This window comes from Lissotriton vulgaris, chromosome 1_1 (assembly GCF_964263255.1).
Source record: "Lissotriton vulgaris chromosome 1_1, aLisVul1.2, whole genome shotgun sequence".
Classification (NCBI taxonomy): domain Eukaryota; kingdom Metazoa; phylum Chordata; class Amphibia; order Caudata; family Salamandridae; genus Lissotriton; species Lissotriton vulgaris.
The window spans coordinates 708685208-708829386 of record NC_141685.1 but is presented as its reverse complement, the minus strand read 5'-3'; positions in this window follow the sequence as shown (position 1 = coordinate 708829386).

The window sequence follows — 144179 nt, the reverse complement described above, 5'->3', positions numbered from 1 at the left end:
ACACCCACTCATTCTTCAATACACCTTGGCATATATATATATATAAATAAAACATATTTAAAATTTACAGAAACACATAGTCACTGGATGATGTCATCAGTGATGTCATTTGAGATGTCATCAGTGAAGTCACTGACCATGTCATGAATGATGTAATATGTTACGTCATCAGCAGTGCATTGCGGGGGCGCGCTTTATAGTTAGCTGAACTAACTATAACGGACGAATTTCTCTGGTTTTGTACGAGTGAAATATCCAACTAACTATAAAGTCCCTGAATGAAACCTGTGGCTTTTTTTGTGATTTTCAAAGGTTTTTCAAATGCTACTTTCTAACTGTAACATCCCTGAAACCTATGGTTATTCAGTATATATATATATATATATATATATATATATATATATATATATATATATATATATATATATATATATATATATATATATATATATATATATATACATATATATATATATATATATATATATATATATATACATGTGTGTGTGTTTGTGTGTGCATGTAAATCTCTCCAATCAATCTTTTTGGTGCTTTATTTGTTTGACCTGATCTTGTCATTGGAAACTGAGAACTGTCATCATCTTATCTTATCCTATCTTAACATTTACTTATAAAGCGCACGGTCACCCCAGGGTTTCATGGCGCTGCTCCTGCTTAGATTGTTACATCAGAACCTATTAGTAAGCTAGTCCAAACAGCCACGTCTTGAGTGCCTTTCGAAAGCCCAGAAGATTGTCGCAGCTTCTCATTGTTACCGGAAGAGAATTCCAGAAGGTGGGTGCCAAGTAAGAAAATCTGCAACCCGTTTGAGTTATATAGTCGGAACAGATAGGAGATAAAGATAAGATGAGCGCAAATTGCGCCGAGAAACATGTTTGTTTATTATGGCCATGATGAATTTTGGGCTGTTGCCTTGCAGTGCCTTGAAAGCGAGGCACCCGGTCTTAAATGCCGCACGTTGCTCCATGGGAAGCCAGTGGAGCTTGAGCAGCAAAGACCTTTCCAGAGTGCCATTTTGGATGTTTATATATTAGTCTGGCTGCCTGGTTCTGCACCATTTGCAGCAGTTTCATTAAGTACTGAGGCAAGCCAATATAGAGGGAATTTGCAAAGTCCAGGAGTGAGAGAACCAATTCTATCACCACCTGGATCAGCGCAGAATAGGTCAGCAGATGAGCAATGTTCCTGATTTTGCGAAGCTGATAAAGACTGGAGGAGACCACTGTGCCCACCTGTCCTTTCAGCGAAAGGTCTGCATTGATAATTACCCTTAGGCTTCTTATCGACAGGGATGGAACAGGAGGGGGACCCAGTTCGCTAGGCCATGAGTGTGGACCCCAACAGTCCTCACTCCTCCCTGGCAGCACCAATTCCGTCTTACCCGGATTGAGTTTCAATTGGTTGTTGTCCATCCAGTGTTGGATATGTAGCATGGTGGTTTGGAATTCCACAGCAGCGTTAGGACCGTCTAGGGGGAAGGTCAACTGAAGGTCATCAGCATAATTAAAAACGGTAACCTTCCGATTCTTTAAGGAATAGAGCCGAGGACTCAGATAAAGATTAAACAATAATGGCGACAGGGATGAGCCCTGTGGTACCCCACAAGCGGTGGTCAGTGATGGGGCAGTAAGGATGCCCAGTCGTACAGCTTGAGTTCTGCAAGTTAAGAAAGATTTAAGCCAGTTGTAGGCAGAACCTTGGATGCCTGCTTGTTCCACACGGTTCAACAAGATGTTATGATTGAACGTGTCGAACGCTGCCGACAATATCCAGAATCCATGTTGACGGTGGAGAGGCAAAAGCAGTTACTGGCGCTTCAGAGTCAGTCTCTCCTTCAACATGTAGATCTGATGAATGATGAGTTACACGCTGAAATTGAGAAGAGTCTCTGGTAATGGACTTCCCAGGGTTCTGGGCAGTCACCAAGTATTCCTTGGTAGACACCCCTTGAAAAGGTTCTACATCAAATGGAGCATCAGATTTTCTTTCCCCATCTGTCATGTGAGCACTTGATACCTGTTAGACTTGGTATCTTTGGCATGGGTTTCCCTGACTTTTTGCCTCTAACTCCTGCATTTTTGATGCTGTGCTGGATTTCATTTTTGCTGGCTTAGATATTTTGGGCACTTGACCACTGCTGATCATTGTCAAATTGCATGTATTCCCTGTGTAAATTGTTATTACAAATGGTTCTCCTTGATTGGCATATTTGATTTACTTGTAAGTTCATATTAAAGTGCACTGAGTGTGCCAGGGCCTGTAAAGTGAGGACAGAGCTGTTTGGACTGGGCTCAGAGACCCTTGCAAAATTATGACAAATACAAAATGGGGTATAAGTAGTAGACCTTACATTCCAGAACTTTATATCACTTCTGGACTCAAGAGGAACCTTTGCCAAGAAGAAGAGCTGAGACCTGTGAGGAAAAGCACCATATCAGTCCCATATCAGCAGGTATGCTGAAACTGAGTTGACAGGCACTTGATGCTGAACCTTGAAGCACATGGATGGGTGCTTGCACCTCGTTTTCTTGTGTTTCTAGTCATTATAAACGAACCTTGACTTTTTAAGGGCGTTGATGCAGCCCATGTATACACTTTAGTTTACAATGGTGCAGGTTGCAGTAATAGAGACAATTTATCTATTCATGGGCATAATGTTTATCGAAGCATTACTGTCGATGATGAAAAATATCAAACAACCATTCTCTTTCAGGGTAATCTTCAGACAATGTTTGAGTGTCTTTGGTGCTTTGGCATTGTAGGAAGGTGGAATCTGACTGCATGGTTGCCCCCAGTTTTATCCTGGTGTTTTGATGGTTTTTTACTTAGTTTGGCTGGGATCCTGTTATTCAGGGCCCCACCTATCTGCTTTCCTCTCTAAATTGATTACATGTACATTAGGTACACTCCAGAGTGGTTACTGGGTACCCTTTTGAGTCCCTAGTATATGGTACACCAGGTACTCAGGGCATAAGTACCCCAGAGGCCTACCAGGGGCTGAAGCATGTATTATGCCACCCTGGGGAAGCCTTCCAAAATGGCGCCACAAGACTGCTACTGCAGCCTGGGTAAGGTGGTGCATGCACCCCTTACTAAGATATAGGTTACCTATATCTACCTTTAATCACTAACACATATAAACCTATCAGTCACTCCTATGTCAGGCCTTATCAATCCTGAAGGCAGAGTGCTGGGTTTTGTGTGAGTGGGTGCCCATGCGTGAGCTGGGCCCCTCTGCAGCTTTCTGAGCCTATTTTCTGAGGCTGTTCTGTGATGCAGCCAGACCATATACTCTTAACTGCATTATAACCTTGCGGTAAATGCTAACTTTGGAATGGCTGCATGGAAACATGTCGTGTTTGGTGTCAAACACTTTGGAATCCTATAGAGGGAGAGACATGTGCACACTGGTCTAACCGGTAATAGTTTAAAAGAGCCCAGAAATCACAAAATGGATGCTGCAGACTGGACTCCTGCTGCTGACCAGCAGGGGAGGCCTGGATAATAGGTTTCCTGTCACAGGGAGGTGTAACTACCTCCCTGACAGGCTTTAGTGTATTGGGGCTGGGTGGTTGCACTCTGAGAGTGCTTTGAAGTCTGCAGTGAGGGCACATTTTGCGTCCCTGTGTATAGTCCAGTTCAAACTGGTTGCAAGGACTACCAGCCCCTGCTCTGGTATGAAACTGGACAAAGGAAATGGATGTAGCCACCCCTCTTTCCAGACCCTCCCATAGGTGGGAGCCCAGAGTATGTCCAACCCCCTTTCTTAATATAAGTAAGGGACCCCTGGCATCAGGACTTTAGATTACACCTGGATGAAACTCTGAAACTGAATCCTGGAACTTCGATGCTCACCTAAATACTAGAGGGAGGGAAAATCTCGCTTGGGGTCAAGGAGTGACTCCCCTGCTTGGCAGGCACCAATGAAGCATCCTGACAATCTGCATCTCCAAGGCTCCCCCTGGACTCCAAAGTATTTGTGACACAGGAAGAGGATTTCCAGACTTCTCAGAGGCCGACCCGAGTACCCAGCAGAGCTGAGACCCGCAGCCCTCATGAGTGATGTTGAACTAGAACTCCTGAACACCGTGCACATTTGCTAGTGCATTGACTTCTCGACATCTCCTCAAATTGTGCTTTGGGTTACTTGTAACCCAAGCCCCAAGCTCTATCTGCACTGAAGATTGTGGGCTTACACTCCACAAGTGTTCCGTGAGCCCGTTTCTTGCATTTCTGCTTGAGGCTCCCTCGCGGTCCCTGGTCTGTCAACTGGTGGGTCCCTGTGAAGGCAAATCAGATTTTCCTTGGGCTTCCGTGGGTGCTACAGATGTGCCCTGACTCCCCACTGAGTGTTGAGTCCCTCAGACCCTGCTATTCTGCACCAAAGCATTTCTTTAATTCCTGCATGAGTTGTTGTTGCCAAGGCTTGTTGGGTCAAATCCAGGCACCGACACCTCAGCACTCAACACCCTTCATGGGACAGCTCAATTCCAGAACCTGGTCCTCGTCGATGCTTCCTGGTTCTCGTGGCTGAAGAGTCAAGCTTCACCTTCTTCACCTGAAATCACCCGACATCTGTGGGCATTCGACTATCGTGCCCCTGGTCACTGACGAGTGACCCAGACTCTGTCCCCTCTGCTTTCAGTTTATTCTCATCTTCGATCCAGGCTTGGATCACACCAGACACTTTTCACTTCTTCGGCAGCAGCACTTTGCAGCAGATCGCTATTGAAAACGACGCCGAAACCCGACACCAAAAGATACACCTATGCACCCGGCTTCCCTGGGCGAGGTAACTCGAGTACTCCATGCTCCTGTGGGTGTTGGTTCTAGAACCCCTTAAGTCTAAAGGAGTTTTATCAAAGACCTCTCCTTTATCTTTAAAATGCCAACCGCGACTTTCCCTAAAGAAGTTAATGGTGATTGGGTTCTCACACTGCACGCGTCCCCGTGGGTCCCCTGTGTCACTACCTTGGTTGGTTACCTGTGGCCCCAGCGATCCTACAGGCTCCACGCCTTATATCTATGCAAGTCGCGGTTCTATACCACTTTCTTAATATATGGTTTGGTACGCCCCTAGGGCTCAACGTATATTGTGCTAATTTACTGTGTGATATTAAGTTTACTGAATGTACATTTGCCTCTAGCCTCATAAAGAGACTAGTGGAATGTGTTTAGAATAAATTCATATAATATATATATACCTGGTGTGGTTCTCCTTTCATTTGGTAATTCACAAGATTATAGAGTGGTAAAACAAGCTGCTTTACATTACTCCAAGACTTAGCCTCAAAGCTGCTCCCCACAGCTACCACTAGGATAGCTTTCTATAAAGGTTGTCTTTAACCTACCATCAATAAGGGTCGTTTGGACTGGTAGATGGTGCCCACTAGAATAGTGGGCAGCATATGCCAGGGCAACTTCTCACAGGCATTTTGACTTTTATGTGACTGACATTTTTCTTCATACGCAGCCAGTCCCATATGTGCACGCATTTCTGAGGTAAACATTGGCATGGCACAACCATTGTTAGATTTGGCTTTTCCAGGGGGTTTATCTTCAGACTTTTTAGTTTTTTGACCTTCTGTTTCTGCCCCTGTTTTTATTGGGTGTATGACTCTGTGCACTTTCCCACTGCTGATCAGTGTGTGTGCCCAGTCCCTGTAAATCAAATGCTGCTAGTGGGCCTGCAGCACTGATTGTGTCACTCACATGAGCAGCCTTAAATGTAACTCAGACCTGCCACCCCTGTGTCTGTGCGCAGTTTGGTACAGCCATGTCGATCTGGCAAGTGCACCTACTTGCCAGGCCCTAATTGTCTCTTTTCTCACATGTGAGTGACACCTAAGGTACACCCAAGGTCCCCTGTGGGTAGGGTGCAGTGTACGTGAAAGTTAGGGCATACCCTGATATGTGTGGCATGTCCTGGTAGTGAAATATGGCCAATTTCGTTTCCATTTCGTTTTTCTCCATTGAAAGCTATCTGTGCAAAAGGATACAATGGGGGTTTATTTATAACATCTTATAAATATAACTTCCCATTGGGACAAAATAGAAAGATGGACTGTAGTATGCTTGAACCCAGAATATGACAATACATCTTTTAGTAAACACTATTGAAAGGCTATCTGTGCCATATGATAGAATGGGAGTTTATTTATAACATCTTATAAATATAGCTTCCCAATGGGACAAGATAGAAAGATGGAGTTTAGTGTGCTTGAACTCAGAATATTTTTTTACCTGGAGGAGTTAGGTCCTTGCGGGACGGGGGTAAGCTGGACCCTTGTAAATACCAATTCACAACAACAATGCCCACACCCTCCTTATTAATTATGACTATTATTTAAGTTGAGACCAAACGATACTTCATTACATCTGGTCAGGTACTTTTATTTATACCACTCATTTTATCTTTTTTTTAGCAAAATTTCATATGTACTTTTTAGGCAGAAAGGTGATACATATTTACAAACACTTAAATCACTTTTTACACATATATATACACTTTATAAAACACAAACAAATGCAAAAAATTATATATTCACAGTTCAAAACAACAACATCTAAATAACAATAGACATTTCAATTATCATTTTCTCTACCAAAGCTCTAGTTCAAGATTATGCAAGACTACGTCAAATGACAGGAAGACCTGGGTATGTGCCTATTTTCATTGTACTTTTAATGTATTGATTTGTTCCTGTTGGTGTGCCGACGCGTTTCGAGTTCGGGGAACAAGTTCCCAAACTCTCATCACGGCCTTGTAAATAATCTGTATAGGATGCAAGAAAACAATAAAGTTTCAAGGAAAACCTGTATGCTTCTTGTCTACCCTTATTCTTGTTTTAGTAGATAATAATTGTACCTGTAGTTTGTAAATCAAGAGGGGATTGTTTTCGAAATCCTTTTTATGAAGAACACAGCGTATTTATTTTTCATCTGTACCGGGCAGTGTGGAGGGGGCTTGTCAAGAACTGTTGTTCCTATATTGAGAGTGAAACAAACTGTCACTGCCAAAAGGAGATATCTTAATACGATATCGGCACAACATCGATTGTCACATAACTCGTGTTCTTTACCAAGGTGTGTAGACGTGACGCTTTCAATGACTGGAATTCTCTTTTATATGCGGACAAAACCTGGCCAAAAAATTTGAAATTGTTGTGGAGACCGTATCTTTGCACCGAATTGCATTATTCAGTTCCCTACGTAAAAATGCTCAGTTTTAACATTGGGTAAGAGCGGCGTCATACCTGTTTTTTAAATTACACTCTGCGTGTATCTTCTATCTTTAATTCGAATGAAGGGCTCATTTTCAATCTGGCGGGGCGAGCGCTATGTTATCGCTGAGCCGTTTCTGTAGGAAAGAAGCAAATGGAAGGGGATTTAGTCTCGCACATTTATTGCCAACTCGGATTGAGAAGCGGGCAAGTTCTACTGCTTACCTCAAGGTACGGGCTCAACGCTTAGTGACCTTCCTCCACGTAACGCCAGAAGCCGTCTGACTGGCCCGCGTTGTTGTGGCATCCATCTTGTATTACATTTTGGGACCAGACTGTGCACAGGAGAATTATGGGAAACGTAGTTTCTTCGTATTGGTGGCTCAGTTTGAATGTGTACGTTCATGTTAATACTTATATGAGCAATAAGTATATCAATCTAAAACATTAATTTGGCAATGTAATGACGCCAGTGTTCCAGACATAACAAATTTTGCAATTCAGACGAGCAGTTGGCTCCATGTCAACAACTTATTCATCAGGAAGCGGTTGCCCTCATACTCTAGATAGTTCAGACATACTATTCAGGCCAGTCAATGTGCTATTAAACTTCAAGATAAGGTATGCTTCTTTTTGTAAAACACCTTATCAACATCAGCAGGGCACTGTGTGTTACTCATGGCAAACAGTACAGACCATTTGAAATCGTTTTCATTATGGGACTTTTCAATAAAGTGCTCCCCCATAGGAGCAGTTAGCACTTTCTTTTTTATACGTGATTTGTGTTGGCTTATACGTAAATTGACTTGTTGGTTGGTCTTGCCAATGTAGATCTTCTGGCACAGGCAAATTATTACGTAGATTACATTTTTTGTCCTGCAATTTGAGAAGCTCAAATGTTTCCACTTCAAATCCATATGCTGGAATTCATTTCCCTCGATGGTGTTGGGGGATGCGACACAATTGCCGCACCTGTGATGACCTTCCAATGGTTTCATGTTCCAGAGTGAAAGGAGATCATGCTTTGATTTTGGCTTTATGATGTTAGCTCTAACAATTTGTTGCCCTAAGCTTTGATTATTTTTGTAGGCAAAAATCGGGTGGGGAAAGGGGCATTCCAACCCCTCCAACAGGTGCCAATTCTTCAACACCGCTTGTCTCATCTTATGAGTATCTGGACTGAATGTGGTCACACATACCAAGCGATCCAACTCTTTCTTCTCCCTAGTTTGTAAAAGACACTCCCGTGGCGTGAAGCGGGCCCTTTTGTACGAATGTTTTAAAAGTTTTTTCGGATATCCCCTGTGTTTCATCTCCTCGCAAAAGGTCTGTGCATGATTGTTATAATCACCTATTTCGGTGCAATTTCTACGGATCCGTAATAGCTGCCTGTAGGGCAAATTTGTTTTGAGCTTTCTCGGATGATGGCTCCTATGATGCAGGATAGTGTTTTTATCTGTAGCCTTTTTATACAATGAGGCTTTTAAAAAAGCCTTCGGCACAGCTCAATTCAACATCCAAAAATGTCATTCGAGTAGTGCTCGCTTCCATTGAAAATTTTAAGTCTCTATGTCTTGCATTAATCCAACAGTGGAACGCCAATAGATCGGTCTGGCTCCCCTGCCACAAGAGCCAGACGTCATCTATATAACGCAACCACTGGACGATGTTATCAGAGAACGGGTTGTTTCTTTCTACAAATTTTGTTTCATATTGTGCCATGTAGAGCACTGCCATCTCTGGGGCATAAGGACATCCCATCGGAGTTCCCTTTACTTGCGTATAAAACTGGTCATTAAACGAGAAATAGTTCTTCTTTAATGCTATCTCTGCCAGTCTCAAAATGAAGGATGTGGGCACCCAGTGTGGTCTCGGCCTGCTCTCTAGATACCACTCGATCACCTCCAGGGCCTCATCCTGAGGGATCTGTGTGTAGAGGGACGTTACGTCCATAGTGACCATTATTTGTGTTGATGGATGGAACAGTCTGCCCTCCACCTTTGTCAAAAATTTGGTGGTATCTTTTAGATATGATCTTACATCTTTCAACAATGGTTTCAAAAAGAAATCAACATATTTTGATATCGGCTCCAAACAGGAATCACAACCCGATACTATGGGTCGACCCGGTGGTTCATTAAGACTTTTATGGATTTTAGGTAGAAGGTATAATATCGGAATTCTGGGAAATATTTATTTAAAAAATCATATTCTTTAATGCCCAGAAATCCTTCCTCTTTACCCAGCTCTAGGACATCAACAATCATTCCTTGAATCTGTTTTGTCGGATCTTCCGGTAAAGTCCGGTACCATGTGTCATTCTCAACTTGTTTTAATCCTTCTGATACATACATCTCGCGGGGCCAAATGACCACCACGCCCCCTTATCTGCCTGCTTTATAACTAATGAGGAGTCCTCTTTCAGACTCTGTATTGCCTTACGTTGTCCCTGGGTCAAGTTCTGAGGCACATATTTCTTAGTTTTTTCCATTTTGTTAATGGACGATAGCAGGACCTGCTCAAACGCTTGTATCTGTTTGGGAATATTCTGATGGGGTACAAATTTGGATTTATTTCTAAGCCCAGTTGTTTTGTTGTTAGCAATTGCTGGCTGGTTGAAAAAGAACGCGTCGGCACACCAACAGGAACAAATCAATACATTAAAAGTACAATGAAAATAGGCACATACCCAGGTGTTCCTGTCATTTGACGTAGTCTTGCATTATCTTGAACTAGAGCTTTGGTAGAGAAAATGATAATTGAAATGTCTATTGTTATTTGGATGTTGTTGTTTTGAACTGTGAATATATAATTTTTTGTATTTGTTTGTGTTTTATAAAGTGTATATATATATATATATATATATATATGTGTGTAAAAAGTGATTTAAGTGTTTGTAAATATGTATCACCTTTCTGCCTAAAAAGTATATATGAAATTTTGCTAAAAAAAAATAAAATGATTGGTATAAATAAAAGTACCTGATCAGATGTAATGAAGTATTGTTTGGTCTCAACTTAAATAATAGAGTCATAATTAATAAGGAGGGTGTGGGCATTGTTGTTGTGAATTGAACTCAGAATATGACAATGCATCTTTTAGTAAACACTATTAAAAGTCTATCTGTGCCATAGGATAGAATGGCAGAATATTTATAACATCTTATAAATAAAGCTTCCCAATGGGGCACGATAGAAAAATTGAGTTTAGTATGCTTGAACTCAGAATATAACAATGCATCTTTTAGTAAAGATGATTTTTATATTATGTGTTTGTAAATACCACTTTTAGAAGCTGGGTATTTTCTTGCTTAGCCATCTTGTGTACCTCTGCTGGTTTGTGGATTGACTGTCTGGCTTTTGAATGATAGGGGCTGGGGAAATGCATTCTCTCAGACAGCCACCTGGGGGGAGGGTTGATGTGTGTCCTGCCTTTCCTGGATGAGTCACGCTGGGCTGAATAGACATGGGCTGCGTTCAGAGTAGGGGAGGAGATTCATTTCACACCTGAATGGGCCTGGTCTGCCTTGGACAATGATGTCTGCACCAGAGGACAAAGGAATTTATGCAATATAAAGTGGGGCCCAGACCTCAGACTTTTCAAATTACTGCTGAACTAAGGACCCTGCCAGGAAGAAGAACCGGGAAAACCGGAGGAGTGCTGCCCCTGTGCTGGGTGCTGTTGGGTTTGGCCTGCAGTGGTTGCTTCTGTCTCGGGCAGGGAAAGGACTGCACTGTGCTTTCATTAGCCTGCTGTTAGATTTTTCTCCCAGGGCTTGAAGTAGAGCTTGCCTCCTGTTAGAAGTCTCAGGGATAGAAAATACTTCAAAGATTACTTTTGGGATTCAAGAGGAACCTTTGCCAAGGAGAAGAGCTGGAGAAACGTACGAGAAGCACTGCCGCTTTGTTGTGTGCTGTCTGGGGTTGGCCTGCAGTGTCTGTTTCTGCCTAGGAAAGGACAAGGGCTTTGCTGTGTGCTGTGAACCCTGCTGTTTATGAAGTCTCAGTGATCCAAAGACTTCACCCCCAGCTCCCATGAACTTCCTTGCTGGGAGTTCTGACCTGCCAAGAGGTGCCTGTTGCTTTTCTGGGCCTCTGGAGGTTGTTCCTTCTGTTAGAAGCTGGAAAAGTAATGCAATGTCGAGAAGCGTGATGTGTTCGCATCTGTTTCTGACACATTGCCAAAGAAATCAAAGCAGCGCCTGACCGCTGACCCAGAAATCGCCACACTCCGCATCGAGTGCACTGATTTGCTGAGCCCGAGATCCCCGCACCGATTCTGACACAGGCCCTTTTGTGCGGCTACAAGAACCAACGCATCGTGGGACTAAGGCTGAAGAAATCAACTCAGTGCCATTGCCACCACCACATCGAGAACCGACACATCCCTGATCCTCACACATCACACGGGGTGCCAAGTCGACAACAACGTTGGGGCCGCAGTAAGAAACCGACGCATCACCTCCCGCGCATAGTAAGAAACCGACGCATCGCCTCCCGTCAAGTAAGGAACTGATGCATCACCTCCCCTGCGTGGCAGTAAGGAACCAAATCATCACCTCCCCTGGAGTAAGGAACCGATGCATCACCTTCCCTACGCATAAGGGACCAACACATCACCTTCCCTGTGGCTGTTTTTGCTTATGATTTTGACACATCCACTGCACTTTGTGTGAAAAGTGTTGCTTGGAACAGAACGGTTTCTACCTTTTTGAAAGTCATATTTTGATACTGTATTGTGAATTTTTGTCATTATGGTCTTGTTTGGTTTAGATAAATATTACTTTTTTTTATTTTTCTAAACAGGTGTGGGGTCAATTTGTAGTGTTTTCACTGTAATACTGTATTACTGTATCTGTGCACAAATGCTTTTCCCACTGCCTCTGAGATAAGCCGATCTGCTCGTGCCAAGCTACCAAGGCGGTGAGCAGGGGCTATTTTAGAAGTGTATCCCCATTACCTTGACAAGGAAGAAGGATCCCTACTTGGACAAAGGTGCAAACCATTGCTTATATTGTCCATGATTTTTATATTGTTTTCATAATATACCTATACTTTTGTGAAGAGCATTCTTGCTTATGCTAAACACACCTTTGACCAGATTGATCTGAGGGAACGTAATCCAAGACTGAATATGGTGACACTCACATTGACCTTTGAGAGGGGTGGCTTTGGCTTTTTTGATCTTGAACGTATTATGATGTGGCACTATCTCACTATGTGGCGTTTTAATTTTGGCTAGGTTGCCACTCTTCTCATGTCACAAAAGAAAGAGACCAAGTAGAGAAAAAAGGGTTGCGTGCATGTGTGGCGAAGAAACTCCTGAAGCCTATACATACAATCCAAAGTGCGTTTTTACTGTGGTCCCCTCGGTCTATGGCAGACCGAGCAAGGTGGATACAACTATGTCCACCGTACGTCCTGCCCCTAATAATAACCTCATCCTTCCCCCCACAGTGGATGGCGGAGTGATAGCCAGATTACAGAGGCTGGATTGAGAAGTATAGGAAAATTGTTTGTTAATGGGAAGTTTCTTACGCTCAAGCCTTTTAAGAAAGGCACCATGACAGCTATAGATGACTTTGACTATCTCAGTATCTGTCATGCCGCCTCGACCAAATGGCCCTCTTTTCCGGAACAGCCCACAGACTTCTCATTGTTTGCTCAATTAATCATGCTACTTGATGTGAGGAAATGGCACCCAGATATATACACTATATACAGAATTATGCACACCCCCTAATTTTAAGGCACTTGACAATTTCAAAAATGACTTGGGGGCGGATATTACCCCAAACTCAGGGAAATATTGCTACACCTAAACTAAGTTAATATCTAATAATTATAGTCACAAACGATTATATTTTAAATGTATCACCAGATTGTTCTGTTCCCCCAGTTATTTGCATAGAATTGACCCGGATAATTCATGTCTGAGAGATCTACGTATGATCCAGCTGTAATTTTCCAGTTATCTTCGGAATGCTGCCCAAGCAGGCAGTACTGAGAGGAAGTGACATAACTTATTGATAATATTGTTACATCCAGAGCAGAATGTACACCTTTAGTCATACTGCTGGGATATGTTAAGCTACTACCCGAACAAACCAGAAGACTGGAGAAAAGACAGGCTGATTGCTGTTGTTGCTACTAGCAGAGAGAGGGGGGGGGGAGGGGGAGGGGGGGACTTTGCAGAAGTACAGGTCCCCCAGGCCAGACCCCACATCACATGGATACCTCTCAGATCATATCGAGACAGTAAACAGGAATAGGGAGAAGAGGCCGAAAATAGTTAGATATATTGTACCAAGTGCTAGGGGCTTTTAGATGTAGTAGAGATGTACCTTACTTTTAATATATATTGCTCAATTTAATGTATTTTATAGTTACAGAGTATGGCATGCTACCCCAGCTCTCGATTTCACATATGGGCTGAATGTGTGACTGCATGCCTCTACAAGGTTGTTGTAGTTTTCCCTTAAGCACGAAATTTAATTAAAAAAATAATGAAATATTCGGATAAATTATACGCTGGACGAAATCACACGTTTGCAACCGTTGAATATCTTCCTTAAAAGGGTTGCTCAGCACAGAAACATGATCAAATGGTGCATCTTAGAAGCCCAGATTCCTGCCATTGAAACGCTTGCCACGTTCGTCTATCTGCATGGCCTTCTCCACAGGGGCTTTTTCCCATTAGTGAAAGACAGTAACATAAATATTCTAAACGACGCTACATTTTTTCTTGTATGTAATTAAAAGGCGCCCAGGGTAAATATCAGTGATTAGCCCACTAATGTGTGCACACGGTCATGGAGACACGTAAAACTATTTTCGAAGACAGACATACACAAATGACACGTTAGAGCATAACATTTAACTGACACCTGATCAAATATGCAAATGGCAGTTTTGCTTATTAACAATATTGCAAACCTTTGCCAGCTATACATTGAAGCAACTCACGGGGGACTGCTTTCCTTTAACGTCAATATAGCAGACACCACACCTATGTTTGGGCTTTAAATATAAGCCACTTTAATTATCAAATCAATTATATTTAATTATGGAGTTACGATAACAATAGGTTGAGGTAGTCTCCCCCACTGGATTGTGATCTGCAGACTGCAAATTAATCAAAAGATGCCTACTGGAAGCTAGGCAAACTCAGAGCTATTGTTCTGACAAGAGTCTTGACATTGCTTCTAGCGCTCAGAAAACGATGAAAGATCTATACAGTCACCTAGCATCATGTAGCTTACTTTTGATGAAAAATGCAAACAATTTCAAAACGCCTTTGAAACTGACCCATTAATATGCCACCTAAACAGAAAGCGGCACCAGGGTCAGATTTCCAAACCAGGGAGCATAATCTAAAAAAATAAAGAAATAAAAAGGTCTAGAACTGGCTGACAGCCTTTTGACTTTGTCAATGCTTGTTATGTTTAGTCCTGGTTTTTGTAAAACTGTATTTACGAGGAGCTGCAGGGCCCACATCAATATAAAAAAAATAAACATTGGCTAAAAGTAAAAATATTTTTTTCTTCACAAGGCACACTTTGCAATAGCAGTCCCTGGTAGCGAAGGGAACTGATTTTTGCGGATGTGAGATTTGTGCAAAAGCTGATTACCCTCACTCACAATAAAGCTAGCCAATGGCTGAAGTGGGCTCACCCATTACCCTCATATTGTATGCGGTAGTCGACCGAAAAAAAGGAAACCATTATTCGTGATCTAGCTCCTTTAAAGGCACCTTATTTCCCACCATTAGTCATAGAAGCAGGATCTTTTCACTGGTTGGAGAAACCCTCTTAATGTATCACAATGTGCTCTTTCAATGGCAGCTTCCGGGGCAATCTTACAATAAAGGCCAGATTTACAAAGGTTTTGAGCCAGCGCTAGTATTGTTCAAAGAGATGCAAGGAAATGCATAGTGGCATATGCTATCTATTATCCTGTGTATAAGGTACTTGGGCCCAGATGTACGACAATTCCTTTCTGCGAGTCACAAATTGCGATTGTTTTGCGACTTGCCAAATGGAATGTACTAATGTGTTTTAGACGCATTTAGTGATTCCCAATGAGGTTGCAAATGACCTGCCTTATCAATATTCATGAGTCAGGTCTCAATTTGCGACTCATTGGGAATAGGCTACAATCACAAGAATAGTGGTCTGTTTGGGACAGCATACCACCTTGTCTGTGTCTGCTTTTTGAATAATGCAAAAACCACAGTTGATGGACAGAATGCAGAACAGTGTCATACATTCACCCCAGTACAGAGATCTGGGCCTAAATCCATCGTTTTTTTGCACTCCACACCACCCCAGTTCAGACATGGCCATATGCAAATCAGTCTGACCCTGTGCCTCATGGGAACAGTCCAGCCCGAACTGGCAAGCCATGCCTTCCCTGGACCGGAAACAAGCTTCTGAGGACCGGTTTCTGGCATTCCAGCCATCTTCAGCCCGGCTTGCTTGAATCCAGTGGTGTGGAGTGCATGGGACTCACGTCTGAGCATACCCATCCCACTTGGGTGACAAATGCAAAAACCACAGTTGATGGACAAAATGCAGAACAATGTCATACATTCACCCCAGTACAGAGATCTGGGCCTAAATCCATCGTTTTTTTGCACTCCACAACACCCCAGTTCAGACATGGCCATATGTATATCAGTCTGACCCTGTGCATCATGGGAACAGGCCTGCCCGAACTGCCAAGCCATGCCTTCCCTGGACCAGAAACAAGCTTCCGAAGACCGGTTTCAGGCATTCCAGCCGTCTTCAGCCCGGATTGCTTGAATCCAGTGGTGTGGAGTGCATGGGACTCACGTCTGAGCATACCCATACCACTCGGGGTGACAAATGCAAAAAACACAGTTGATGGACAGAATGCAGAACAATGTCATACATTCACCCCAGTACAGACATGGCCATATGCAAATCAGTCTGACCCTGTGCCTCATGGGAACAGTCCAGCCCGAATAAAGCAACAACTTTTTTTTCAAATGCAGCCCGTTTTCCTTAAAGGAAAACCAGATGTGTTTAAAAGAAAAAAATGAAACGTTTTCTTTTCATTTTTTAATGGCAGGCAGTGGTCCATAGGACCACTGCCTGCTTTCAAAAAATATTTTTGCTGCCAAACACAAAGGGGAAGAGGTCCCCATTGTTAGGGGTCCCTTGGGGACCCCATCACGTTTGCAACTTGCTTACCACCAATATGACATTTGTGGTAACTGCAATTGTTTTGCGACCGCATTTGCAGTTGAAAAACACGTGTACATCCCCATGCAATCGCTATTAGGAAGGGATGCTCTTGGCACACCCTTTCCTAATAGCGACGCGCAAACGCTATTTTGGGAGTCGTTAATAGGTTACTGACTCGCAAAATAGGGTTTGTACATCCTACAACCCTTTTTAGCGGTCGCAAATGGTCCAATTTTCCATTTGCAATCGCTAAAAACGGTTGTACATCCGGCCTTTGGTGCTTGAAAGGTGACCTTTGCAAATTGGCAAAACTGTTGTCTGTAGGTTTGTATCAAGGGGGTTTTACTGGGAGCAGATCATCATAATTCTTTTGAGAAATTAACACATTTGGGGCCAGAGGTAGGTATCCAAATACCAGTCGGTAACGGCCAAAAATACTGAATTTCTGCCGTTACCGACCGGTATTTGGATATTGAGATGTAGGGGTAAAAAAAACGTCAGAATCGGTAAATTTACTGAATCGGTAAATTAAGCGGATCAGTAAATTTACAGATTCAGTAAATTTACTGAATCGGTAAATAGGAAATGGAAAACATGACTTTTGAGATGTAGGTAACCTCTAAAATACTGAATTTGCATGAAATTCAGTATTTAAGAGTCAGTATTTACCATGGATTGAAAGCAGGTGGTAACCAGGTGCAGGCTTTCAAAAGGGCCCAAAATGCAACAGTTTGACCAGAATGGTGGCATTCTACGTGATAGCGGGGCGACTACGGCTACAGGCAGAAGGAGAGAGGGTCTGGAGAAGGGAGGAGCAGGTCTACAGGCAGAGGATCACCCTATTCCAACTAACTGAGGCAGAAATCCTACAAAGATATAGGCTACACCTCCAAACCATCCTGGACTTGATCAGGGACCTGCACCCACTTTTGGAGCACCCAACTCCAAGGGCGCACGCCATCCCACCCCATGTGCAGGTGCTCTGTAGCCTACACCTGCTTGCCTCTGGGAGTTACCAGAGTGTGATTGCTGCGGTAGGTGGAGTGTCCCAGAGCTGCCTATCCCGTTTCTTTAGGAAGTTCCTAGAGGCCATGATGCAGAGAATGCATCATTATATCAGCTTCCCTGAATCGCACGCAGAACTGCTCAGGACAAAGACAGACTTCTATCAAATAGCACATTTCCCCAACATCATCGGCTGTATTGATGGCACCCACATCCCAATTTGCCCACCTGCTGCCACAGAGTACATTTACAGAAACAGGAAGTCAACTCACACAATAAATGTACAGGTAATCTGTGATGCAAACTACATTATCACGGACATAGTGGCCAAGTTCCCAGGAAGTACCCACGACTCCTACATCTTTCAGAACAGTGGGATCTACCCACGCCTGACAGCGGGGAAATTTGGCGAAGGATACCTGCTAGGTGACACACTGTGTGACACTCCCTTGATACATATTGCAGATGTATGTGTATGTGTGCATGTGAGTAATGCCTTTTTCATTTTCAAATAGGGGATAGGGCATATGCCGTCCGCTCCTTCATCCTGACACCCTACCTCAACCCTTCAACCCCCAGCCAGAGGCGATACAACAGGGCATACAAATCAACCAGGAACTTTGTGGAGCAAACCTTTGGGCTGTTGAAAAGCAGGTTCCGCTGCCTCCACAAAAGTGGAGGGACATGCCAGTATACACCAATAACCTGCTGTAAGATGATTGCAACTTGTGCAATGTTGCACAACCTTGTGACTAAGAAGGGCACCGAGGTGGAATTGAGCGACTATGAGGACCATGATGATGAACATGCACTGCCTGAACCCAACACAGCAGGAGTTGCTACACCAACAGATGGCAGACACAGACCGGCAGAGATCACACGCAACTACTTTTAAGTAAGTAAAGAGACACAGACAGGTGGAGTATGCATCCAACTTAGTTTAATATTTGGCACTACGCAGGTATTCAAAAGCACAAATGTGCAACACAAATGTCATCCATGTAATAATGGTAGTCCTGGGTCACTTCCCCGTTAAGTGTTAAAGTCATTTCCGCCCACGCCTACCAGTGCCAGATGTAAGTGGCTGGCTTTCTTCACTGTGCGTTTGGGCTGTTGGCTCACCATGGCACCTGCTGCTCCTCTGTGTCTCCACAACAAGGGGGCTTGTCATGCTGCTCCTACTGGTGCTTTCCTCACTCTCTGGGACTTCCAGGGCAGCAGTTTGTGCTGTCTGTGCATTCATAATCAGCTCTACAGCACTGGTCAAACTAGCAATTCCCCTAGATACCTCATTTCTCTTGTGGGTGAGTCCCTCTTGCATGATAATGCATCGTCTGCATAGCAGGGAAGGGGCTGTGGCCAGGCGGTTTATTGCTTTACTTTGCTGCTTGGCACACTGCCTCTCCTTGCGCTTTACTAACATGTCCTGGTCCAGGTTGCTGCACAGAAGCTGCACTGATTGTGTCATGTCCTGCATCCCTGCAGCCATCTCCTTGTTAACATCGACCAGTTCTCTAATGCCCTTCCCTATATCTTCCACATTTGTGTTCAGGTTCCTCATCTGGCGTTGCACAGACAGGATTGCCTTCCCCTGCATCCTTTGGATTTTCACCATGCTACCCTCAAGCCCACGGAAGACACTGGGACCCCCACATGGCTACTACAATGCTTTCTCTGTGCCTGCGACGTCTGCTACCTGTACGGACAACCTCTGCACTGGACTGCTGTGTGGCAGGGCTACCTTACCCAGACAAGGTTGGTGTGGCATCCCCCTCCATGTCACCCGCTGATGACTCCATTTGGACAAGTGGGGCAACTACATGCCTCCTGCTCTTTTGTGATGCAGGAGTTGTCAGAGGCAGTGATGCAGGCAGTTCAGGTGAGGACAGTAGCAGAGGGGAACCTGAACGTTCTGGGAACGCCTGCAGATGTGGAGACATTTCCGGGTCTTGGGATGGTGGCTGTGTAGTTGGTGCCCCTGTGTCCTGTATGACATTCTCTGCACTTGCCCCTGTCTCCTGGCTGCCATCCCTCTCTGGTGCCGTGCCTTTCGTCTCCCTGGTACGCCTGCGCGATGTCTCGCCTGTGGATATATAAGCGTACATTAGCTTGGTGCAACTTCCTCACAGCCATTACAATTAAATAATTTTCACTTGTACAATGTACATGTTGCCTGCGCTTCACTATGTCTGAAATGATTTGCCTAACCTGTTGCTTGCTGTGCTGTATGCCATGGTCCTTCATTTACTGACTACATGTCCCATAATGCATTGCTCCTGTATAGGGTTACCTCTACTGGACTGTGGTTCACTTTGCCACATAGGGTAAAGGGGAGGCTGATGGGGTGGGGGTGATTGCTGTGCATGCGTCTTACCTTTTCTGGTGGCAGCTCTGGCTGAGCTGTCTGCATCTCCCAGTCCACAGACACTCTCTGGTTCAATGGTGGACCCCACCAGCTCCTCCAGGTCAGTCAAGTCAGGGGGTGCACGGTTCTTCCCTCCTCCAGTTTTGTTTGCCTGTTTGTGAATCTCAGCAATTTTTTTCTTTGTCAGGCTCCTGAGGTTATACCACTGATTTTTCAGGTCGTCTATGTCCCTTGGAGTCACTCCTACAGCATTCACCTTTGCTTGAATGCCCAGCCAAATCTTCCTTTTGGCTGATTCAGCCACAGTCAGGGACAGCTTGCCAAACAATTTCTGGTGCTCCTTCACCACCTCCTCCACAAGGACCTGCAGCTCCATGTTGCTAAATTTTATTTTCCTCTTCCTCTCCGGCTGTTCCTTTTCACTGCTGCTTGCCATTTTCACAGTTTAAAAGTGCAAAACTTTTTCTGTGGCTCAGGGACTCAGCTCAGCTCCAACTGCCTCTCCAAAAGCTTCTAATTACTTGCAGCTGCCTGTGTAGCCACTTCCTGGTAGGGAGGGGGAGGGTGGTAGCACCTGATTGGCTTCCTGATTCAGTTTCACTTTTATTTGCTTTCCGATTCGGTAATTACCGAATGGCAGACTCCGATTTTTACCGATTCGGTAAAAAATACAGAACTTTTACCTACATTGCATTTACCAATTCTAAAATACCAAATCAGTAAAATTCGGTATTTTAGAGTCGGTAAATTTCATTTACCTACATCTAGCCCCTAGTCCTTTGTGTATCTTCTACAGGTAGGAGTTAATTTTTGACACCGTTGTCAGTAAGTTGATTGGGCTTTGCATGAAAAACATTGGATGTTTGTATTGATCCACCCTAGTCCCTTTAATGAAAAGGGGCACAAAGTGGAGCAAAGCAATTTCTGTGTTGAAATTTCATCTTTGCAGTGCAGACATTTTTTCGTGCTGGATAGTAAATAGCCTGCAGCACCTCTTTGCATCGCTTTGAGTCATGCTAGCTCCGGCATTATTACATTTGGGCTGACTTTAATAGTGTGCTTTGTGTCGTGCTGCGCCCAGTATACCCAGTGCACCAAGTTAAGGGTGCATAATAGAGCAGAGCAGAGTAGTGCTTCCTACTTTTAAAAGGGGCCCTGGGTGCCTATTTAGCTTATATTTATCCAGTAGGCTATGGCCAAAGCAAATGTTATTTAAAACAGTGCACACTTAAGGCTACGTGTACGACAATTTCATTTTACGATTCTCTAATTGCTGTTTTTAGAGACTCACAATTAAAGACTTGCAAAATGAAATGTACTAATAAGTCTCAGAGACATTAGCGATTCCCAATGGGTTCGCAATGAACCTGCATCATCAATATTCATGAGGCAGATCGCAATTTGCGACCTATTGGAAATGGGCAATAACATAGGGATGGAGGACTGCTGGGGCCAGCAGACCACCATGTCTGTGTTTGCTTTTAAATAAAGCAACTTTGTTTTGTTTAAATGCAGATACGTTTCAAAAAGGAAAATAGAACATTTCTGTTTCATTTTTTAAGAGTAGGCATTGGTCCCTGGGACCACTGCCGGCTCTTAAAAAAAGGTTTCGCTGCTTGTCACTAGGGGGGTCTGTTTGCGATTGGCTTACCACCTACTTTAAGTAGGCAAAACTGCGATTGTTTTGTGACCTCATTCCGGTTACAAAACAATCGTACATGCCCTGGAAACACACTATTAGGAAGGGACGCCCTTGGCATGTCCCTTCCTAGTAGCGACTCGTAAACCCTATTTTGCAAGTTGGTAATAGATTACTGACTCGCAAAATAGGGTTGTTACAATGCACAAACCGTTTTAGTTGTCTCAAACAGTCTCCTTTGCGATCGCTAAAAGCGGTCGTACATGTACCCCTTAATCAAAAGTGAATTAAGTGCATTACAACTCAGGTTTGATCATTGTTTGAATACATTTGCTGGCATTGTTATAACACAATTAATCGCACTTCAAATCTGAATAAAAGCTATTTCAAGAATGTATTCGCTAATCGTGGTTGTCTTATGAATGCTAAAACAGCAGCTTTATATTGTGAAAAGGGCAAGTACATATTGTCACTACAAAACTGCCAGCATTACGATACTGCAGTCTTTCCTTTATAGGTACTATAAACATTTTACTTACAAATGCTGACATTACCATGTTTCCATCAAAGGACAATTGGCCAAGAAATGCCATTTGTATTGGCACTTGGCGTCCCTTGCAGTTACATTGCTCGCTTATTATACTTTTAGAACAAGAGTGGAAGCAAATTTCACAAGTGATTATTCAGTACTTATAATTAATACTAGAGAGACATAAATGCAATATTTTTACTGTGTTTAATATAACATAGTTTAATAGTTAACATAGGTATGCCTAGGCCTGCTTTCAATTTCACTTTAAAATGTATGTGTGTTGAAGTGTCAGAAACTGTCAGGTTTTTTTTTCTCTGCTCTGCTCTGTGATCCCTCAAATGTGACATTCAGAATTATATTATAATAGTATGCAATTGAGTTTGCTCTATTGTCTTGCTGACACTAACATTTTTTCAATGTATTATTTTCTTTTCAAGAGGATGGATTTCCAACTGCATGTAATTGAAGGTCATTTCTTTTGGCCAAATAAAGGTGCTGTTCATACTTTTGATCTGTTTTTGTTTTGGGATGAAGGGCATAATGCAAGATTATTCAAGAGCTGTAGAGTAAACGTAATCATATAATGGGATGTGTTTTCTGTTTTACTGTAGGTTAACTCAGTGTAACTTTTAGGTTGACCCACAGTGACTGTACGGTTTCTTTGTCTAAAAGGGGATAAAATATCACCCATTCGGGAGAGAAGTCAGAGATTTCCCCTGGCTCCTTTCAGAAGCAAACTTCATATCAAGCCTTTCATTAATCAGAACTGAGAATATGGGAGCTTATTTACAAGCCCCTTGCACCACCAATACATCACGTTTTGTGAGGCATTGCTGGCACAACCTCCTGCCCCATATTTACATGGATACGTAAAGCCACCCTGCGTTGCTTTTCCTGCCCTTATAAATATGGCACCATCTCACGCAACACTTTGCATGAAAGGGGCGTGACATGGGTGTTGCTGTGGGTGTTCCTATGCAACACCCATGTATTAAGCAGCATTTCCAGATTTACGGGAATTAGAAACCTGTAAATGCATCAAAATGCTACGACACCTTAGGGGTGGCGTAGCAAGGTGCAACGAGAAGAAGTGTTAACATTTTTCCTTGTTTTTCCCTCTTTCTAAGGGGTGCTGCATTCTGCAGCACACATAGAAAGAGGAAATCTGCTCTTTTTTATTCTTTTTGTTGTTTATGTGCAGGAAGGTACCCCTTCCTGCACAGAAACAATCTCCCCGCAACGCAGGGACCCTTGCACAGTAGCACATGGGTGCATGCGTGGCGCATAGCAGGTGATTGTGTGCCACTGCAGGGGAATGCACAGGGATGCATCAAATTGTTGTAAATATGACTTTTCCCTGTGTTTTGAAGTGCCACAGCATGGTGCAACCAAAGGGTTGGTGGTGCCGCCCTGTCGCACTTTCTTGCAAATAAGGTCCTAGGTTTTAATTTTCTTCTGTCCTGTTTATTGAGCAGCTCTTATGACACATGCTCTGATTCTTATTATATTTTGTGCTAGACTGAAACTGTTTTGTCTATTGATTAAAGGGCTCAGCTTCCACTGATAATGCTAATTTATTTCCATTTAGAGCTGTTTGAACTGATTGATTAGCCACTGCCTTTTACCTTCTGTATGCATTTCTTGAATTTTAAATAAACCTTCATGTTTTTTACTTTGAACCCTGGCTAATATGGATTTTCATGTATGTATTTTCTTCTGTGAATTCTTAAGTTTGTATTTTTATTTTTTTTTGGACACTCATTTGTAAAGACTCACACACCTCTGAGCCATCAACCGGCCCATTGATGTAATAAGCGCCGCATCTAGGCACTTGAGATATTTATATTTTTTCACTGACCTTTGATATTAACCCGCCATTAATTGACCAAGAGTAAGAAAGTGAATACAGACAGACAAAATGCTTTACCAAAATGATATGTGCCTTCTAAATATGAAGAAATATACACAACTAAAATGTACATGAAAACCTTTTGGTGTTTGCTTCGGTCTGCCCCAGTAATGCACTCTTGACGCAAAGTGACGACAAGCGGTTTTTGCGCTGTGAACAATTCAGCTTTCCATGGCAAAACGGATTTTCACAGGATAGTGAATAGCATGCACTACTTTACGTCATCTTAGCACCATTAATTGATTCTCTTGCAAACACTGCTGGGCATTTTCTTCCTATTTTCTTAGCAAGCATTTGGGCTTATGTTTTTCCTGAGCCTCATGACTCTGCCAAGGAAACCTGCACTGTCGACAAGTGGACTAGATGAGAGCATCCATGCGTCTGACGATGATGCCACACGCCCCAGCTCTGTGCAGTGATGCGGAAAGAGTTGAACCCAGTGACTAATATTTTGTATAAAGAGTGGCCTCTCTCTGTGCAGTCTCATTAACGTCTACACCAGCGAAATGGATTTATCTCGGTGCACCGGAAATACTTAATAGGTCATTAATGACAGTTACAGCAGCTAATCACTGTGATGTGCGTTGATCAATGTGAATAAAACCAAACCAAGGGCTAACAGATGGCAAATTTCCTCTCTGTCTGTTCATTGATAGTATAATCTCTGCACGATGGCTAAAGGTGTCTGTGCCAGCCTTAATCAGCCACTTGGAAGCAAAAAAAAATCTACTACTAACCTGTTGTATCCAGAATGATTGTTAACAGTAGGTTTCAATCATAGCTTTCAATGTTATTGGTTCATTTCAGATTGCCTCCTATGTGTGCCCCATTGCTAACCCCTGTAGCCATGTGAATTAAAAGGGGGTGGAAGAATGACCATCACGAGGTAAGCATGGCTCCAACATTTTTTAGATAAACATACAGCATGTGATCAAAGTTAATTATGTGCGTTTGCTTACATTATTATTAAGTCTTTGGCAGGGAAGAACAGACTTTTACTAACATGGCTCATGAAATATTCGTTTTGTGACAGAACACCTGTTCAATCTACTTCGTCAGTGATTTCAGAAGTTGGGGCAAAAACAAAAAGAACAATATATATATAAGGAGACATGAGAAATGTTGGAAAATAGCTTCGACAGGGTTCATTAGAGCCTTTGTGAATGACTGCTTTTAAGGAATGGAACATTTCCCACAGGACAGTTTACACAAAATGTATAGCACACAGCAGCCCAATGGAGACAGGCCATAAACATGGATGAGATACTGGCCAATGTGCATTTCCCAATATGTATGTAAAAAAACAATAGCGGCCCAGATCGCAGCTACAATGATGCATACAAAGTGAACTTATTTGCATAAAAGAAGGATTCGCTTAACACACTGCCCTCCCGGCAATGCATCCGGAAAGCATGGGCGGAGCCAGCTCTGAGCTCCACACATTTCTGTGCTAAAACTCAACGTTTCTGCAAAGTGTGACTTCTTTGAAAAACACTCTTATCTTTCAAACATGCACATTTTCAAGGTCGTGGTATAAATCAATGGAAACGCAATTTCCTTCTGAATTAATGAGGCACATACATTTACAAATTTCTCACAAGCTGCTGCAGTATCGGCAGATAACTCTAGAAGTACAACATTTTTCATTAATCACACAATAGACTATAAGATTGTCAAATACTTCTTATGCTCTACACAACTAGAGTAATTCTTCCACGCTCCTGACTTTTTCACCGCGTAATGTTTACTCAAAAGAAATGTAATCTCTTTATTGGAAGTCCTAGAAAGCATCTCACCGTTAGAATTGCATTTAATTAACTGTGGAATTATGTTTTCCCATTCTGCTCCACAAGTAGACACCATTTTCTTCTGTTTTTTTGTTGTTGTCAGTTTACTATACATGTTCTGCTTTTGGAGTTTCCATATTCTGGAGGTAAGGGCATATGTAACGGGAATAGGGTTCAGGGGTAAAGCTCAGAAATATACAGCAGAATTTTTTAAAACTTTACTCTCATCAAATTACTGCACTGTTTATGGGAGTGAAGGTTTATACTTGCTGAATTGACTGAAAAATTAACAATATTACCGGCCCTATGGCAATTTGATTTGTGATTTGCAATTAGTTTTGCGTTTTCCAGTCATTAATATATTTTGCTAGGCACGTGCATTTACTCTGAAGGAACAAGAGTTAATTAGAATTTAATGTGCAAGTCTTTCGCCCCCCATCCATGTCTGACAGAGATGAATCACTATAAAATCTTCATGCTTAGTGGGTGACAACCTTTGTAACCTGAGTCAGCAGACAAAAGAAAGCTTGTTTTTATTCATGGGGTGAACAATTGAGCATTTTCGAATCTTAATTCCTGAGAGATACGTATTGTCTACATAGTATGATGCACAGCACAGACCTGCAGCCTCTCTTTCAATTGCTGTGTCCATATATGATTCAGGTTGGTGACTGCACACAGCGATAGATAGTCATGTACAGACCACCCTGGAAATTGTGTTACAAATAGGGACATTTTGGTGGATGCGTACAAGGAGTGGCGAAAACTATCGCTAATGTTAGTTAGCGTCAGTTTTCTTACCGCCGTGTACCTCTGAAAATTATCGCCATGTTAACGACGTATGTACAAGTCGTCACAACATGGCGATAGCTACAGGGATCGGTGGTGAAAACTGGCACTAACGTTAGCACGATGGCGATAGGAATTCTGGCGTTAGCGGGCAAAACGAAAGGCCCATTAGCGGCAAAAAAACATACGTTAGTCAGCCCAATGTGAGTTTTTTTGCCTCTAATGGAAAAGATAACCTATCAGTCGACCTCCAAGAGAAAAAAGGCCCAAAAGAAACAATGAAATGCAGAATGGAGCAGCCAGGAGCAAGTGCAGCACAGATTAACAACCCCCTCAAACCACCCAACATCCAGGATGACCAGGATGAGAGCCAGGATGCCTCGCTGGACCTGCGCATGGAGCCTAGATGCCTTGCTGGACCTGCTTCTTGATGGCTCGCTGGACCTGCGCCTGGAACCTGGATGCCTTGATGAACCTGCATCTGGAGCCTGGTTGCCTCGCTAGACCAGTGTCTGGAGCCTGGAGTGGGATGCAGAGGAGCCGTGGAGTTCATGAGCCGCGGCGGTAGACATTGAGGCGTTGTGTTTGCCCATAACTGGTGGTGAAGTCTGGCCGGTCGCATGGAGACACGTTGCTGACCTGTGTGAGAAGACCATCCTTACACCCCTTGGAGCAGTGAATGGTAGAGGCACTCCTGCTCACCAACATAGGGAGGTCTGGATCGCATACTACGATCCACCTTTACACCGGGGTGCACGGAGGGGATTACCAACGGTGGGCCTCACCTCTCTGCATCACAGGCCGGATGAGTTGCGCTGGCCGGACGCTGTGGAGGGTGAGGCCCCTGAGCTACGCCAAGCTGGTGTTGCTGAAGTGCTGCAAGTTCATGTCTAAGGGGGCCCTGTTGCATCAAATGCATCAGGAGGTTCACCAGCAGACTTAGCGGTGACTGGTGTAACCAGGCTTGTGCAAAAACAACAGTTGATGGACAGAATGCAAAGCAATGTCATACATTCACCCCAGTACAGAGATCTGGGCCTAAATAAATCATTTTTTTGCACTCCACACCACCCCAGATCAGACATGGTCATATGCAAATCTGCCTTGACCCTGTGCCTCATGGGAACAGTCCAGCCCGAACTGCCAAGCCATGTTTTTACTGGACCGGAATCAAGCATTCAAGGACCCGTATCTGGCTATCAGCCGTCTTCAGCCAGGATACCTTGACTCCAGTGTTGTGGAGAGCATGGGACTCACGTCTCAGCATACCCAATCCACTCGGGGTGAGAAATGCAAAAACAACAGTTGATGGACAGAATGCAGAACAATGTCATACATTCGCCACAATACAGAGATCTGGGCCTAAATCCATCGTTTTTTTGCACTCCACACCACCCAAGTTCAGACATGGCCATATGCAAATCAGCCTCGACCCTGTGCCTAATGGGAACAGTCCAGCCCGAACTGCCAAGCCATGTCTTTACTGGACCAGAATCAAGCATCCTAGACCCGTTTCTGGCTATCAGCCGTCTTCAGCCAGGATAGCTTGACTCCAGTGGTGTGGATAGCCTGGGACACACGTCTGAGCATACCCATCCCACTCGGGGTGACAAATGCAAAAACAACAGTTGATGGACAGAATGCAGAACAATGTCATACATTCACCCCAGTACAGAGATATGGGCCTAAATCCATCGTTTTTTTGTACTCCACACCACCCCAGTTCAGACATGGCAAAATGGAAATCAGCCTTGACCCTGTGCCTCATGGGAACAGTCCAGCCCGAACTGCCAAGCCATGTATTTACTGGACCGGAATCATGCATCCTAGGACCAGTATCTGGCTATCAGCCGTCTTCAGCCAGGATAGCTTGACTCCAGTGGTGTGGATAGCCTGGGACACACGTCTGAGCATATCCATCCCACTCGGGGTGACAAATGCAAAGACAGCAGTTGATGGACCGAATGCAGAACAATGTCATACATTCACCCCAGTACAGAGATCGGGGCCTAAATCCATCATTTTTTGGCACCCCACACCACTCCAGTTCAGACATGGCCATATGAAAATCAGCCTTGACCCTGTGCCTCATGGGAACAGTCCAGCCTGAACTGCCAAGCCATGTCTTTACTGGACCGTAATCAAGCATCCTAGGACTGGTTTCTGGTTATAAGCAGTCTTCAGCCAGGATACCTTGACTCCAGTGTTATGGAGAGCATGGGACTCACGTCTCAGCATACCCATCCCACTCGGGGTGAGAAATGCAAAAACAACAGTTGATGGACAGAATGCAGAACAATGTCATACATTCGCCACAATACAGAGATCTGGGCCTAAATCCATCGTTTTTTTGCACTCCACACCACCCCAGTTCAGACATGGCCATATGCAAATCAGCCTCGACCCTGTGCCTCATGGGAACAGTCCAGCCCGAACTGCCAAGCCATGTCTTTACTGGACCGGAATCAAGCATCCTAGGACCCGTTTCTGGCTATCAGCCGTCTTTAGCCAGGATAGCTTGACTCCAGTGGTGTGGAGAGCATGGGACTCACGTCTGATCATACCCATCACACTCGGGTGACAAATGCAAAAACAACAGTTGATGGACAGAATGCAGAACAATGTCATACATTCACCCCAGTACAGAGATCTGGGCCTAAATCCATGGTTTTTTTGCACTCCACACCACCCCAGTTCAGACATGGCCATATGCAAATCAGCCTTGACCCTGTGCCTCAATGGAACAGTCCAGCCCGAACTGCCAAGCCATGTCTTTACTAGACCGGAATCAAGCATCCTAGCACCGGTTTCTGGCTATCAGTCATCTTCAGCCAGGATAGCTTGACTCCAGTGGTGGGGAGAGCATGGGACTCACGTCTGAGCATACCCATTCGGGGTGACAAATGCAAAAACAACAGTTGATGGACAGAATGCAGAACAATGTCATACATTCACCCCAGTACAGAGATCTGGGCCTAAATCCATGGTTTTTTTGCACTCCACACCACCCCAGTTCAGACATGGCCATATGCAAATCAGCCTTGACCCTGTGCCTCAATGGAACAGTCCAGCCCGAACTGCCAAGTCATGTCTTTACTAGACCGGAATCAAGCATCCTAGCACCGGTTTCTGGCTATCAGTCATCTTCAGCCAGGATACCTTGACTCCAGTGTTGTGGAGAGCATGGGACTCACGTCTCAGCATACTCAATCCACTCGGGGTGAGAAATGCAAAAACAACAGTTGATGGACAGAATGCAGAACAATGTCATACATTCGCCACAATACAGAGATCTGGGCCTAAATCCATCGTTTTTTTGCACTCCACACCACCCAAGTTCAGACATGGCCATATGCAAATCAGCCTCGACCCTGTGCCTAATGGGAACAGTCCAGCCCGAACTGCCAAGCCATGTCTTTACTGGACCAGAATCATGCATCCTAGACCCGTTTCTGGCTATCAGCCGTCTTCAGCCAGGATAGCTTGACTCCAGTGGTGTGGATAGCCTGGGACACACGTCTGAGCATACCCATCCCACTCGGGGTGACAAATGCAAAAACAACAGTTGATGGACAGAATGCAGAACAATGTCATACATTCACCCCAGTACAGAGATATGGGCCTAAATCCATCCTTTTTTTGTACTCCACACCACCCCAGTTCAGACATGGCAAAATGGAAATCAGCCTTGACCCTGTGCCTCATGGGAACAGTCCAGCCCGAACTGCCAAGCCATGTATTTACTGGACCGGAATCATGCATCCTAGGACCAGTATCTGGCTATCAGCCGTCTTCAGCCAGGATAGCTTGACTCCAGTGGTGTGGATAGCCTTGGACACACGTCTGAGCATATCCATCCCACTCGGGTTGACAAATGCAAAGACAGCAGTTGATGGACCGAATGCAGAACAATGTCATACATTCACCCCAGTACAGAGATCGGGGCCTAAATCCATCATTTTTTGGCACCCCACACCACTCCAGTTCAGACATGGCCATATGAAAATCAGCCTTGACCCTGTGCCTCATGGGAACAGTCCAGCCTGAACTGCCAAGCCATGTCTTTACTGGACCGTAATCAAGCATCCTAGGACTGGTTTCTGGTTATAAGCAGTCTTCAGCCAGGATACCTTGACTCCAGTGTTATGGAGAGCATGGGACTCACGTCTCAGCATACCCATCCCACTCGGGGTGAGAAATGCAAAAACAACAGTTGATGGACAGAATGCAGAACAATGTCATACATTCGCCACAATACAGAGATCTGGGCCTAAATCCATCGTTTTTTTGCACTCCACACCACCCCAGTTCAGACATGGCCATATGCAAATCAGCCTCGACCCTGTGCCTCATGGGAACAGTCCAGCCCGAACTGCCAAGCCATGTCTTTACTGGACCGGAATCAAGCATCCTAGGACCCGTTTCTGGCTATCAGCCGTCTTTAGCCAGGATAGCTTGACTCCAGTGGTGTGGAGAGCATGGGACTCACGTCTGATCATACCCATCACACTCGGGTGACAAATGCAAAAACAACAGTTGATGGACAGAATGCAGAACAATGTCATACATTCACCCCAGTACAGAGATCTGGGCCTAAATCCATGGTTTTTTTGCACTCCACACCACCCCAGTTCAGACATGGCCATATGCAAATCAGCCTTGACCCTGTGCCTCAATGGAACAGTCCAGCCCGAACTGCCAAGCCATGTCTTTACTAGACCGGAATCAAGCATCCTAGCACCGGTTTCTGGCTATCAGTCATCTTCAGCCAGGATAGCTTGACTCCAGTGGTGGGGAGAGCATGGGACTCACGTCTGAGCATACCCATTCGGGGTGACAAATGCAAAAACAACAGTTGATGGACAGAATGCAGAACAATGTCATACATTCATCCCAGTACAGAGATCTGGGCCTAAATCCATCATTTTTTGCACTCCACACCACCCCATTTCAGACATGGCCATATGCTAATCAGCCTTGACCCTGTGCCTCATGGGAACAGTCCAGCCCGAACTGCCAAGCCATTTCTTTACTGGACCGGAATCAAGCATCCTAGGACCGGTTTCTGGCTATCAGCCGTCTTCAGCCAGGATAGCTTGACTCGAGTGGTGTGGAGAGCATGGGACTCACGTCTGCGCATACCCATCCCATTTGGAGTGACAAATGCAAAAACAACAGTTGATTGACAGAATGCAGAACAATGTCATACATTCATCCCAGTACAGAGATCTGGGCCTAAATCCATCGTTTTTTTGCACTCCACACCAACCCAGTACAGATATGGCCATATGCAAATCAGCCTTGACCCTGTGCCTCATGGGAACAGTCCAGCCCGAAATGCCAAGCCATGTCTTTACTGGACCGGAATAAAGCATCCTAGGACCGGTTTCTGGCTATCAGCCGTCTTCAACCAGGATAGCTTGACCCCAGTGGTGTGTAGAGAATCTGACTCACGTCTGAGCATACCCATCCCGCTCGGGGTCACAAATGCCAGTCAGTCAATTCCTTTATTTTCGATAAATTAATATCATATAAAGACAAAAAACACAGTCATAAAAAGTATACAATCAATTACAATAAATGTGAATTAGATAAAAAAAATTCTAAAGATAGAACAATGTTTTTCTTAAAATTCATTCCGTATGGTATAAAAAATATACATTTTAAATTTATTTCACTTTTTTTTTTCCTTTAAAAAAAATATATATATATTCCTAAAAACCATATTTATATATGAGCACCATGGTGTCGGCCTGCCCTTAATAATTTTTTTCTAAACATGGGGTCTACTGATCACAAATATCTAAGAGCGGTGGAAATGTGACGTTCCTTCTCCTAATTCGGTTGGCCGCAATTAAAAAACTAGCAACGTGAAACATTATTTTAGGTGTGCCAAGTTGTTTTATATACACTAGTGCCGGCCTGACTTGCACAAATCCTGCCTGTCTGAGAATTGGCAATAAATATTTCCTCCTGCACTCATTAAAATAGTCACAAAACATCAAAAAATGTAAGGTGTTTTGAGCGGAGAAATCGTCACATGAGCAAGGGTCTGTCTGTTCTGGGGTACACCATTTATGATAAACACCCAGAGTAAAGTGAATTAAATTTAACCGAAATCTGGTCAAGAGAAACTGATGATAGGGGTTGTATACTGTGACCAAGTATGGTTCCGGTCCTATGCAGGTGACCAATGCATAGTTTTCCCTTACCCTGGGTTTTCCCATCTCTATTTCCTCCCGCTCTAGGGAGAAAAGGTCCAAGAGGGCTTTTTTTGTTAAGACATTGTCTTTATTGGTTATTGTTTCCGGAGAGGAAAATAAACCAATACGCCCTATTCTCTGGAACCCAGCTCTTATGTACGCCAGCCAAGAAATTTTATGTACTTTGTCCAGTCTCTGGCAATCCCTAATTATTGAATGGTTTAGGAGGATCTCATCATTCAGCCATATTTTTAACCAATAAATCAAAGGTGCAATTTTAATCCGATCGGATATATACCCAAGTCCCAGTTCTGTGTGAGTTGAGAAAGTAGGGGTTGATTGAGGAACTGAGAGTACACTTCTTAAGAACTTGTTCTCTACTAGTTGTAGTTTCTCTTCGCTGGTGTAACCCCATATTTCACACCCGTAGGTTGCAACCGACAAACACTTAGATTTGTATACTTTGAAAATTGCCTTAATTGGTTTAGCTCCCAGTTTTTTACTAAACCCCATGAGCCCTGAGACTGTCCTCATGAATGCCACCGAGCGACTATGATTTTGTGCCCGCCAAGTGCCCTTCTGATCGAAGACCACCCCCAAATAAGGAAATGTGGGGACCCTACAAACCATTTCACCATTACAGAAGAAGGTTTTTGCTTTGTTCTTTGAGTTACTTCTTCCTGTGATGAGAACCTGGGATTTCTTAGCATTTACTTTCAGGTCCAGGTTCTGCATGAAGGAGCCAAAAGCGTTCAGCAGTCTTTGTAAGCCTACCCCGGTTTGCGATAAGAGAACCGCGTCATCCGCGTATAGGAGAACTGGTATAACCGTTTCCCCCACACTCTGAATGTCTGCGGGAACCTCCCCCAGGGTTTGTTCTAGGGCGTTTATATAAAGTGTGAACAGCAAGGGTGCCAAGATGCACCCCTGCCTAACCCCCCTGTCTGACCTAAACTGCTTGGTACATCTTCCATCTGTGTTCACTCTGATTTTAGCCGTAAGGTTTGAGTGCAGATCTGCTATGAAGTGCACTAATGGTGCATCTACCCCCATTTCAAGCAAGATGTTCCAGAGTTTGGATCTATTTACAAAGTCAAATGCCGAGGAGAGGTCCATGAACCCCATATACATGGACCCCTCCCTGGCCACAGTGTACTTATTAATTAAAAGGTGTAGATTCAAACATTGATCTATAGTACTATGTTTTGATTTAAAACCATACTGAGCTTTAGACAGGACACCTCTATCAACTAAGCTATCGTTCAGTCTATGCAGCAGAACCCGACGCAAGATTTTTACAGAAGAATCGATCAGTGAAATGGGTCTGTAGCAAGTGGGGTCCTGTCTAGAACCCTTCTTAAAAATTGGCACGATAATTGATGTGACCCATGTAGAGGGGATACTATCCTGCCCTATTGAATTAAAAACATTTGTTAGGACTTTTGCCCACAGCTTAGGTGCGGCTCTGAACAGGTCCGCAGGGACCCCATTTGGTCATTTCCCCAATTGACCTTTCAATTTCTGCAGTCTCAAACCTTAAAGAATGTGCGGCATGGTCTGATGCTTGGTTCATGGTATTATCTCCACTTTGAGGAAGACTATATATTTGCTCAAAGTGGGTGATCCAGGCCTCATCAGCGATGTTACAATCTAACACAGTATTGACATTATTTACAAACAGTGGCTGATTTATTACTTCCCAAAATCTGGAACTGTTTTTCAAAACTTCTGGTGACAACAAGTCAGTCCATGCCTCATCTCGTAATTCCCTTTTTCTAGCGAATACAGCTTGTTTATAGGCTGCTCTATTTTGGGCTACCAACCCCCTGTCCCGTGGGGTGGTCTTTAGGGATTTAAGAAGTGCTGCATGAGCAAATGAGCACTTTTTATCAAACCATCTATTCTCCATTTGGGGTTTGCGTTTATCCTTGACTGTCAGCTTTTGATTTATATGTGCACAAATAATGTTAAATGCATGTATTATGTTTAGACCTTGTCCTGTTTCATCTAGGCAAGTATTTATCTCAGCCCCTACATTCAATAGGATTTCTGATGTAAAAATCTCAGGGATCACTTTTCCCCATTTTAATTTTCTTCCTTGGTCCGTTGGTATAACCTCTCTTGCCTTCCTTTGGGGGTCAGATCTTAGAGACAGTGCTCCCACTGCGGATAATTCACAAATGCAAAAACAACAGTTGATGGACAGAATGCAGAACAATGTCATACATTCACCCCAGTACAGAGATCTGGGCCCAAATCCATCGTTTTTTGCACTCCACACCACCCCAGTTCAGACATGGCCATATGTAAATCAGCCTTGACCCTGTGCCTCATGGGAACAGTCCAGCCTGAACTGCCAAGCCATGTTTTTACTGGACCGGAATCAAGCATCCTAGGACCGGTTTCTGGCTATCAGCCGTCTTCAGCCAGGATAGCTTGACTCCAGTGGTGTGGAGAGCATGGGACTCATGTCTGAGCATACCCATCCCACTCGGGGTGACAAATGCAAAAACAATAGTTGATGGACAGAATGCAGAACAATGTCATACATTCACCCCCGTACAGAGATCTGGGCCTAAATCCATCGGTTTTTTGCAATCCACACCACCCCAGTTCAGAAATGGCTATATGCAAATCAGCCTTGACCCTGTGCTTCATGGGAACAGTCCAGCCTGAACTGCCAAGCCATGTCTTTACTGGACCGGAATCAAGCATCCTAGGACCGGTTTCTGACTATCAGCCGTCTTCAGTCAGGATAGCTTGACTCCAGTTGTGTGGAGAGCATGGGACTCACGTCTGATCATACCCATCACACTCGGGGTGACAAATGCAAAAACAACAGTTGATGGACAGAATGCAGAACAATGTCATACATTCACCCCAGTACAGAGATCTGGGCCTAAATCCATGTTTTTTTTGCACTCCACACCACCCCAGTTCAGCCATGGCCATATGAAAATCAGCCTTGACCCTGTGCCTCATGGGAACAGTCCAGCCCAAACTGCCAAGCCATGTCTTTACTGGACCAGAGTCAAGCATCCTAGGACCGGTTTCTGGCTATCAGCCGTCTTCAGCCAGGATAGCTTGACTCCAGTGGTGTGGAGAGCATGGGACTCTCGTCTGAGTATACCCATCCCACTCAGGGTGACAAATGCAAAAACAACAGTTGATGGACCAGGCTTGTGAAATCCCACCTTTCTGAGTCACAGGTTTGGACCGAGTTCAGCGGATTGCGCCATGGTGTCAATGTCCAGGTAAGGAGAAGGTGGGACACGTAGCTGAAGAGGCCCGGGGGTCGAGTCATCCAGGCCCAGCACCTATAGATGACGGACTATCAGTGTTGGCTCATCTGCTATGGTGGGAGAGCGTCGCCCCACTGCTTTCAATCGGTGCAAGAAGAGGAACAATCATCACACGATCATAACTTCCTGATGTAAACGTGCCATGTTTCCTATGCAAGCGAGAGGGTGGGTAGGGCTGCTCCACTCACGGAGATGGGCAGGGGCAGAGTGGCATGCCCACTTAAGTATGCAGTGGCTGTTTGGTCATCCCACTAAGGCTGCACAAAGCAGTCATGCCCACTTTCCTGTTCGCAATGCAGCCTGCATTACAGCCTGCATGGAGACCATGCCCACACCTCCAACCCCTGGCTGAACACCTCGTCCTGGCAACAATGACAATCCCAACACTGCATTGCAGCGTTGTGATTGGCTTAGGGGAGGGAGCCAGGCTGCCTACTTCCTGTTCCTGGAAGCAGACTCAGGAGAGCAGGAGCAACGAAGACACAGGACCCGGCCTCAAGGTAAGATTTCTCTCATTTTAATATTTACAACAACTGTTCACACACACACCCCCGTGTCCATGCCCCATCCAGTGTTCTTTCTGGCATTTCCCACCTCCCAGCTGTCCAGTCACTCCCGCAGCACTTCTCATTGCTGGCCGCTGTGTAGCCATGCACAACGGGCATACCACTGGTGTGCCAAAGTTATATATATAGAGTTACGACGCCTACCATTATATCGCATTCCATTACAATGCATACTAATACTAGGCATTTTGCAACAGTAGGAAAGGTGTTGGATTGCGGAGATGTAAACATTTATTCCCATTTCAGTGAGTGCAACCCTAAAACCAACCCTTGCACCCCAAAGCAAACCCTGAACCCTCAAATTCATCTTTGAACCTCTAAAACACACCCTAAAAATCATATTTGACCCAAATGCACACCCCAATTTTCATATTTGACCCAAATGCACACTCCAAAATTCAGATTGTACCCCATAATACACCCCACATTTTATCTATGAGACCTGAAACCCATACCCACCCTAAAAATGTAAAATACCCCAATTACTGACCTCACAATGTGTTGTAATGAAATGTGATGTTAAGGCACATGCGTTGTTGGATTTGCATGGTGAAGGCATTACGATGTAATGCCTGCATTGTAACGGATGTCTCCTGTGCCAACGGCAAGCCATAGGCAAGCCTGTCTGCATCTGTCTACTCCTGGACTGCGCTTTGGACACTCCACCCCTAGGACGCCATCACCCTCCTAGCTATCAACCCTGGAACCACATTGCCTGTCAGGACCAACATCTGCTCTGGACCGGACATCACCATCACTGACGGCTACTACATCACCTACAAGGACCACCTTGACCGTCCAGGAAGAGGCATTGGCATCACCTTCAAAAGCACACTCCGACTGAGCACACACTCTAATGACACAACGGAGACCATTGAACACCTCAAATTCCAAATCAGAACCAACCTCAATCCCATCCTCTGCGGCACCCTCATCTGCAGGCCCCCGAGCCATGGACACCCATTCTCCTATACCATTGTTAGACCTCATTGCACACCAGGCTCTTCCATCCACCATCAACATCCTACTCTGGAACTCAAGTTCCATCTGGACAACCCCACTGAACAGAACACCACCCCCTCCTGGAGTAGCTCCCCAATATCAGACTCAAGCAGCTAGTCCCCGCAGCAAGCCACATAGAAGGACACACGGTCAAGCACGTCTCCTTTGCCAGCGGGACCTTCAACCACAGCCACACCACCAGACTCTCCTGGACCGACCATCATTGTATACATCACGTCTTCATAATCCCCACTGTATACAACCACCATCATCGCCCCCTCGCAGCTGGATCAAGGCCACTGAAGTACATCTCATCAACTCCCTCAGCACCAGAACTCTGCCAACGCTTACAGATGATGACACCGCAGGGCGCATCCGCCACGGATGGATCTACAACTGCACCGACAGCCGTACACCCCTCAAGATCGGCACTGCTTCTGCACCTCATGCCTGCATGATAGCAGGCGTAAGGGTGACGCATGCAGTGCCACAGGGATCGCACACAGGACTCCATGCATTGCTGGAGTTGTGTCATGGTTGTGAGACAACTACAGCAATGCATGACTTTAGCACAGACAGATATGTCAGGATTCCAGACGATTGTGTCATTACTTGCATCATGGAGCGCTGTCCAGTGATTACAGCGCATCCGTATTGTCGCAAGAAGGGGGTAGTGAAAAGTGTCGCAACACTGTCTTTTCGCAGCGCTGCAACACTTTTCATGAGTGAGGCCTAGGAATGCAGACTATCTTATTGATGGTGCGCAGTCCTGCCCTGTAGTTTTGTCACAGGGCAGTACAGCAATATTGCTTGCAGCACTGTCCAGCACCAAAACCTGCTGATATGAGGCGCCAAGGGTTATCTCCATTTTTAAGACCAGCTATTTTCTGGTCTTAAAAAACTGCCTTTAACTGCAGATAGAGGCAGTTTTTTTGGTCCTCCAAACTTAAAGAATCCACTTGTAAATATCGCAAAGTGGGGTTAGCGGGCATTTTTGCAGGGGAACACCTCCCTTGCATGTCATTATCGCTAACGGAAGTGGCGATCTTTATAATGGACATTATCGCCGGAAAACTGCCGCTAACAGAGGTTAGCTGCAGCTTGTACGGAAGGCAATACAAATCTTGCCGCAAAACCGTCGGAAAAGTGACGCTAATACGGCATTAACTCCTTGTACTTATGCCCCTTTGTGTCACATTATTCAATTGTTTTGCTGCAATTTTGCGACATCTCATATTAGTCTCATTGAGTAGTTATGTAACCTTATTTCTTGTGATGGATGGTGAACTGTATATATGGTCTATTCACATTTTATTTGAAATAAGAATGCTGGACTTTGCGGATGTGATGCAAACAAAGTGGTCCCAGATACTAGAGCAAATAGGCCAAAATTAAATAATGTCTCAAATGAATTCAAAAAGGATATCACAGCATTGGTTTTAATCCCAACGTGTACAATGATATTCAATAAAACATTGTTCATAAAATACATCAATACTTACTCATAATCAGTGCCCCTAATGGAAAGGAAAGGGAAAGGTAGTGATTGGAAAGTGAAGGAACTATACAGATAACAAAACAGTGGCCACTATGACCTCTATAAAAATAACTAATAATTAATTAACACAGGCTAAAGATCACAATTCATAAATTAGTCTAACAAACTCTTGCCTCTCAAAACAAAATCACAAATGATAAATCGGGAGAAAGGCTGTGGATGGGAAAAAGTGTTGACGTTTCAACCCAAATTGGTGCAGGCGTACGGTGGAACCTTGCTAGAGGGTCTTCATCAGGACAGGGACGAATGAGGGGCAGTAAATCTGCACAGAAAATTAAAAATTCAATATTAGTTGTGGTCATATTGATCCATATTGGTCATAAAATTGTTATAAATGGTCAACGAGAGAAATATTGCCATGGAAACACAAATGTTGAAACCAGGGCAATGAGAGAAATATACACATATATACATATTGGGAATCACCAAATATCAACAGAGGGCAGGTTGAACAACGAACATCACATGAGGGCGACATCATGCCCAAATCATACATAAAAAACCACAAAAGTCATGTTGTGGTTACTTGCATTAATACGCATAGTGTCGATTAGAGACTTCAAAGAGTGTAACAGGGCCTAATAAAGTGATTAGGGAGTCAATACACCCTCACACTTTGTTGCAGAAATGAAACAAAGAACTCCCAATATTTTGAAAAGAACTGAATATATTGGAACTCACTGAAAATGAGATCTCGCAGAATGAACAGCAGTTCGAGGTATTGGATACCGTTCAATACATCTGTCAAATAAACAACCAGGTTAGTTTTCAAAAAACCTGATGTCGAATAACGGAAGTTACTGGTATAGAGCACATTAAATAGTTTACCTCATCAGTAAAACACGGTCGTGTGGTAGGTAGGGAATCCGCCTCCTGGGTCGGGATCCTGCAAAAAGTGGGTTGGCAAACAGGTCACCAACTGTACAGAACAAGCTTAGTCAAGGCAGGCGGCAGATCAACACAAGCATACCTAAAATGAATAGTCAAGCCGCTGGCCCAGGGGGGTGTTATTTTGCAGAATTAATATCTCCAGTTGTAAATCTGCCTTACAGGTTGATCCGTTTCTACAAATTATTAACTCAGCAATAATCACATGAGTTCATCCAAAGTTATATTTATATTCTAGCCGACTGAGATAAAATCACCGCGTACCTCAGACACGGGAATTCCGAGACTTTCAAGGGGGTCTGGTTTGTGTAATGCAGATTCGCAGAGGTTAATATAGGGACAGCCAGGGAAAGAAGTCCAAATTCGAAAAGTGTAAAAACAACTACTTGTAAATGTTCACACGCATGATTCCCAAATACTTTTAGCTCTATTGTAAAGTCACAAAGTGCATACCTTTGAAGGGGAATTCTCGGACTGTCACGGGGGTCTGTTAAGCGTGTTGTAACTTCGTGGAGATCAACGTCTACGTATATGAAACGGCCTCATAAGTCGGTCCAATTTCTGAAAATGTAAAGGACTGGCTGATAAATGCTTGCGTGATATACAGCTAGATAATGATGCTTGTAGCAGAGTCTGAGATTGCATACCTGAAGAAGTAGTTCCAGGGCTTACACGGGGGTCTGTCCAATCCAAGTTTGTCGAGGGTAAAAGCGCGAGTGAGATTGTTATTAACTTCCTGGATCGAAATTCCGATCATGTAACCACGCGCCTCTGAAAAAAGGGAAAACAGACTGCCCATGATTATTTTCATGTTAAGCAATCAGACGAAATTCATGGAAAACGGGATGAATCATGTATGGGACACCCTAAAGAAAATTTGTATTTACATTTATATACCACTCAGTGAATTTTAGAATGTTGTAATTGCACTCGAAGGGGTGATTTATTAACACCCAGTTTTATACACGAGTGTGCCAATAGGGGCGATATAGGAATGAATTTCATAAAGTCTGATTTTATACACAAGTGTGCCAATAAGGGCAATATGGGTATCAATTTCATAACAGTCCCATGTCACGTCTGGGACATCCTAAAAATAAATTTTTTTTAATTTACATTTATATACCACTCAGTGAATTTTGGAATGATGTAATTGCACTCGAAAGGGTGAATTATTAACACCCAGCTTTATACACGAGTGTGCCAATAAGGGCGATATGGGAATGAATTTCATAATGATTTTATACACAACTGTGCCAATAAGGGCAATATGGGTATCAATTTCATACAGTCCTATGGACCTAAAAATATTCCAAATATAAACAGAGAGATGTTTAAATTAATCACACCCCAGCTGGTACACATTAATGGGGCAATAAGGGTGTATAAAACAGGACAATAGTTTAGAATTTGAAAGTCAATATATCGATCAGTGATGTCGCTAATGACCATAATCCATTGTTAGACATCAGATGTCCCAATGAATGTCAGGGAAAAAAGTTTGGAAGCACGTTGTTTTCTACAGCTGTTCCCCACTGGAAAAGGTGGACGATATGTAGAACGACCAGTACAGTTTCCCGCATCAGAATATCGGACAGTACTCAGAAAATTCAATATTTCGACAATGTATCCCATATATATTTCATCTTTAGTTTGAAAGTGACTTGTCTGGACTTTCAAATGTAGTCAACCACATATTAACAATGGGAATTCTTCTTCAAAATGTTTCTGCAAAGGAACTAAAGGACAAGGAACATCAGAAAGATGATCATTTAGAATCTCAATTGATTGATTTGATGGCGAGTCAATGTGGTACATGAGTATTGGTATCGTCGTCATGGAGAACTTAATGTATGTTAAGGAACTTAGGAACTTCTACGTGGTTTGTTACGCTAAGTTGTGCTGAATACGCATGAAACAATTTACTTGAATTTCTTCGAGAAGCAAACTCAAACATTAAAAACATTGAATTCAAGACACCTGGAGAACTCAGGGGCATATCATCAAGACAGGCGATAAAATTATTGCCGCTTTAGCAGCAGAAAACTGCAGCTAAAACGGTAATAATGGGCTTGATAATATGCTCTATTAAATTCCAAATGAAGCCCATGTTATATGTGAAGGACATCTAACATGGGCTCCAATTGGAATTCCATGGAGCATATTATCAAGCCCATTATTGCTGTTTTAGGGGCAGTTTTCTGCTGCTAAAGCGGCGATAATTTTATCGCCTGTCTTGATAATATGCCCCTGTGTTCCTTGGTTCCTGTAAATGTGTGCAGATATTTTAATCATAGGTTTCACGCTATGATGTCTTTTATCTGCAATAAAAACAACACTCCTCTTGGAGAAGTTATTGATTTCTTTTGGAGAAAGGAGTATCAAGCTAGAAGTGCTCCTCATATACAAATTCTTTTATGGATCAAGGATGCACCCACATTTGGAACTGATTCGGATGGTACTGTTTTATCTTTTATTGAAGACTATGGTACATGTGCAATACAAAAACAAGACAAGAAAACAGCTTCAGACAACAAGTTTTACGGTTTCAAACTCATCACTGTGGTAAATAATATCGACGGAAATACAAGTCAAAGGGAGAGTTTTATACTAAAATTTGTTTTGGATTTCCACGTCCAGTAATATCAAAAGGAAGAGTAAACAGTTTTATGTCAGCAGTGAGGCATACTATCACTAGAAAATCTCCAAAAAACACTTACAATTTAAAAAGAAGTGAACAATCAAAGTCTATTAATGATTATAATCCAGTAATTTTGTCGATGTGGAATGCTAATATGGATATCCAGTATGTTGCAGATAATCCCATTGCTGTTGCTCGGTACATCATACATAACAAAATTTGAAAAAACAGAGTTGAAAGAAATGTGGGAAGAAGTTTCCCAAGAGAAGACTCTTAGTAAAAAATTGTACAGCTTTAGTTTGAAGATTATGTCCCATCGAGAGATTGGATCCTAGGAATGTTTGGATCAGTTGTATTCTGCAAGTTTATATTCAAAGTGAAGAGGAATCATTTGGGTTATTCTAGGTCTTGCTGCAACCCGAAATCAAGTACTTAAATCTATACAAGAAATTGAATATTTAGCATTACATGAACCGAAAAGCACAGATATTGTTAAAATAAACATGTTGGATAAATACTGTCCAAATAGAAGTCCCTATCTCGAAAACATATGTCTCTATGAAGTCCTGAAATACTACAGCTTTTAGGGAAATATTACAGAGAACATAAATGAAGAAAAATATGCAGTGATTGGTTCAAACGGATGTTTGGTGAAACATGGTAAAGTAAATCTGATTAATCACAGGAAACTGAGTTGCAATATACCTGATAAAAGGGAACTTTGCTATTTAGCACTTTTGCAACTCTTGGAGGCGTGGTGTACTGAAATGGAATTACTTGAAGATTTTTAGTGCTATGAAGATTCTTTTAATGCATTCAAAGATAGCATTGACTGCACAGTTTTTCCAAATTATCTCCAACTGTTGAATTAAGAAATTGAACAGGAAGCTAGCATTACAGTTGCGGTTGCTAGAGACAGTTCTCAAGATAGTCAAAGTTCTGCTCCACTCAGTCAAGATCCACTAGGATAACCAATTGTTGAAATTGAAGCAGCAATCCCCGTGAGTGAAGTGGAAACAGCAATGCATCAAGCTCAACATGATATTATGGACTTAGGAAACTTGGAAGAACAACTAAATATTGAACAAAAAGAAATATATCAGCAAGTGACACAACAGATCAACCATGGTTTCTTCATGAAAAAAAAGAATGCACATGCACATCTTTTAAACCTATTCCAATGTATATCAGTGGTCCAGCAGGTACAGGAAAAAGTTTCTTAATTAAAGTTTTGACCAGTTATCTTCAGAAAACCACTGAATCACATTTATCTTGTATTGTAACCACTCCAACTGGGTAAGCAGCACACAACATTAAAGGAATTACATTACATCGCTTACTAATGCTACATGTTGAACATGAACACAAGTTGGAATATCACAAGCTTTCTGGAGAAGCTTGTTTGGAAGTTTCAAGAGTACTAAGGAAAATTAAACTTCTGTTCATTGATGAGGTGAGCATGGTCTCAATCATAATGCTTGCCTTTGTGCATTTAAGAATGCAGCAATTTTTAAAAACAGAATACGATGTAATATTTGGAGGAAAACATGTGATTGTTTTTGGCGATCTACTGCAACTTACTTCTGTAAAAGGGCAACTAGTATTTAAAACACTTGTGCCCAAAGACACCAGAAAGTCTTTGGTAAGTATTGGAAACGTGAACATTTGGTCATATTTTGAATACAAAGAACTTATTAAAAATATGTGACAGGCAAGTGATGAAGATTATGGAAGCATTCTTCAAGATATAAGAATTGGTGTATCGACAGGACAAAGTAAAGAAGCTTTGCAAAGTTGGCTACTTCAGATCAGATAATGCTTTATTCGATTTTGTTTCAAAATTATAAAAGAGTACAAATAAAAGACAATCATAATTAAAAAGGCAGCAAACATACCAACAGTAATACAATGCAGTAAAATATCTACAGGTTAAAATAACTACAAGTTAAAAAACATGTGCCCAGACTATTGAAGTACTTTCCAAATTTAAAAACGTGCTGTGTTTAAAATTGGGATTACCAACTAAGCTAATACATGAGGCTGTTCCTTTATACAATTTCATCAGCAGTTACAGTTATTATACCGCGAATCAAGTCTCTTAGATGCAAAAAAGTTACTACCACTAATGGCATGAGGACCCCTTCCCAGCAGATAGGTATGATCTGCCTTTGATCTTATTGGCGGGATATATGGGGTACTTGGGTAGAAATCATGTAAGTCCCACACAGATATGGGGCCATCTCCTTTTTGGGGCGGGTTGGATCATATGATATAGGGGACAATGTTCCTATTTCTAAATTTCACTAGAACCAGGTCCCCGCTGATGTCTTTGGTTAAAGACCCTAGCCAGCCCACCCTTCTAACACACAGGATTCCACCGTCGTGATTGGGTGGTAGTGGTCTGTTTTTAGATAGCCAGAATATGACCTTATTTAAAAGTTCCTGGCGTCTTCCGGGTTTTCCGTGGGAGGGTGCCGGTATTCCTGAGAGAACGAGGACAAATGGGGCGGCTTCTGGGGGTAAGTGTATGGATGCTGCTCTGTTTGGGTCCACTCTGGCAGCAGTATACTTAGTAAACCCAGATTTAGGGGCGACTTTAGGGGCAGTTGTAGCAGTTTTGTTAGGAAATTGTGGAGGGGTTTGGGCATATTTACTTATGTTAATAGGCAAAGGAGCATTGAGGGCAATAAATAGGTCCGAACCGTTGGGTATTACCTTCTTAGAAGTGGAAGGAGAGTTGATTTGAGCTGTTTTCTCTTTTCTTATGGTAGTTGGCGAAGGGGCTCTTCCCCCTCTAGATAGATCTTTAGTAGTTGGTGGAGAGTTGGCTTGAATGATTTTCTCAATACCTGTTAGTCTATCACCCAGGGCGTTAATTTTTTCTACCAATGGTAATACGATAGAATTTAACAATAGCTCTAACTGAGACAATAAAGAGAAACGGGAAGAAGATACTTGGTCGTTACATTTTCCAGCCTCCACCGTAGTTAAGGTGGGGTTAGTGACTGGCAATGTAGGACCAGCACACAGTTTTAGTATTTTCGGATGATTCCCGCTGTCATTATTCCCATCATGCTTCCTTTTAGCGTTTGGGCCCTGAAACAATGCAATACCTTGGATATTGTCTTTTTGAGATGGTAAAGATGAGTCACAAGGTTTCCTAATTGGGGTAATGGTGCTGATGCCTTTTACGGGGGATGGTGATACCACTGGGGCATACTTAGTGCCACACAAAGCATTTATTTCCTCCCAAAAAGGCAAGTTCTGCGGACTATCAGGGATCAGTGGGGGAGATTGCCTAGTATCTATGGATTGGCACGGGTCATTCTCAGCTTCGCTAGAGGTGGGCAATGTTCTACTGGTCACAGTAAAATTTAAGGTCCCCTGACCTGGGTCGCGCTGTGAAGGAGATTTCTTATTGGTCCCCTTGCGTGTCATAATACAGTGTGGTACTATATAAACGATGATGATGTTTTTAAGGGAAAATAAACTGTCCATAGAGTGTCAATGTATAGTTCAAATCGATGTACCTCCTCTTGTCGAGGAACCAAGAGGGGTGGCCCGTCCCGTCCTCCTCAGGCTTCCGAGGGCCACAGATGGCCCACCCTTTGCCCGGGCTTAGCCCGGCGCACGTCCCGCGACGCGGGGCTGCTGATTGAATTTAAGGCGCCTCCAGGCGTGGACAGTGGATCAGGTGGCTTCTTGTCGCAAAGGACACTGGGGGTCGTAGTCTCCCCAGCTCGGCGGCCGCGCCGGGATGTCACAGGCTGCGACAGCGGGGGGAGACAGAAGGCAGGGACCAGCGGTAAAACAAGCTTTCCCCAGGTGAGGCAGGGGAGGTCCGATTAGGTTGCTGACGGCAAGGGTCCGATTTCCCCCAAGAGGGCCTCCAGCTTAACAAGCTTGACAAGCGTTCAAGGAGCAGTCGCTTTAGCAGATTCTTTTAATTAACTTAACAGACTTCCCTTGAGTATTTCTTTATGTTGTGTTATAAACAATATATTCTGCCAGCCGTTACTCACAGTATTACTTGCAGCATGAAAAAGTACCAAAGTTTCTTATACCTTTATCAGAGCAGGAGTCTCCAGGCCTCCACCTTAGCTCCGGCTCCAGCCTCTGCCAAAATTTGGACAGCAGCCTGCTTTGAACGATTTCGGTGTATTTGCCACAAGCACCTGGCCTTGAAGATGGCGTTCAAAGTCCTAAAAGTCCTGAAAGCAGAGTCTCATCAATAGCAGGAGCCTTAAAGAAGAAAAGATTCTATGCCCCTCGCTTCATGTTCGGGTCTCGGACATTCGCCGTGAGAGCAGAGTCAAGCCTTGAGATACGCCGGAGCCCTGGAAGCTGAGTCACTCCAATCAGCAACAGCTTCGAAGGAAAATTAAGGTCCCCCCGGTTTCAGGCTCGATTCGCGGAACGCCAGGCCACGGCTCCTCTGCATACGCCCGAGATAATAATCCACCGTAGAAACTGAATCATGCCCGAAACAGCTTTCGCGCAGCTAGCGTTTCACCGCGGCCATTCCAGGGGGCGGAATCCCAGGTCACGAGTCACGGGAGGCTACTTACAAACTTGTTTCCAAATGAAAATGTTGCTCTGGAAATAATATACAAATAAATTGCAGAAAATAAATCTATAATCTGCCTAGTGCCAACACTGTGAGAGTGTTCTACATTGAATGAAGAACTTTTAAAGCTAGAAAAACAATAAATAATAACAATGGAAGCCATTGATAAGAGCATGAAGGAATTACTATTATTTTAACAGAAAAATTAAAAACAAAATTAGATGCATTGGAAAAATCTATATCTAACACTGCTGGTTTAGAAAAGAATGTATATGTATTTGAAAACCGTTGGGTAATTTAACGGCGTAATCTGGATATAAAAAAGGGTTTAGTATATGGAGCAATGGGAAAAGTTGTTGATTTTGTTAATTACCAAAATAGAGATGGAATTGAATTTTTGAAGATTAAATTTGATCAGATTGAAGAAGTAAAACAAATTGGACGTTGTGCTGTTTGGTTTTTGCTTGTTAAGGACTTGTATGTTCGTAGAAAACAGTTTCCTCTTTCTTTAGCATATAAGGTAACCATTAACAAATCTCAAGGTTTAAGTGTAGACAGTGCTTTAGTAAACATTGGAAGTACTGTGTTTAAAGAGGGAATAGCATATGTTGCATTGTCCCGAGTCAGAACTTTACCTGGATTGTATTTGATTGATTTTGATGAGAGAAAGATTAGTGCAGATGCAAATTGTGTAATAGAGTATAATCAGCTAAGAAGACTGTATGATCCCAATTTAGGTGAATATCCTGTATATGAAAAGCGTGTAGTAGGTCGAAAACAAAGATATGAGAATCTCTCTAGTGACGTTGGAAAGAAGAAAAAAAAACAAGACAATGTTGAGATTCCAAACAAAAAGAAAAATGACACTGTTAAAGAGATTGTAGAACATCACTTAGAAAATAGTTCAGGTATTAACTCCTATGCTAATGTAGTGGTGAACGTTGTTTTTTTCTAGAAAATGTCTAACAACAAATTATGGAGAAACAAGAAAAAAGGTTTTCTTCCTTGTTGCATTCTATTTTGGTTCTTCACAATTTACACATAATGTTCAGCAAGATGCTCAGGAATTTCTCAAGTTTATGATTGCAGTATTGGAAGATGAAGGAATTCAAATTGAAAATCTGTTTGGACTTTGTTACAGATGGAAACATGAATGTGAAAACTGTACATTTACTTCTGCCACTGAAATAGACACTAAAATATTCATATATTTGACAATACCATATTGTAAAACAGTGTCTTTTAAAAAATTAGTAAAATCAGCATATCAAAATATGGAATGTAGTCAGTGCAAATCTGAAATGTTAACAACACTATTTATAGAAACATTTGGACAATATGTAATTGATCCAATGTTGCAGACCAGATGGAAGAAAAGTAGAAACTAATATTAAAGATTTTTTGGCAAGTCAACTGTCAATTTCAGGAGGAACCTTCAAAGCAGTAGCAATTATTTTCCAAGACGAAACTTCTACAACATCTGGACACTACACTGTGTATTTAAAGTGGAATAAAGGATGGGCACATTGTAATGATGCCCATTTGCTATTCAAATATCAGTTGCCCTATGAATTAACAAATTCATATCTAATATTTTTGATTCCAAAGTACTGAGAACATCATTCGGCCTATTGGGAAGATGTGAACTGTAATTAATGAGGTTATTTTGGAAATTATCAATACGAACAAATTCAGAAACATCATTCAGCCGATTGGAAGGATGTGAATATGAATTAAGAAATGTATTTTGGATATTCTCAATACAAATGATTTTGGAAACATCATTTGGCGTATAGAGAAGATATCTAGAATTGCTGATTCAATTATTGTTTCTGTTCTTTCATATTGAATTTACAAAATTGTTTTAGAAATAAATATTTCATATATTTGATCTTTGTATTCTGTGCAATGTCATTGAGGATGTTTCTTTTAGGAATTGTGGAGAGGTAGTTAAGTTTGTCGTAAATATTTTAAACGCAGATTTGTTTTTTTTAACAATCTTATTGATTGTATTTTTTTTCCATCTGTTACATGATGAGCAACATTGAAATCACTGTCTATGGTAAAATTCAATAGATTCTGAGAATAGCAAAAAAGGCAAACTGAATATGTTATGTAATGATAAAATTATGTTGTGTTCTTAAAACTATAACATTCTATATTATAACTGTATTTTTTCTTCTCTTTCAAAGACCCAAATTCTAAAATGTAAAACTTTTCAAAATTTAGATTATAAAAAACAAGTGAGAAAATTGTTTTAAAGACTTTAATATCTACTATCGAAAAGGTAAGATTAAGTAACCCAAACACTACCCATGCACTACTACATTCACTTCTACACTATCCATACATTCCTCTAACCACCTAGGCACTGCTCATTCACACCATTAATTACCCATGTAGTACCCATGCAGTCCAGAAATCCCCCTGTCACTGCCCCATACACTCCTCCAATCACCCAGTCAGCACCATGTTTTTATCCAATCACTCTTCCAAAATCCAAGCACTTATAAATTCACTAGTCTCCTTGCAGAACTTTAAGTATCCAGTCACTACCCATGTACTCATGTAATGACCCAGGCACTAGCTCATGCAGTGCTACAATGTCCAGAGCACTACCCATGCAGTCCAGCCATCGCACTGCCACTCCCTGTGCACTCTTCCAATAACCCTTCCAGCACTATATAGTTATCTAATCAGTTCCCAAAAACCCAAACACTTGTAAACTCACCATGCACTCTCCTTGAAACACTCTAATTATTCAGGTACTACCCATGTACTCATGCAATGACCCAGGCACTAACTCATGCACTTCTACATACCATTGGGCCCTACCTATACAGTTCAGTAATTTCCCTGTTACTACCTATGAACTCTTCCAATCACTCAGCTAGTCCCATGTCCTTATCCAATCACTGTGCAAAACCCCAAAAACGTATACATTCACCATGCACTCTCCTTGCACTACTCTAATCATCCAGCCACTACCCACGTACTCATGCAACGACCCAGGCACTAACTCATGCACTTCTACAATCCATGGAGCACTACCTACACAGTTCAGTAATCTCTCTGTTACTACCTATACACTCCTCCAATCAATCAGCCAGTCACATGTCCTTATCCAATCACTGTGCAAAAACCCAAGCACTTTTACATTTACCATGCACTCTCCTTGCATTACTCTAATCATCCAGATACTACCCATGTACTCATGCAATGACCCAGGCATTAACTCGTGCCCTGCTACAATAACCTGTGCACTTCCAATGCAGACCTCTAACCACCTACACACTACTGGTTCACTCCTCCAATTACCCAGGTAGTACCCATGCAGTCCAGTAATCCCCTGTCACTTCACATGCACTACTCCTATCAGCAATCCACCACCATGTACTTATCCAATCACTCTGCCAATACCCAAGCACTTACAAATTCACCATATACTCTCCTTGCAGCACTGTAATTATCTAGCCACTACCCATGTACTCATGCAATGACCCAGCCACTAACTCATGCACTGCTACGATCACCTGCGCACTTCCCATGCAGACCTCTAACCACCTGCCCACTACTGATTTGCTCCTCCAATTACCCAGGTAGTATTCATGCAGTGCAGCAATCACTCTGTCACTTTCCATGCACTCCTCCAATCACCCATCCAGCCCAATGTACTTATCTAATAATTCCACCAATACCCAAGCCCTTATAAATTCACCATGTACTCTCCTTGCAGCACTGTAATTATCCAGTCACTACCCATGTACTCATGCAATAACCCAGGCACCCACAGGTGCACTGCTACAATCACCTATACACTACTGATACGCTCATGCAATCACACAAGGACTAGTGATGCACTCATGCAATAACTTTTGCATTACCCAGGCACTCTTTCAATCACTCAATCTCTACATATGAAGCCATGCAATCATCCAGGCACTGTAATTATCCAGTCTCTACCCATGTACTCATGCAATAAGCCAGGCATTAACAGGTGCACTGATACAATCACCTATACACTACTGATACGCTCATGCAATCACACAAGGACTAGTGATGCACTCATACAATAACTTATGCATTACCCATGCACTCTTTCAATCACTCAAGCTGTACATACGAAGCCATACAATCATCCAGGCACTACCATACACATATCGCTCTTTTTTAAACAGATTAGGTGGTTCTGAACAGAACCAGCTTTTTTCTTCTTTTTTCTATTTGATACATTTTTGGGTGTTTTAAAAAAAGATAAAAACAACAGAACAACTTTGCAATTAAACAGTGATTGCAGGAAAAAATGTGACAAAAAATAAATGAACATGAGTGGTTTCTTGCGGCAGAAACCACAGCTTCCACAGACTGCTACCCAAAACACACTACGGGACGGATATCAGCTCCATGGCTTACTGCTGATGTGCTCGGTCCAGCAGCCTAGTAATCACGCTGCACAGCTTTCTGGGCACGACAATGTTGTTCGTGCGCCAGATGCTTCAGCATGCTGGACGTCCCACAGGAGTACTTCCTTTCACTTCCTTGTGAGAGATCCCTTGAACAGGGAGTGCAACTAACTTTTCTTGCATTCACCTTCTTCTGTCCGTCCGGAATTGTGAAGAAGGCCCAAACGACTGACTCTTTTCTTTTTTTAATAGATTACTCCAACACTTCTTATTCCTCTGTTAACAAATTAACTGCATTTGAAGAAGCCATTTTTTAGATAAAATAACACCCAAAAAATGTACAAACTAGAGAAGTAACCCAACAGGTGTGTCTCCTAAGATGTAGAAGAAGGAATGAACAAAAAAGGGAGGTGGTCCTTCACATTCTAGAAAGAAAACCTTGTAAACCAATCAAATGCATTCTTTTCAAATCACACGGGGTTCGCGCAGCGGGCGTACAACCCGCGCCCACCCGGTGCGACTTCTGGAAAACATATTTAACAATAATATAACTTTATTCCAGTTAGAAATATATAATTTTTATGTTTAGTTTAGATATTCTCTTGCTTTAATACACATATTAAAGTTCGATATATATACTTGTAAAACATAAACATTTTACGGGCGTCGCGCACCCAGCACGACCACATACGTAAGTGATGTATTGCGGGGCTGGAAACCGCGCATTCATCACTCAGCAAACTTGCATCGGCCGCGACTCTTGGAAAATAAATGTATCAATAATATACCTTTATTATTATTATTCCTTACTTTATTCGATATTTGCATATTTTAAAATTACGTAAACATACCACGCATAAAAAGACATACAATTATTTTTTTTTAAATTGTCCAGTCTAAAAACTTTAAAATCGTTAAAAGAAAACCTATATACACAATATTTACTGTATAAAAACCCTGGTAGCAGGAGATAAAGTGCATATAGTACATATGGGATTTCTAAACAGGCAAATTTACAACTTTGTTTGAATCAACCAAGCACTTGATAAATATTTTGCAACCCCACAAACAATAAACAGAAATGTTGTGTCTGAAGAAAGAATACGTAGGGCAACCCTAGAGTCCCTGACTCCCAATTCCCTGCATACTGGTTTAAGCCATCTTTTTCTTGGGCTGTGGTATGCGTTGCAGGCAAACAAGAAGTGAGGTAGGGATTCGGGCACACAAGGACAGTTTGGGCAAGTAGGGAGAGAATCTCGTGTTCCTTTCCAGCCCTCCATAAATGTGTTAAGAGGAAGTGTCCCATACCTCAAGCCCAGAAATGGTTCCAGCTTCCTCATGGGCTTGTATTCCAAGAATTTGGTAGTTAGGACTCCCCACTTTGTGCTCTTGAGATCCTCAGCAAGAACCCACTCCCAATAAATTTTCTTGACAGCGCCCTTAGGGGGTGGAGACTGTGAGGACCAGAATTCAGCCAGCTTCAAATCCATAACCAGCTTCCTCAATTTAGTAAGCCACTGTATTTTATTAGTACCATTCAGGGAGATCAGTTCCTCCAGCACCAAAGCATAATTTACCAATTCTGCTGTCCTTCTCAGGCGCACCCAGAATAGCAAAGGACGGAGGCGGACTATATCCGAAATCGAACGTTTGCCCATGTCAAGGAAAAGTGGCTTCAATGGGGTCGAAGTGGGGAGGGAAACTAAATCTCTTACAAACTTGTTCTTGGCTCTGATCAGATCATCCACTTTCTCACTTCCCCAGAGTTCAGAGCCATATATTGCAGAAGCCAGCGCCTTTCCGTCATAAACAGCAAGAGCTGGAGCTGTAGGCCTGCTGATAGACAACTGCTGGTTCCTTAGAATAGCTCCAGATGTTCTTTTTAGGTTTAGGAGCATTTTGGCATCATCCTCCCTCAAATGGTCCACCACCCCATTTATAAAGAGGGAGAACAATGTCGGGGCCATCACACAGCCCTGGCCCACCCCCCCAGCCCAATCTCGGTGGACGAAGGGTAGGACTAAAGCCTGCTACGCGGAGAGCTTAAGCCTCAAATCTAGGGGCATCTTTCACGCTGTACAACCCGCCGAGTATTGATGGGGCGGATAACTTTTGACTTTTAGGCAAGGAACAACACAATTGAGGTAAAAGCTCTTCCCATAATTTGATGTATGAGCCTTCTTAGTTGACATTAACAATTTTCTTTTTGTAGACAAACACCACATAGGCCCTGACGAATCGCAAGTCAATGCACATAGCGAGAAACATGTCGACCGTCTTTTTATATCCTAGTCTAGTCTAGAACAAGGAAACATTACTTTCCAGATAGTTTAGTCTAGTTGCACCTTTTTAATTGTAACGAGGGACCACACGAATAAAGTAGTCTCAGATACCCTACGCTGCATTTTAACTCACAATCAAGTCTACAATCCTTCTGGCCCCATACCCACACTTCACCAATAGGCAGTTGGATTCAAAAGATCTCCGCCAAGGAGCCCCTCTTTGAGGTGAGCCCGTTGGGAATTGCACCGCCTACCCGACGAGGAGCAACGCCTATGATGAAGCATGACACCTGCAAGGGTGTGTGAGGCAAACATATCCAACACAATGGATACCCAGTGGGAAGTTAACACTCTTTAACCACCACTTTCTCTCTTGACCAGTGCACCCCACTCCCCTTCTTCCTTTCCACCCGAGGAACAGCCTTTTTTTTTTTTTTTTTTTTTTTTTTCTTTTTCCTCATTTGCGTGCATAGCTCCAATCTATCCAATCCAGAATATGCCACAGAGATAGGAAGAACCGGCTGTGCTTCAATACCGTCTCAGCGTAAGCTGGGAGGGAAATCTTAATTGGGGGGAGTATAGACCAAGTCCCATCAGTACATTCACACAGACCTGGAAATTCCCATATAGGGCCATTTGTTGGGATATAGTGCCCGTGACACCGTAGCCCCATTTGTTCCTTATTAAAAACAATGGCTGGAAATGCTCGCATTAATCATAGGACTCCTGGGGAAAAAAAAAAAAACCAAAAAAAAAAACCCCAGGCTCAATATGACCGTGCCAACTGTAACCAAAAAGCCCTACGACTTATATTTCCACCTCTAGCTAGATATAATTTAGAGATCTGAAGCACCGAGGTTCGCCATTCTTGAATTGTAGGAGGCTGGGCATCCTTCCAATGTCTACAGATTTCTCTCCGGGCTGCCAAGATGGAGTAAAAAATGAGGTTTGAAGCTGCGTTCGGTACTTTGTTCTTCAGGCCAAAAATGACAAGAGCAAGATCTATAGAAAAATGAGAACCCAAGGCCAGGGATAGATCGCTTCCTATTGAGTCCCAGTATGATGTAATTTCTGGGCATTCATAAAACATATGAATGTCAGATGCTTCGACCATCTGACATCTTGGGCACGAAACCGGGCCTGTCGATGAAAATTTTGACAGTCTCAAAGGAGAATAATAGGCCCTGTGAATAGTGAAGATGTGATTACGACGCAGCCATGCTGGCTTCACCAGGTCCCACAGTGTTTCACATGAAGCTAACCAAAGCTCCACCAAGTCAACATCCGGCAATGCGTCGGCCCATAGTGTTACTGGGAGGCAGAAGTTACCATCTATTTCCTCGATTATCTTCTTGTACCACAAAGCAACTTCTTTTTTTGCAGGGGGGCTGTCTAGCAGACACGTTACTAAATCGCTGATGGCTCCAATAGGTAATCTGCTATTTCGGGATGTCTGTGTATTATATGCTGTGGACCAGCTTGAAATTTGTATAAATTTAAATCTGGACAAATTTGGCCCCACCTTATTTATTAAGTAGTCCCAAGGCAGTAGTATACCGTCCATGAACAAATCACCCCAGGTGTTGATGCCTGCTAATCTTAATGGTTGGGTTAAAGTGTCTTCTGCCCAAGCTGGGGGAGATGGTAAATCCCATATTGGAGTTCTCTCTGAATAATAACCTAGTTTAATTGCCTGCCTCATTCTGTACCATGTAGTAGCTATCCCCTTTAAGGTCTTTAGTTTTATTTATTTTTTAAATTTTGGGTCTCCAAATTTAAGCAAGAAGCTGCTCTGTCCAATACCCTCTGAGTTTAATAACATAGAGAACATTTGGCCTACCCCTGTTGCTGCTGGCACTTTTAACAACATACGGGTGTGTGAGAGCTGAAAAGCCCATGCGTAGATCTGAAGTTCTGGTCCCGCTAGCCCTCCCTTCTCTCTGCGGCGTCGTATTTTCTTCCAAGATATTCTTGGGTTTTTACTGTTCCAAATGAAAGTTGAAATCGCACTTTGTAGTTTAGAGATTAATTTAGGATCAAAAAAGAGTGGGATTGAGTTAAATAAAAAGGAAACCTTAGGTAAGATACACATTTTTACTAGATTAACTTTACCTAGGATGGTAAGTGGAAGATGCGACCAATCCCTCATGTTTTTACGACACTGTGCTGCTATTGTGGAAAAGTTTAATGAAGCGATACGATCAATGTCTTTAACTATATTTACCCCTAAGTAGCGTAATTGAGGTCTAGATGACTCGTTAACCATATCCAAGACTGCGTTCCATGTCATGGATTCCGTCTTAGAAGCATTAACTTCATATCCAGAAACTTTCCCAAATTTAAGAGTAAGATCTATCGCTTCTGGATAGGCTGTATTAATGTCTGACGTGAAAATCATTATGTCGTCTGCATAGAGTGCCACCTTTTTTTCCCACTCACCAAAAATAAAAGGTTTAATAAGTGTGCTGGAAACATGGCGGCAGTCGGCTGACTGCTGCAGTGCTCCGCTCCGCCTTCACCTCTGTGTCCCTTATGCCCGTTCTGCTCGCAATGAGTAATCTCGAGCGTGTTGATTTTTAGAACACTTCGTGAAAGTATTTCCCCGTGTTTTTCCCTTTCCCTTTCATTCACGTACCCGCTTCTGCTCCAGCTCCCTTTACCGTGACTCGTCACAGGGGTGCACACGGGCGTTCTCGGATGTGCCTCGGCGAAGGAGGCGGGCGCCAGGTCATCGGCGAGAGGAGCTCGGTGAGCTCAGAGAGCAGCACACCTAGCGGTACCGGCAGCCGCAGCAGTCAATGCCCTTCTGCTCCTGATCGATGCCTTCCTGCTTCGAGGAGTGAGAGGAGAGAGAGCGCACCTGGGCTTTTTCGCTGGAGGCAGGCCCCCCTGGAGCTGCGGTGGAACAGGCGGGTGAGAAGCCTTCGTGGCAACTTGCATTCAAGCCTTGTGGGACAAAGCAGCGAGGGCGCCCCTGCCTCTATCGTTCCATACTATTCTCCAACGGCAGAAAAGGAAGATAATACAGCAACAGCAGAACACCACGAGGAGGCAGTTGAAGGTGCTGCTTCAGAAGGAGATAAAAGTAAGGTAAAGGGAGGGGGGGGGGGGGCTCGAGTGAGGCTAATTTGCCTCCTAAATGCATGAGTGACTCTGTAGCGGATGAGAAGCCCAATAAGCCCTGTAAGCCTGTTATTACCACAAACCCTAAAAAAAGCCCACAAAATAAAAGAGCAGCAAGGTGCGCGGCTAGGACAGGTACCTCATGTAAAAGAAACGGCAAGGGGAGGTCACCAAATTTAGAGGAGGAGGAATTGTCTACCAAGCAGATTGAGGGAGCGGACAACTCTTCAAGCTCAGTTAAATCTCTTAGTCTAAAAACTTTGAGGACGTCATCATACCTTACAGCAGAAGTTAAGGCAAAGAGAGGAAGGAAACATAACAAAGCTAAGCTCCTTGCAGAATCCAGCGCCAAAGTCACCCCCTCCCTGCGGTCCTACTTTAAGGTTGTCCCACAAGTTTTAGAAATAGGACAAGACCACCCACAGAGAGATTTCACCTCTCGGAAGCATAACTTTGGGTTAAGGGCTATGGCATCTTCCGAGCAGGACTCTGCCCTAGTCTTAGACTTAGCCACAGCTACAGCCACAGCCTTAGCCTCAGCCTCAGCCTCTCTTCCAGTCTCTGAACATATTGATCCTATCAACCCTATAGACGACATGGTGCTACTGGAAGAACTACAGGAAGAACTTGATGCTGATTCTACATCACAAACAGTAGCACACCCCAGCCTAATAGAAGGTGAAGGAGTACACGGTGTACACAGTGATCAACCCGGGACACGGGTCCATATGGGGGAGCCTACTGTCATGACGAGCAAACAGGGAGACCCCTCAAATAATCCAACTTCCGTTACTAACGAAGGAAAAGAGAATGTCGAATCCCTCTCTGCTTCACATCCAGTCCCAAGTACACTGGATGATAATCATCAACCATGTCAGAGAGAAGAGGGAACTCTAGTCTCCACCCTGGTACCTATTTCAATGGCATCCTTGCAACAGATGTTTGCTTCATTGTCTGCCGAGATCAAGGAAGGTTTTGCAGAGTCTGCATCAAATCAAAGGGACATAAGGCGTTTTTGTGAGACTCTTGATGAAAAGATTTGTAACTTGTTTATAAGAACACAAGCCCTGGAAGAAACTGTAGGCCAAATATCTATGCGGGCAGAAGGTACTCAGGAAGACATACAAAAGCTAAAAAGGGAAGATCTGGCCATCTCAGAAAGAATGGAGGTCTTGGAAAATAACGCCAGGCGCAGTAACCTGCGTATTTTGAACGTTCCGGAGGGTAGTGAAGGAACAGACATCAAAGGATATATAATCTCGTTATTAAAAGATTCTCTTAACCTCCCTCATACTCCTGAGGAACTTGCTTTGGATATTCAACGAATTCATAGGGATCCTTTCAGACACAATCCACAAAGGGCCAAGCCAAGGAAAATCCTTGTCAATTTTCATACCTATTCTGTCAAGGAACACATCTTGAATTTAGCCCTAAAGCAAAAGTCGCTAGCAGGTAAAGGCTTTAATTTTCAGATACGCTCTGACCTGTCAAGATATACTCTAGAAAAGCAGTGGGAGCTAGGAAGAAGAATGGAAGCCTTTCGCAAACTAGGAGCAACAGTGCAGATGGGCTTTCCCGCATCTCTCAAAATAATGATGAACAATAAAATGCATAATGTTCGATCGGTACAGGCAGCGGACGAGCTTCTAATGTCGTTAGGTGGTAGGAAGGAGCAATAAAGGTTCTAGCTCGGATCTGTGAAGAGGTAGGAAATAAAAAGGAAAACAATTCACAAATGTACATAATCCACAAATAAAAAAAATAAAAAAAAGGGTGGATAGGAAAAGGGACATACAACATAAAAAAATAAAATTAAAAAATAAATAAATAAATAAATAAATATATATATATATATATATATAAAATAAATCTACATATTGTCACTTACTAATCAAACGTAACGGTACTAAGTAATTCATGCTTGTTATACTTATAATAAGGCGAGCTATCACATTCTAATAAATAGCGGGACACATGAGGTGGGGTCGGGGGAGAGCTAGGAGCACTTACTTCCGGAATCTTCCGGGTAGTGAGTTCAGGGGTTTCCCAAGGGAGGGATGGTCACAGGGTGGTAGCGGGGGGTGGTGAAAAAAGAAAAATATCCATTTCTAATAATGCTCCAGTCGACACACTTTGTAGCTTTGTTCTTTTTTCTGTTCTTTTTTCTGTTCCTGTTTTTTATAGACGGAAACATTTGTTAGGTTTAATGGTTAACATTTATTTTGGGAGACATGAGTAGGCCTAGAATCTTGTCCTGGAATGTTAATGGTCTCCGCACCAAACCTCGAGCTAATAAAATCATACAATACCTTCGGGATGTGGATGCCGAGATCATTATACTCCAGGAGACACATTTAACCGAAATTGAGACATTCGAATTAGTGAAGAAAAATAGGTGGATACATTTCTCAATTACAACGTCTCAATCACTAAATACGCGGGGGGTTACAATCTTTTTTTAAAAATCTTTAAATTTAAATTTGAAGATTTTACAACAAAAAGTGGATAAGGGAGGTAGATGGGCCATAACAGCGGTAGAGATAAGAGGGGCGGTCATAACATTGGCTGGTTACTATGGGCCTAACTGCGATGATACTTCCGCACTAGAATCCTTATTTCAACACCTCTTGAATTTCCCAGAGCCGGTGATCATAACTGGCGATTTTAATATTACCATTAACCCTCTACTGGATAAATCTACAGATAGCAGACAACTAGTTCCCTCCAAATCTAGAAATTGTCTACTGGGACTAATGAAACAATATGGCTATGTCGATATTTGGAGGCTGAGAGAGGGCCAAAAGCAGTGTTTTTCTTTTAAAAATCTAAAATACAGACACAGCTCAAGAATAGACTTTATCCTAACAAGTAGATCTCTGGTAGACTCCATAACTTTAGTAGAGTATATTCCATCTCATCTATCGGACCACTCAGCAATGAAGCTAGAAATGGAGTGGGGAACTAAGTCTTCTTCCCCGAAACTCTGGTTATTTGACAGGTCATTTCTCGCATCGACAGAAGATATAGAATTCCTGCAATCCGAGACTTGTGAATTCTTTTCTTTCAATAGGGATTCAGCCCCAGTAGGTATAGTTTGGGACGCTTTCAAATGTTCTCTTAGAGGAACAGTTAAAAACAGGGTAGCTCACAGAAGAAGGCAGTATAGGGAAGAAATTTCTTCTATTGAGAACAGTATGTCAGATATCCAGTCCTGTATAGACACTGATCGATCTCTAGACGATCACAATCTAGCCCTAAAACTGTCAGAGCTCAATGTGCTTAAGAATAACTTGTCCTCTCTAATGGAGAAACGAGTATTGCAAAAATGGGAGACAAGCAAACTCTCTCATTTCCAGTATGGTGAGGGAGCGGGAAGGTTGTTGGCCTGGAAAGTTAAATCAGACCGGGTTCGGAATAATATTGCCTCAGTAACTTCGGATAAGGGTACCTTCACCAGTGACGCAGAAATTAGAGAGACCTTTAAATCATTCTTTCAGTCAATATATCGGGAAAATCTTAATATCAATACCAATGATATTAGTAACTGGTTTGAGGGTATTTCCCTTCCCTCTCTATCAATAGAACAGAGCAAATTTTTGGAAGAGGAAATAAGTCTTGTCGAGGTAGAACAGGCCATAAAAGGTTCTAAAGGGGGAAAGGCGGCAGGTACCGACGGGTTGCCGAGCGAGGTATACAAACACTTGATCTTAGAGATAACCCCAATTCTAACAGTTTTGTTTAACCAAATATTGAGGGAAGGGGTAGCACCGCCAGCCTCCTGGGATAAAGCCACTATAACGCTTATTCTAAAGCCAGGGAAGCCCCCATCTGACTGTGGCTCATATCGGCCTATCTCAATCCTAAATGCCGACTATAAAATCTTTGCCACTATATTAGCCAAGCGGCTTGGCCAGGTTGCCCCTAATATACTTCATTTGAACCAAAAAGGGTTTATAAAAGGGAGACAACTAAATGAGCTTACATACGAGTTAATTGGATCTATTGACGTGGCGATAAAGGAGACTCTCCCTTTGTCTGTTCTGACGTTGGACGCCACCAAGGCCTTCGACAGGGTAAATTGGTTGTACCTGTCGGAGGCCTTGAGGGGGTTCGGCGTTGGCGAGAGATTTCGAAGGGCAATAGATCTGTTATATAGAAGTCCTTCTGCTTCAATTTTGATTAATGGGGGCCTTACAGCGCCATTTGATATAACCAGAGGAACCCGGCAGGGTTGTCCCTTGTCTCCTCTCCTTTTTGATTTATACATAGAACCTTTTGCACAAACATTAAGAGACAGCACACTTATTAAACCGAGGAACAGCCTTGTCCAACTTTCTTGAATAGCACCACCCCTGTTCACAGGCACCCTCTCAGTAAGTTGTCCCTGGTTCCCCCATCTAATTCTAGTGTAGTTGTGCTGATGGAGTTTGGCAATAAACTCCAGAAGATACAGTGGGAACCCCATGTCCAGCAGCACCCTCCACAGCCTATCGTGGGGGACAAGATCGAAGGCGCTCTTCAGGTCTATGAAAGCCAGATATAAGGTTCCCTTCATGATGGTAACAGACTTCCAATATATAGCACAGAACCTGAAGACCTGATCCATTGTTCCCACGTTTTGGAGGAAACCTGCCTGGAAATGAGACACACGTTCCCTTCCCCAAGCCAGATGCCTATTCTGCTGACAATGACCCTGCCAACTACTTTCTGAACGACGTCGATTAAACTAATGGGTCTGTAGTTGGCAGGGTCCTCCCTATTGCCTTTCTTATATATGGTGACCACTTCCACGCCCTTCCAAGAATCTGGGACAGGATATCCACAGAGAATTAACTTCATTAGAAGGGCGATAAGGTCAGTACATAGCTTAGGATCATATAGGAGTAGATCACCAGGTAGTCCATCCGGTCCTGGTGCTTTAGAAGGAACTATACTTGTAATAGCCTCGTAGACTTCGCATGGTTCAAAGGGATCCACAGATACGTGCTCAGTGGTAATTACATCAATTGATGACCGGAAGGTTTGTCCAGGGCCTACCTCTTCACAATATAGTTTAGAGAAATGGGAGTGCCATTTTTCAGCAGTTATGTGGTTTGGGAGGGGCTCTACTCCTCTTCTCTCAAGTTTGTTGATCAATTTCCAGAACAGGGCGAGTCTTTCAGGCAGGCAGCCTTCTTAAGTTGTTGCCAATGCTCTTCCTCCCACTCCTTCTTAGCCCATCCTATACAGATGGTATATTCCTTCCTGGCTACCCTGACTGCTGGCGCATCCTTACGTCTGATGCAGGTTGATATTGCCCTTCTCTTACTCCTGCATTCTGGTGTAAACCATAATGACCCAGTTTTGATATTAATGTTAGGGGTCTCCCTGTACCTTTATTGCAATTACAAAGATCTGATTTTTTATCTCTTCCTTTAATACACATGTTAAAGTTAAAAGTTATATATATATATATATATATATATATATATATATATATATATATATATATATATATATATATATATATATATATATATATATACTTTTAAAACGTAAACATTTTTCGGGCGTCACACATCCGGTGCGACCGCATATGTAAGTGACTTTATGCAGGGCCAGACACCATGCATCCGTCGCATAACAAATGCGCATTTACCACGACTTTAGCAATATGGCATTTTGAAACTGCGCAACCACCGAGATAGATACACGATCGGTACGCAACTCCACTTTAAAAAAAATTATATATTTTAAAAAACAAAAACTTTATATTATTTTTACAACAAATAAAAAGCTATATCATTGTTTTTTTTACAAATAAGTTACAAAAGATTTCTTTAAAAAACCTTTGAAAGCCACATAACAAACCAAAGGTTTCAGGGACATTATACTTAGAAATTAGCATTTAAAAAACCTTAGAAATTCACTGAAAAAAACATAGGTTTCAGGGACGTTATAGTTAGAAATTAGCATTTAAAAAACCTTCATTGATGTGATGAGTTATGTCATCAGTGATGTAATTTGAAATGTCATCAGTGATGTCTCTGACCATGTCATGAGTGATGTAATATGTGACATCATCAGCAGTGCATTGCGAGGGCGTGAGTTATAGTTAGCTCTACTAACTATAACGGCCGAATTTCTCTGGTTTTGTACGAGGGAAATGTTCAATTAACTATAACGTCCCTGAAACCTATGTTTTTTCAGTGATATATATATATATATATATATATATATATATATATATATATATATATATATATATATATATACACATATATATATGTATGTTTATTTTACCTATTGGCGACGCCAGTAGTTAGTTATAGTTAGGACCTAGTTTCCAAAGGAACATTTTTTGGGGACTTCGTTATAACTTTGGCGTTGTTTGACCAATCTACATGAAATTTTCCCAAAAAAGTGTCAAGGTGAGTTCTATTGTTATGGAACGTTTTGGGGTGATCAGTGCAGTGGGGACCAAGATTTTTCGGTGCAAAGTAAGGTTGTGTTTGTAATGTTAATTCCCATAGAAACCTTTAGCCATACCTACAGACAGAACTGCTGAATGGACTTACATCAAATTAGCCAGGGAGGTGGATGTTGGTTCAAGGAAGTGCCATTTGCTTATTTGGTGTAAATTCATTCAGTGGTTGTTGAGAAATGTAAGTTTAAAATTATAGTGATATCTCTGGCTGTGGATATTTCATGGTGGTTTCTCGATTACTCGTGAATTCACGCTCCAACGGGAATGCTCTGATTGGTTGGATGCAACCTGAACAGAAAGTTTCAGCCACCATTTTATCTATCAGGAACTGTTCCCGGGGCTGAATATTTGTGTGAAAGCCCACATAAGGGGTCAGGCTGGAGATTCTCTGACCCCATGTTTAAGAAATGGGGGTGTTAGTGACACAAGTTATGAGCCCAAATTTGATTTTTTTAATGCCATGTGATACTCGTGACAACACCGTGACTGCCAGTGCTGCCCCCATGTAACGTCACAGAGACATCGCAACTATCAACATCGTCACAAATATTGGTGGAAATATAAACAAATATATATGCATGGTTATAGATATATTGAGATTTTGATAAATTTGTTTTTAGAGTTATTTAAATAGTGAGTTATCTACTGTGATGGTTAGAATTAATTATATAGTTATAATTTTTTATGTGGTTGTGGCTATTGAATTCCTGCTTTTGCTTTCTGCTTTCGCAACATATTTGCAGGGATCACGATTACCGATGTCATTGTGATATACGGTATCACCGCGAAAATGGAAAAAAAGGTTTTAGAGATGGTTGTTCTAGAGATACGCTAGAACAACATGAGTTTGAAGTGTACAGTAAGAAACCCTTAGTGTGTAAAATACTGTAATATGTGTGCATATATTTATTTTCACTTTATGGAAGAGGCGCGATTGTCGCAGTTAAGGATGTCATTGCGACGTCCCGAATAACGACTAAAATGGAAAATAGGTCTCAAAGATTGTTTTTAAAGAAACTTAGTATAAAAATATGAGTTTAAACAAGGTTTGAAAGAAGTATGTATATAATAATATGTGTAGGGCAATGTTCAGAATAGACTTTTTTACATATCATTTTTGGATGTGTTGGTGGCCATTGAATGCCTGCTTTTGTTTTCCATTTTCGTAACGTGTTCGGGGGAATCGTGATTACCGATGTAATTGCGATCTCCAGAGTCACCGCGAACACAGAAAATAGGTTTTAGAGATGGTTTTTATAGAAACTCTCTACAAAAAAATGACTTTAGAAAATACTGTAAGAAAGCCCTAATGTGTAAAATTGTGTAATATATGTGTTTTGCACTTAATGGAAAAGGCACGATCATCGCGGCTACCAACATCATCACAACGTCCCAAATAACTGTGAAAACAGAAAATAGGTCTGAAAGAAGGATTTTAAAGACACTTAGTACAAAAATATGAGTTTAAACATTATTTGAAAGATGTATGTATATAGTAATATGTGCAGGGCAATGTTCAGAATGGATTTTTTTACATATTATTTTTGGATGTGTTGGTGGTCATTGAATGTCTAATTTTGTTTTCTGTTTTTGCATTGAGTCCGTGGGGAACGCAATGTCGTCGCTGGTATAACAAAAGTAAAGAAAAAAAACAATGCTTATTAATCTACTGAAGAAAATACAAGCTTAACAAAAATACCTCTTATAGACTCATTTTAGATAGAAAATACAATTTCAAACCTTAAAATTTCAATTAAAAATCATAGGATACATGGATGTTATAGTTGGGAAATAGAATTAGAAAGCCCTTAGACATTTACTGAAAAAAACAAAGGTTACAGGGGCATTATAGTTAGGAAATAGAATTAACAAAACCTTAGAAATTCGGTGAAAAAATGAAAAGTTACAGGGATGTTATAGTTAGGCTGATATTGCGCTTGAACAAAACCAGAGAAATTCAGCAGTTATAGTAAGCTGAGCTAATGATAACTCATGCCCTGTGACCTCACATTTTACATCACTTATGACAGGGTGAGTGACATAACTGATGACATCATTGATGAAATCTCAAATGACATCCCTCATGACATCACTGATGGCATCATTCACAGAATCTCTGACGCATCAACTCACACCCTCATATAACCTGTTTACACACCCTCTCCAACTTCCACACTACATTCTCAAAACCATTGCAACACCCTTACCAGTACTTGCACATCCACTCACTGATTCATAGGTGTACACACACATCCACTCAGTCACCCATACAGCCACTCATCGACAAACTTGCTCCCTAATACAGCCACTAATGTATCCATTTTCCACCCGTACAGCACTCATACATTGCCACTCATAGAGCTACTCACACACCTACTCACTCAACTAGAGAGTCACTCACACAACCATTTACTCACCTTTACAGTTATACACACTAAATCAATCAATCACGGCATTTTATTTATACAGATACAAACACATACTCACTCACTTATAGTCATTGACGCAAGCACACTCACCCATATAGCCACTATCACAATCCCTCACTCATACATACAGCCACTCATATACTCCAACTCACACCTATACTGCCTTTCACCTATCCAGTTACTCACCCATATACCACTGACACATACATTAACACACTGACACATCCATACTCAATCGCGTATACAGCCCCTCACTTAAACACTCACTAACTCATACAGCCACTGACTCACTCATTCATACAGGCAGTCATACACCCTCTCACCGAGCCACACAGATACTCATACACCCATACAGGTACTCAGACATGACATCCAATCAATCACCGAAACAGCCACTCACATACCGACTCACCAACCCATACAGCCACTTAGACACCATCTGATAGACTGATACCGGCATTCTCAAAATCTAGTCACTCACACATTCATTCACTGAGACACTTAATCACTAAGGTAAGAGGTGTGGCGCTGCGGCCAGGGTGACTGACAGAGGTAAGAGGTGTGGCGCCGTGGCCAGGGAGACTGACACCGGTCGCTGGGGCTCACGGTTTGATCCCCTGCTCCGGCGGCAGGGGTCTGCCTATCACCATCTGACTCTGGGCAATAGCTCGCTTAATCTTCCCAATGGCCCCCAGTGCCGGGAATCCTCTGTGTAGCTGTGATCTTTACAAATACTAGATTATTTACATTTACTCACTTATACAGAGAGTCAGGCACCCACTGAATCATCCATCTATGCACTAATACAGCCACTGATTCATCATAATACCTTATTATATATATTTAACACTCATAAGCATTTTAAAAACACTCATGTCATCAGTGATTTGATGAGTGAGGTTTTTTAAAATTCAATTTCCTAACTATAACTCCCCTGAAACCTTTGTTTTTTAGTAAAAAAATATATGTATATATCAACAAATATATATATATATATATATATATATATATATATATATATATATATATATATATATATATATATATATATATATATATATATACCATCTTACAAATTATACCACTCATAAGCATTTTAAAAACACTCATGTCATCAGTGATGTCACTGAAAATTTGATGAGTGAGGTTTTTTAAATTCCATTTCCTAACTATAACTCCCCTGAAACCTTTGTTTTTTTGGTAAAAAAATATACAAATATACACTGACGAAGGCGGAAACGCCGAAACGCGTTTGCTAGCTGACTACCGAGGGAGTTTGATGAATAAAAGACCTGGCTGACCTACGCCACATTGGCTCTGAGTGCTCTCTTTCCTTTAAACCCGGGAGTTTTGGGTTTTTGCGTTTCGCCAATATCAACAAATATATATATATATATATTTTTTATGAGCATAATAAGGTCATACTGGGCCTTATCCACTGGTGTCTACATAACAACTTTTTCACCTTTGGCAAAGATATCTACAGACAACTAAGAGGGGTGGCGATGAGGGCCTGTTTCTCCCCCAGCTATGCGTGTTTACACGTTGGCTGGTGGGAGGAGCAGGTCCTCACTGCGTTGCACTCCACTACAATGAACAATCAAGTTGTCTGTTATCTGAGGTACATAGACGACATATTCATGGTGTGGAAAGGGTCTAAAAATGAGGCACTATTGTTTATAGATGACATGAATAACAACTCCATGAATTTGAAGTTTACTGCCAACATTGACCAATACAGGATGCAATTCCTGGATGTGGAGATTTATGTGGCTAATTCCAAACTTAATACCACACTCCATAGGAAGTCTACCGCTCGCAACATGACTTTGCATGCGACCAGTATGCACCCCAAACATACCATCATGGGAATACCCTATGGAGAGACCTTAAGGCTCAAAAGAATCTGCAGTTCCCCTTCTGATTACAAACAATGCCTAGATGAATTGCTAGTGCGATTAAATGATAGGGGTTATTCTGATAAGATTCTAAAGAAAGCAGTTGAGAAATCAGAATCTAGACCCAGAGAGAGCCTATTTCCCTCATCCAAGTTAGAGTCAGAAGCTAATAACATTCCTGACATCCAAGAAGATGGTCCACGGATGATCACTGCTTTTAGTAGTGAGGACAGAAAATTAAAGGCAATTCTGAAAAAGAATTGGCCCATAGTACTCAGTGATCACATCTTGAACACTAATTTGCCGGCCAATCCCATTATCACCTTCAGACGGGCTAAAAGTATGGGGTCTGCTTTGGACAAAGCTGCCCCTGAATTGAAGTCCAAAACTCCTTGGTTGAAACCTTCTAGAGGTGTTTTCAAATGTTCCAGCTGCCGCGCATGTAGGTTCGGCATCAATACTTTGCACTATTCAACTCCTTTTGATGTAGAGCCTAAAATGATCGTGGGCAATTTCAACTGTAAGACAGACTTTGCCGTGTATGTCCTGACGTGTACCTGTGGATTACGTTACGTTGGTAGCACTAAGCTACAGGTACACGTCAGGATTTTACAGCACTTACGCGCCATATTACATAGTGACCCTGCATACCCGGTAGCCCGTCACTTTAAAAGAACACACAACAATGATTTATCTTGTTTGAAATACTTTGTGATCGGTGCCATACCGCCCCTCAAAAGAGGAGGCGATAGGGAATCACTTTTAAGACAGCTGGAAACCAAGATGATCCTAGAGCTCGATACACGTTGGCCCAATGGTTTGAACAATATTGATGAGATGCATCACTTTTTGTAATATATTGTTCTTATGCCTTAACTACTAATACATCTTTCAGACCCAATTTAGTAATTTCCCTCCCTCTTAGTTAGGTTCCCTATTTCGAGGTTGAGGTCGGGTCTTTCTTCTGCTGCTCACTCTTATAGCCATCTTAATCGGTTTTGTGATATATTATATATTGGTTGAAGCATAACCACTTCGATTAGTGTATATATATTTGTCGATGTTATATTATATGATGTCATTCCTGCACTTTTTCCTGTTGTAGATTAGTGTATATAGATATTTATATATATCTTTTTATATTTGTATCTATGTACATCTCTATTTTTCTACACTGTTTTCTACTTTTGTACGATGACGGATGTTAAATCTATTCACATGAATTGTCATATTAATCAAGGGTTTTATATTTCTTACTGAGTGTATATATATGCAATTATATATCTATTTGTATATATATGTACACGCATACCACAAGTTAAGGTGTATTTATTGGATTTTATAATACTATTTTTATACTATTTATACTATTTATTATTGAGTGACGAATCATGTACATAAATGTTGGGATATTTACTTGTTTCCAGGGATCTGTGAAACTTATATGTGTCATGATATTTTCCGTCCTTTGCTTAATGAATGGCATTGCACATAATTTCTTAGCTCCCTCTCTCGCACTCTCTATATCTTTGCACTTTATTTCACCCTCACATAGCACTTTATTAGCTGCCCTGGTTATAAGATCAGACAAACTTTATGAACATTACATTGTATGTATGAATGTTTCCAAGCCATACAAGTAATCTGTATTTATACAGGAAGACAGTGTTCTTATGTTCTTATATTATATGTTTAATTGTGATAAATTTATTTACTGTCAGAATTGTACATTCAAGAATCTGGGATTTATCCAGTTACCGATCAAGTTTGTTTGTTTTTTAGAAAACATGAATAACGGCGGCAGTATGTTTTTACTGTTTACTTGTCACATGACACATCACGTCACTGTGAGGGGGTGTTCCCTTTGAACCTTGCATTTAAAAAAAGCATTATGTCTTTAGTACATGTTGCAGCGTGATCAAGGGCATAACTTGCCAGAAACACGTAGCTGCTTTTTGTGTACCGAATAAATCGTTATGCTGAAGTTCTGTGGTCCGTCTCCCTTCTGTTTGCTGGTGTGCTAAGCTGGAGCTGGAGCTGGAAACACCGAGAGATTCAGAGGAGTCACGTGGTACATATATATATATATATATATATATATATATATATATATATATATATATATATATATATATATATATATATATATATATATACCATCTTACAAAATAACACAAGAGAGCAGAGCCAAGGGTCTGGCTTGGATCTTATATCCTGTTCACAAGCCGAGCCTTGAAAAATATTATGTAATTCATATAACAAACATCACATAAAATACCTCAACTTTGACATTAATGCATCATTTGTACAATGTCACTGGCCATGTGATGAGTGAGGTTTTTTAAATTCTATCTCCCAACTATAACTCCCCTGAAACCTTTGTTTTTTTAGTGAAAAAAATATATATGTATATATACCAACAAAAATATATATATATATACATATGAACACAACAATAATCTAGAAGTTTTGCGGTATTTTGTCATTGATAGCATACCACTTAATAAAAGAAGGGGAGATAAAGATAAAAAATTACGCCAACTTGAAACCAAATGCATTCTTGAGCTAGATACCAAGACCCCAAGAGGGCTTAATACTTGTGAATATGGGCCTGTAGATTGAATTCAATAGACCACGTATTTTCTTGTAAGATAATACAGCTCTGGACTTTTATAAACTGGGATACCTAAAGTACTGTCAGTATATATATATTTTTGTAGCTCATGAGCTCTATCTATATTTATACATGTATTTATATTTATATTGATATTATGTTTATGAATATATTTATACATGTGTGGAATATAATGCTGACCTGTTCTTCTCTATCGTATATCATTTTGTACATTAGATTCTCGATTTTTGCGGTATTTGTACAGATATTATTTGTTCTCCTCGTTATTTCGAGAAGTATTGCCGCCTGAATACCTACATTTCGACACTTTGCACTTTATATTAGCACTATTTTGCACATGCATTTGCACTATTTTTGAGATTATATAGAATGGATGTCTTATACAAGGTACCGATGGCACATACAGCATTATGCAGTAATTAATAGCGATGCACAGTTCTGCCAATTTAAATTATTTTAAATATATATGTATTAGCACTATATATTTGGCAAGATAAATGTAACATTGTAGATAACTGTAATATAATAATAATATTAGTCTGTTTTCTATTGCCATCGTCAATGTCGTAGTCCCTTGGTGACATCCATAATAGAAAGTGTATCCTCATACGATTGGTGGAAGGTGCTTTAAATGTAACGTAGTCACGAGCACTAATTACCAGCGAGCAAGGCGGCAGGGACCGCGGAAACGCGTTTGGTAGACACAGCTTTGCACTTTATATAATGATTTACTAAATACCTGCTTTTTGAAAGATATTCTACGAGTCCGTTTCACTCGTTTCTGTTGCTGATTGGCGGCTGAGTGTGGAAACCATATATATATATATATATATATATATATATATATATATATATATATATATATATATACATATTGTGTTTCCACAATGAACCACATAATACAGCATGCAGTTTCCCTAAAGACGCTGCGTGAGGAGGTACATACCTTTTTAATCGGAGGAGGAGCATAGAGATTGCAACGCAGAGCCCCCCCAATCAGTGATAGTGCCACGGAGCAGTTATTTACTGTATGGGGAGAGAAGAGACAGAATTAGACTGCCTGATGAGGGGGCACAAGTGGAGGGAGCCGGACAATCTTACTTTTGCCAAACTGGGGCGGATTATGAGATACATTGCCAAGTTTGGGGACACCACTGGGTGTTTTGGACTTACCGCATCACTGCATGAGGTTTCCACAATGAACCACATAATCCAGCATGCAGTTTGCCTGAAGACGCTGCGTGAGGAGGTACATACCTTTTTAACAGGAGGAGGAGCATAGAGACTGCTACATTGGGAGTGGTCTCTGAAACGCCTTAAGAGCCCCAGGTGAATCGACCATGCCTGGGATACCGGCACTGATGAAAGCCGCTCCGGCTAGAAACGCGTCTGCCACAGCGTTTCGCTGACTTTTTTCCTGCTTAAATTGCTTCAATAAATCCACTTGCACCCCGGAACTGTGTCCTGCCTACTTCTTCAATTTAAGTGAGCAATGTTTGTGATATATATGAATGCTCTCAGTCCCACTGAAGGTCGAGGCACTCACGGGTGGGTGCGGTAGTGGGTGCCCGCAGAAACACGGCGCTCAGCTTCCAAGAATCCCCCTCAGAAGAACCGCACTCGTGGAACCAAATTTCGTGCTCACACCATCATAGTTTATTTACAAAGCTAACAGACGCATTTCAGCATCAAGCCTTTGTCAGTGTTAGTCACGCTTCGCAGGTTAGCCTGGGTATTGATGCAGTCATGCATTGACTAAACATAGTGGATGGACTGAATACATTGCAACTGAGCGTCGCGCCATCTTTAAACATGCAAAAACATAATGGAATCCTCATTTCGGGTACATTTTCCCCTCATTATCCCACGTTTACTCAGTATAGCATGAACGGTAATGCAATAAAATAAATATCGCCGTGTATCGGCATTGCTCCCCGCATTGTAACCTTACAGGGAGATTAGAGGAGCGCAAAACCTCGCAACTCCCTTTTCGAATTTCCGACAGTCCATGAAGCCATGTATTGGCTAATTACTCTATCTTCACATATATATAAGTCACATTCATTTTTAAAGGCAAGGGGGGAGTAAGTTGAAAAACCTACAAAAGTTAAATTTTGCTCTGCTTACATCACCTCACACTCAAAGACCTTGCCACGTTGCACCCAGGATCACAGCATACTTTCTTTGTGCAGTTCCAGCACTAAAATCCTGGCAATCACTTAAAACAGCCAAGAGTAACATAAAGAAAAGGTGGCTTCCTTGCCTGTAAGTTTACACAAATAAAATACAGCACGCTATAAGTGGAAGGTTGTGCTGGTCTTATGGACATTCTTTGAATAAAAAAATTAAAAACCAGAGAGGCATACCCGGCTTCCTGGCTCTCCACACTCCTGAGGCAAATTCAGAAGCAGTGAGAAGGCGGGAAAGTGGTGGAGGACTGTAATAACTGTTACTTCCTTTGCTTAAACATCCTTAGGCATGCAGAAAGAGGCTCTGCTCACCGGACTTTAGGTTAAAGCAGAGATAAAGAAGAACCAACAGACAGCATGCATTTGAAAATAACTCTAAAGCAACACGGACAAAGATATTTTTATTTAATTTTGCAGGGCCCTAACATGAAATTATAGGAATTGCGCACCTCCGCTGATTTTGTGATAAAAACGTGAATAATGAAATTGTGAAAAGCTGGGGGGTCTGCATGTACGACTGCTCCATTGCCTCACAGAGGAATCTCGAATTTGTGCTGTATGTGATGTGAGCACAGGTGCAAGAAGAGGTGGATTACAACAATAAGTTTGAGCATGGGAATAAAAGACTCTAATATCAACTCTACCACTATGCCTAAATATTCTCAAAATAAACACTCCATTAGACATTTTAGCAGGACCAAGAACACTGTGACATTTCTTCCAGAAATGTAATCTCTCGGCCTTGCATCAGATTCACTTTAATCTCAGATGTGGTCAAATTGGCTAGCTTCAGTTTGTGAAACGAGACATGGTTTTCAATTTCAGCCCCAAAGGCCCCGTTTGGTTGAATTGTGCTCTGTTGGGCAATCCCTTCCTCTGTTTGAACTTTTGTCAAGATTGGAAGCATTCAGAATCATTGTAAAAGATGCTGGTAAATATGTGGTGTATACATATATATTACCTACTGGTGGTCGCCAGTAGGTAGTTATAGTTAGGACCTAGTTTCCATAGGAAAAGCGTTTTTTTCTTTTTCCAATAACTTTGGCGCCGGTTGAGGAATCTTTGCAAATTTTTCAAAGTAAGTGTCCCGCTCCGGTCAGCTTCTGTCTTGGAAGTTGCGGGTGATTTGTCAAGCAGGGGCTGAGAAAAAAGGGGGGTCCCAAAACACGTCTTCGGCATGTTAATTTCCGTTGGAAACTTTAGACAAAGCTACAGCCTGAACTGCTGTATGGAATTACACCAAACTTGGCAATAGGGTAGATCTTGCTTCGGAAAGAGCCCTTTTTATAAATGGTGTAAATCCATTCAGTAGTTCCTGAGAAATTAGAAAAAGAAAATGTTTTGATATCTGGGTGGAGCCTAACCACACACCTCCTCCTGAGCATGAGCTTACCTCTAATTGGCTGCCAACACTCCAAACCAGGAAATGTTGTCAGCCATCTTGTGCCTCTCACCGAGTGAAAATCAAAAAAGTGAGACATACATTGCAAACAAGAAAAGGGAGCAGAGTAAAAATACCCTGACCTTCCAGGCCTGCTGAGGGGGTCCTACAGGGACCCCAGGCCCCAAAAAATGTTTCTAATATATATATATATATATGAACAAGAGCTTGTGAAGCCCGAAACGCGTATTGCCCTCTTTTACCAGCTGGCTATGCAATAAAAGATACCTGTGAACTGACTTGGTGGTCCGTCTCCTGCCTTGCTTTGCCGGTCCGATTGGGGATTGGAGGTGGCATTGTGGAGTATATATATATATATATATATATATATATATATATATATATATATATATATATGAAATCCAACACGCTGCCTGCGGCAGCCGTCAGCCAGCATACACGTTCACAGATGCCTTAAATGATTACCGCAAGCCAGACTTCTTTGCGAAAAGATTTACTGCCAACAAATGGTGAAGGTGGCGCCAGTCATCAGACGCGTTTCGGACTTACGTCCTTGCTCACTGATGAGCGAGTGAAATGAAGGTGACACATATATACAAAATAGGTGCACATTTGAATTTTGCGCCTAAACCAAGAACTAAACATCGATGGTGGACTCACATGAAAAGTCACATACCAAACCCAATTTGCGGGCGCCATTTTGTAGTGGTGTAAGGTGGATTTCAAATGTGTACTTTAACCATCTCACAAATAATTCAATTTTGTTGCATCGAGTGGAGTCAAGTTGAAACGTATCACAACACAAATAATATTGATATGTTTGTAAAGGAAGAACGTTATGGCACACTTGACAATCAAACATAAATATACCGTTTGAAACATTGTACAAATTCATACATATGCAATTTAAACAAATTTTGGGAATGTTTGCACAATATATCAATTGAATGCATAAATGCACAGCGCGCTAGTGTTGTATGTTTCATTGCGATATGAACACAAAAAATGGACATAAATTCATTTTCATGTTTGTCAATCGACTCGATGCAATCTACATATAAAGCGAGATGTTATTGCATATAGATTCATGGTGAGTGGGCGAATATCCGTACAAATACATTTGGAAACCCAAAACAAAATACATTAACATTCTTCAATAGAAAATCAATTAGGTAGAATGATTAGGGGATTTTCAGAACAAAGAATATAATAAAATAAATCGTCATTCGAGTTATAATTCCATAGTTACACTGTACCACTTGGTACCTAGTATGGGACGTTTGTAAAAGGTAACTCGAACCCGATTATGTCACATGGGGTAATTGTGGTAATGTGGCCAAGAGTATGGAAATTAGCCAACCATTTAGCTCCACAGTGATCTACCATTTGTTTGTCATCCAAGAGAAAAGCCCAATTCAACATTTATGAAAAACGTGGATGGTCAAGTATTGGTAATGGGACACTCCAATTAAAAAGTGAAGGCTTAAAAACGGAACTTCTCATATAAATACCATGAGAGCCGTAAAACTGTGCGTTTAAAGATAATAAAGTGCTAAAGTGTGAAAGTGTAGTATAAATGTTTCAAAAAGATCTGTATGCCCAAGTTACTTCTTTTAATTCTTTGCATTATGATTTTTATTTATATTAATACTAATTGGCCAGAATAGCTATAACACTTAACGGTGTATATCTGCTTGAATCAGAACAGCAATGAAAATATAATTGCACATAATTTGCTAATTAAGCATAATTGTTGGTGTACGTATGCAAAACAGATTTAATTTTATGTTTATGTATATTATTGCACCCTGTTAAACTCTGGTTTTTCTTTCCCCTGATGTTAATTTTCTGGCAATGAATCTGCCCTTTAATTTTGTGAACTTTGTAGTCTTTTTTCCATGGCGAGGGTGGAAGACTGGTCCTACCTCTATGTCATTTAAATACATTGGTTTAAATGGTGTCCACTGGTGGTGGAAAATTGGCTTGTGACAAAGAACTTTCGCTCGAAACTCGTCAGCCGAAATAAAGAAATCACCTGTTTGCAACAATAACGTGGAGTGCGAGTCCTGTTTTTCCACTAAGAAGTAAAACTATACCGGAAAAACCTTCGTTCATATACTAATTGTTATATAAATATAATATGCCTGTGATTTGCGCATCATTTAAAAAACTCTCACCTGTGTCTTTAAACAAACATTTAACCGTTCCCTCTGAGTGAAAGCCCGGGTGTGTTTGCGCAGCAACGCTCTGGTCTCTTCTTCACACGTGAAGTGTGAGAAGAGTGTTCTGGTTGGATATCAATTGAATAGTTGCCTGCTGGCGGGCACCGAACGAAGTGGAGGGATCTTGTGACCCGGGCCCTCTCTGCTTATCTCTGTGCTTCTGGTGGGAAGGACGTGAGTGCCAGTGTTCCATAGCAGCAGTGCCGCGGTAGTGTAACTAGCAGCAGTGCTGAAGCGTGCTTTATGGCGGTGGTGCTCGATGTAGTTTACTGCAGAGCACTTTGTGTATTTCTATCAGTGGCGATTTGTCTTTCTAACTTGCAGCAGTGGTTTTTAGTGGAGTTTGTCTGTCCTGTGGTAGTTTTACATACTTGGAACAGTCCTGTTTGCACCAGTGCTCCTCTCATGTTGTGTTTAGTCGCTGCTTTGTTGTTCTGCAGATGATTCTCTGGGGGTGTTTACTGGTACTTTCTGACTTGACGTCAGCTCTCGAGCATTGCACATGGCATGCCCTGATCCTCTGCTGGGTTGGGTGGCCCGTGCTGAGTTGGGGTTTGGTTATTAAACGCGGGTAGGGGCTCTACGGGGTTAGAGTAAGGTGTATGGGGTCTAAAGAAGGGCTGACGAATGTCAGCTTCTGCTCCGTGCAGAAGGTGAGGGGCGCTGGACAGGGTCAGCCTGTTTCATGGTCTTGTGGGCTGATTCCCCTGATATTAGCACAAACATTGGAAAACAAAGTGGGTTGCTGAACTGTTCCTTAGGAAAAGAATTATGTGTCTCTGGCGTGGCCGGAGGTGTAGAAATGACACCTTTGGGCATCCATTTTGTAGGATGTATTTGCCTCACACACCCATATGGGTGTCATGCTTCATCATAGGCGTTGCTCCTCGTCGGGGAGGCGGTGCAATCCCCGACGGGCTCACCTCTGGGAGGGGCTCTTTGGCGGAGATCTTTTGAATCCACCTGCCTTATGGGGAAGTGCGGGTGTGCGGGTGAAATAGCAAGTAGCCTGGGAGGTGATTTAAAATGTAGTGGGGGGTACCGGAAACTACTTTATTCTGGAGGTCCCCTACTGCAATTAAAAACGTGAATCTAACTCGCTAGGTGCCAACCAATTAGGTATAGTGGCCCTAGATGAGATTAGGAAAGGAATTGGTCGACATGTTTCTCGCGTTTGGCTATTGCCCGCGATTCATCAGGACCTATAAAGGATAAAAATTACATTCATTCAACCACATGCTAGTGTCATGTGTATAATACCAGTAGTGTGGTTGTTGGTTACCTCTGTGGCTTTTTCCTATGCCTGAATAGGGAATAAGAATACAGGGTTAAAAGCATTAAGTAATCGCCAGAAAACAAACATGGTCAGGGCCAAAAATACACACAGTGTGTCATGCTAGTGATTGTGAATTTCAACTAGCTTCCGAACAGCGTGACTATGTTATAGCAACGTGCAGGGTAACCGTCACACAAACACTATGTACGTGAAAGGGTGCTTCATATTAAAAACAATGGTGTAAAAACAGCAGCAGTCTCACAGGAGAAACATTTTACTTCTTCTTTGGTGGCAAGATGATGTTAAAAGTACTCACTCAATGTGCATAATGACACTAAAGATAACCGCCCGACTCACCTAATGGTCAGGGATTAAATGCCACATGAACGTTCGGCGGGTCGGTACATCTGGGTGGAACCTTCAGGTATGGCTGGGGGAGTAGGAGGAGACGTGTGTATCGTCAGGTAGAGGCTTAAATTAGGGTAGTCAGAGCCCTCTGAAAGATCGGGATCGATCATGACTACAAAGAGTTACTGGGATCCCGAAATGTGCTACAGGAGTACACCTTACCTCACACTTCCCGTGTCCTCGCAGATTCACCTACCCATCGCCGCCGAGCTCGGATAGATAGTGGTGCTCGTCGGCGGTCGCCATTTCTAGACGTGAGCGTCAGGATGCGGCGCCTGTCCCCGCCCCCCTACGTTGGGTCAGGTGGTTCGCCTGGTTATTGTGGCGGCCATCACAGAATGGGTTGTTAGGAATTAGCGTAAGGCTAAGTAGAATATAGTCAGCTGAGATGTATTCGTATTAGTCTGAGGGGGTGATCTGCCGTTCAGTTTTAAACTAAAACCAATGTGTCAGTAGCAACAGAGATTGCAATATAGTGATTGCGAGTTGGATATATATTATTTGTATTATGTGGAGGGAGCTAGTCGGGAATGGTAGCAAACACAGAGTACAGGTCTCAGTTCCTTGTATTCAATTTCAGTGTGGAATGCATGAAACAGGGGGGGAAAAAATCATAGCAACAAGTTATGTGGTTCTTCTAAAGAGAGTGCCACGGAATGTCCTCATTGAGGCCTCGATTGTCAGAAGATAGTCGGTGGACCCACCTTTGTTCTTTCCGAAACAAGGCTTGTTTTGGACAATTGGGGCTAGATTGTAACAAAAGCCATTTCAGTGAGTCTGCAGTGTGAATAAACTCAACATAATGTTTACACATCTTGGTGTGTGTCTTCTTACAGCGAAAATTACTGCGATGCTCACTAATGCGGGTTTTAATTGGACGTGTCGTCATTCCAATATATTGCAATCCGCATGGGCATGTCAACATGTAGATACAGTGGGAGGTGTTACAATTAGTATGTCCCCTGAGTTCCCAGTTGAAGGTGTCAGTGAGTTGTATCGTCTTGTGTATGGCTGTATAGGCACACACCACACAGGAGCCACATGGATAGTGATCCTTGACAGGAGGTAAGTGCCACATTGTCTGCTGAACCCCCTTCTTGGTTACTTTGGGTCTTGTGCTAATCAAGATGTCTTTTACATTCTGGGATCTTTTGAATGCAAACCTCGGTTGTTCCAAGCTTAGGTTGCCTGTATTCAAAATGCCCCAGTGGCGTTTGATCACACTTTTGATTTGGTTTGACACGGGGGTAAAAGTTGTGACACAGGTTATAGGTTGGTTCTCGACCGGTATCACCTCCCGTTGTTCGAGTAGAGCCTCTCGATGATTATTTCTGGCTCGTTTTTGTGCTTTAGAGACATCTCTCTTGGGATAACCTCTGTCCAGTAAATTCCTGGACAGGATTGATGATTCTTTCTTGTAATCAGTTAAATTACTACAATTTCGCCGGATCCGGAGAAATTGTCCAAATGGAAGGTTGGAACGTAAGGCCTTTGGGTGGTGGCTCGTGTAATGGAGCAGGCTATTCCGGTCGGTAGGCTTTCTGTACATAGTAGTACTGAGTGATCCCTCTTTTAGTCTTATAGTCAAATCACGAAAGCCAATTTCTGTAGGTGATGCAGACATTGTAAAGTGAAGATAGGGGTTGAGAGTGTTCACCCAATTGAAAAAGACCTCATGTGAGGTCGGTGGTCCAGTCCACAAGATCAGAATGTCATTTATAAATTGCCTCCACATCTTTATGTTATCAAGGAAGGGATTGGACTGATGGTGTATGTGTCTGTCTTCAAATTCAGCCATGTATAGGCATGCCACTGAAGGAGCAAAGGTACTGCCCATCGATGTACCTTGGGTTTGATGGTAATATTTCCCCTTGAATTCGAAGTAATTCTCCGTTAGTGCTAAAGTGGCACACTCCATAATGAATGCAGGTGGGGTGGTTGAGCTCCAGGTTTCAAGCCCAAGTCTTTCCTCTATTACTTCTAGTGTGGCCCTCTAAGGAATATTTGTATAGAAGGCCTCCACATCGAGAGTGATTAGGAGGTTGATCTGCCCGGTGTCATGGAAAGTGTCCAGTAAGCGCAAGACATCAGACTGGTCTTGGATGAACGAGGGGATACGTCTTACTAGAGGTTGCAGGAAATGATCACAAAATTGTGAAAGTGGTTCCAGGATGGAGTCAATCCCAGAGACAATTGGTCGCCCTGGTACCGGTCTGGATTCTTTATGGATCTTAGGAAGAATGTAAAAGTAGGGGACCCTGGGATCTTTTTTCATCAGGAAGTCTGCCTCTTTTTTACTGATCCACTGTTCACATTCTGCACTGTCCACCAGGCCTGTAATTATGGTCTGTAGACGTGCTGTCGGGTCACAAGGGATTGGTGTGTAGTAGCGTCTATCGTTTAATTGCCTTGTGCATTCCAGGTCATAGTCCACAGTGTTCATGAGAACTGTAGCGCCACCCTTGTCCGCCTGTTTGATGGTAATCAGGGGATCTTCAGCAAGTTATTTGAGAATATGCATTTCATTTTGAGAGATATTGCAATGCTTGCCCTGCTGATCTAGTGTTTTGATGTCTTTCAGTACAGCTTGTTCATAGGTAAGGACTTCATTCGGAACCATCCCATTGTGGGGTGTGAAAGTTGAAGGATTGTGAAGGCCAGAATCTTCCATTCGATCACTTGGCCTCCCCTCAAAGAAGGCTTTCAATCTGATTTTTCGGAAAAATGATTGAATTTCCCGAGTTTGTTGGAAGAGGTCAGTTTTTGGAGTTGGTACAAAGCCCAATCCTTTTTGTAAAACTTGCTCTTCTCTCTCTGTCAAGAGTCGGTCTAATAAGTTCACCACCAGACTCATCTTTGTCCCGACCGGTTCGTATTCCTCGTGTCCATTCCCTGGGGGCGTGTATCCTCCCACTGTACTTTTTTCTCTGGAGCGTTGACTCGCTTTCGCCCTCGCCCTCTGCCCCAGCCTCTGCCTAAAAAAGGGGGGCGGTTGGAACCTTGGGGGGCATAGTAAGGTGGATATTGCGGGGCAAAGGGTGGTTGGAAATGAGGAAATTGTGGATATTGCCATTTTGGGAGTCCTAGGGGGGGCCCTTGGGGTGGGAAGTTCTGGTAAACCTGTTGTCCACGTCCCCTGCCTCTTTTGCCCCTTTGGCGCATCTGGGGAGGGCCATATTCCTCGCTACTCTCAGATCCACTGCTGGATCCCCTTCTGGAGGAAGTAGCACTCGATGTCCGAGTTGTAATTTGTTCCCGGGGGACATAATCTTCCTTTAAGTAAGGGTATACTTTTTCTTTTGAAAACCTTTTGATATCGTTTTGTAGTTTAGTCACTTTCTGGTTCATGAGATATTCTTTATGTTCAGCCATTTCCTTATTGAGTTCCGCCAGTTTTGTTTTAAAACCTGGATTTGGAGCCGCTGTTTTTAATGCAGTTTCAGCTGCTTGAATGCGGGTCAGGAGTTCGTCTGCTAAGCGTTTAGCAGTGTTAACAATAAGGATGAGGAGATCATGGGTGCACTTCCATGAGATCTGCGACCATTCAATTTTAAATTGTCCATCCTCCCAGAAAATTCTGGGGAAGTTCTTTACAATCAAGCCGTTAGGAGCAATTTTGGCTTTAAAGTATTCAGCCATCATTGCCCCATGTATGGTAATTCTAATCCACTCTCGTTTGAGATCTGACAAAGATTGCCATTCCACTGTATTGCTCCCTGTAGCTGGTTCTATATCTATGCCGAGAAGTGATGGTGTTCTCATGATTGCTGCTGCATCTTCCTCCCCAAAACTCAACCCCTGACCATCCATATTGTGGGGGTCAGTGTGGTCGTGTTCCAGGAGAAGGAAGTCCTCACAAGGAGGACAGAAAAAAAGGAAAAAGTAACACTGCCCAATCTGGGAAGTGGGTTGTGACTAACCAATATGGTAGAGAAGTCACAGGATGGGGGACAGAACAGGTCTTACCCGCCAAAAGGATACTCCCACGGGGTGAGCCGTGCAAAAGTAATTATAAAAAGAGGGAGGGTGATCAATTGATCAGTAGGGCACTATTTACCACTTAGAAGAGCGGAAGGTCCAGTGTCAGCTAGTGCCCGCAACAAGCATAGGTAAACAAAGTGGGTTGCTGAACTGTTCCTTAGGAAAAGAATTATGTGTATCTGGCATGGCCGGAGGTGAAGAAATGACACCTTTGGGCATCCATTTTGTTGGATGCATTTGCCTCACACACCCATATGGGTGTCATGCTTCATCATAGGCGTTGCTCCTCGTCGGGGAGGCGGTGCAATCCCCGACGGGCTCACCTCTGGGAGGGGCTCTTTGGCGTAGATCTTTTGAATCCAACTGCCTTATGGTGAAGTGCGGGTGTGCGGGTGAAATAGCAAGTAGCCTGGGAGGTGATTTAAAATGTAGTGGGGGGTACCGGAAACTACTTTATTCTGGGGGTCCCCTACTGCAATTAAAAACGTGAATCTAACTCGCTAGGTGCCAACCAATTAGGTATAGTGGCCCTAGATGAGATTAGGAAAGAAATTGGTCAACATATTTCTCGCGTTTGGTTATTGCCCGCGATTCATCAGGACCTATAAAGGATAAAAATTACATTCATTCAACCACATGCTAGTGTCATGTGTATAATACCAGTAGTGTGGGTGTTGGTTACCTCTGTGACTTTTTCCTATGCCTGAATAGGGAATAAGAATACAGGGTTAAAAGCATTAAGTAATCGCCAGAAAACAAACATGGTCAGGGCCAAAAATACACACAGTGTGTCATGCTAGTGATTGTGAATTTCAACTAGCTTCCGAACAGCGTGACTATGTGAATGAATTCAGTCATCTTTAGCAAACTTACCATCAAAGGTCCGCGGAGGAAAAAAGTGAACCCTGCGACAAAGGGCACTTTCAAAGTTTGGAAGGACATTAACCCCAATGATTTAATGTTGCTTCTCAACGCTTCAACCCCGGAACTATCCACCGACCCAACGATTGCCACTAATCAATTCCAAAAATGGTTGGGTGAAGCTTCAACTCAGTTGGCACCCACCAAATCAATTTCTAAAAACAGAAATACGCCCAAAGCCCAGTGGTACACGAAAGAACTAAAAGACCAAAAACAACTCACTAGGAACAAGGAACGACAATGGCGAAGAACCTATGACACTGAAAACAAGGATAATTATAAGAAAGCCCTGGATACTTATAAATCAATGATAATAACAGCAAAAAAGGATTATTACACTCGCCACATAGAAGCTGCTAAAAACTCTAGCAAAAAGCTTTATGACGTTGCAAAAACCCTCGCGGGAAATGCCCCAGATCTCAATCCACCCCCATCACAAACATTATGTGATGCCTTGTCAGACTTTTTCTTTACTAAAGTCAACGATATTTATCAAGCATTCAATCTTGACCAGGTCCATAGTAGTGCGTCCACTCCTCTGATCACTTCTTTGACTAATCCGACTAGCACTACTATGACCTCCTTCAATGCCCTCACCACTGATTAAGTTAAGAGCATCTTCAATACGATTAAAGCTGGATCAGCTTTGGATCCCTGCCCCACCTCTGTACTAGCCACAGTACCAGACACAGTCATCCCCATCATAACCACCCTCTGTAACATTATTTTGGCATCCGGATCCTACCCTGACTCTCTGAAAAATACACTGATCAAACCTCTGCTTAAAAAACCTGGGCTAGACAAAAGCGAACTGAAGAACTACCGTCCCATTGCAAGTCTCCCTTTCCTAGCGAAGGTCATAGAAAAGGCCATGAACCAGCAGTTATCAGCCTATATAGAGAACAATCATTTGCTGGATGATACCCAGTTCGGCTTCCGCAAATACCATGGCACGGAAACCGCTCTCATCAAAGCAGCCGATGATATAAGAGTCATCCGTGACCAAGGAGGTACTGCTGTGTTAGTCCTCCTTGACCTGTCAGCTGCTTTCGACACGGTCGACCACAAGATTTTGGTCGACCGTGTCGAGACGATGGCCATTCAGCTCACTGCTAGAGATCTTCTGGCCTCCTTCCTGGCCAACAGAACCCAGGCGGTTACACTGGGCCCCTTCCAGTCGGCCGACCTGTCGTTACCGTGTGGGGTCCCACAAGGCTCATCCCTGAGTCCGACACTATTTAATATATACGTGTCGGACCTCGCTAGTGTCATCAAAGCTTACGGGATGGGCCTGACCTCATACGCCGACGACACCCAGTTGGTTCTGGCCATAAAGGGCGATGGACAGAAGATGGCGGAGAGAATCCAAGATGGGATGACTGCTATTAGTGAGTGGATGGCAAGAAATTGCCTGAAACTTAACTCCGATAAAACGGAGGTAGTTATCTTCGGTAATCTCTCCCCAGCCTGGTCGGCAACTTGGTGGCCAGCGGCCATGGGCACTCCTCCCTGCCCCACGGCCAAAGTTAGAAACTTAGGTGTCACCTTTGACAACCAGCTCAACTTCATGGCCCATGCGAACAAGGTAGCTGCCAATGCTCATTTTAAGCTGCGAATGGTAAGGAAAATCACTCCTTACTTACCAGAATCAGCAGCAAAAACACTAGTTTCCTCGCTAGTGCTGTCTTCATTAGACTACTGCAATGGTTTGTTGCTCAATGCCCAGAACAGAGTCATTAAAAAATTACAGACCGTGCAGAATGCCGCCGCCCGCGTACTCTCTAAAAAACCTAGATTTGCACCCATCTCGGACACGCTTAAACAATATCACTGGCTGTCCATTCACAACAGGGTCAAATTCAAATCTCTGTGTACTGTCTTTAAATCACTTCAGGACCTAGGACCCCGATTCCTCAGAAAGCAACTGATTCCTTACAACCCTCCGAGAATGCTCAGATCTACCTCTCTTAACCAATTAGTGGTTCAACGCAGTCGAACAGCTTCCTGGGGCGATCGCCGCTTTTCAATTGCGGCCCCTAGACTCTGGAACACCCTACCTATTCACATAAGAACCAGTCCCACTCTTCTTCAGTTCAGAAAAAAACTGAAGACATGGCTCTTCAATCAGTAACTCTCATTTCCGCACTTCCTGTCTAGGGTGAGACTTTAATGCAATTTCAGCGCCGAGACGCCTAAGGGTAATTGTACGCGCTCTATAAATGGCATTAAATAAATAAATAAATAAATATGTTATAGCAACGTGTAGTGTAACCGTCACACAAACACTATGTACATGAAAGGGTGCTTCATATTAAAAACAATGGTGTAAAAACAGCAGCAGTCTCACAGGAGAAACCTTTTACTTCTTCTTTGGTGGCAAGATGATGTTAAAAGTACTCACTCAATGTGCATAATGACACTAAAGATAACCGCCTGACTCACCTAATGGTCAGGGATTAAATGCCACATGAACCTTCGGCGGGTCGGTACATCAGGGTGGAACCTTCAGGTATGGCTGGGGGAGTAGGAGGAGACGTGTGTATCATCAGGTAGAGGCTTAAATTAGGGTAGTCAGAGCCCTCTGAAAGATCGGGATCGATCATGACTACAAAGAGTTACTGGGATCCCGAAATGTGCTACAGGAGTACACCTTACCTCACACTTCCTGTGTCCTCGCAGATTCACCTACCCATCGCCGCCGAGCTCGGATAGACAGTGGAGCTCGTCGGCGGTCGCCATTTCTAGACGTGAGCGTCAGGATGCGGCGCCTGTCCCCGCCCCCCTACGTTGGGTCAGGTGGTTCGCCTGGGAATTGTGGCGGCCATCACAGAATGGGTTGTTAGGAATTAGCGTAAGGCTAAGTAGAATATAGTCAGCTAAGATGTATTCGCATTAGTCTGAGGGGGTGATCTGCCGTTCAGTTTTAAACTAAAACCAATGTGTCAGTAGCAACAGAGGTTGCAATATAGTGATTGCGAGTTGGATATATATTATTTGTATTATGTGGAGGGAGCTAGTCGGGAATGGTAATAAACACAGAGTACAGGTCTCAGTTCCTTGTATTCAATTTCAATGTGGAATGCATGAAACAGGGGGGGAAAAATTCATAGCAACAAGTTATGTGGTTCTTCTAAAGAGAGTGCCACGGAATGTCCTCATTGAGGTCTCGATTGTCAGAAGATAGTCAGTGGACCCACCTTTGTTCTTTCCGAAACAAGGCTTGTTTTGGACAATTGGGGCTAGATTCTAACACAAGCCATTTCAGTGAGTCTGCAGTGTGATTAAACTCAACATAATATTTACATTCAGCAGACAATGTGGCACTTACCTCCTGTCAAGGATCACTATCCATGTGGCTCCTGTGTGGTGTGTGCCTATACAGCCATACACAAGACGATACAACTTACTGACACCTTCAACTGGGAACTCAGGGGACATACTAATTGTAACACCTCCCACTGTATCTACATGTTGACATGCCCATGCGGATTGCAATATATTGGAATGACGACACGTCCAATTAAAACCCGCATTAGTGAGCATCGCAGTAATTTTCGCTGTAAGAAGACACACACCAAGATGTGTAAACATTATGTTGAGTTTATTCACACTGCAGACTCACTGAAATGGCTTTTGTTACAATCTAGCCCCAATTGTCCAAAACAAGCCTTGTTTCGGAAAGAACAAAGGTGGGTCCACCGACTATCTTCTGACAATCGAGGCCTCAATGAGGACATTCCGTGGCACTCTCTTTAGAAGAACCACATAACTTGTTGCTATGATTTTTTCCCCCCCTGTTTCATGCATTCCACACTGAAATTGAATACAAGGAACTGAGACCTGTACTCTGTGTTTGCTACCATTCCCGACTAGCTCCCTCCACATAATACAAATAATATATATCCAACTCGCAATCACTATATTGCAATCTCTGTTGCTACTGACACATTGGTTTTAGTTTAAAACTGAACGGCAGATCACCCCCTCAGACTAATACGAATACATCTCAGCTGACTATATTCTACTTAGCCTTACGCTAATTCCTAACAACCCATTCTGTGATGGCCGCCACAATAACCAGGCGAACCACCTGACCCAACGTAGGGGGGCGGGGACAGGCGCCGCATCCTGACGCTCACGTCTAGAAATGGCGACCGCCGACGAGCACCACTATCTATCCGAGCTCGGCGGCGATGGGTAGGTGAATCTGCGAGGACACGGGAAGTGTGAGGTAAGGTGTACTCCTGTAGCACATTTCGGGATCCCAGTAACTCTTTGTAGTCATGATCGATCCCGATCTTTCAGAGGGCTCTGACTACCCTAATTTAAGCCTCTACCTGACGATACACACGTCTCCTCCTACTCCCCCAGCCATACCTGAAGGTTCCACCCAGATGTACCGACCCGCCGAACATTCATGTGGCATTTAATCCCTGACCATTAGGTGAGTCGGGCGGTTATCTTTAGTGTCATTATGCACATTGAGTGAGTACTTTTAACATCATCTTGCCACCAAAGAAGAAGTAAAATGTTTCTCCTGTGAGACTGCTGCTGTTTTTACACCATTGTTTTTAATATGAAGCACCCTTTCACGTACATAGTGTTTGTGTGACGGTTACACTGCACGTTGCTATAACATAGTCACGCTGTTCGGAAGCTAGTTGAAATTCACAATCACTAGCATGACACACTGTGTGTATTTTTGGCCCTGACCGTGTTTGTTTTCTGGCGATTACTTAATGCTTTTAACCCTGTATTCTTATTCCCTATTCAGGCATAGGAAAAAGCCACAGAGGTAACCAACACCCACACTACTGGTATTATACACATGACACTAGCATGTGGTTGAATGAATGTCATTTTTATCCTTTATAGGTCCTGATGAATCGCGGGCAATAGCCAAACGCGAGAAACATGTTGACCAATTCCTTTCCTAATCTCATCTAGGGCCACTATACCTAATTGGTTGGCACCTAGCGAGTTAGATTCACGTTTTTAATTGCAGTAGGGGACCCCCAGAATAAAGTAGTTTCTGGTACCCCCCACTACATTTTAAATCACCTCCCAGGCTACTTGCTATTTCACCCGCACACCCACACTTCACCATAAGGCAGTTGGATTACAAAGATCTCCGCCAAAGAGCCCCTCCCAGAGGTGAGCCCGTCGGGGATTGCACCGCCTCCCCGACGAGGAGCAACGCCTATGATGAAGCATGACACACATATGGGTGTGTGAGGCAAATACATCCAACAAAATGGGTGCCCAAAGGTGTCATTTCTACACCTCCGGCCACGCCAGATACACATAATTCTTTTCCTAAGGAACAGTTCAGCAACCCACTTTGTTTACCTATGCTTGTTGCGGGCACTAGCTGACACTGGACCTTCCACTCTTCTAAGTGGTAAATAGTGCCCTACTGATCAATTGATCACCCTCCCTCCTTTGATAATTAGCACACACATTGCCTGCAATGAACAAAGGTGCATGCACGCACCTATATGGTGCAAAAGACCCTTACAGCGTGTTTCAGGTACAAAACTAGCCTGATTTGCAAATGCCTGACACTTTTTCAGCTATCTGCTATTAGGAGGCACTTTTATTTTTGCCCCAGTACGACCCTGGCATTGAGACTTCCGATGGGTTCAGCTGGTTGATGAGGGCCCCGCACTTTGTGTGTGTGTGTGGGGTCATGCAGGGCGTGTAATTGCAGAACGGATGAAAGGTGAAAGTTCTCCGGTCATGAGGGTGTGAACTTGGTTTCAGGGCCTGTTTTCCAGGTGGTCACTGTATACCGAGGGGCTTCTGTCTGGAAGGGGGAGTGGGAGGCCGTGCGGGCCTGAACTGTGAATGTCTGCACAGGGCTGAGGGGTCGGCCGTGTGGGTCTCACGCAGGAGGCTTCCCTTTTTCACCTGTATCCTCTCCCTCCTCAGGCTAAAGTCTGGTTCCCAAACTGGTGGACCAAGTTCAAGTGACAGAAACGAAACTGGAGGCAGAGGGCTCGGACTCATCCCAGAAGAAAAAGGGCACACACCACATCAAGAAGTGGCGAATAGCCACCAAGCAGGCTAGCCCCGAAGAGATAGACGTGACCTCTGACAACTGAGCCATCCCCGGGCTACCAAGGACGTACTGTACCTGCCGCTGCCACTCACCACCACACAGACACTGGGAAGAGAATGGGGTGCCCAAAATCACACAGCGCTGCTCTGCACTGGTAATATTTGGGGGGAGCAAAACGATGTTTTGTAGAAAAAAAGACTGAACCAATGACGGGGAGACAAGGGAGAGAGGCCCGGAGCCAGGTAGCAGCGCTTGAGGATGGGTGGCAGACTCACTTGCCAAACAGACACCATCCCAAGGTGATGTGCCAGGAATCAAAGTTTCTTGTAGGTCTGCTCATAAGGAAGTGAACATGTCCACTGTACATTGTGCACTTTACAGTTTTTCCCATATCATCTGAACGCATGCCTTCAAAACAACCTAAAATCAGAAAACCTCAATTTCAGAAAACTTGAATTGCACGGGAAGTGAATAAAGAAACATTTCAATATTTTTTTATTTGCGCTAGGTTACATGTTCTTTCATTTATTAGTGTGCATTCGGTATGACTGGAAATGCAGCAAAAAATAAATAAATATATATATATATATATTATATATATATATATATATATATATATATATATATATATATATATATATATATATATATATATATATATGACATCCAACGCGTCTCCATAGTGCTTCACTGCACTAACAAGTATACAGACTGCAAAGATACGCCAGAGTCAGTCTTTAGGTTCCAAAGTTTTTTAATTCATTATGGTGCAAGCCATCAGACGCGTTTCAGACAAACGTCCTTGCTCACTGATATATATATATTTCTTTGAGTCCTCTCGCCTCCTTGTTCCCTCCTGGCGGAAGTCACGGCACAACCACAGGTAAGCTTCTTTTATCAAAAATGTATTTCATACACACCATGTGCAAAATCACGTGCAAAATTGGGACGGCCTACGCGTTTTGGCAACTACTAGCCTTCCACTGGACCATAAAGTCCCTGCTGTCTAGACCATCTTTTAAAGTGTTTAGTGACAGTACCCTTTTCCATTTCCACTGTTTCTCTAGACTGTCAACCTTGTTCACAGATTATGGCCAAAAGCAGTCGCCATTTTCTTAAGCAAAAAAATCAAACATCACAGTAAAGTACATATGAAATTAAATTAAATGCGTGCAACATGCAATTGTCTTTGATTTAGTTTGTTTCTATCGCAGTAAAGTACTTTTAGTTTCCAAAAAACCAAAAATCAAAGATCTTTTTCCTCCTTTTCTCCTCCAAAAATTAATTTTTCCATTGTCTTATTATATTATAAATCATGGTTTTCATCTGCTAACGGCTATTTACATTATATACAGTTTTCTAATTCAATTGACTTGTTTCTCAATAGATGTCCTTGTAAATCATATGATCTGTTCTCATTATCGTTATACCATTTCTTTATATATCTAAAGTACTCTTGTCAGTGTTTGAAACAGTGTGATACAATAAACTCTTCTCAAGGACAACTCGATTTATATGCCTGTTTGTTCAAAATATGTAGATTCATAGTCGTTGTTCCCATACCATGATGATAATCCCAGTTCTCAAGATCAACTAATTTTTCCTGCTGCACATATTTCATTTTCACTCAAGTTTTTAGGGCGATCCAAGCCACTATTGTTCATGATATTTACACCTATATACAAGAAGCCAATTTATATTAGAGTTCAAAGCTTTGCCTAAGTTTATTTCTTACTTTCTTTTTCTTTAGTCTTATTTACAGATGTACAAATAATACAGTATCTTGGTTATGTCCGTACGGGTACCCTGTCCCCATCCCCAGAATCATTCTGGACTCAAGTTTCCGTAGTTGCAATGTGCAAATCAAAATGTTTGGCCATGGGATAATTGGGGTCCTTGTTCTTTATTGCACGGAGGTATTGCAGTATTCTCAACTTCAATTTATTAATCGTGCTCCCTATATAGGACTTCTCACAGGGGCACAGTAGCCTATAGACTACATATTTCGATTTGCACGTAATATGGTCCACAATTTTTTCAGACCTCCCATTCTGTAATTTGTATTCTGTGATGTTAAGACCATGTTCACAGGCTTTGCATTTGGAGCATTTCCAAAATCCAGGTGTCGTTAGCCATGAGGTCTTCATTGGTTGTTTGATTTCTAGATGACTCTGAGTGAGGATGTCTCGTAAAGAGGACGCTTTTCTGTAGGTAATACTTGGATACGATGTTAAGTTATCTTTCAAAGTTTCATCTAGAAGTAGGATCTTCCAGTTCCTTTTAGTGCCCTTTTAAGATCTTCACTTTGATTGTTGAAATCCATGATTAAACGTGTTATGCTCTTTGTCTCACCCGTTTCATCTTTCCTTCCTTCTGCTTTGTCAGTTGGTGGGACCAGGAGATCTGTTCTCTCTTTTAGATTCATTCTCGATATTGCTGTTTCAATCACTTCTGTCGGGTAGCCCCTTTCTAGGAATCGATCACTCATTTTCCCATTTTCCTGCTCCAGGTCCTCCATTTCAGAACAATTTCTTTTTGCTCTTAACATTTGGCCATAAGGTATACTCCACTTTGGTTTTGCTGGATGTCCACTATTGGCATGAAGGATGCTGTTGCATGATGTCGGTTTTCTATCTATTTTAGTACATCGTCGGTTGCTCTGGATGAAAACTTCTACATCCAAAAAGATGAGGCTAGTTTCACTTATGGCTGATGTGACGTGGAGGTTGTAGTTGTTATTCTCCAGTGAGTCAATGAAGGCTTGAGGACCTTCTTTGCTCCCATCCCATATGACAAACAGGTCGTCGATGAAACAACACCAGGTTTTAATTTTTGAATGTTTTTTCTTTTCTTGCTCCACGACCTCATTCTCCCAGATGGCCATCAGAAGATTTGCATACGTTGGGGCAAAAGATGTCCCCATTGCCGTACCCTGTTTCTGCAGGTACAGGTTGCCCAGGAAGAGAAAAGCATTGTGCGTCAGGCAGTAAGTTAACATGTCAATCAACATGGCAGAATGTTCTAGATGACTAATTGAGATGATACATCTATCTTGTCATCAGATATCCTATTTTCCATTCAATATCCAACATCTTGTTTAGAAAGTCCATGGTATCCCTTAGATACGAAGGTAGTGATATTATGTAGTTCATCAAGAATATGCCAATGAATCTTGAGGTTGTTTCTAATAATGAACCTATGGAACTCACTACCGGTCTGCCAGGCGTTCTTTACATTGCCTCATGTACTTTTGGCAGAAAATAGATAGTGGCTGTGATAGGGTTGTCCGTTTTTAAATATGAATATTCATCAAAATCAATCAAGCCTTTGTCTTTCCAACCCAGTAGTAGAGTATGATATTCTTCTGTCCATTTTTCCATTGGGTTGTTCTTTAGTTGTTCATAATGATCTTGATTATCCAATTGCCGTTTAGCCTCAATGATGTAATCTGTGACATTCTGCACCACAATATTGCCCCCCTTATCCGAGGATTTTATTATTATGGTGGGGTCATCCTTGAATTCTGACATCTCCTGATATTCTTTTGGCGAGAGATTGCGTGATTTTTTTATTACTTCACACCTCATTCTTGTCGTTGATGGGTTTTCCTGATATTCTCGCGATTTCCTCCACCATTATCTCATGGAATAGGTCAACTTTATTCCCAGGTGGTAGTTGTGGACAAAACCGTGATTGTTTTCTTCATCCACTTTCGCCTCCTTTGTTCGTGGGCAATCCAGATTTGTTGCAAAAGTCAATACAGATGTAAATGAATTTTGACTTTCCTCTATATTTGATAGTGTATTCTCTTCAATTGATGTCAATGGCCTCATTGCTGGTAGATCTTTTTGAGCAATGGAGGACAAATTGCTATCTTCCGCTTGGTGATCATATTTTCGAGGTTTTCTCTCTAAAAAAAAATTTTTTCAACGGGACTTTTCGACAAAATTTGTACAGATCGATAATTGCGTTCGGCACATCCATGTTTTTGTTTGCGCAGTAAGATAATCCCCTATTAAGTAGATTTAGTTGTGTCTCAGATAGTTTTTTATTCGATAAATTGATAACCAGATTATCCGTGTTTTGTGTCCTTTTTTTTAGGATTACTATTTCTTTCCTTTGCCTCTCTTTGACTTTACTCCTCCTTCTGCCCCTTCTGGTTGTGGTTTTAATTGTGGTTTTGACTGTCCTCTCCCCCACGTGTTTACTCTGCCTCTTCCTCTTTGTCGCGTTATCATCTGGGCTAGCTGCATCTCCCCGCGAAAATCCAGTGGAGTTATTGTTGCATCCTCATCAGTTGAGCTGATCTCTGAGTTATCAACTGTATCCGTGTGTTCTGTACCTGCACATTTATCCATCACCACTCGACTCCGTAATGTGTCGTATTTACGAGCAATTGTATAGATACGCCCATTGGCGTAGTCCAGCCTATCTCTTGTAAGTTTATTTGCTTTTCTCTTTTTCACTTCCGTTTCATGTTTGGATAATTTTTTCTCCATGTTTTCAATTAGTTCTTTGCTTTCTTCTGATTGAGTTGCTCGAAACGCGTAACCAGCGAGGTTTTTATTAAAGATCTCCTTGACTGCAAACCATTGGGTCCGTGTCTTCGTTTCCACAACAGGAGTGTGGTTTATTTGAAGATTGTTCTGTTCATATATATATATATATATATATATGTACAAACCAATCTTCGAAAAAACCACAATTCAGTGGACATGAAGACACGGACCCAGTGGTTGCAGGCAAGGAGATTTTATTTCAAACCTCTCCGGTTACGCGTTTCGAGCAACGTGTGCTCTTGGTCACACACCGCGCACCTGGTCAGCTACAAATTTATATAGTTTTTTTCTCTATCAGTGATGCTCCACCCAATCACGTGAGTTACAAAGGTGTAGACATAGAAAAAACACGTATTACATTATATATATACGTGAACACCTCTAAAATATATATCAGAGTTGATAATGGTATGTTTGAAAAATTATTATATCTGCATAAATGCATTTACAATGTCCTATGAAACCATAGCCATGTATAGAACATACTAAATATGTACATGTCAATTCTATATACAGTTGTGCCCATTTAATTTTCGACTCCATCTCTAGAAAAATATAAATATATCCTATCTATATACATTATCCCATGATCTCAAGTTATACAAAAATATATATAAAAAAATATACATATTCCTACTCCTATACATATATATACATATTTATATCATACAAAAATACACACTATTTATCTATTTACAGTATCTATATCATATCCAACTTGCTTAGCAAGATATTGGACAAATGGACACATATCTGTATCTGATTCTAAAAATTGTATAATTACATGTGCTAATGGTATATCAACGCTGAAACTAAATGACCCACTGGTGAAAATTCTTATTGTGATCTATATTAAAAATATAACAAAAGTGCACCCTAGTGAAGATAAAAACACAATGTTGGTGGACAAAAAATCATTAGTCCCCAAATTATTCTATAAGTGGATAAAGAGATACTATAAACATGAAGGCAAAATACATCAAGGTCCAGGTGATACATGAATCCTTTGTGGACTCTCATGTGGTGCCAGGCCGGCGCCATCTGGTATCAGTTGTTATATTCAGAAAGACCTTGAGAAGAAAAATACAAAAAGAACCCATTGAGAAAATTAGGATTAGTAAGACTACAACAAATGATGTAAGTCTTCAGTGGTGTTCAGTCCATTGGGGTATTTGCTGTCTAGTTCTATTATGTATTCGGTTTCTTTTTTACGTAGCAGTTTTTCTCTGTCGCCTCCTCGGCCGAGGGGCGCAACCACATCTATAACATAATATGATAGATTGGACAAATCATTGTTATGAGTGGACTTAAAATGGCGTGCTACTGGATACGTATTGTCACTATTAACAATGGCTCGCAAGTGTTGCAAAATCCTGGCGTGCACCTGTAGTTTGGTACTGCCCACATATCGTAGGCCACAGGTGCACGTCAGGACATAAATTGCGAACTTGCTGTGACAATTAAAGTAACCTCGGATGGCCTTTTTCTTAGAGCTGAAGGGTGTAAAATAGTGGGATGTATTGACACCAAATTTACATGCCCTACAGGAGGAACATTTAAAGAAACCTTTTTGTTTTAGCCAAGCGCTACCATTTCCTAGTTCCGGGCTATTTTTAACTAGACAATTATGCATGCTGGGAGCTTTTTTGTACGTAATGGTAGGTGTATTGGGGATAATATCACCCAGGACACTGTCAGTACGCAGAATGGACCAGTGTTTCTTCATGATGGACCTTATTTGTTTCTCTTGTTTGCTGTATGCAAGTATAAGGCGGGGTGCAGGGTTCTCTGATTCTACATCTACGATTTCAGAAGTTAGAAGGGATTCCCGGGGTTTGGCTCGACTACGCCTCAGTGCGCTGTTAAGGACCTTGTTGTTGTATCCTCTGGCTTTCAATCTGTTTAATGTAGTCTGAGCTTCTTGTTCAAAGGTTTCAGGAGTGCTACTGATTCTCTATATATATATATATTCACTGAAAAAACCATAGGTTATAGACCATATATAGTTAGGGATTAGCATTTAAAAAACCTTATTTTATTTGCACAAAACCATTGAAATTCCATATACAGTTAGTTGCACTAACTATATATCGCGGACCCGCAATCCACTGCTAATGATGTCACATATTACATCATTCATGACATGGTCAGTGACATCACTGATGACATCACTGATGACATCTCAAATGAGATCACTGATGACATCACTGATGACAACACCCAGTGACTGTATGTTTCTGTAAAGTTAAAATATGTCTTACATATTGAAGAATGAGTGGATGTATAAGTGTCTGGATGAAGACTTTAGTAGGTGCATGACTGACTGTATGAGAGAATGATTAAATGTGTCTCACTGAGTGCATGGGTTAGTGATTAAAGTGTCTTAATTTGGCAATCATTATTTATGTTCTTCTGTAAACTGCTGCATGTTTAAATCAGTAGCTATATCAGTAACTATATGGGTTATTGAATGGTTGCCCAAGTATTTGTATGGGAGACTGAGTATGTGTGTGGGTGGCTGGGAGGTGTATAACTCTGTGCATAGATGTGTGAGCAGTTGATTCCCTAGGTGTATGGCTTCAAAAGTGCATGTAGAAACAGCTGTATGGACAGTTGACTGTGTGCATGAGTATATTGGTGAGTGAATGGATATCTCAGTTCTACATGTCAAAGTAAGTACATATGTAAAACACACTCCATGTGAGAGTTGACATATATAAATAACTGAACATAAGAGCCAGTGAATGTGAGAGTGGCTGTATGAATCATTGTGAACTTGTATCAAGGATTGTATAAGAGAGTAAATATGTGTTAGTATATGTTTGAATAAGTAAGGTGTGTATAACTGTATAGTTGAGGAAATGGAGGTGTGATTGATTCTTTGCATGACTGACTAGGTGTGTGAGTAACTCCATGGATGTGTGACAGTCTGTGAGTGCCTGTTTACACTGAGTGTATCTAAGGTTATATTAGAGTCTGAAGATGTATTATCACATAAATGATATCATCAGTGATGTAATCAGTAATGTCAAATGAGATGTCAGTGATGTCATCAGTGATGTCATTTGAGATGTCATCAGTGATGTCATCAGTGATGTCATTTGAGATGTCATCAGTGATGTCATCAGTGATGTCACTGACCATGTCATGAATGATGTAATATGTGACATCATTAGCAGTGGATTGCGGGTCCGCGATATATAGTTAGTGCAACTAACTATATATGGAATTTCAATGGTTTTGTGCAAATAAAATAAGGTTTTTTAAATGCTAATCCCTAACTATATATGGTCTATAACCTATGGTTTTTTCTGTGAATTTCATTGGTTTTTTAAAAGCTAATATCTATAGCTGTAAAATATATTCTTTATTAAGTGACGTATCACGTAGCCCGTGAGACGCCTCATGATGCATCGCATAACCGTGACGTATCGTCTCTGCAGCGCAAACCAAACCCAAAACGTAAGCGCGCCAAAACACGCTTAAAGATATATATATATTTTTTTAACCTTAATTAGACAAAATCCACACGTGCACATATCACAAACGTTCAAAAAACACAATATGTCGGACTCCCGTTACGCTGCCGGTTAGCTGCCCGGTTAACGTACCAGGAAGCACCTTTACCGCGAAAAATCGCATTTTTTTTGTTTCACCCCCCAGGGAACTTTAATAGCCCCCTCATCAATCCTAGGGGTTCAGGAGGGGTCTGCCTTACCCCTTTCATTCATTAACACCTTTTTTCCACCTCTTGTCTCTCGATCCCACAGAGAGACAAGATGGCGGCCGCTCCAGACTGTTTACAATGATAACAGCCAATCAGCTTCTCCTCAGACTCCCGTTACACTGCTGGTTAGCTGCCCGGTTCGCGTACCAAGACGCGTCTCTACGGCGAAAAAATCGGAATTTTTTTTTTTGGGCCCAGCGTGGCTCTATAATATCCCCTCATCAATCCTAGGGGGTCAGAAGGGGTCTACCTTGCCCCTTTCCTTCATTTCCCCCTTTGTTTTGGCCTCCTCTTGTCTCTCGATCCTACCGAGAGACAAGATGGCGGCCGCTCCGAACTGTTTACAATGTTGACAGCCAATCAGCTACTCGTCAGACTCCCGTTACACTGCCGGTTAGCTTCCTGGTTAGCTGCCCGGTTCGCGTACCAAGACGCGTCTCTACGGCGAAAAAAACGAATTTTTTTTTTTTTTTTTTGGGGCCCAACGTGGCTCTATAATATCCCCTCATCAATCCTAGGGGGTCAGAAGGGGTCTACCTTGCCCCCTTTCCTTCATTTCCCCCTTTGTTTTGGCCTCCTCTTGTCTCTCGATCCTACCGAGAGACAAGATGGCGGCCGCACCGGACTGTTTAGAATGTTGACAGACACCGGAGAGCCAATCAGCTTCGCTTCGCAAAGTTCCGATAAGCGAAAAGTACGCGAACCGGATCGCTGCCCGGAGCGCTGTTACAGATATATATCTTGATTTAAACGTTAATTTCTCAAAATCCACTGAAGCACATATATTGAGACCTAGCAAAGGCACATCGGGCTAACAGTCCCTACAATTTTGCCAAGTTTCGTGCAAATCCATTCAGCCGTTCGAGCTAAAAGTGAGTCCAACCGCCCTATGGAAAACTCAATGTTAAAAACGCGTTTTGGGACCCCCCTTTTTTCTCAGCCCCCCCTTGACGAAACCCCCCCAAATTTCTAGGAGCTGCTCAGAAACAAAATGTGCCATTTTCCTGAAAATTTCAGCCGATTCCATCCACAAACGCCAAAGTTATTAGACATAGAATTTTCAGAAATCCCATAGGGAAAAAATCCTAACTATATATACCTACTGGCGACCGCCAGTAGGTAATATATATATATATATATATATATATATATATATATATATATATATATATATATATATATATATATATATATATATATATTATACTTACCAAGGAGGAGGAAAATATCTTGAAACTCAGTCTCTCCTATGCCCCGCAAACCAATATGAACTATACTGAGACATGAATGGATGTGTACAAAGCCGTTCGCAAGCTTCAGCTCCGGAAATTTCCTCTAATGAAAAGAAAAAATTTGACAGAGGTAACAGCACCGGGGATCCCAGACAATATTACTGCATCAGGAAGTCCTATGCCCAGTGGAATCGTTGAATTATGGACAACTGAAGGAATGGACTCTCAGGTGCGGCAGTTGGAAACAAGAGTGACAGGAGAAGTCAGGATATTCCGAAGCAAATGTCACCAACTACTCCCTTCAAACCAACATCTACCTTCAGTCCCACAATGCTAAGGGATTCCATTGATATCTTTAATGAAAATGTCATTTCTCAGGTCAAAGATCTACATAAGCGAAACAGCCAAAGAAAACCCAGGTTTAACATGAGGAACAAGCAATATGAGTCACTCATCCATAAATTGAGTAAAGACATGAAAACCATAGTACGGGGCAGTGACAAAGGTGGAAACATCGTTTTGATGACAAGGTCAATGTATGACAAAGAAGCCTATTCCCAACTCAACAATAGGGACCACTATGAACGATGCAATATGGCAACGGTAAAAACAATGCAATCAGAATACCATAAAAAACTATCCAAATGGAAAAACAAAGCCATGTTGACTGACGATGAATACAAATACCTAAGGAATGATCATCCAGTAATGCCACTGATATACTTTATCCCCAAAGTCCACAAGATATGGAGAACCCCCCTGGCAGGCCCATCATCTCTGCCAGGGGTGGCCTGTTGGAGAAAACATCAGTCTATATAGACTATTTCCTACAGGGGGCAGTCAAGTCTTTGGAGTCCTATGTTCAGGACACTGAGGACTTCTTGTTCAAATTACAAGCTATTGAGTGGAAGGATGATTACTGGATGCTAGCCTTGGACGTATCAGCATTGTACACTAGCATATTACATGAGGATGGTATGGAGGTGGTAGAATACTATCTGTCCCAACGAGAGGAACAATACAAGGATCATACTGCCATGTTATTGGAAATGCTAAAAACATGCTTAAACAACAATGTATTTATGTAAAATAACTTGATATACTGTCAGCTACAGGGAGTTGCAATGGGGGCCAGTTTCTCCCCAAGCTACGCCTGTTTACACATGGGAGCTTGGGAGGAACTGGTCCTCAAAACGCAATTCAGTAAAGAAATGGATTCTAACATTATTGCCTGGTTTCGCTATATAGACGATCTGTTTGTAGTGTGGCAAGGGGATGGAGAATCAGCTGTTGATTTTTGTCAGGGCCATCAATGTCAACAAGCTTAACCTCAAGTTTACGGTCACCATCAGCCAGATGAGTGTTACTTTCTTGGACACTGAAGTATACATAGACAAGGGTAAGATTGAAACTAGGCTATTCAGAAAAAAGACGGCCGGCAATACAATTTTGCATGCTGCCAGTGCCCACCCTCACCATCTCATCGCCAGTATCCCCTATGGGGAGATGTTGAGATTACGAAGAGTGTGTAGCACTGAGCTAGAGTTAGTGGAGGTGCAAGCATCAAGTAAGAACAGATTCTTGCAGCGTGGGTACTTTGAAGCAGTGATTGACATTGCCATTGCAAAGTCACGATTGAGGAAGAGACAGGACCTTTTAGCCAAATATGACCATTCCACCAACAGTAACTTGGTGTCCAATTAAGTCCCTGAAGCAAAAAATGAGTTAAGAATCATCACTGGCTTCAACAAACAACACCAAGATCTATATCGCATCTTCAATCGTAATTGGGCTATCTTCAATAGTGATCCAATTATTGGTCCAACATTACCACGCAGAGCCACTCTTACCTTTAACAGAGCACCCTCTATGAGGGACTGTCTTGTAGATACGAATCCTGAAATCATGGAAAAGACAACCTGGTTACAGAATAATGGTGTTTTTTTCAAATGTAAAGTTTGCAAATCCTGCACACATGGGGTCAACACTAAAACATACAAAGATGGTTTCAGTGATAGAAAGCATAAAATCGACAAGGTCCTAACATGTAAATCAGAATATGCTATTTATGTACTTCAGTGTCCCTGTGCTCTCAGGTATGTGGGCAGTACCAAGTTGGAGGTGCACAAACGCATTTTGCAGCACCTGAGGGCAATTTCTAATCAGGATAATACCTACCCGGTGGCGCGCCACTTCAAGGAGGCACATCAGAGCAATAACAAGGAACTAACATTCTTTGTTAATGATGCTGTTCCCGCAAGTAGGCGTGGAGGCAACAGGGAGGTTGCGCTCCATAGATTGGAAACAAAGTACATACTCCGCCTAGATTCGAAGGCCCCGGGTGGTCTCAATGTCACAGAGGATTTGTACACTGTATTAGGATAAATATCTGATCCAATGCTCGTATCCACATTATAATTCCTGTTAGATAACTGATAGTTACTGTGAATTCCTGTACATATATGAAGTTAGTTTTTTCTATGACTTTTAGATGGTTTTATCATTTGGAAGTTAAGGTTTTAATCATCCTATGTACTATTTATTATCTTAGGATCATTTAAGCAACAATATCAAGCTTGTATAATTGTGGAATACAAGGATTTGCATTTTTAGGTCGATTAGGATGTGACCTAGAATATCTTGATACCTCCGCAACTTTGGCACGTTTGCACTCTATTTACATTATACTTGAATCTGATATATTCTAATGAATATACTTTCTAAGTGGACCCCATCAATATAATGAACTCTGTTGTAAGTTTTACATTTGGTAATAACAAGTGATTATTGATATACAGATTAAGCTGTAGGGTGGACGGACTGGGCTCAGTACACCCTATGTAGATATGTATTGATTCCTGCTGTTTACTAGATCTATTTTAAACATTTACAATGTTTTTTGCACTATTCAATCACTTAGCACTTTTGGGCACTTTTTGAACTCCCTTTTGTATGCACAGCTGCAGGGATCTGCAGCGGATATCTGATACTGTATGTAGAAATTATGATCTTTGGGGATTCATCCCGATATTTTACAACTGAGCAGACACATACCCATATATTCCATGTAAACTATATATATAGATAGCACTGGACATTTGAATACACGGTACAGAACGCAATTCATGCCGGTTATGTATGCAGTGGCGGTTTTTGCACATTAATGTGAATGATTTTATCATACATAATTAGCCACTTACAAGTATTTAGATTTTCCACGGGCTTGTTGGAACTTCTGATGGATACAATGTTATGCAGCACATGTACATGAAGGGATTACCTAACAATGCAAGGCAAACAAATGTGATTATGTTCTGTACTATTGTGAAATTTAACTAAACACTTGTGTCGAAATTTAAATGTTATAATATTAATCAATGTTATGCCGGTGCCATGTAGTCTGCTTTCTGTGCCTATGGTATCTCCTGCATCACGTGCATGGGGAATTGTGACGTACAAAAGGGTGTATCCAACAATTTCACGTTGTCATGTGAACAAGGCTCCGGGTAGAGCCGAAACGTTATGGCGACTAGCACGCAACTTTACAAATAAAGAAAAGCACTAAAATCAAGGTCAGTGTCTGCACTGTTTGGGCGGGCGCCGGAAGCGAGCAAGCCTCGAAGCAGAAACAGAACTTGAGAATATATATATATATATATGCAGCTCCAAAGACCCCCTCTCCCAGCCAGGAAAGAAGAATCGCACTCACAGGGTGATCCTCAGTTGTAGTTTATTCACAACGCTTCACAGACATGTTTCGGGAAACTCCCTTCCTCAGTGTGTTCACAATATGTGAACCGAGGAAACACTTATTTAAAGAAGTTTAGCATTCAGGAAGTAACAATAGTCGAGGTAGGACTGATCACCATTTTCATTTGGTGAGCGCCATTTTGTAGTGTGCAAATGTCACTTTTTTGACAATAAAACCAGTGTAAATGTTTAAATACATTGTCGTTATACATCCATTTAGAACATATACGTCAAAATAAAGGACATATATTAAAACCTGGATAAATAGCACAGAAATCTTATATTGCACATTAGTAAAAAACAATCTAGCCGTGGATCGGCGTTTGGCGGTTCCATGCTATGGAGCCGCCATGTAACCTATAAAATTAAAGCCGTTTATCAGCATATCATGTGTACTTCACTGTTTATGACATCTTTCTTTAAGACATATTACTCACTATTGTTTTATATAAAAGGATCGTCTAATTTCCTAGGTGGACTGCTAGTTCTTCTCCGCTGTTCAAACCTGTAGGATTTTTTGTTAGCAAGTCAATAATATACCTGGATTCTAACCTTCTGAGTTTTAGTGTCATATCCCCCCCCCTCTTATATGTACTGGGATATGGTCTAATCACGATTGCTTTGGCGCTTTATGGCAAAATGTCTCGCCACCGGGTAAGTCATATCTTTGTTGGCAATGGCACGCATGTGCTCTAGAATTCGTAATTTAACAGCATTTATTGTGCTCCCTGTGAATTTTAGCTTGCATGGGCACATTAGACAGTAAACTACATGTGTTGTTTGACATGTAATGAATTTATTTATGGACCTTCGATTTTTTAGGCCCGGAACCTCATATCCTAGCACTCTTCTGCTGAATGCACATGCTTTACACTTCCCACATGGGAAGAACCCTTTCATTTCTGCAAGAGTATTGGATCTTGTTGAAGGAGTGTCTAAATGACTGTGGACCAACTTATCTTTGAGGGACTATGCTCTTTTAAAAGTCAGCAAGGGCACTGATGGAATGTCCATACCAATAATTGGGTCAGTTTTCAGTATGTGCCAATTTTTTCGTAATGTGGCTCTCAAGTAGTTGGTATCTTCAGAGTATGTTGTTATTAAACGAAACTTGTCTTCATTAGTCTTTTTGTTGCTTTCTTTTTTTACTGAAAACTGACCCAATTATCTTCCCTCTTTCTGTACCTGGGCTGCCTGTTTTTGCATCTCACTTGCCTCTTTCTGCACTTTTCTTGCTTCTTTCTATACCTCTGTTGCTTCTTTCAGTATTCTCTTGCCTCTTTGTACGCCCGTCCTATCTTTTTCTGCACCCCTCTTGCCTCTCTCTCCACCCCTCTTCCCTTTTTCTGCACCTCTGTTGGTTCTTTCTGCACTGCTCTTGCTTCTATCTGCACCTTACTTGCCTCTTTCTACACTTCTCTTACTTCTTTCTACACCTGTTGCTTCTTTTAGCAATTCTCTTGCCTCTTTCTGCACTTCTCTTCCTTCTTTCTGCACCCCTGCTGCCTGTTTCTCTACCTCTCTCACCTCTTCTACAACTTTCTACACCCCTTTTGCCTCTTTTTACACCTCTGTTGGTTCTTTCTGCAATGCTCTTGCTTCTTTCTGCACCTCACCTGCCTCTTTCTGCACCTATGTTGCTTATTTCTGCACTTCTTTTGCCTCCTTGTGCACATCTTAGTTAGAGGTAGTTTTAATCCCCCTGCCCTATTATGTACTAGGGCCATACAGGGGAGGTCATGCCAATCACAGGGGTACCCCAACCCATAGTGTACCCTATTTTATGTAGGTGTTTTCACTGTATTCTAACTGTCTTTCAGCATAGCACTGGCTCTGGACCTGGTTAATCAGAGTCAGTTACCACCAGTACCAATCAGCAAAAAGTTGGGGGCACAGGATGACTTTGCAACAATGCCTCTTTCTGCTCCTCTGTTGGTTATATGTACACATCTCTTGCTTCTTTCTGTACCTTTCTTCGTCTTTCTGGATTCTATTGCCTCTTTCTGCATTCCTCTTGCTTCTTTCTGTGTCATTCTTCCTCTTTCTGCACATGTCCCACCTTTGTAGGCATAGTTAGAAATTAGCATTTAAAAAACCTTTGAAATTCACTGAAATAACCACAGCTTTCAGGGACGTTATAGTTAGAAATTAGCATTTAAAAAACCTTAGAAATTCACTGAAAAAACCGTAGCCGATTAGGCGCTTTGTGGAATCTCAGGGGGTAAGATGCCAGCTTGCTCAGAGGCGCAGGGTTGCGGACTAGTTGTTTGTGCCCTCCCGCCCTCTTCTGCATTACATTCTAGATCCCCCAAAGAAGATCACTTACAATGCAGATCTACTGCATGCGTACAGACCCATAGCCAAACATAACTGTACTATCTTTGACATGGTTGGTAGTTTTCCTCAGTCTTGTCCTTGTTGCACCTTTTCTCTAGTCGCTCCTCAGTGGTGTCGAAGCTGCACTCCACGGATCCTTATCACCCAAGAACGCTCTTTCAGGTTTCTCAGTCAATTGTCCTTCCTTACCTAAACACAAACGGGAAATATTTGACCTCCTGGTTGATGAGCTACCCAACGCCCTCTTTATCACCGAATCGTGGCTCCATGACGGCTCAGGACCGGATATTGCCGAAGCACTGCCCTCTAATTACGCTATTGTTAGATATGACAGAGTCAGCAAAATGGAGGTTGGCATTTCGATTATATTTAAAAAACGATTTCCAATGCCTGCTCGACCCCATTACTTTAAAGAACTGTGAGGCAGCGTGCTTTAAGCTAGCCCTTCACCCTAAGATCACCCTCTCGGGCCTTCTAGTCTATCGACCTCCTGGTCCCGCTAATGCCTGGGCTGCCCATTTCTCTGATTTTATAGCTTCCATTCTGACTAATTCCGGTAACTTTTTAATTGTAGGGGATTTAAATGTGCATTTGGATGACTTCAAGAATACTATTGGCAGAACTTTAATCGCCGATCTTGAGGCCATGAACATTAACTTGCAGAATTGTGGCCCCACTCATAAGGGTGGTCACTTTCTGGACCCCATTTTTTCAAATGTTCCTCTTTTACATTGTTTTTCTGCTATACCTGTTCACTGGTCTGACCATTATCTTATTAAATTTACATTCACCACCACCGATATGTCCCCTCACTTTAGAGGCCCCACTGTCACCAGTAGGAGAGACTGGAAAAAGTTGGACATTGTCTCCCTCAATAATGCCCTTGCAAAGCATCCCCCAACTGAACTGCTTCAGTCCACTGATAAAGAGGCAGCAGCAGGAATAACCAAACTCTGGCTCCTTGATGCCATTGATAGCTGCCTTCCCCTCTCCCATAAAAGGTGACGAACCATAAAATACCGGCACTATGGTTCAATGACGCTTTAAAAACGGATAAGTGCCATTATAAAAAACTCGAACGTACTTGGAGGACAGATTACTCCCCCATGGCAGGCACTATTTATAAAAATGCTCTGAAGGTTTATCATAAAGCCTGTGCCCGGACTAGGGCCGCCTACGTCACTAAAACCATAACAGAAGCAGCTAATAAGTCTAAACCACTATTTGACCTGGTGAAAAATCTTGCTGTCTCTCACACCATTGCAAAACCTCCACCCTTATCGAGTAGTAAGTGCGATGAAATCGCGCAGTTTTTTATCACTAAAATTGATATGATTTATCAAGATATTTCCGATCTCAAGGGTAGCAACACCTCCCTTGCATCTACCTGCAAATCTGTTGATACTAATTACCACCCTATCCTCTCATGGCCCGAATTGCATCCAGCTGCCCTGCTCGAGATTCTGTGTAAGGTTAGATTGGGCTCTCCGACTGATCCCCGGCCCATCCCAATACTTCGGCTACTGGACTCCTCGCAGCTCTCCACGATTTGTACCACTCTCAATCTCTCATTGAAGTCGGCCTCTGTCCCTGCTTGTTGGAAGCATGCAATGGTCACGCCACTGCTGAAAAAGCCCACTGCGGACCCCAAAATTCTCTCAAACTTCCGTCCTATCTCTTTGTTGCCTGCATTCTCTAAAGTCTTAGAGAGACATATCCACCACCACTTATCTCAATTTATTTCTGCTAACAATATATTACATCCCTCCCAGTCGGGTTTTCACCCCGGTTTCTCCACCAAAACCACGCTCCTCGGCGTCACGGAGAATCTTCGTTTCTTGCTAGACAGAGGTGATACAGCTGCACTGACATTACTTGATCCCAGTGCAGCTTTCAACACTGTCTCCCATAATATTCTCCTTCGATCCCTGGCCACCATTGGCATCGGTGGACCCGCTCTGGATTGGTTCTACCTGACTGATCATTTATTCCAAAACAAATTCTCATGCAGCTACCTCCAAAACCTATCCATCACCTCATGGAGTACCCCAGGGCTTGATCCTCAGCCCCCTCCTTTTCAATCTTTATTTTACCCCTTTGGCTTACATTGCCAAGCGGGCCGGGCTTACCTTGTTCACCTATGCCGACAACTCACAAATTGTTTTCTCCCTGTCGCAATCCGACCAGGCATCTACTTCCCTCCTTCAAACTGGTCTAGAGGAGATATCCAATTGGATGAACTTAAATCTACTTAAACTGAATGGAGGGAAGACTGAGGTCTTGGTCCTTGGTCAAAAACTCGACCTCTGGAGTTCCAGGCACTTGCCCTCTGAGTTGGGCCCGCTTCCACTACCATCAGAGCATGTGCGTAACTTGGGGATGATCATAGACAAGGGTCTGACATTGCAATGCCAAGCCAACAAAGTGTCCTCCATCTGTTTTGTCATTCTGCGCTGGCTGAGGAAGATTCTTTGGATGCTGCCTTATGACACCCGTATATCTGTGGTGAACGCCTTGGTCATACTGTACCTGGGGGCGACCAAGGCGGTCACCAGACGCCTCCAGCTAGTGCAGAATGCTGCTGCTCGTTTGCTCTGTGGTGGTCGCAAAACGGATCACATAACAGGACGCCGTCGCGTGAAGGTGGACAGCCGAGTGAAATTCAAAGTGCTAAGTTATTTGCACAAAATCAGGATGGGCAAAGCTCCCACCTACTTGCAAACTCTTGTTAAAATGTACTCCCCGTCACGTTCTCTCGGCTCCTCCTTTCAAAAACTTTTCGCTGTGCCCAAGTTTAGACTGTCGAGGATGGATGGCAGGCCCTTTTCTTATTTGGGACCCAAACTCTGGAATTCCCTCCCTTTAGACATTCGCTCCGAGAACTGCTATGTTTGTTTCCGCAAGGCCATTAAAACCTGGCTTTTCAATCAGTAACTGAGTACCCTTGGGACTTTCCACTGTGTGACATTTCCAACGCCGGGAAACCTTTTTTAGGTAGCTGTTGCGCTTTATAAGCTTAACAAACAAATAAATAAATAAATTCCTCTTCAATCCTGAGGTCCCCTGTGAGCCAACTAGCCCACCAGGTACCTCCAGTATGCGCCAGGCAGCTGTGTTGCAGAGAGTTGTTCGGAGGGCACGCGCCCTTTTTACAACACTCTGTAACACAGCTCCCTGGCGCTTACTGGAGATACCTGTTGGACTAGTTGCCCCCTAGGTGACCTCTGGATTGAAGAGGAATTAATTAATTCCCCAACTTAAAACATGCCACAGGGCATGTTTGCACTCACATCACCTCAAGCCCCGCCCCTACCTTCACCACTATGCAATCGCGTCCTGTAACATGTTCTAAGTTGGGGGATTAAGTCCTCTTGCATACTGGGGGTCCCTGGGGGCCAACTAGCCCACCAGGAACCTCCAGTATGCCCCAGGTGGCTGCGTTGTGGAGAGGTGTAGAAAGGGGCGTGGCCTCATTACACCTCTTGGCAACGCAGCCCCCTGGCATATTTGCAGAGGAGGAACTAATTCCCCTTGCATACTGGAGGTCCCTGAGTGCCAACTAGCCCACCAGGAACCTCCAGTATGCACCAGGGGGCTGCCTTGCAGAGAGGTGTAATGAGGCCACACCCCTTTTTACACCTCTCTGCAACACAGCCCCCTAGCACATTTGCAGAGGGGGAAGGAACTAATTCCCCTTGAATACTGGGGGTCCTGGGGGCCAACTAGCCCACCAGGAACCTCTGGTATGCGCCAGGGGGCTGCATTGCAGAGAGGTGTAATGAGGCCACGCCCCTTTTTACACCTCTCTGAAACACAGCCCCCTGGCACGTTTGCAGAGTTGTGACTAATTCTGTTTGCATACTGGGGTCCCTGGGGGCCAACTAGCCCACCAGGAACCTCCAGTATGCGCCAGGGGGCTGCATTGCAGAGAGGTGTAATGAGGCCACGCCTCTTTTTACACCTCTATGCAACGCAGCCCCCTGGTGCATTTGCAGAGGGAGAACTAATTCCCCTTGCATACTGGAGGTCCCTGGAGGCCAACTAGCCCACCAGGAACTTCCAGTGTGCGCTCTGGAAGGTACAGACTATAGTACAGACTACAGTACAGAGTACAGTACAAAGTAAGGTAATTCGTACCCCGCGATTTAAAAAAAAAACTAATTTGGGGCCTTGGGGATCCTTGTGGGACCCCCTGAGCAGACCTAGGGGATCAGGGTGTTTCTACCCACCAACCTTTGCATGTTTTGCACGTTTGTTTCACTGCCTTCTTGTGCCTCGTTACCGAGACACAGGAAGGCTGCCAACACTACCTGGTTTGGAGTGTTGACAGACAGTTGACAGCCAATGACCATGCAGCTTGTGCTCGGGAAGGTACAGAGTACAGTACAGAGTACAGTACAGAGTACGGTACTTCATCTCTAGATATCACTATGATTTTACTTTTGATTTTCTCAGGAACTACTGAACGGATTTACACCATTTAACAAAAAGCACAATCTGCAAACCAAACTCTACCTTTTTTCCAAATTTAGTGTAATTCCTTTCATAGCCCTAGATAAAGGTCCTACGGAAATTTGCATGGGGAAAAAACATTTTGGGACCACCATTCTTTCTCGACCCCCACTTGACGAATGACCCCCGAACTTTCAGCGAAGGAGCGGAGCGGAGCAGGCCATTTTCTTGGAGAATTTCGCGAAGATTCGTCCACCAGCGCCAAAGTCATTCGAAATAGAATGTTGTGGATTTCCTATGGAAACTAGGTCCCAACTATATCTACCTACTGGCGACCGCCAGTGGGTAATATATATATATATATATATATATATATACAGTACAGAGTACAGTACAGAGTACGGTACTTCGTACCCTGTGATTTAAAAAAATAAAATACAAATTTTTGGGGCCTTGGGGGTCCTTATGGGACCCCCTGAGCAGATCTAGGGAGTCAGGGTTTTTCTACCCTGCCCCCTTTTCGTGTTTTGCACGTTTGTTTCACTGCTTTCTCGTGCCTCGGTTCTACCGAGGCACAAGATGGCTGCTAACACTTTCTGGTTTGGAGTGTTGACAGACAGTTGACAGCCAATGACCATGCAACTCGTGCTCGGGAAGGTACAGAGTACAGTACAGAGTTAGGTACTTTGTCTCTAGATGTCACTATGATTTTACTTTTGATTTTCTCAGGAACCACTTAATGGATTTACACCATTTACCAAAAAGCACAATCTGCGAACCGAACTCTACCTTTTTGCAAAATTTGGTGTAATTCCGTTCAGCCGTTCGGGCTGTAGCCCTGGCTAATGGTCATATTGCAAATTGCATGGGGAAAACATGTTTTTGGACCCCCCTTTGTTCTCGGCCCCCACTTGACAAATCACCCCCAAACTTTTAGGGAAGGAGCGGAGCAGGCCATTTTCTTGGAGAATTTCGCAAAGATTCGTCCACCAGCGCCAATGTTATTCCAAATGGAATGTTGTGGATTTCCTATGGAAACTAGGTCCTAACTATATATATATATATATATATATATATATATATATATATATATATATATATATATATATATATATATATATATATATATATATATATATATATATATATATATATATATATATATATATATATATATATATATATATATTCACTGAAAAAACCATAGGTTTCACACCAGTTATAGTTAGGAATTAGCATTTAAAAAACCTATTAAATTCACTGAAAAAACCATAGGTTTCACACCAGTTATAGTTAGCTGGAAATTTTACTGATATAAAACCATTGAAATTCCCACGTTATAGTTAGTCGGACTCACTATAACTTGCGCGTGCAATGCACTGCTGATGACATCACATATTACATCACTCATGACATGGTCAGTGACATCACTCATGACACCATCCTTGTGACATAGTGACAGACCTCCTTTCACTATAATGTAACCCTTGAGACACATATTCAAAAATAGAAACTGAAATTTTTTAAAAAATGGAGATACCTATATCAGTTACAACAAGCAATTCAGTAATTCCACTATCTATATACACATCCACTCATTCACCAATAGTTCTATATAGTCACTCATACATATACTCACTCATCATATGAAGTGATACACCTATACATCCTGTTACACACCGACATTCATCCAAAAGTTACTCACACACATATTCACACGTGCAAATAAACTATTGGACATCCATTTATTTGAATATAGAGTTATACACACACTTCCACCTTACTTCTATTTAAAATTACACATATTTATTCTCTTAAACAATCACTTATAGAAACACATACTTATTTAAACAGGAACTCTTACAATCTCTTACTCTCACATATACTCACTTATATACATCAATATTCATATATACTAGATTAAAACATATGTAGTTACTGATAAAGACACTAGTGAGACAGTCATTCACTCACTAACAAACACATATAGACACTCATCCACCCATACAGTCCTGTACATATGTTGTCTTCAAAACACATACAAACAAAGAGTCAGTCACTCATGCATCTATGTGCTAAGTAATACCCCCACCAAACCATATAGACACTCATACTGATACTAATAAAAATATCTAATAACCCATATACATACACATGAGTGGATGTGTATTAGATGGTGATATTACTGAATTGGTTGTTGTAACTGGTATGGGTATATCCACTTTTTTGAAAATATTAGTTTCTATTTTTGAATATGTGTTTCATGGGTTACATTACACTGAAAGGAGGTCTGTCACTGTGTCACAAGGATGGTGTCATCAGTGATGTCATGAGTGATGTCACTGACCATGTCATGAGTGATGTAATATGTGATGTCATCAGCAGTGCATTGCACGCGCAAGTTATAGTGAGTCCGACTAACTATAACGTGGGAATTTCAATGGTTTTATATCAGTAAAATTTCCAGCTAACTATAACTGGTGTGAAACCTATGGTTTTTTCAGTGAATTTAATAGGTTTTTTAAATGCTAATTCCTAACTATAACTGGTGTGAAACCTATGGTTTTTTCAGTGAATTTCATAGGTTTTTTAAATGCTAATTCCTAACTATAACTGGTGTGAAACCTATGGTTTTTTCAGTGAATTTCATAGGTTTTTTAAATGCTAATTCCTTTGTATATCGAGTTTCTAACCTTTTTTTTTTTTACAATTTGCTGTTTTTTTTTAAGTATTCATTTTTTCTTATAATTTTTTTCTTTTGCGCTCTGGGTGCGCGCTCCGGGAAGCTTTCAGCTAAGCTCTCCTGTAAGCTTCTCCGAGAGCTCATCTGAAAGCGCACCCAGAGCGCAACTGTCGTTCGTGAAAAAAAAATATGAATGAAAAGTTAATAATAATGCAAAACATTTCGTACCATACAAATAAAATTAGTTTTTTTTAATATGGAAAATGATTATGCATTTCTATAAAAGATTGATGACGTCACTTCGGCGCGCAACGTAAGTGCCCTCGGAAGCGCATACGTGCGCGGCGCATAAACGCACGGAAAAGCGCCTACGATCGCGCCACGTTTGCGCCCCGGAAGCGCCTACGATCGCGCTGCGTAAACGCACCCGGAAGTGCTCCGGAGCGCGCAGCGTAAACGCGTCGGGTCATGTGACCCTCAAATAACACTTTTCATTGGTTGCTAACAGTTTTTTTTTACAATGAATGAAATCCCCACCCATTTCCTTCACTTCTTCTTTCACTTTTGTGACTGAAAGACCTGCCTTTTTTGCTGCTCCATATTCCTGGATTCATCATGGCTGCCAGACCATCCAGCAGTGAAGATGACTTCATTGATGAAGAGCCTCCTACCCCAAAGGTGAAGGAACATTTCATTTGGAAATTTTTTAAGTTTCCAGAAGGCCAGAAGAAGGTGAATGCACCAAAAGTAGAGTGCAGGATCTGCAAACAGGTCCTGTCACGGGGTAACCCCCAAAAAAAATACTCTTTTGGGAACTTTACGATGATCCGACATGTGGAGAGGAGGCACCCCCAGAATTTTGCCCGGGAAAGTGTCAGGGCTCTGGCACAGGAGGTTCCCAGAGATGGGGCCTCTACATCAACAGGAGGAGCAACTTCTTCTGGAAGAGACCAATCTCAGGGGCAGGTAGCCAACATCCAACCTGCATTCAACCATGGGCTCGTCAGATGCAGATACTGCAATCAACTCCTCACCTATGGGGAGCAAAGTGTCCAGCTCATGGTTCGGGCATTAGAGAACCATCACTGCCCTTCCCACCCCTAATTTTTTTCTTTTCTTTTTGCTCCTGTTGAGCAGTTTCTATTCCCTGTTTTTGTTCCTCTTCAGTTAAAAGAAGAAAACCAAAAGTTCTTTTCAGAACTACCTCCAATTCTCATCAAAGAGCTATAATCTTAAAAAATGAAGAGTAAGTGAAATATAGTGCATTGATAATTGAAAGGAGAATGAGTAAGAAAGAACAGAAAGGTATGAGAGGTGAAAGGAAGTGAAGTAGGAGGAATGAAAGAAGGTGAGTGTTAGAAAAGAAAGTTATGACACAGTGAATAAACTGGAGTATTTCTGACATATCTGTAAACACAAAAGTAACGCATTGCAGGAGTGCGTCACAAAAGTGACGCAACTCCAGTAATGTGTCCTTTCACATGGAAAAAGCACCATGTGAAAGGTTTGCTGTGAAGCAGGCGCAAGATTTTGGCGCAACTGCATCCTAAAAGTGACGCACTGCGTCATTATTACCAAGCTTTTTGCAAGGAACACCCCCTCTGCATGCATTATACCTGACACTATTTTTTAAAAAGTGACGCATCTAGGTACATGGGTCACTTTTTAAAACTCTGCGCCATATTGTATCTGCATCAGGTATATTGTATGCAGAGGGGCAATCCCGCGCAAAAAGCTTGGTAATAACAACGTACTGAAATCTATGAGATTTCCCTGCGTCACTTTTAGGATGCTATTGCGTCAAAATTTTGCGCCGGCCTCGCATCACTTTTATGTTTACACATATGTCAGAAATACTGACGTATCTGTAGCTCCTTGCAACATGATTCGTCATACATTAAATATGACACATCTGGAATGTCATAAGGACTGTGGACAGAAAAGTGACGCATCACACCAGCAGTGTAATAAAATGTGCCTCGTTGCACTATATTTAAAGGATGCAACAGCATCCTAAAAGTGACGCAGTGAAATCTCAAACATTTCACTGCGTCGCTATTACAAAGCTTTTAGTGGGAGAACACCCCCTCTGCATGCATTATACCTCACGCAGATATAATGTGGCGCTTGATTTTAAAAAGTGACCCATCTACCTAGATACCTCACTTTTTAAATATAACGCAACGCGGCACATTTTTTTACACTACTGGTGCAATGCGTCACTTTTCTGTGCGCACTCCTTATGACATTCCAAGTAACGCATTGCTGGAGTGCGTCACAAAAGTGACGCAACTCCAGTAATGTGTCCTTTCAAATGGGGAAAGCAGCATATGAAAGGTCTTGCCTCAGTCTAACACCTGCTGTAAAGCAGGCACAAGATTTTGACGCAACAGCATCCTAAAACTGACGCAGTGAAATCTGAAAGATTTCACTGCGTCGCTATTACAAAGCTTTTTGCGGGAGAACACCCCCTCTGCATGCATTATACCTGACGCTATTTTTAAAAAGTGACGCATCTAGGTACATGGGTCACTTTTTAAAACTCTGCGCCATATTGTATCTGCAACATGATTCGTCATACATTAAATATGACACATCTGGAATGTCATAAGGAGTGCGCACAGAAAAGTGACGCATAACACCAGCAGTGTAATAAAATGTACCTCGTTGCACTATATTTAAAAAGTGACGCATCTAGATAGATGCGTCACTTTTTAAATATTGCATAACAATGCGCATTTTTTTACACCGCTGGTGCGTCACAAAAATTGACGCACAGGAAGCGCAAAACTAACAGCGCAAGGCCTTCATAAATATAATCCTGGATTTTCCCCGTGCTTCGCCGGTGCGCGTACCATGCGCTTCCCCCGCGCAAAACGAAAAAAAAATTTTAATGCCCTGCAGGACCCTATTTTAGTCCCTACATCAAACCTAGGGGGTCAGAGGGGGTCTACTCTTCCCCCTTATGGTCATTTGCCCCTTTTTTTTTCAAACCCCTTGTGTCTCGATTTTACCGAGACACAAGATGGCGGCCGCTCCGGACTGTTTAGAATGTTTACAGACAACTGAGAGCCAATCAGCTTCCTGCGCGCAAGTCGCGTGTCGCGCCGGGAGCGCTCACGGGTGCGCGCACGGGAGAGCGCCTATAGATATATATATTTTTTTGAACCTAAATTACTCAAAATCCACTGGAGCACATATCTTGAGACATAGCAAAGGCACATCGGGCTACCAGTCCCTACAATTTTGCCAAGTTTGGTGGAAATCCATTCAGCCGTTCGGGCTAAAAGTGAAATCGACCGCCCTATGGAAATTAACATGGGGAAAACGCGTTTTGGGACCCCCCTTTTATCTCGGCCCCCGCTTGACGAATCCCCCCCAAACTTTCAGGGAAGGACCGGACCGCCATGAGACCATTTTCCTGAAAATTTCAGGCAGATTCGTCAACCGGCGCCAAAGTTATTCAAAATAGAATGTTGAGATTTAACATTGAAAATTATCCTAACTATAACTACCTACTGGCGACCGCCAGTAGGTAATATATATATATATATATATATATATATATATATATATATATATATAGTTAGGACTTGATTTCTAATAAAATGCTGTTATTCAGTTGCCTATATTTTTGGCATCGGTTGACGTATCGTCACAAAATGTTTCTAAAAAATTCAACATTCACTTCAGCTTGTTTCTGGAAAGTTTCAAGGTGACCCGTCAAGTCGGGGCTGAGAAAGGGGATCCAAAAATGCATTTTCCTATTTTAATTCCCATAGGAGCTTTGAACACGATTTCAGGCCAAACCGCTGGACAGAATTCCTCGAAATCTGGCAGAAAGTTGGCTCTTGCTGCAGAGCTTGAGGTTTTTGTGATTTGGTGTAAATCTGTTCAGTAATTGCCAATCTCTAAACTCCCCTTTTACTACATATAGAAGTCACTCCTAAGGTAGGCTGCAGGTAGGCCATAGAACATATATTGGTATCATCATCACGGTGAACCAAAATGTATGTTACGAAGTTTAGGAGCATCAACTTGTTTTGTGACCCTCAGTTATGCAGAGTATACATGGGATGACTTACTCCAGATTTTGAAAGAAGCACACTATAATATTAATGGCATCAATCTGAAGACACCAAGAAAAATTTGGTCTTCAAATCCTGCAAATGGTTGAAGTATTTTTACCACAGATCTGTAACAAAAAAAATCCACCTCTTGGAGAAGTCACTGATTTTTTTTGGCATTAAAAGTACCAAGCAAGAGGTTCTACTCAAGGGAGGGAGGAAGATGGCGGCCGGCTGAAACGCTCGGTCGCGAGCTCCGACACACCAGCTGACAACGAGACATGTTGATCACTCTCCAGGGGATTTGAGGCACTAAATCCCAGGACTAAGCAATGCAGAGTAATATTTTTGCATAAAAGATAATATTGCATTTGGTTGCGGAATCGGAATATAGACCCGAAACAGCCTTAAAAGCGCCATCCGAGAACTCGACTTATGAGCTACTTCTAACCCCCTGCCGACCTGACCACCGACAGCGGACAACGGATTACCGACCATACGAAAGACTGCTTAGACAAAGCACAAACATGCCTAAATAACATGACTAATGGAGTTCTGTGGGGGAGAAACATAAACGCACCTGAAGGTCCGCTGCCGCCATATACTGGGTGCTACACCGAGTTGCCGCAGGGCGTTCCGCAGGATTTCCTTCCTGTTCCGGGGCACGAGCGACAGAGTCAGTGGCTCAACCTCCAGTCAGGGAGACGTGCTGGTAAAAACAGAGAGGTTGACTTCACTCCCAGGAAAGAAGCCGGCACAGCGGCTGTTGATGCATGCTGAACCTGGGGAGACGCTAGCGCACGACGTAGGAAGAAGCGATGGCGGCCCACTGTGTGTGAGTTTCTCGGGAGCCCCACATCAGATGAGTAGCGGGAGGGGAACCCACTTGACCCCAGAACCTGAGGCTGAGTTGGAGGCAGAAGAAGCATTGACACATCCTGGGCAACAGATCGAAGGGTTCAGAGAGCGAGAGCGGTACAGTACAGATGAAAGACAGGTACGTTGCAGGGGGATTGACTTTGATATTGATATTGTGAAATTAGCCCCAGACTTAAATAAAGGTTGCAACCAACACCCCACGGCAACACAAGTAAGCAGCGGTGAGGGGGAGAGAGGCACCCTTTCACAGTTAGAAAAACATCTCTATACCACAAGGTCCAGAAAAATTGAGGGGGGTAAGGTTACCCAGCTAGAGACAGAAAACCCGCTGGGAAGTGGAGGTAGGTCTTCATATTGCCTTAGAAACCGCCAGCTAGCAAAACAGAACCTCATCCCTCCCCAGAAAAAGAGTGTGACCCCGAGAAGCACAAAGAGAAAACAGAGGGTGCTCCCCAACTTAGTGGAACTATCAGAAAATATAAAATCAAAGATCTACAAAACCAAAAGCACAGGGGTCAAGCGGATTAAAACAAAAAATCAAAGTAACTCCTTCCATCGATTTGGAGTAAAAATCAAAGTAACTCCAGCAATCAGTACAAGTGCAAGGAGGTCAATCCTCTTCGCAGATCGAAACCCATTCTTCACTCGTAAACCCTGACGACCAAAGCATAGTTATCATGTCGGAAGGGGAACTGGAACTGGAACTTACACCATCAAAGGGATTAGCAAAGAAATACGAAGGTGAAAAGTCGACTATACCTCCAGCCGCCCCACTAATTACAACCCCACTTGCAGACACAAATGAAGGTACCCCTACGTTACCTCAAATAGAAAACCCCGATCGTCCATCAGAACAAGCAAGCAATGATCCCTTGGTAGAAAATCAAATGGCAAAAATCATGGAGATATTTATGGACAAAATAATGGGAGAAATGAGGGAAAAATTCTCTATTTCTGAGGGAAACCAATGCAAGATACGTGAGGTATGTGAAAATCTGGACCAAAAACGACCTGGGCGAGAGGGTCACCGCAGTGGAAATAGCAGTTGGGACCCTTAGCAAAAAGGTTGACATAAATCAAAAAGAAATAAGACACTTGAAAGATAGTGAGAGATCTATCAAGGAGAAACTCGAGTCTTTGGAGAATCAAGGAAGAAAAAACAACCTCAGGGTGCTAAATGTACCCGAGAACCTGGAAGGAGCAGATATAAAAACTTTTATTGTCTCCCTCTTTGAATAGTTTTTCCCATGGACGAAAGACTGCAACCTGACAGAGGACATCCAATGGGTCCACCGGGACCCCTTCAGGAAAAGTAAAGACAGAAAAGCCCCAAGAATTTTTTTTATTAACTTTAAGACCTATACCCTGAAAGAGAACATTTTAAGCGAGGGTCTAAAATGTGGAACACAAAACAAGGACAACTGGTCTTTTAGAATTCGGTCTGACATATGTAAGGCCGCGCAAGACAGACAATGGGAATTGGGGCAGCACGTGCAAGAGCTAAAAAGCCTAGGAGCGACTGTGCAAATGAAATTCCCGGCAGCACTGAGAATCATGTGGCGCAATAAAATGCACAACATTAGGGAACTACAGGAGGTAGAGAACCTCATACAACTGATAAAGGACCAGATCCAAACTGAGAAATCCAACTGAAGAAAAGACACAAAAATAAAATAGACGTTAATACTAAAATTACTTGTAATAAATGTATAAACGTCATAACAAGCTCTCGTAAGACATTCAGAACAAAGTAAAATTATATGATACAATAGAACGCTAAGAGACCCTAAAAGGGATCCGCAATATAGAACCAAGGAAGGAGAGTGATCACATAATTATACAAAACTAAATAAAATGGTGAAATCGGAGCAAGAATTGGGTAGAGATACTACCCAAAAGAAGAAGAAGGGAGGCTTCCTCAGGGTGGGAATATCAAATCTCACATTTACTTAATAACGCTAGATATGACAAGACACGGGTGGGGAGCAAACTAGGGAAAAAAAATTGAAAAAATGTCCTCATAAAACAAAAAAAAGGAGTAAAATGGGAGTCAATTAGACCATACAATATCCGCCCCAGCTCAGAACGGAAAGACACAAAACCAGACATAAAATGATAAAAGAAAAACTAGTTAAAGTCCTCTCATAGAATGTTAACGGGCTCAGAACCCCTAATAGAAGAAGAATAATTCTGGAATATTTAAAGGAAGCTAAAAGCGAGATTATTATCCTTCAAGAGATTCACCTTGTTAGTACTGAGTGGGACCAAATAGTAAAAAAGCTAAACTGGGTGGATGCTTGTATATATACTACGCAAGACTGTAACATAAAGGGGGCTGCAATTATCATAAAACAATCTTTAGAAACCAAGGTAGCAGATAACAAAGGAAGATGGGTACTGGCCAAAATCAGGATAGAAGACAATATCTTAACCAAAGCTGGATATTATGGTCCGAACCTGGACCACTCTGTCCCCCTTCAAAAACTTTATACGGAACTCCTAACAACCACCGCCCCCATAATAGTAGGGGGAGATTATAACATTATACCCGACCCCAAATTGGATAGATCACCTCCAAACAAACAGATGAACTTACCTAAAATGAGAGAGTGGTTAGGAATCTATAAAAAAGATCTAGACTTGGAGGATATGTGGAAACAAAAAGGAGACAAAACGCATCCTTACACATTCCACAATAAAAAACTAGGTCACAGGTCAAGAATAGACTTCTTCTTAGTAAACAGGAGTATCCAAGATAGTGTTAAAGGTATTGAACACCTCCCAGCCCACCTATCGGATCACTCTGCAGTACAATTAACTCTCTCGCTACCGAAAAACAAAACCCTCCCTTGATGGACAGTAGTACGGTCTATATTCAAAGCGTACAAGGTGTGAACCAGCTTGAAACTGCCTCTACACATTACTTTGAGGATAATGCAATCGGCACATCGAAATGAATCACTTGGGATGCTTACAAAGCCGTTATCAGAGGGAAATTACTTAGCCTAGGCGCACATAAAACAAAGATTAAAAAACAGGAGATCAAGAGGATGGAAGCAGAGATTAAAGTAGCAGAGATACAACTATTCAGCGGAAATCATTTAGAACCAAAGGGAGATTTATTAGAAAAGAGCCGTGAACTTAAAGAGACTCTGGCTGACTATTTGGCGAACATAGTACAAGATAAATGGGAAAACAGTAAATTATCAAACTATGAATACGGGGAAGGATGCGGGAAAATGCTGGCATGGAGAATTAAAACTGACCAGTCAAGGAATAACATACCATGTATCCAGACTCAAGACCAAATATCACAAAGCTCGGACGATGCCATAATAAGACAGGAGTTCACAAAGTTCTTCTCCAGCCTATACAAAGAAGGCATAAACCCAACAAAAGAAGAGATCAGGAAATATCTCGATGCTGTACCACTTCCAACCTTAACAGGCAAAGAAGTGTCAGAACTAAACAGCGAAATTAAACCCGAGGAAGTTAGAGCGGCTATAAGTGGCCTGAAAAAAGGAAAAGCTGTGGGTCCTGACACCCTCCCAAATGAATTTTACATAGCATTAAAAGAATCCCTAGTTAACTAGTTAACAGAAATTATGAACAACGTATATGTGGACCACGAAAAAATACCCGACTCTTGGAACGATGAGACGATTAGCATTATTCTAAAACCGGGTAAAAACCCCAAATTATGTGAGTCTTATAGACCTATATCATTACTTAACTGTGACTACAAGCTATTCATGCAAGTCATAGCTAAAAGATTAGCCAAGGTCATGCCAAGATTGATCAACCTAGACCAGAAGGGCTTCATAAACGGACGACAAATTCATGAGATCACCCATGAACTATTTGCAGCAGCTGACATCGCCACTTGTGAAAAATTACCCTTAACCATAATTACCTACGACGCGGCTAAGGCGTTTGATCGAGTCAACTGGGCCTTTCTAAATAAAATCATTGAGAAAAACAAACTGGGGGAAAGCTTTGGCCATATGGTAAGGGAAGTATATAAGAACCCAAGAGCAAAAATAATAGTCAACGGGAATCTGACTAGCAACATCGAGATACAAAGAGGCACTAGGCAAGGCTGCCCACTGTCGCCGTTACTCTTCAACTTATATATTGAGCCACTGGCCTGCTCAATCAGGAACCATCCTTCAATAACACCTTTCAAACATCAAAACTGGTCAAAAAAAGTGGCACTATACGCGGATGACCTAATGGTATCCACAGACAACTATGAAGAAGCTAACCAGGCAATAGAAGACACGATGAACAACTTCTGCAAAGTCTCAGGGTATCTAACAAATAAAGACAAAACAGAGACGATGAGCTGGAACATGAGCCCCAACACGCCATTCACTAGGGATAAAATAAAATATCTGGGAATCACGCTGGTAAAAGAACTCGAAAACATCCCACAATTGAACCTGAATATAGTAGCCAAAGAAATGAGAAGACTTCTTAAAGTCTGGTCAGGATTACCACTAAGTTTTCTGGGTAGATCTAACTCAGTAGAAATGACCATCATTCCTAAATGTACTTACCTTTTGAACACTATTCCATTGGAATTTAGAAAAGAATCCTTGAAGAAGATCCAATGAGAAATATACAGCTTCATCTGGGCATCAAAAAGCACCAGAATAGCATGGAATACACTTAGGAGAAGGAAAGAGCAAGGCGGAATAGCAAGTCCTGATATACACGAGTACTACAGATCATTCCAAGTTAAGAACTTTAGACCCCTCCTAAGGAAACATCAATCATACCCAAACTTCCTACAGAATATGACAGATGGAGCAGACCACTTCCTGTTCAAGTTTGGCCATCCAAAATATTTAAAAAAAAATAAAACTAAAGATCCTACACAACGCTGCAAAGGTCTGGAGTCAAATCAGAATCACAGTAAACATATCATACTACAGTAACATGTCCCAATATGGGACTCTCCTGGGACCCCAGACTGCCTGAAAGATTCATTAGCGGTACCACTCAAAAAAGCAGGAATTGAACGTTGGGGACAACTGTTGGTAGAAAATGCTCTAATCATGTGGGACCAATTATATATAATCACAGAAGGCAAACTATCAAAATTTAAATTCTACCAACTAAGTAGCTGGGCTAACTCTTTACCAAAAGGAAAAAGAGACTATAAGAACCTTGAAAGTGAAATGACTAAAATAACACCAATAAAGAAAGAAATATCAAAATGGTATTGGGCCTTCATCGAGTCAGGAGAAGAAGCTTTCTTAGTACTGGAAACAATATGGAGAAAAGATATTCCTGATCAAGACTTGGACTTACAGTCTATTTGGAAGAAATCTATGGAAAAATGTTGGTCCTGTGTAAAACCAGCTTCACTAAAAAGGAATCACTTGTTCTCATTACACAGAGCATATTGGACCCCAAAAAGACTGTCTAAATTTAAAGGTACAAATGTAAAGTCATGCCCCAAGTGCGGAGAGGCAAAATCAGATGACGTCCACATGTTATGTTATGTTATGTTATTTATATTTTTATAGCGCACAGCTGCCCCAGCAAAGGGGCGTCCTGGCGCTTAGACAGGTACTATAACATAACACACGGTAAAAGAAAAGGGACGGCTACTCAGAGGCGGTAAACAGGAAAGTTTTAATCGCCCTTCTGAAGGTGAACAGATCATTGAGAGCTCGGAAGTGCACCGGGAGCGAGTTCCACAACCCTGCTGCAAGCACCCGGAAAGAGCGGCCACCCATTCTGCTCAATTTAAAATGGGGGCAGACTGCCAGATGAAGAGCCTCTGATCTCAATGATCTCAGAGGGATGTAAGTAGTGAGTAAGTTGGCAAGTGCCGGCGGCGAAGAAAATTTCATAATTTTAAAGGCCAGACAAAGCGCTTTAAACTTAATCCGCTGTCTGACCGGTAGCCAATGTAGGGCCAAGATGGTACCTGACACAGAGCAATGTCTGGGGAGGCCCACAATGGCCCGTGCCGCGGCATTTTGAACCCTTTGGAGCCTGGAGGCCTCAGCCTGGTTCACCCCATGTTCCAGAACTCCCCCGCACTCTCCCCCTACTGGCTCAAGATTGGTAAGACGCTAACCATGGTAATGGGAACTCACAAAACTGCAAGTACCCCTCTTATTATCTTTGGGATATATAACAACATTGAAACTGGTATGGGTAAGCTAAGTAATAAGCATGAAAGTCTGATGTTCATGTTGATCTTGCTGGCGCGAAGAGAGATCTGCATCAACTGGGTTAAACCGGCACTGCCTACACATGATAGCTGGCTAAATTCTATAATAAAAACTAACAAACTTGATAGGAAAGGGAACATTTCCAAGAGAATAAGCTTCTGGGAAATTTGGGAACAACATCTCCAGACAAACCATTAACTCCTTTATGTCACCGGAAAATAAAATCCAATGATTAAAGCGGAGACAATAATTCCAGGCAGGAATGATTACTGCCGAGTAGCCTACCAGGTTAGCTCCTCCCCCAAACTCCGGAATTATTGATTATGATAAAGGGTGGTAGGAGTAAACTGAATGGTCATAATAGATAAGGGTATACTCCCCAAGGACAACCGACAACAACGGGGGAGTGAAGGCTTAAAACGAAGAACCATCAGACTCCCAAAGCCTCCTTATCTATACATCCGCAAGATGAGGATAAAAAATAAAAAAAAAGAGGTTCTACTCATATTCATATATTGCTGTGGATTAAAGATGCACCAAAAGTTGGAACAGACAGATGAGTCTGCATTTTCTTTCATAGAGCAGTATGTCAGATGTACCATCCCAAAAGAAAGTGACAAAAAAGTCCTAAAACAGCAAGATGTGGGAAGTACTGTCAGTTGAAGTACAGAGAGAAAGGAAACTTTTACAATTCTTATATTGGATTTCCAAGACCTGTTTTTTCCAAAGGAAGTGTCAACTGTTTTTTGTCTGCAGTCAGACATGCACTTACTCAAAAATCACCCCAAAACACCTACAACCTGGAGAGAACAGAAGCTTCAAAATGTATCAACAACTACAATCTTGCTATTCTAAAAATGTGGAATGCTATATGGATGTACAGTTTATTGCAGACAACTCCTTAGCTGTTGCTCATTATGTTACTTCTTACATAACAAAATCTGAAAAGACGAAGATGAAGGATATGTGGAAGGAGATTTCTGCTGAAAAATCTTTAACAAAGAAACTGTACAGCTGCAATTTAAATATGCTTTTCATGGGGAAATTAGATCTTATAAGTGCTGTGACTGGTTGAGTTCAGCTAGTTTGTACTCTAAGTGGAAAGGAATTATTTGGGTGAGTCTAGGCCTAGCATGCATGTGAAATAGTGTGGTGAAGTCTTTTCCTGAAATTCTTTGCCTTCCAGAATTTGACCCAGAAGGTACAGATTTTGTCAAAACAAACATGCTGGACACCTACCATCCAAAAAGGAATCTACATCTTGAAAATGTAAGTCTTTATGAAATACTTCAAACTGCAGATATAGAAACAATGTGACAGAAAATGTAGATGAAGGTACATTTGCAGTGGGTGGTTGTGATGGTTATTTGGTACGACATACCAAAGGCAGTCTAATTAATCATAGAAAACTGAGTTGCCAGACTGCTGAAAAAAGAGAGTTTCCCTTTTTGGCATTCCTATAGCTCTTTAAGCCTTGACGTTCTGAATCAGAATTGCTAAGTGAGTTTGATTGCTATGAAGACTCGTTCAATGCTGCAAAGGATAGCATTGAGTGCTCAGTATTTCATAACTAACAAAATGTTACATGATGAAATTGAACAGAAAAAAGCAATTGCTGCAGAGATAGCTAGGAAGAGTTCACCAAAAAAGACATTTATAACATCCATAAAATTAGTAAAAAGTAAGAATATATGCTTTATAAAATCATCCATTGTCAATAAAAACAGAGTTTCTTGATACAATATCTGTCCTTGGTACGTTAGGATCAGTGGCCAGCCTTGAGGCATTTTCTTCTCAGAAACCAAATGGCACCGAAATATTTGGGCACTGCAAAAACAATGTGGTCCAACAGATTTGATTTCAGAACTCTGAAGGCAGCCAAACACCTTACGAATCCCAAGTTTCTGCATAGGGGGACTATCCATTTCTTGAGAATCTTACTGTAGACCGGGCAAAAAAAGAGTATATGGAGTTCAGACTCATCGGACATTCTGCAGGCTGGACACAAGCTGACTGATTGTTCCCTCCACTTGCTTGTGAATGCTCGAAGGGGGAGGGACTCATGCCTCCACTGCAAATACAATTTCCTAAGCAAGGGAGGATACAGTTTATCTAAAACTGATGCAAAGCTGTAAGTATCCTTAATGCATAGAAAAGAGTCGGTCAATGAGCCAGGTTTTTGATGGTTTAGGAGTTCCGTTAATTTACTATCGTGGTATGCCTTAGCTAGTTTCTTTTTGGGAAAAAGTGGACAGGTGGTTAGAGGATCAGACCACATCTTCTGGAGTCCCAGACCTTTCAACTCTGATTTGATGAATTTGAGCCACTTAATTTTCCCAGCATTGGGCATAGCGAGCACCTCCTGTAATCCCTGTCTGTAGCTGGTCAATTCGGGAGTTACCCACAACCTGAGCCAGTAAGCCAGAGGACGATAAGCCAGATCTTCGTCTAGTGGCCGCAACCCTAGGTCCAGCCTTAACGGGACAAGTGGTGTACTGGGGGGAAGTCCTACAACTCTCCGAATGAATGTATTCTCCTCTTTTACCAGGTCTTGTGTTCCTGCATGACCCCAAAGTTCACTCCCATACATGGCAGCCCCCCTTGCCTGTACCTTGTAAATCTGTATAGGCGGACCTATGGGCCGAATGGATGATTTGTTGTTGCCCAGGAGATTCATAATACCCCCCGAATATTGAGTCAATTTAAGGAGCGCTTTCTCCTGGTGCGTACTCCAGAACAATCTATCGTTTAACATGACTCCTAGGTATTCGAAGGTTTTCACCCTCTCAAGTCTGCTCTGTCCGATTTTAGGGCAAAAGCGGAATTTCAGTGGGGGATTAAAGACCATAAATTTGGTGTTAATTTCTATACCGTGAATCCCGCAGAAGTCCGCAAAGCTGTCAATAATGCGCTGGATGCCCATTGCAGACTTTGAAAGCAACAGGGTGTCGTCGGCGAACATGATCGCCGGCACCCTGGCGCCGGCCAGCTTGGGGGCATCGGAGTTGGCAACCCCGTTTAGGTGAGAGATTACCCCGTTGACGTAGAGGCAAAACAGGGTCGGTGCAAGCACACAACCCTGTCTTACCCCCCTGCCAACGGGGAACCTATTTGACAGTGCTCCCACCTTGCCACACCTCACCTGCGCAAAATTGGCACTATAGAGACGAACAATCATCTCCAGCAAACCCTCAGGGACACCCACTTTGGCCAACACCTCCCAGAGCTTTTTGCGGGGGACCAGGTCGAAGGCCGCCCTCAGGTCCACGAATACAGTGTGGAGGCTGCCACCCTCCAACTGCACCGTTTTCCAAAAAATGAGGACAAGCCGAAAGACCTGATCTATAGTTGAGACCTTCTCTCTAAAGCCTGCTTGGAAAGGACTCAGGATATCGTATTCCATCATCCATTCCAGCAGGCGGTCCAGCAACAGCCTGGCAAACAGTTTTTGTGAAACGTCTATCAGGCTTATTGGCCTATAATTTCCTGGGAGCAGAGGTGACCCTTTCTTAAAGATTGGGACTATCTCTGCCCCCAGCCAGGTTGGGGGAATTGGCATGCCATTCAAAATCTCGTTGAACAGCACCCTAAGGTACGGGGCCCAAATTTTGAGTTCATGTTTGTATAGGTCCCCAGGCAACCTGTCTAGACCTGGCGCCTTTTCGCCAGCCAGGCCCATGATTGCCGTACTAACTTCTGCCAGAGAGAATCCGTCCATTGAAACTGCTCTGTCGTTAGGTTGGTGCATTGTATCTTCTGGTGGGGTCACCAGTTGATCCAGATTGTAAGGTTTATATAGGGTTTTAAAATGTTCCTCCCAGACAGAGGGTGCTATGTTTGCTTCTACTGCCGCTAGGGGTTCAGCTGAGCCATGCTTAACGATTTGCCAGAATTTTCGGGCATCTCGTAGTGTGAGGGCGGCTGACATTTCGGACCAGTTTTCCTCGTCCCATTCTATTTTAGTACTACGAAGGATGGACTTATAAGCTAACCGCTTTTCCCTGATCTTACTGGGAGTTTCTCGTATTTTAAGGGACTCTAGCAGTGCGGCCTTTGCTCTCCTGCAGGAAGCGTTGAACCATGTGGCTCTTTTCTTCTTAGGCTTCTTCGGCCTAGCTACAGGGTTCAGCACTTCTGCCAGGTTAATGCATAGCTCAGAGTGAATAGCCCCAAGCGCATTGAACTCTGTAGAGGTGGCTGACAAGGTGATAGGGACCTCAGCTTTTCCTAGGGCAGAGGGCTTGGTGTCGTTGAATTGCTGGTGCCTAAGGGCCTCAACCTTTTATAGTGCAGGGACGACTAGAGCATACAGCCTTTGGATGTTAGATGGGTTTTCCAACAATTTTGGCCATTTAATTCTGCGTCTATTGCTGGTTAGAACTAGGTCTGCTGGGTCTACTAAATTTTCTTCTGCCAGAGCCGTGTGTGACCCCTGGATCACAAATCTCAGTGAGAGTACGTTATGGTCACTATCAGACCTGGCAATTATTCCAAAGCCCCTCACTTTATCCCAGTCCCTCACTGAGACCAGGATGTAGTCGATACTTGACTCATATCCTGGTCTGTTGAAGGTATATTTTGATGGGATATCCCCTTTAATCCGCCCGTTACAAGCCCTCAGCGAGTGGCAGAGCGTGAAAGATGTTATTTGGGTGGCGAGTGGTGTCCAGGCCTTTATAGGGGGGCCCACCAATGTGGGGATGTCCCAAAGTTCATCCTCTTCACTGGTTAGGCCTGTCAGATAATCCGGGAGGGGTTCATACTGAGTGTTAAAGTCTCCGCCAACAATTAATGAGGAGCAGAGAGTAGTGGAATCAAGGAACAGCGCTAAGTCCTCGATTGTTCCCGAGGTGGCTGCTATCCCTCCCGCTCTTGAATATACATTAATCAGTGTTACGTTTACACCACATGGCCACTCCAAGGTTACACACTGGAAATCTGCTGAATTGGTTTCCAGTTTTGTAGCCCTGCAACCTAGATGGGATCCCACCCAGATCAGAAGACCCCCTGATGGTCGTCCCTTTCCACCCCATTTTGCCTGAATCTCAAATGAAGCATATCCTGATCGGAAGTGTTTTTCCCTGGCCATGTTTCTTGGAATAGGCATATGACATGCCCTTCAATTAGTTCCCCCCACTCAGGAGAATCTAATTTATTGGCCAGCCCGGCGACATTCCAGGAGAGTATGGATTCTTCTCCGGGAGCCTCCGGCGTATCAGTGGCAGTAAATGCCAGAGAACACTTGCGTAAGCCGGAGTGGCCTTGCTGGGTGAGGGGGGGTGCAGCCATTGGTGCCAACCTTATTTCCGGCATGACCTCAAGAGGGAGATTATCACAGTTACTTGGCTCTACTTTAACCTTATCTAAGTGAATCATTTTATCCTTAGTAGATTTAGGTGTTATAGTGCCCACAGAGAATTCAGCAGGTGCCCTATCTTTGTGCCTGCATTGGAGTTGTGATATGGGAAAGGCTGATCGGCCCAAGGGGTAGATGACAAGACTAGATGAGTCAGCTACTAGTGGAGTAATAGTTGGTCTATGTGGGAGTCAATCCACTTCCTCGAGGCACACAAATCTATTGTATGTCGGTGCCCCGGTCCACCCACCATGTGTTTGTGGCCAATAATTTGGTAACCTACCCCGGCCACCTTTTCTCTCCGGGATCCAGCTCCAGTTCCCTCCTATGTTCAGGTATGATAAAGGTGGTTAAAAATAGGTAAGGGGTCTAGATGCTATAGGTGAGTTTACACTAGTATAATCCCAGGAGTAAATAGATTGCGCAGTGCTAGGATTTTCAAATGAGACAATTACGCAATCACCAGTGATAGATTTGTGTGAAGTGCCTATCCAAGGGACCCGGCGCACCATGAGGATTTTACTCCTCAGGTGGTTCGGTATTGGCCTGTTGACATTAAGCCAGTGGATTACTTTGTTCTTTAATGAGCCAAAGTCTTCCTGCTGGTTTTGTGTCAGTTCCGGAACCCCTGTTAGCACAACTACATAGGGTCTTACGTCTGGAGGAAGATCAACAAAGCCCCTGTAGTAATTTTTGTTGATGTTTGCAACAGCAACCACTGGATTAGCTACACAGAATATCAAAGTAATTACTTTACATCTTGATATCCGGTCTCACCACGAAAACTGAAAAATCATGTATTATCTGTAGTAGGTCCGCATTCCCACACATTACCCCTCTAAGGACTTACTGAACATAGATCACCATGTAAACATATATGCGATTTCCTAATAGATGTACTCATTCAAGCCATCGCTCCAAAAATATATACCTCTCTGCATCTTTAAGTAAACTCAAAGGTCCCACCGTATATATAGCTATGTGCAAGCACAACAACCATATCTCACCACCTACGCATATGCAAAGCAGCCATATAAGTTAAAAAACACACTGACAAACACTTCCAATACATACCTAACAAGTATTTTGTTTAGGAAACAGCTAGAAAAAAAACAACTATTTGTAAAAGCTATTAAAAATCCAATTCATAAGTGAAGTTGGATGTGTTATCAATATTGAGGAAAATAAATTTAGAAAGTTACCTTTTCCCCGCCTAAAGCTGCTGGAGGCCTATTTGCATTTGCTCTTCTACTTCTGCAAGACTGTAATTAGTACTTGAATATGTGTAAATTGGTATGAAAGGCCTACCAGGAGCTGACAAAGGGTTGATCTGACTGGGCAGAGATGACCCTCTGAACCTGACTGAATATGTAAAGTGATCCTGTGAACATTTATTTGACATCATAGTATCAAATTCTGCTGGAGTGTCAGATCTGCTGGTGTTTTACTCTGAACACTCGGGACACACTTCAAAAGGTTAGAACAGGATGCCAAAAAAGCCTTGTGTATCCACTGCCTGGTTACTGGGAAACACAGCAATCTACATGAGGACTTTTCTTGTAATTACCCAGCTGACCAGTGCCAACTGGACGTAGACTGGACCCTGCTGTTTGGTCTCTGCCTGACACCAAGAGTCTCTAGGTGCCTCTACTGAGGTCTTGGGGGGGCTTTAGAAGTGTACTCTTGTAGTAGATTCAAACTAAAGTCAGAAGGTAATATCTTTGACCAGAATGCACCTGGTTGGTATATCCGACTCAAGTTCCATTGTGGTCAATGTCAAATTGCTACACACTTACAAGGTCCTCATCTACCACAACCATGGACAGTCATTGCACTTTGTGCTTCCTGGTGCTATTTCTATTTAAAATGTAAATAATGAGGTTCTTCAGTTCCCTTCATTGGATGTCATTTTGGTGTCAGTTTGTTTAATAAATTTGATTCTATTCTTATTCAATTTTGGATTTTTAATGTGCTGCATTTCGACTTTATCACCACTTTGATACTGCATAAATACTTTCACATAGCCCTAAGTTAAGCCTGTCTGTTCTGAGCCCTAGCTACCAGGTGATTGAGCTCAAGTTAATTTAGTGACTTTGATGGTTCCCACTGACAAGGTTTGTGATTGATTCATGAGATGGGTAGTCACCCACCCCAAATAATAATCCAATTTCTTACAACTCCTCTGTTGAAAAGAAGCATTGAGAAAGCCAATAGGTCTAGCTCATAAAACTGGGAAACAGACCTATTGCCTCATGCATGCGCATGATGTACTACAGTTTTAGAATGCTTTTCTTAAGTTAAAAAAAACATTGTGAGATGGCTGTTGTGAGGGGGCACACATGGTAGCATTCTGTTAACAGATTTTGTTTGAAATAACATTCTAAGATGGCCACTGTGAAAGCATATACAAACATGCACACACACACACACACTCAGTGAACATCAAACCATATGTTTGTATTTTTTTTAAGAAAATCCCATTCAAGATGGTCATGGTGGGTGTGCATGCACAGGCAGCCACTGAGGAGTATTTTGAAAACCATTCAAAGATGCCCACCTGCCAATTCATCTGCATAAAGCAGACAGATGAGGTAAATGGGCATAAGCAGGGCTACTTATTAAATAATGAGAGCAGAGCAAAAAAAGAGGGGAAGAAGGAGAGATGGAGAGAAAATAGTTGCTCATGCACTTCAATGCATAGTCCTGATGTCAGTAGTGGAAAGACACAACCAATCTATTCAAAATATAATGAAAGGATAATGCTCTTTTGGGGCCGGATGCAGGTCGGTCGGTAACGGTCGAAAATCGGTATTTTCGCCCGTTACCGACCGAGATTCACAAAATGGTATGTAGGGCCACATATTTTAGAATCTGTAAAATACCGAATCGGTATTTTTACCGATTCGGTAACAATGAGATGTAGGTGGGACTCTTCTGAGTCCCACAAGCCTTACAGAATCGGTATTTTACCATGAAGTCCAACTTCATGGTAAAATACCGATTCCGGTGTGCATGCACATGTGTGCATGCACACCTGTGCCATATGACAGGCAGACCTGCCCTTAGGGCAGGTATGCCTGCCACATGGCCCCCGAATCTTTTTTGGGGGTGCTAGAGGGTGTCAAAGTGACACCCCCTGCACCCTTGTCAAAATCGGTATTTACAGATTCGGTAAATACCGACCGGTAATGCCCCATTCATTCCTATGGGCTTCAAAGCCCATAGGAATGAATGGGGCATTACCGGTCGGTATTTACCGAATCGGTAAATACAGATATTTACCGATTCGGTAAAAGGAACATCTGGATGTTCCTACATATCCACCCCTTATATTTACCGATTTTTAATTACCGAATCATTAGAATTCGGTAATTAAAAATCGGTAAATCTATTTTACCTACATCTGGGCCTTGGTGTGCAAAAAAAAATCTGTGGCAAGTCATTGAATTAGGAACAGGGTTTCGAGATAGAAAAGAAAACCTTTGAATCTTGAACAAAGAGTGGATTCAAGGTCCACTCTAATTCTTTATTGGATTCAATAGCAACTCTTGATGTAAGATGTAATAAAATGTGGTGACTTGAACAGATTTTCCAACATCAGAAAGTAACTTTGGCCTTTACTGGCCTTGGTTTAAAGAAGCGCCAGAAACACGTTTGAATTTAGAAACCTTGACCCTTGAACGTTTTATAGCCAAATTTAGTTCATGCTCAGCCCATTCCTCAATGAATGGTAATTTGAGCAGTTACAAATGCTACAAAGGTGCCTACTTATGAACTGAACTGGTAAAGTATTTGACAAGCGTCAATACATTGGGTGAAACCACGTTATTAAGTACCAATTGAAGAAATTTCCAGGTTGACCTTAAGAAGAGTGGCCTTTCACTGCATCAGAGCCAAATTTTTATTACAAGTGTTACGATACCTTGGCTGTACATTCTTTCAGCGAACCTTAGTGCCAGACTGGGTTGGAATTAAATGTTCCACTAAGTTAATATTTTGGACAACTGGTCTGTATATCTCATCAAGCTGACCATTGTCTTCCATTTGCTATTTGCCTCACCCTTTTGATATCTGCCCAATATTTCACCGCTTTAATGTTTGGGTAGTGGTCTTGCAAGGATTGTCATCAAATATAGGATGGGAATAATCTGAATGCACATTTTTATGGTCAATTTAGACAAATATACTCTTGTCCATGCACTGAAATGCTTCACCCCCTAAAAGATAAGAACGCTTTTAATGGCATTAGAAGCTGATTACAAAGTTCAAGACAATTACAAGTGAAACCTGGATGTTCCCATAGAAATCATTTGAGGGTCGCCTGGGGTGCAGCTACGACCCCTGGCACTCCCCTTGCTACCTCTGGCCTCAGAGGAAGCAGAGGTATAGCACATTATTATATGCAAAAGGTAGACAGGGCTTGCAGCCTTATTTAGATTCAGCACTAGAATGAGATGGCCTCTGCTGCTGGGAGTACCATGAAGCAGACGCCCTCCTCCTTTGCAACAAATGAACATTGCAGTTTGCAGTTTGTATCCTGCTCAGAAAGATAGGTAGGAGATGGGTTTATTTATATCATTTTCCATAAAACATTCTAAAAACACAGTAACAATTAAAATCAATAAAAGTCCCATCTGACTACCCGACAAGCCCCTCACGTTATAATTCATCCTAAAATTCTATCTAACTGAGTGTAACAACTAAGCAATTCCAATTGCCACATCTAAATAGCGCTTTTCTGATCCAAAGCTTTCTACCTATTGAGAGTACCATTTTTTAAAAACAGAGGTCTTAACAACAAATTCGATATTTAAAATAAAAAACACAATCCATTAATATATGCAGCAAGAAACATTTAACATTCAAGGGGCAGGGACAGAGGCCACTATTATCCTGGACCCAGGCACTGTTTGGGCTAGATGAATAGATTTGGTTACATCCCACCGTGACCCTTAATATTTCATTTCACAACCCTGGATCCGGTAGCTGCAACAAATAGGGAAAGACAGTATCCTGACCCAGAGTCGGAAGTGAAAAGCTGATAGATTGTTTCTTGTTCAGGTAAAAACAGTTGTTCGATTCGGACACCAAGGCAACAGACTCTTTTAATACCTGCTATCCTGGGAAGAGGTACCAGGATGTAATTGTATCACTATCTGTATGGAGGTTGCTAAGGGCAATTAATCTGGTCCTACATCCTTTGCCCATCTTCTTCTCTATCTTGGATCTCTACCCTACATAATTTGGAAACTTTGAACACTTCATCCTCATCAGAGAGTGTGTTGTTAAAATATCTTAGAGCCCGAGTAAAGGCCATCAGGTTCCAGGAAGCCAATTTACACTGTCTCCTTACAGCTTATACCATAGTGCCCTAGGGGAGAGATAAAAGCCTTCTAAGTACTGCCCCTTTTGATCTATCCCATGTATATGTTGGATCAAGGGAAAAGACCTTTATCCCATACAGACCCAGCAGGGGAATCTTCCCTTCATAACCCTTTAATAGTGGAATATGAGAAAGCTCCCCAAAACTACTATTACATCATCATAGGCAACTGGCTTGCAATGGGGTATCCTGCTTAATATCATCCTGATGCGTGTCCCAGTTCAGTTTCCTCCTAAAATTCAGACCCAGATATTTATATTGGTCAACTTGCTCCACCTCCTGTCTATCAAAGTGCCAACTAAATTTCTTAGCTTTTTTTCCCCAAAAACAAAATGTTGGTCTTTTCCAAGTTGATGCAAATCTGGTTCTGCTTACTATAAGTTGCTAAAGCATCTAAATTCCTCTGCGGATCAATTTGAGTACAGTCCAGTAATACCAGATTGTCTGTGCATAGCGAGCAGTCAATATGATGTCTCCCAACTTTGGGGGAAAAAGACTTAGGCAGGAAGGTCTGCTAAAAATAAACTAAAAAGCAGGGGAGCTAAAACGCACCCTTGCCGAAGTCCATTCTCGATTGAGATTCTTTGGGATAACCGACCTGATTTGTCTAGCTCCACATGAGCCCAAATACCAGAGTGCAAGGTTTGGAGTACATTCAGAAGCTTTAATGGAAGCTCCCAGGCAACAAATTTCCCCAAAGGGTATCCCTATCCACAGAGTCAAAAGCTGTCCAGAAGTCTACAAAACAACGGCACAGCCTTTGATTTACTTCTAATGACTTCCGGATAATGGCCCATAATGCAAAACAATGATCTATAGTGGAGTGACCCTCCCGGAAACCCCACTGTTCTATTGGAATTCTTTTAGATTCAAGGGCCTAGTCTTCTAGTTTGGATAAAATAATCTTAGAGAAAATCTTCAGTGAAATATCCAGGAGACTAATAAGCCTATAATGTTTGGGGTCTGTACCACAACCTTTTTAAAAAATAGCTTTTACAATAGACCCCTTCCAAGAAGAAGAGTCAAAGCTGTATGTAGCAAACCAACTAAACAGGGAGGAATAAACTGTGTCCCACCAACTACTATTTGTCTTGATTATTACTGCTGGGATATTATCGGGGCAGCAGCACGGGAGATCTTTATGCCTCTCTTGATGACATCTTTTTCCTCCCTAACTGAAAACCAAGTGACGGGGAAGGTTTAGCCTACGAAATCTCTGGAATTTATCTGAACCAGAACAACCCCTATACAGGCCTGTCAAATAAATAGCCCACTGCTCTTATGGGATCATACAAACAAGAGAACCCCTATTTGGGACACTAAACTCATTAACATTAGCCCAAATCTTTTGCTGATCTTTGGAGAGGATAAGTCCCTGCATCTCCTTCCACTTATTGTGGCAGCTTTTTTCTCCTGCACAAGAGATTTATATTGCAGTTTAAGCTTAGCCAGCTCCTAGGAGGCTAGACAGCCTGGCTGGCACCTAGTGCTCCTGGCTTTCCGTCTCACTAATTGCTTCAGCTCTTGGCATGCGGAATCAAACCAGCACCCCCTATTGGGACGAGGGTCTGTGCGCATACACTTCTCCCTTATATTTACTGTGATGCAACCCAAAATGTGGTATACAATTTTATTGTACCACACAATGATATCATCAGCATAGTTGGGGGGATATCAATCTTGTCGTCTAGTTTGAGGGTGGCTAACAGTTGGAGATGAATAGAGTTCAAGTGTGTTGAGAGCCTTCGTGGATAGGACATTCCTAGAGGCAATACCCTGTCAGCGACCCTGGCTCGCACAAGTCAAGAACTGCAGTAGTTGCTCAGTGGTCACTACCCTCATACTTTGCCACCTCAAAAATCTGAAAAAGATTGAAATGCAAAAAGGACGTAAGTATATAATCAATAGGGCCTGAGGACTGACTCTGCGGGAAAGTTGCTTCTGCGGGCGAATCATTTTTAAATCGTCCGTTTAAATAAATCAGACCATGATTTGTCAACCATTGAGCTCGGAAAGGGTGGGGAAATACATAGGGACAGAGAGTGGTGGAGGGAGGGGAGTCTTCTCTGAAGTGTATTTTAGCTAATGTCGTGTGCTTGTTAAAGGAATTCTCTAGGAAATGCTCTACCTTCTGTTGCAGGGAAAAAGTAACAGGAGCACTAGAAGCGAAGTAATAAAAGGCAGTAAATAAGACTTCATTTTATAACCTATGTTGCTGCTGAAAGAAAACTAGGAAAGCACCAAGTCTGGCCCCATTACATATTTATGTTGACGCTTGCAACAAATAAACCGTCCCAGTTCCCTCTTCAGTTCTGCCGCATCAGTTAATTATGTGAGCCTGTGCATTTGTCACAACACTGTAACAACTACCAAGCCTCTCAGAGGGCATGTGAGGGCTCATTTATTTATTGATATAGCGCCTGAATATAGGCCACCCTTATGAATAAAGACTTACCCATAATAAAGACGCCAGAGCATTACTGCACAGCCCAATCAGAGACTGATGCACAAGAAAATCACTGACCATGGGAAAGCAAGCGTACTCCACTAGTATACCTACAGCTGCTGTTCAGAGAGAATGACCACCATTTTGGACTAGAACTGAGAGTTAAATAAAGGGGGGTAATCAGAAGGGGACAGTCTGGGACCTAGCGCCATTGTGTTGCTTGGAAGCACTGTGCTTTAAAGCGCATGCCCTGAATATACCTACACACCTGTTGCAAGACTGAGAGAGAGACTGCACTACTGGCTGTCTCGAGCTTTTAAAGCTATACAACTAATTTTACGTACACAGACACAAGGATTGGTGTTTATTATTATTATTGTATTTAATTGAATCCCATTCCACTGAGCCAGTTGGAAACACAGATGTGAGACAACAAAAATACAAAAAGTGCTATAGATGACAATTATGCTTTACAGACAGAAATGCATTACTGTAGAGAGGTTTTTTTTTATCAGAAGGGAGGTACACCATGGAAAATGTGCATTACAGTAGGGAATTAATTACAGGAGAGAGGTACATTGCGGGAGACACAGGCTATTTCGAAAACATAAGCTTAACAGGGAGAAGTACATTTACGAGAAATGTGCCTTACTTTGCAGATGTGCTTTACAGGAAAGAGTTGCTATATAGGTGATGGGTATTTTAGATAACAGATGCTTCACAGGATAGCAATATTTTGCACAGCATATTTTTTTTACTAACCAGATGTCCTTCACAGGAGAGGGGTGTTCTACAGGAAAGTGTTCTTTTCTGGAGAAGATTGCTGCATAAAACAGAGGTGCTTTACCAAATAAAGTTTTTTTTACAATAGAGGTGGGCTTTACACAAGATCAGTTTTTTACAGGGAATGTGCTTCACATGATGTGCACTTTACAGCTGGTGTACTTTGCAGAAGTGAGATCCATACAGGAGTATGGGGCATCACAGGAGAGGAAGCTTTACGGGGAAGGGTGATTTAGACAAGAGAGGCGCTTTACAAAGAGGGGCGCTTTACAGATGAGGGGTGCTTCAAGGAGAGTGAGGCGAGGGGTACTTTAGAGAAAATTCATTCATTACAGGAAAGAGGTGGAATAGATGACAGAGGTGCTCAATATGCTCTATAGGAAAGAGGTTCTTTACAGAAGAAGGGTGATTGGGGGACTTGACTTCTCCAAGTGCCATAGTGTTTACTATGCTCACGAGAACAAGGGCACCCTTGGTGGACAATGCCTCTGTTCTCTACCCTTACTGCACACTATTCCCCAGGGTTCCACCACATCATGTGTAAGTGAACTGTAGATGCCTGGCTACTCCTGTAGGAATATCTGGTGGTTAGGGGGATACTGGCCTCGGAGGTGTTGGTTGGTAGGATATTTGGTTTCCTGGATGCGACTGGTGGGGGGATGCCTAGTTGTGCTACTGACATTGCTCTTGGATTTTCTCTTCTGGACTTTAATTAATTTCCGATTTGTGGATCTGACTGTACAATGGGCAGCTGCGAAGACTTGTTCCCATTCTATCCACCTCGACTCTACAAACTATTGTGTCTGCCACAATTATTTCGAGGCTGAACTATGGAAATGCTCTTTATCTGGGGCTCCCTCGAAAGCTCCTGAGGAAATTACAGGTGGTCCAGAATGCTGATTTTATCATAACCACAGAGCACACGAGCGACACCTCTTCTTCAGAGGCTGCACTGGATGCCCATTGAGCACAGAGTGCAATTCAAGTGCCTCTGCACAGCCCATAAAGCTATTTATGGAGAGGCTCCCAAATATATTAAAGATCGTCTGAGGAGGTATGTGCCTGGCAGAACCTTGCGCTCTTCTGAAACCTGCAAACGAACCCCTTTGAGATTCAATCATAAATTGAAGGGAGGAAGAGCTCTGTCGGTCCTTCTCCCTCAAATCTGGAACGAGCTTCCAGCATCCCTGCAAGAGGAGTCAATGCTGCTACCCTTTAGAAAGGCGTTAAAAACATACCTGTTTAAAAAGACGACATCTCCAACGTAAACGGCTAATTGGATGAGGGGGCGTTACCGATAGCTATGTGTTGTGTTCCTTTCTTTTGGAAAAGCGCTTAGAGACCAGTGGTGATTTGCGCTATACAAAACTACAGTAACATAACATAACATAACATAACATAACATAACAAGCACTGTTAATTGGGAGTCTGCTGCAGAAGACAGGGACGGGACAGTCCCTTTGGATTATATGATTGCTAATATTTCTTATTTATGTGATCATTATTTTCTTGTTCCAATCTGCTGTGGGTATTTACATTGTGGTGACCCTTTAGGCTATTTTATGTGTGCTTGATAAAAACCAATAAAGAATGTTTACAGAAGGAGGGTTCCATGTTTTACATTTCATGAGAGAGAGGCAGGCACCGATGCGTCCTATGCTACTCAGTTTTATGTAAACATGTCTTTCACAAATGCTACCTCGCTGTATCTTTCCGCACCAAGAAATCTGTCACTTGTGCTTGATGAGTTGTGTATTTTCATTTAATGAAGGAAACATGCTCAGGTGCTGCCTGTACAACGCCTTCTTGTGTTGGGAAATCTTGCAATGCTGATTTGTGTTCTGCATGACGGCAACTGAAATGCTGCTCCTGAATCTTCTCTGTATGGTGAACTTTAGCACTTCCACAGCAAGTACTGTACCTGCACTATGTCTAAGAAGACAGTTTACATTACTGATGCACATGAGTGACCTGTGTGTGACCTGATTGTTGTCTGAGAAATCCTGCACACCTGCCTGTGTACCTATTTTGTGTGTATATGAAACTTGGATCACTAAGTGTGCAGTAACTGTTATGAAGTTTGGACTGCTGTTGAGTATGTCATAGTTATTTTCTAAGAACCTCCTGTGTTGTTGACTTCACCTTTTCATTATGTTGCAAGTGGCCAAATATTTGTTTGGGCCCCCTTCAACGGGTACATCTGCTCTAGTGTATAGTATCATACTATGGGGCATATTATCAAGGGGGTTTATCTCCGCTTTTTTGGCTTTAAAAGCCAAGAAAGCGGAGATAAAATTATCTCCATATTACCTAGCTGTCGCTAACACCAGTTAGTGACAGCTAGTAGGAGATAGCGACCATCTAGGGCCCCGCTTTGCATGTCAGTGATATTTATCACTAATGACATGCAAAGTGGGCGTGCCAAGATGTTAGCGACTGAAAACAGTCGCTAACATCGCTATCTCCTATTACCAACTTTTGGAGATATTCGCGCTAAGCGCGAATATCTCCAAAAGCTAACACCTGCCCTGAGCAATTCTTAGCCATGTTATCCAATGGGAGGTGGATAACATGGCTAAGAGCATTAGCTCAGTAATGCATGAATATCGCTGACTTTTCAGCGATATTCATGCATTGCAGCAATTTTTATCGCATTTGCGATAAACCTTGGTAATACCAAGGTTTATTTGCGGTATAAATCGCCGCAGCTCAGCTGTAAATTTTTGTCTCTAACCAAGCAATAGCGATAATTATCGCTATTGCTTGGTAATATGCCCCATAATGTGGTAGAGGGACCGACCCTTCAGGGCTGAGATTCCAGGGAATGAATGTCAGGAAAGGACTTACTAAGATGGCAGTGTACAACAGATGATGAAAATGAGATAAATGATGAATGATGGGCCAAAGGAGGAAAAATGAGTATACAGCAAGGAACAATAGAAAATAGGGAACTTATGAATAAGGAGGGAAAATGTGAGTGAAATGAAAGTGTCAGAGAAAGAAAAAGAGTAGTAGAGTGAGAGAATTAAAGGCAAGGAAAGAAGCAGGAGAACGGCATAGAAGCAGAAAAGGCAGGGGATTAAAAAAAAAGGTGGTCTAAAACAAGTTATAAAGTTGGGGAGGGCTAGTATCCAATAAGATATCTTTTTGCACAGATACATTAGTACTTGAAGCAAATCAATATTGAGTAGCTCTGCGTGTTTTGTTACTGTAATTCTAGGGTTTACTGCTAATCAAATTGCAAGGCGTATTCTGAGAACTCTAATGAAATCTATTAATTTACTACATGTGTACACGTGAGAAATCATTAGGTCTCAGTATTTGAAGACCAAGGCAAAATGCTAACCTGGAAATCGTAATTGTTTTGTAGATGTATTGGCACTGGTGAATTAATGCATTATGCATGTCAGGACTGAGGTGAGTTGTGAGAAATCTCAATGGTTGTGTAGGACAAAATAGCTGTGCATTAGAACTTCTCTCTGAATGTATCAATAATGTGAATGCCATTTATGATGTAAGCCCAAGTGAGATGATTATGTCTCGGCATACAATAGTTGTGACAGGGAATCTGATGCATTTCTGGGGACTTATGTGATTTTCTGGCATTTAGAGATATTAATTGAGCATGCTTGCAGGTTTTAGGGATATGATGGTTAATCCCGGACATTTCACATGTCACTTGGACATGCCAGGTTCTAATCAGGCTCCTATGTTTCTGTTTGGGCCTATGATGATTTTCTAGAATTTTAGATCATGTCTTGGTGAGGTCATCAATATACCCCTGGTATATCTACGCAGCTCTGTTTGTAATGGTTGAGCAGCAACTAAGCACCTCTTCTGTCTGATTTAGTCACTGTTGTCTTAATTAAAGGATCTTGCAGTATTGTAGGTTTTCGTCAGGGATGTCATTTCTGTGATACCATCAGAGACAAATGTCATGTGATGTCATCATCTAAAAGGATGTGTGATGTCACATACTGTAATGTCAAAGGGCATGTGATGTCACTTGCACTACCCCAGGCATTTTGCTGAATTTGACGTCCATGGATGTTCCATTGGCTTAACGGGAATTAGCAGGCATTCTTAATTCTGCATCCAAAACCCCCAGTAATTTCTCATTTAATCCTAGTTTTACCCGGAGAACAACAGGGAGCTTTCAGAACCCGCAGTCCCTTGAAGAAATGCACCAGGTCCCAGACTGTGTACTTACCGATGTGGACCAGTAACTCAGTTACACGTCCCATTGAGAAATAGGAGACCTTCTAATTGACACTTAAGGTGTACAAACTGTTCAGACATATAATCATGAACACTCTATCATCGTTTTTAATATGCTCAAATGAGCGTAATTTATCTTTGTTTGTGTCCCTACATGATTAATCTACATCATGTTATTCAGAATCAGTGTCCAATTAAATAAGTGCTACTAGAGTCCGTCTCTTATTTCTGTACTCCGGTTCTCCTAAAACTCTTGAATCTCCAGAGCCTCATTCCGGGACTTTTCTGGATCTTTCTCTTTACTTGTCTATGCTTCATGCGTGGCACCGATGGAAATTGCATATTTTGGTAGAATGTCATTAGGAGAGCTACTTCTTGAATGAGGAGGTCTCCAAAAAGTATTACGAGGGTGAAAAAAATGAAAAAATGGAGGCACGTGACTAAAGCAACAAGTTCCTCCGCAGAAATTCCATTTTTATTTCTATCAGCTTTACGTCATTAGTGATGAGTGCGATTAGTCATGTCAATTTATCTCCACGCTTTGTTCTCTTCTTACCTTCAACACATGCTCTGCCTCTTTCGCTTGCTTTTCCTTTCGGTTCCCTAATCTCCCTTCCCATTTCTATCTGATGCGCATATCCCTTGCTCTGCGTTAACCACAGGCCGCTGTTATAGTGCCACAGTTCTCGGTATAAAAGTGGCGCAGTATTGCTTCTTAGATTGAAGAGTGATTTTGACTAGCCTTTCATCTTCTACATAAAAGCAGGAAGTCCTATTTTACAGCTGGCTTCTAAAAGAGCTCTGCCTGTTCGTCATTTTACATCAAACTCTTCGCAGACGAGTTGGCGGCAGCATTGATTGCACACGGGGATCTGTCAGAGCAGCGGACATTTTGCCTTCAAGCGAACTTGAGAACTGCTGAAAGCTTCATGCTAGTAGACTATTGATCGCCCAAAATAATCCAGACCCATGCAATGAGACAAACATCACTGGTAGCATAAAAGGCCACTTTATTCATAAGATCAGGCAATTTCATAAATATCCATAAAACCTACAAACACTTATATTTATCACTTATCTTCAGAACCATAGAATTTGCATATTGTACCAAACCCATATAATTTGTTTATGAACTTATTTGTTTATAACTGTATTGATCCAAAACCAATATAACTTCCTTTTCTTGAATTCACCCCATGTTTCAAAATCTTTCACTTTCCATCTTTTCTTTTCTTTTCCCCCATCCTGTACCTCCCACCACCCTCTCTCATGAGGGACGATCAAGTCCGCTCTAGACCTTGACCTCCCCCTATCCCGCCTCACCAATATATAGGATACAAATCAATTGCCTGCCCTACAGTGGCATATTGCAGGTTTAACATCCCTGCTCAATCAGACAATAGTTTATTAACATCATAAACAAATTTATTTAATATCTTGTGTCCAAGGGGTGGGTGGGCGGGCCTCGCCTAAAACGCTCCTACCTCCGAGGACTGGAACCTAAAATGGCGCCTCTCCCCTGCTTAACGTCTACGCAGCTCCCTAGCGCGCGCTGCCCTGCTCTATCGCGTCATCGCTCTGGGTCTGCCCACTCGGGCTAAAATCCACGGGGGGAGACTGCTGCGCTCGCTCCCCCCGAGGATCCCATTATGCATGAAGCAGCTTGGGAAACAAGTTGAGCTGAATGATGTGGGTCATTAGTATAAGATTATTACGGAGTAATTAATGTGGGACAGAGGACCGTATAAAACGCATCCCCATTCCCGTTCATTAAGAGGGCCTTACGGCCAGAGCTGCCGACGTTGGAGATGGGAAACCACAGGGCATATTACCAAGGGGGGGCGATAGGCAATTATCGCCAGTTTAGCGGCCGTTTTCGGCCGCTAAGCGGCGATAATTCTATCGCTATATTAGCAAGCTGTCGCTAACTGATGTAAGCAACAGCTTTTAGGCGATAGCGAGCTGTTTGGGGCCCGCTTTGCATGTCAGCGATATTTATCTCTAATGACATGCAAAGTGGGCGTACCCAACCTGTTAGCGACTGAAAGCAGTCGCTAACGTCGCTATCGCCTATTATCAAGGCGGGCGTAACGATGGAAATATTCCCACTATCGCCAAAAACTAATGCCTGCTCAGACCAGTTCTTAGCCATGTTATCCAATGGGAGGTGGATAACACGGCTAAGAGCATTTCGTCGCTAATGCGTGAATATCGCTGTATTCTCAGCGATATTCACGCTATCGCCTGAAAAATTATCGCTTTGGAGATAAACGTTGCTAATAGCACGTTATCTCAGCGATAATTTCCGGCGATGCTTAGCGATAAAAAAATCGTTGCTAAGCCTAGTTAGCGATAAATATAGCTACTCGTTGGTAATATGCCCCCACGTTCGAGCCTCGGCTGTGGCTCAACATCATGTGATTCTGGGCAAATCACTTAATATCCCTATGCCTACCAAAAAATGAATGCTACTTTAAGTGCCTGGATACAAGTGAGGTCATAGCAGGTGGCTATTAGAGTGAACGTATAAAGAGAAGGGTACCTGAGACACCCCTACTTTAGTGAGACCACAAGATCTCATCACAAAGTAATTAAGAGATGAATGAGTTTTATGGAGAAAACAGTGTGAAGGATTTTGACATTGCAAGGGAAGGAGGTGAAAATGAGTATAGAATCAGGATATATATATATATATCTTAGAAGTGGTTAGATATATTTTCTTTTTGCTGTGACGTTATTCCTAACTAATGGGCCTGGCCATGGTCACTGGAATTATGTGACTGGGGAAAACCAAATTATACGTTGACTAAATTAGGTGGTAAAGAAGGGCAAATTACTTAGGGCCTGTTAGAACCGGAGTCTCTAGTTGGCAGGGGTTCGCACCCTAGTCCAAGTAGAGACCACCGCTTCTGACAGGGTAGCTTGGCGCAGAACAGGAAGGCGTAACTTCGGAGGCAATGTGTAAAGTATTCGCGCAACACACACCAACAGTAACACAGTAAAAACACTCACAAAAGTACACCACGCCAGTTTTATATAAAAATAAGAATATCTTTATCAAAAAAATTGTGCAAGAACCAAAGGCAGGTAAATCCAGTTTCTAGGCCAAAATTAACAATCCGATGAATCCAGTTTCACATCAAAAAGTTACATTCATCCTCCTCTAGAAATGGGGCCAGGTTCAAAAATAGTCAGGACATTCCCTGCACAGTATT